Source organism: Schistocerca nitens, chromosome 7, assembly GCF_023898315.1.
Source record: "Schistocerca nitens isolate TAMUIC-IGC-003100 chromosome 7, iqSchNite1.1, whole genome shotgun sequence".
Taxonomy (NCBI): domain Eukaryota; kingdom Metazoa; phylum Arthropoda; class Insecta; order Orthoptera; family Acrididae; genus Schistocerca; species Schistocerca nitens.
In genome coordinates this window covers 236,554,461-236,698,639 of record NC_064620.1, presented here as the reverse complement: position 1 = coordinate 236,698,639, position 144,179 = coordinate 236,554,461, and positions in this window count along the sequence as shown.

The window sequence follows — 144,179 nt, the reverse complement described above, 5'->3', positions numbered from 1 at the left end:
CTCATTTCCCCAGTACCATGAACGGACGAAATAGTTTATAACAAGTTCCCCAGTACTAATGACTGACACATACGTCATTCTCGAACATTCCTCACGAGAGCAGTTACTTCAATTTATAGTATAAAAACTTCACATAAAACATTATTTCACATCCAAACCTTCACCACTCACATAACTAAGCACAATTATAAAAGTAATTAATAAACAATTAGAAAATCAAACAGAACTGCAAATAAAAATGACAGTATTCTGACTGCAGCTCGAATACTCGGACATCTGACGGCATCAGTCTTGCACGTGACTCATACTGCACACTATTCACAGGGCTTCTGTCCGCTCTCAGTAAGTACGAGGTGAGGCGCTATGCCTCAAGGTATTCAATCGCTATTCAGTACCTAACATTATTGTGTATTCTGTGTGACAGTAATAGAGTTTTATTGTTCTTGGTTACCTAAGCACGTCTCTCTTCTTGTAGCGTGCATCACCCATGGAGTGGGGTACTAAAAACATAATTTATCGTTCCGTGGTAGAGATTTTATTAGGTAATGTTCAAAAGCAAATGGAAATCTGCATGTATTAATCAAATGGCTCAAAGTACACTTAACAGCGGGAAATACTGTGTTTGTGATATCTGAAAATGTGCAAAGTGATACACATTACAGTTTTATTGGTTGTATGAGCAGCGATACGTCACCAAAGGGGTTTATCAGGAATATTTTCATTTGATTCCTTCCTGCTTGCATAGCGGAAAAGTGTACACTTGCAACGTTGACATGGGGAAGATCGTAACTGTCAAAAATTCCAAATTTGAGTTTTTATACAAAAGGTAGTATGGGGACATGCAAAAGGCGCAGAGATGGAAATATGTCTAGATATAACAAAACTTAGCTGAAAACATAGTCCATACATAGCGTAAGTCGTAATGCAGAATTGTTGGCGTGGACAAGGTAGTATCTCGTTTTACAGTGCCTCGACAATTGAGTGTATGTACAAAAGACGCGTTGGTGTTATGCGGACAGTATATCGTGGCGGTCGGCCGCGATCATAAACAAACGAGAACTTAAGATTGCTCGAGGGTCGTGGAGCGGTGCCTGGCAATAAGGCCGACCTCCCTCCCGAAGGGCTGCCACCCTACGTCCGTGTTCTGCGCTTCGATGAAAGCAGGACTGACGTAACGGTCATAGGGATCACTGATTCCTTTTGTTATATTTAGAGACGCATTCGAATCTCCTTATGAACCAGGATTAGTGTCTCCAATCATTTCAAATTAAGAAAAGAAAACAACCATTCCACAACACAAAATAAATTGGAGTACACATAGTACACTACTGGCCATTAAAATTGCTATACCACGAATATGACGTGCTACAGACGCGAAATTTAACCGACGGGAAGAAGATGCTGTGATAGGCAAATGATTAGCTTTTCAGAGCATTCACCCAAGGTTGGCACCGGTAGCGACACCCACAATGTGCTGAAATGAGGAAAGTTTCCAACGATTTCTCATACACAAACAGCCGTTTACCGGCGTTGCCTGGTGAAACGTTGTTGTGATGCCTCGTGTAAGGAGGAGAAATGCGTACCGTCAAGTTTCCGAGTTTGATAAAGGTCGGGTTGTAGCCTATCGCGATAGTCGTACATCGTATCGCGACATTGCTGCTCGTGTTGGTCGAGATCCAATGACTGTTAACAGAAAATGGAATCGGTGGGTTCAGTAGGGTAATACGGAACGCCGTGATATATCCCAACGGCCTCGTATCACTAGCAGTCGAGATGACAGGCATCGTATTCGTATGGCTGTAACGGATCGTGCACCCACGTCTCGATCCCTGAGTCAACAGATGGAGACGTTTGCAACACAACAACCATCTGCACGAACAGTTTGACGACGTTTGCAGCAGCATGGACTATAACCTCTGAGACCATGAGTGCGGTTACCCTTAACGCTGCATCACAGACAGGAGCGCCTGCGATGGTGAACTCAACGACGAACCTGGACACACGAATGGCAAAACGTGATTTTTTTCGGATGAATCCAGGTTCTGTTTACAGCATAATGATGGTCGCATCCGTGTTTGGTGACATCGCGGTAAACGCACATTGGAAGCGTGTATTCGTCATCGCCATACTGGCGTATCACCCGGCGTGATGGTATGGGGTGCCATTGGTTACACGTCTCGATCACCTCTTGTTCGCATTGACGGCACTTTGAACAATGGACGTTACATTTCAGATGTGTTACAAGCCGTGGCTCTAGCCTTCATTCGATCCCTGCGAAACCCTACATTTCAGCAAGATAATGCACTACCGCATGTTGAAGGTCCTGTACGGGCATTTCTGGATACAAAAAGTGTTCGACTGCTGCCCTGGCCAGCACATTCTCCAGATCTCTCATCAATTGAAAACGTCTGGTCAATGGTGGCCGAGCAACTGGCTCGTCACGATACGCCAGTCACTACTCATGATGAACTGTGGTATCGTGTTGAAGCTGCATGGGCAGCTGCACCTGTATACACCATCCAAGCTCTGTTTGACTCAATGCCCAGGCGTATCAAGGCCGTTATTACCGCTAGAGGTGGTTGTTCTGGGTACTGATTTCTCAGGATCCATGCACCCAAAATGCGTGAAAATGTAATCACATGTCAGTTCTAGTATAGTATATTTGTCCAATGAATACCCGTTTATCATCTGCATTTCTTCTTGGTGTAGCAAATTTAATGGCCAGTAGTGTATTTGGTTGTGGTTCCAGCGTAATTGTTTGCTGTGGTTGCAGTGGTTGTTCAGACCCGACCGCCACCGGTACCTTACGCAACCCTAGTTCAGAACACTCCCCACCTAAAACTTCCACGATGTAGTGTCTACATAATAACAAGTAGCGGTGTTTGTTGTGATACAGACCTGTGTTTATCAGTATACCTCTGAAAAAAACTTCCATTTAGAATGGTAAGTTGAAATTTGTAGTCTCAGTACATTTTTACATGCTCTGTGATAGGGAATTTGGCATCACTGAGAAAAGAAAAAAGAAACACATGGCAATGAACACGTAGCACAAATAATTCGAAGTGTTAAAGATGAAAGGCCTAATATGATGAAGAAGGAGGCCATCTTTGAATTTCCTGCGGAATGCTGTAAGTTTTTGAACACAACTCCTTTATAAATCGGCTCCCTCAGTTGGATTAGACCGTCAAGAAATGGTTTTCAAGCATAAAACAATACAGTCATTGAATGCCATTCAAATGTGGACGGAGCACAGAATTTTCAAAAAAGAACAGTCATTCAGGTCTATCACTAGTTTACAGTCTTTGCAACATCTTGAAAGATGACCACTCATCTCCGATGTAAAAAGAAAAAAGGAAAGAAAAAAAGTGTTCTCTATGCCGAATATGTTAAAGTTTTTCGATGAGAAATATCATGCATTTTGCCCCAAATTCTGTGCATAAAATACACATAACAGTAATTCTTATTTTGGATAAGCAGTGATTTTGTATGTTTTATGTACAGAAAGCGAGATTTCATAGACAAAAATGTCATACGTAATGAGTGTATGTCTTCTTCTCCAAGCAGTTTCTGTAATAATGTTAGTGAAAACTAGTTCATGATTTGTTATTTCGTTTCTCTGAAAAGTTTTCCTTTTGGCAGTTACTGCCTTTCCCATGTCAACGCCTCAATTTTTGATGGGACAAAATCATTGCTTAATTCTTTTAACTGAGATTTGTTTTCATGCTACGGGCAAAGACTTCACTGATTATTAAAAGGTTTTTATCCTTTTCAGAAAACTTTCGAACCGTTGTAGATGTTAGAAGAAAATTCACACTGGCAGGCTATGATGGAAGTATTAATACAATGTGGGCTTTGCGGAAAAGTCACACGACTATCACTTAATTACTTCAGAGTTCTTCTATTAGATGCTAATCAAGATGTTCGAGAGCGAACTTCTGTGCTGCGTCACACTGGGCTATAGGAAATTGAAGTTAAGCTGATTCGAGTGCATGTCCTTAATCATTTAGCAGTCCAATTGAAGCAAGAAATGTGGAACCATGTTCAGTACATAGTAACTGATGAGTCTAAAATGTCTGTGCTCTCTCCCTGTCCTGAAATTTCACAGAAGTGCCCGATCTAATGCCATTATGTTTTAAATTACTGTCTGTCCTTTCGGTTTAATTGGCCGCGATAGTCCTACTTTGTTTTTTTATCGCTTCTTTTATGTCCCTCCTTGGGCGTGGCTAACGGGTGCTAATCCCGCCATTTTTCAAACCCCAATCTGCCCAAGTACGGCGGAAGTGCCCTGCGGGGAACGTTAACCTCCTTCAATGTGACCACGTGTCTGCCAGAATGCAATTGGCTCTGTCCGGCGACAGGAGCCGTAAAAAAGGCACGTGAGATTTACGTGTTTAATTAGCGCGTTTTAGAGCCCATTTAGCAGACAGTAACGAAGTTTTGTGCACTGAAAACCGGGAAAGCAATCGTGCGTAAGAGAATTGTTCGACAGACTGTGCGCGTAGCCAGCCGTTTACACAACAGCGTTTATCCATTACCTGCGTTCAGGTACTCTGTTACTCGTGAACGAGCATGACGGAGGCAGTATTGTTCTCATTTACATCAGAGCCGACATAAAGGCGAATCAGACAATATCATAGGCCATACGTGACATTTCCGAGATCCCTCCAGCACAATGGCAACGTTACCCCTCTTTGGACTTCATTAAGCTTTCACTTTCATCCTCAGCGAAATTTAATGAAGTCATCAGTTATTGTAATTGCGATGCCTTTCTTAGTACAATGTAGTGACAAGTATCTCTAAATAAAAAACGGTTAATTAAAACCTCAACACAACAGCGCAACGCACATCATATGTACTTTAAATGGCTAGTGAGCAAAACACGATTGATCTGTTCGTTATAACAATCCCAGTTCATATTAATTACTGATGATCACAATTTCGTCAGAATTATTTCCAAGTTCTCTGCTACCTACATGAAATCGAAGCGCCCCCCCCCCCCCCGTCCCCCCTCCCCCCCTCAGTTTGTATATCTCGAAGTTCGACAACTCTTAGAAATAATTCAAAGTCAGGCGACAGTCGAGAATGCTTCCACGCCCAGTGAGACTCTAAATATTTCAAAATTCCAGCAACAGTCCGAATATTTCTATGTACCACGACCTAGCAGCTGTCAGAATTTCTCCAAGGCCTTTAAAAAAATATTGCAAAGTCCAACAGCAGCTGTAATATCTCTATGTCCCGTAACTTACCAAGCCACCAGAATTTCTCTGAGTCCAGAAGTGTGACCGATTCACCACTCATCTCAAGACGCAAGCACGACCGCCCACAACTGTTGCCAGAGCAAAAGACTGCCTGCGTAAGTGCTTTTATACCCTACCTACAGCTGATGTGACTGTTCCCTCGTACTGTTTAAATTACATTAACTTCCGCACTTAAAAGTGTTTTACTTTACATATATACGTCGTACATATCAAATTATGCGTGTTTCCATCTGGCATCTCATCATGTGTTTATAAATTATCTGTGATTTATGCCTCTTGTACAGTTTGTACAGCACTGAAATTATGTACTGCAGTATAGAATTATACAGAAAATAAGGTCACTTAAAATAGTATAAAATTGTCATAGTATCACACGTAGAGGATGGTAAATCACCACCTTCGCTTTTCTTTATACAGGTAAATACCGATTTTCTCGAATCATATTAAATGCACAATAGGTTGCGGCATATCAGTAGACCTGTATTGTTCTTACTTCATCATGCTGCATCAGTTTTCTGTTTCTAATGTTAACAATATTTTTACTAAAATTACATGCAAAAGATGGCAAGTACCAACAACATAAAAATAAATATTAATTCCTAATTCTTGGTACCTGCCTGGCATTCTACTTTGCATTTCAGTTCTTATGGGCCATCGCGCAGCTCTGTACATTAATATAATCAACATTATAAATATTCTTAATTTATTATAATACGTGCGTATTTATGGGTCTGTAGCTCCTAATGTAACTGTGCTACGAGGTTCAGCATAGGCGTATCTTTTTTGTCTCGTTGAGTACTTTAATCTTACTAGCTTAACTTTTTGCATAGATATGGTACTTTAAGAGCTTTCTATTTTGTCTGTGATTCTAAAGTGTCAATTACGCAGCAATACCCTACAGCAGACAACGTCGTATATAAACAACATAGACTGGCCATCGTGCTGCCATACTTGAAGCCAACTAGAAACTTAGCCAGCACGGCTTCCAATGTCACTTCGGGTGCTACTAGTCGTCTGTCAGCACGAAATCATATGATTTTGATCAGGTTTGTTTCCATCAGGAACATGTGTCTTTGTTATACGATAGCATTTGCTGCCATAGAAACGATGCGTTTTGGGAATTAATTCGCATTATGAAGTGTGCCTGTCTTGTACTACGTCATCTTAAGCGTATTCTTTGCGATGTGCGATCTGCTGAATCATTTTAGTTACTTTACATGTTCGTAAATTTGTGTAACTTGCTGCATCATTCAACATCCTACAACACACAACAAACATGAAGTATAAAAGCAACTATTACAGTTTAACACACAAAACGACTGATTCAGAGTCGCCGGCTTTCAAGAAACCATTTCACAATGGCTAAAAAAACTGAATCGTATTATGTTATTAAGTGTTCCACTGACAATCTAGTACTTCTGATGCTAACAGAAATAAAGTATAACTGAAATAAAACATCTTCAGCTTTGTAGTCCTGTCGTCCTCAGTTGCATATAGCATTACGGTGTGTTGACCGTTATTATTTTGGGACCATATAATGACAACTGAATAAAACACAGTTTTTATGCCATACCGTTTTTTGTTTGTAAGGTATCCTCACTTGCCTGGAATACGTCCGTATTTTTGTCTATATTATTTTGCTTAGATTTAGGACGTTGTCTATATAGGTTATAAACAGTTCTTACACTTTCTGCTTTTCTATGACGTAATAGTAATTTCAAGTTCTACGTGTAGATTTCGTGGATCTTGATCTACATGTTCCGTTCCAGTTACATTGTTACAGCTGCTTTTCTTGTGGTATCTGACATTTGACATTTTGTTATCCAACTTCACAGCACTAGAAAGTAAATACACGTTTTGATGTTTCGTTTTGGATGATGTTGTTAGCTGTAAATGTTGTTACCAACTACTGAATACGTTTTTGTGGTATCTATGATCTCGCTTTGAGTGTGTGGGTGGGTGGGTGAGTGGGTGTGAAAGTTTATTACTTACTTAGTAGTTTGTTTTACGCTCGTTGGATCAAGTGCATAATAAAATATAATGATGTTGATTAAGTCATAATTTGTAATAATACTTACATGCTGAGCATTTGTAGTTTTTTTTAATATACAAATGTGAGTTAGTAATTCTGACACACGTCCTTGCATACATTACAATAATAGAAATACTTCTACAAAATAGTTGGACTTGCCAAGGAGAACATTTTTCAGTTGATCTTTAAACTTTATTTTGCATTCAGAGATTTTATATCACTAGTTAAGCTATCAAAATTTTTAGCTGCTACATTATCGACTCTTTTTGCGGTACACACAACCTCAGTAAGGAATAATAAATGTCGTGTTTCCTTCTGGCATTGTAGTTATATGTATCATTGTTCCTTTTGAACTGCAACTAATTGTTTGCAACAAACTTCATATGGGAATAAATATGGGGTGAAGCAGTAGTCAGAATGTTCAACTTCTTAAACAGATGTCTACGAGATGATGGTGTGTCAGCACCACATATTATTCGTAAGGACGTTTTTGAGTAAATTAATAATTTTCTTTCTTAAACATGAGTCACCCCAGAATAATATTCCATATGACATCATGGAATAAAAATATGTAGAATGTATCATATTACTGATTTGTCTCTCCACAGTAATTGCAGTAGTTCTAAGTGTAAATGTGGGTAAACTAAATTGTATTAGGCGTTCCAAAATGTGCTTTTTCTGGTGTAAATTCTCATGAATATGAACACTTGAGAATTTTTAAGTTTCTATCTATTTATTATATCCTTACCATGTATTACACTTATCATAGGTGTAGTACCCCTAGAGGTGCAGAACGGAATATGTTGTGCCTTTGTACAATAGAGGGTGAGATAATTTGCGGAAAACCAGCCAATAATAATTTTAAAAATAGTGTTTACCATTTCTTCTGTTCCTTTGCGTATGATTGGATTAATTACTTGTGTAATCTGCAAAACGAAGTAATCGGCTTTTTGTATATTAGACAGAAGATCGTTTGTATAAATGACGGACAATAGTGGACCTAAGACTTAGCCTTAGGGAACCACATATATGATCCCTCCCCGTCAGCAGAATGTCGCCAGACTACATTGATTGAATTACTAAGCACATCTTTCTGTACTCTTTTGCTTAAACATGGCATCCAATGGTTGGCTGTACCAAAAATCTCACAAAGTTTCATTTTATCTAGGAGAACACTGATTCACAGAGTCAGATACCACAGATGCCTCGCAAAAAATGCCAATCATACACTCCTGGAAATGGAAAAAAGAACACATTGACACCGGTGTGTCAGACCCACCATACTTGCTCCGGACACTGCGAGAGGGCTGTACAAGCAATGATCACACGCACGGCACAGCGGACACACCAGGAACCGCGGTGTTGGCCGTCGAATGGCGCTAGCTGCGCAGCATTTGTGCACCGCCGCCGTCAGTGTCAGCCAGTTTGCCGTGGCATACGGAGCTCCATCGCAGTCTTTAACACTGGTAGCATGCCGCGACAGCGTGGACGTGAACTGTATGTGCAGTTGACGGACTTTGAGCGAGGGCGTATAGTGGGCATGCGGGAGGCCGGGTGGACGTACCGCCGAATTGCTCAACACGTGGGGCGTGAGGTCTCCACAGTACATCGATGTTGTCGCCAGTGGTCGGCGGAAGGTGCACGTGCCCGTCGACCTGGGACCGGACCGCAGCGACGCACGGATGCACGCCAAGACCATAGGATCCTACGCAGTGCCGTAGGGGACCGCACCGCCACTTCCCAGCAAATTAGGGACACTGTTGCTCCTGGGGTATCGGCGAGGACCATTCGCAACCGTCTCCATGAAGCTGGGCTACGGTCCCGCACACTGTTAGGCCGTCTTCCGCTCACGCCCCAACATCGTGCACCCGCCTCCAGTGGTGTCGCGACTGGCGTGAATGGAGGGACGAATGGAGACGTGTCGTCTTCAGCGATGAGAGTCGCTTCTGCCTTGGTGCCAATGATGGTCGTATGCGTGTTTGGCGCCGTGCAGGTGAGCGCCACAATCAGAACTGCATACGACCGAGGCACACAGGGCCAACACCCGGCATCATGGTGTGGGGAGCGATCTCCTACACTGGCCGTACACCACTGGTGATCGTCGAGGGGACACTGAATAGTGCACGGTACATCCAAACCGTCATCGAACCCATCGTTCTACCATTCCTAGACCGGCAAGGGAACTTGCTGTTCCAACAGGACAATGCACATCCGCATGTATCCCGTGCCACCCAACGTGCTCTAGAAGGTGTAAGTCAACTACCCTGGCCAGCAAGATCTCCGGATCTGTCCCCCATTGAGCATGTTTGGGACTGGATGAAGCGTCGTCTCACGCGGTCTGCACGTCCAGCACGAACGCTGGTCCAACTGAGGCGCCAGGTGGAAATGGCATGGCAAGCCGTTCCACAGGACTACATCCAGCATCTCTACGATCGTCTCCATGGGAGAATAGCAGCCTGCATTGCTGCGAAAGGTGGATATACACTGTACTAGTGCCGACATTGTGCATGCTCTGTTGCCTGTGTCTATGTGCCTGTGGTTCTGTCAGTGTGATCATGTGATGTATCTGACCCCAGGAATGTGTCAATAAAGTTTCCCCTTCCTGGGACAATGAATTCACGGTGTTCTTATTTCAATTTCCAGGAGTGTACTTTTTGGTATGATTAGAAAACGCACCACTAACAAATAGTTAATGTTATGAAATTTTGGGAATACATTTGCTTTGATAACATATGTAAGTGATTTACATTCCAAGATCACAGGTTAATGTAAGAGCAACCTAAGCCACTGCAAATATGAAATAGTGGTACATCAATAAGTGGTGTAACCGCCAGAAAGTTGAATGCAAGCATGCAAACTTGCATGCATTGCGTTATGTATGTGCCGGACGTCAGTTTGTGGGATGAAGTTCCAAGCATGCAAACGCGCATGCATTGCAGTATACTGGTGCCAGATGTCATTTTGTGGGATTGAGATCCAATCCCGCTATACTTGGTCTGTCAAGGGACGGTTAATGCTGTATGTGGATGACACTGGAGTTATCGTCCGACTATTTCCCATACGTGTACGACTGAAGACAGATCTGGTGATCGAGCAGGCCAACGCAAAACGTCGTCACTCTGTCGAGCATGTTAATTTACAACATCGGTATGTGGGTGAAGTTATCCTGTTGGAAAACACACTGTGTAATGCTATTCATGAATGGCATCAAACAGGACGAATCATCACAACGTACGAATTTGCGGCCAGGGTGCATGGAATAACCATGAGAGAGCAAGTGGTGTCATAGAAAATCGCTCCCCAGCCCATAACCCCAGCTGCAGGTCGAGTGTGCCTAGCATACCCACAGACTAGTTGCAGGCCCTCAACAAACCTCCTCCTCAACACAACATGGCGATTGCTCCAACCGAGGCAGAAATAGCTTTTATCAGAAAACGCAACGGACCTCCACCCTGCCCCCCAATGAACTCTCGCTTGGCGCGGTGATTTGGAGTTGGTGGAATGCACGCTACAGGGCGTCTTGTTCGGAGCTATCCTGGAAGTAGCCGGCCTCTGTGGCCGAGCGGTTCGAGGCGCTTCAGTCCGGAACTGCACTGCTGCGACGGTCGCAGGTTCGAATCCTACCCCGAGCATGGATCTGTGTGATGTCTTTAGGTTAGTTAGGTTTAACTAGTTCTAAGTCTAGGGGAATGATGACCTCAGATGTTAAGTCCCATAGTGCTTAGAGTCATTTGAACCATTTTATATCCTGGAAGTAATCTGTTTTTAACGGTTCGTTGTGTCACTGTGATGTCGACAGTTGCTCAGATCGCTGCTGCACATGCAGTACGACTCGCCAAGAGCCTTACGCCGAAAACGATGTTCTTCCCTCTAGGTTGTGCCGTGTGACCGTGGCGAGTCCAGTCTTCGTGTGACCCTACATTCACGTGACTTCGTGTGACCGTACATTCTCGTGAGCGCCGCTGCCAGCAATCATATACAGTGACTGTTTTCCTCCCAGGTATTTCTGCAGTATCGCAGAAGGAACTTCCAGCTTCTCATAGCCATATTACACAACCTCATTCAAATTCAATGAGGCGTTGATAATGGCGTCTTTGTCGCCTTAAAAGCATTCCTGGCTAACATCAATTCCTCAAATCTTATCTCAAAGATAAGTAACACTCATGACCATTACAACGTGTATTTAAAGCAAACCTGAACTGCATCCTCACAGTGTGAGTGGCGCGAAATTTATGCCGCAAAACTTCGTCCTGGTGTTGCGATTTGTTTGTGTGTGTGTGTGTGTGTGTGTGTCTATTTGAAAATATGTACATATTACAGGCCATGGAAAATGCCTTACAAAGAATAAAGGCAAAATAATTGAGTTCCATTCAATTGTGATTAGGCGGTACTAGAGTAATTATAGTAGTATTGAACATACCGTAGTTTTATACGCAGCTGAGATTGACAGACAAGAGAAGTTGAAGATGTTACAACAGTTATATCAATCATTCCCTACCAACATGTGCAGCAAGCTTAAGAAAACACATATGAGGTTGCATAACACGATACATAACATTCGACAAAAACTTTCTAGAGAACAACTTAATTCCAAGTTATATTACTATAAATGTCAAAAACAGTCCTACAGTGGCACAAAAGTCGTAATAATGCGCGGAAAGGTATTCGTTACTAAACGAAATTAAGATGCTTTGTTCGAAAAAAGTAGTACCTGAATATGATACTGTATGTGACTCATTTAGGGTTAGCACAGAACACAGGAAATCCTCATTGCACAGATGGATGAAAATGAACACACATACACAACAGTGAATCACATAGTAAACACACATAATCAGAAATTAATGAAACAGAATGCAAATGCCAATGGGCACGTAAAACTCCCATTTAAATATAATTTTGTTTGTAATGGGAAACAAACCGACTCTCTCTGTGGACACTGGACGTCGCATGAAAGATGTGAAGAGCACTATTTGTGTGGCCTGACTTTGGCCACACAGTGCAAAAACTGAATTCTAAATATCTACCGAAATACTGGAGAAAATTCACTTGACGACTCTTAGGGAAGGCACCGTTATTTAACCGCACCCAACCATACCAAAACAATTACCATTCCAAACACACATACACACACACACACACACACACACACACACACAGCTCACTGACAGCACAAAAACACACTCAATAGTTGGCAATATCATTCGACAGTTGGCAACACCATACAAAACAAAACATCAGAACATGTACAGCAGAGTCCCGCTAACCCGAACCCCAGTAATGCGAACGTTCGGCTAATCCGAACATGAGAAACGTTAGGCTAAGTATGGAGAACTTTGTGGTAAACTGCTGTACATACACACAATTTTAATTAACACAGTACAGTAAACATATATTAGAAAATTGGCAAGAAAACATTAGGTTTAAACAGTGTATAACAATGAAAGAAAAGCTATCAAACTTACTAAACTACAGCGGACGTTTTATTCCTACTTTTTAGATGACAAAAACTCATTGTTTTTTGACGTAATGAAGACAGTCTGTTATATGACTCATAGTTGCGTCAACATCTTATAAACATAAAATCAGCATGTGTAGCAGTGGGCTGTTGCTCCAAATAACGTAACGCGAGGTCAAGAGCTTTTGCTGCGTTACTGTTGCACTGAAATTCAAGACATGTCCACAGTTTTCTCTAACATTTTCTCAGAGTATTTTCTGAAATATTCTGCCATGCCTCAGCGGCCCAATAAACAACATCCTTCACATGGGTCTTTTTTATTTTGTCCACTAAAGGAATGCTATCATGTTGGATCAGCATTCATAAAAATTGTTTTCTGTAAATCAGTTTTAATGTTTGCAGTACGCCCTGTAGAAGTGGTGTAACACTCGGCGGCAAAAACTTCGCCACAATTTCTCCATCACATAATTTCTCAGTGCTGGGGTGAGATGGCTGCGTTATCAATCAAAAGGATTGCACGGGGAGACAAATGATTTTCCTCAGAAATCCGGCGAACAGAGGGAACAAACTGGCAGTCAAACCATTCTTTGAACAGCTTCCCATCCATCCATGCTTTTCTCTGGTTGCGATAATATACGGGCAGGGACTTCATGTTGCAGTTTTTAAAAGCTCTGGGCCCAGCAGAGTTGCCGATCAGCATTAAAGGCAACTTGTGATTACCAGCAGCGTTGCTGCACACTAATAAAGTCACACGATCTCTGCACATTTTAAAACCAGGTGAACGGTCTTCTGCTTTTGATGCCAGGCTTTTTGTTGGCAATGCCCTAAAATTAAGGCCAGTCTCGTCAGCGTTATAAATTTCTTGGGGAGAATACTTTCCCTCTGTTATCATTTTTTCAAACTCACCCAATTGTTCCTTCGCTGCATGACGGTCAGAAGAACGCTTCTCTCCAATAATTATTAGCTAACGGATTCCATGACGTTTTTAGAATCTGTCCAACCAACCCGTACTTGCACTGAAAGACTCATCACCATTCATTAACTTTTTCAGGTAAACAGCCTTCTCGGGAACCAGTGCTCCACTAAAAGGAGTTTCTCTTTCCTGCGTAAACCAAAGGAAAAGAGGTTATCCACTTTATCGAACTGGGACTGTTTCAGTCTGTCGAATTTCGAGTGTTTTTCCCGAAGACGTTGCACAGGGCTGTTCAGGCTTCACTCGGTTCTTCTACCAATCACAAATGGTTGCTTTACCAACATCCAGTTCTGTTGTCAGTTTAGATAGATTCTCACCATTATCTATCCGCTTCAAAGCATTCAGTTTTTCTTTGAGAGTTAACGTTGTATGTTCCCGTTTACTCATGACGAAAATACGTACACCACTACACCTGAGCGAATACAGTACAACTGTTAGGCGTGCCAGCGATCGGTAACTAACATAACCAAGCGCTTTGCGAGCTAACTGGCAGTGCACTGACCTCAGACACTACAAAGGTCTCAACAATGCACAACAACAATGGCAGGGTAGGTCTATACTTCAGTCTAGAAACTCGTCACCGTAATTCAGGCTAATCCTAACAAATCGGTAATCCGAAGAAGGTCCGGTCCCAATTAGTTCGGATTAACGGGACTCTACTGTATTCAATTCCCAGTGGTGTAAGTGTGTAAACGAAATTTCAAATATCAGTTATCAAAAGAAGAACAGCTATAACAAAGAAACTGAAACACAACATGTAGATCAGCATGCACAAAAGCTGCAAATAGAACTTTACATTATCACTGCATCACAGAAAAGCGAGAAATGCCAGAATTGTTTATAATCGAAATGTAAACTAAATAACATAAAGAAAAATATGTACATAATCCTGCCCAGTAAGATAACTTGCATTGTCATTCCGTTAAAATAACACACATTCATCCTCTATAGTAATTTACAAATTTAGTAATAAAAGTGCTCTCTTAACTGAACCTATAGTTATTCAACGTCAAAATATAGCTGAGATTATGTTACTACATTAAGTGGGTCGAATTACAAGGAAGACTCATCGCTGTCCTTTAAAAAAATGTTAACTTTGTGTAAATTTGTCTGATCTCTTTTTCTCTGTTTTCCATTCATCTACTTTTACACAATTGATATATCCCACAAGTGAAGTACTGTTCTGAAAACAGTTATGTCATAATGACATTGCTACCTTGATTCAGAGCAAAAAAATCAGGCTTTCAAACTCAGTAAATAAATTATAGAAATTACAAAACATGACAAGCTATCATTGCAGGCCACTATAGAGTTGGTCCCACAAAACCATATACTCTAAAATCACTTTTTTCAATAAATAAAAGACCCTCTGACGATGGCACAGAGGTGCTGAAACATTGTTGGGTAAAAGAAAGAAAAAGCAGTGTGTTTCCAAAAAGGTAGAACCTATATCCTACAATTTACCTGCAAATGCGGAATGAAAGGACGAGAGCTGCAGATCCAAAAGACGAATGCAAGTAAATAAACTCGGTCTAGGTCCCAACATTCTGAATACGTCAAGATACACTCTCAAGAGAAAATTTATTCGTCCCTATTGACGTTTTTATAATTACTTACTGCCCTTTCTGTCACTATGAACTTACGCTGGGCATGGTTTATGATTGGAAAAAAACTTTGACATTAGATTCTAATTACAGGACAAAGCTTGTGTTGCACCCACCTAACTAGTACATTCAGTGCGCTGACATTGCCAGACATGGCGGCCAATGTTAGCTATTCCTGCTACCCAGAGCACTGTCAACGTATAAACAGCCTCTCTGTGATGATTATTTACCTCGCTGATCGCAGACGTCACAAAGGACCGAGAACGGTATCGCCACCTGCCCTCCTCCTACCTCGAGAGACACGCCTGCCACAAACTCGCTTTGGACAACCGCGTGACGTATATTGCCGTGCGCAGGCCGAGTAGTGAGCCATCTCCTCCCTTCTGATGTATGGGCTCCAGCAAGAGCGTGCTTGGCGACCACGCCCCCACAGCTGCACAGCTGTCAGAGCTCGCGAGTGCGTTTGCGTGTGAGTGGTACAGCTCCGTGCCCACAGGGGCCTACTGTCACCGCTGTCAGCGCTGAAAGTCTGTATTCCACCCACATCTACTTGAGTGACGCATTCATATCCTGGCAGCTATGATAATCAGCTGAATTGCTGTATAGCGTATGATGCTAAGGATGTTTCCTTTTACTCTTTGGCAAACTAAAATTTCAACTACTATTATTTCAAATATACGTTAATGTTCTGGTCTTGAGCCCGAAGCCTGCTTTGTTATTGCCAACAGCAGTACATTACACTGTGTAAGTTTTTTCATCTGTTCATATCTACTGGAAACCACATCATCTGCTTGCTGTAGTCAAACATAGACCTCCCCCTGTATTTGTTATCCTCTACACTTCCCTCCATTATCATAGCAAAGACTTCCTAAAAGTTAACTTTATATTCGCTGTTAACAAATTTCTCTTCTTCAGACGTGCTCTTCTTGGTGCTGCGAGTCTTCCTCCTCTCTTTCGTATGAGATCACTATTCTTTTGCTGACAAAACACAAAAACTCATCTACTAATTTCAGTCTCAGTTTTCCTAATCTACTAACCTCAGTATCGTCTGATTTAATTCCATTACATTCCATAACCCTTATTATACTTTTGTTCATTCTCAACTTACAGTGCCGCTCTGTGACAGAATTTAAATGTCGTGGGCAACCACAAACTTTTTATTTTTTCTCCCAGAACCATAATCCCTTTCCAGATATTTTATTGGTTTCCTTTACTCCTTGTTCAATGTATAGACTGAGTAATGTTGCGTTGAGACTACAACCGCATCTCACTACATTTACAGCTATTGCTTTCCTTTCATGTCCTTCGACTACCAGAAGAGCAGTTTGGTTTCCGTACAAATGCTGTAAATGTCTGTTTGCCTTTCTTCATTCTGTCTTCTAACATTAGTCGTAGAAACAGTATTGCCTCACGTGCTCTTAGATTCCTCCCCAAACCAAACTGATCATCGCCGAGATCGGCTTCTACCAGCCGTTCCATTCTGTACAAATGCTGTAAAAATTCACAACAGTATTTTGGACCCATGATTTATTAAGCTGATGGTGTAGAAATACACACAGAAATCGTTCAAATAAAGTTGATAACGTCTAGTTTAGCCGTCTCATACCTTCTCGAAATCGATACGAAGGAAGGAAATGTATATCATTATGTATCAATTGACGCCTATCGGCTGAGCATGACAGGGCAGTCGGAGTTTAGTTTCTTATTATTAATCAATGAAGGTGGACGCACCATGCTTACACAAAAAGAAAAAGAAAGATTTTCTTTCCGCAGTTTTCAGGCAGAAATTAATAAACGTTAAACACATAGAAAAGTAGCATTACTATCTGAACCAGAGATGGGTCGTTCGCGAACTAACGGGTCCAAAGGAACGGTTCACCAAGATGAACCGAACGAGCGAGGAACGATTCTAAGGAGCGGTCTTTCATAGTTCACTTCGGTCGCGGCTTTCTTCTTATAGTTCCCGGGAACGGAAAATGGTCGGTCTCGTTCCCGCAACGGCACGGTCTCGGTCTCGGTCACGTTCGGCCGAACTCGTCCTCCTTCGCATGGCCACTAGTCGCACGCAGTTCCACTGCCTACTGCTCATAGTTAGTTCCGTATCGAGTTGTTGTTCGTTTCATTCGCTGCGCACGCCTATTCTAGATCAGTTTCGAACCTTTGTTGAACTCTGAACTTCTTGTTCTTTTCGTATTCTATTTAGCGTAAAAAATGTATTTTATAATTACGTAAATTGCATAAAAATTACATGTTATGTAATACATACATCTTTTCAGGTAACAAAACGGCGTATCAGCTTACTTCACTATTTCGATAAACAGCAGAAGCAATACTTGTAAAAAGGCAAGATTTTTTGTTATTACACATGCGAAGGACGTCGGAACGGCACACACGAGTGGCCATTTTCCATCTTTCTTTGATCGAAGGTAAAAGAGCATGTTTATTGTTGTGGAAGGCAGACCGACTTACAACCGAATGAAGCCCGCGCTCCATAATCGAGTGTTTGGTGTCACATTTTGAAAAGAGAATATGATAACTTCTACAAAATTATTTCAGTGGTACAGGGCGGAGCACGAAAAATCGGTTCCGAGTACTAGACTGCTCATGGTCGCCCGCCAATCGTCATCTATTGTTTCGAAGCTGTTGTTTGCATTAGCTTAACTGTTATTGCTTCACAGCCTAATTATCACATGTTTATCTATTCTGCTCGTAGTGTTCAACAAATCGTGTGTAATTGGCGAGCAGGCGCTGGTTTTTCGTGCCTCACCTTGTATTATTTCACTGCGATCAGCCACATAACGCTACAGTTGACTGAACGAGAGGTTTTGCAGAATCACGAAAATTACAAGTGTGTGAGAATTCTGTTATGAATAAAAACTCGAGGGGGGAGGCGAGTGCCCCCTCTTCGCGCCTTCAATCTTCAGTCACCTATGCTACTAATTTTCAATTTTTCATAAGAACCATATACCAAGCACAAATGAACGGTGAACGAGTAAAAATGAACGGTTCCCAAAAAATATCGATCACCAGTGAACTTGTTCCCAAGGATGAACGAGTTTCCCCATCTCTAATCTAAACTGCCTCTTTCACCTTTATGGATCTATATAGCAGCTTCATGTTTTTATAATATTCATTTGCGATTACGTCAAAATCGTTCAAATGGCTCTCAGCACTATGGGACTTAACATCTGAGGTCATCAGTCCCCTAGAACATAGAACTACTTAAACCTAACTAACCTAAGGATATCACACACATTCATGACGGAGGAAGGATTCGAACCTGTGACCGTAGCGTTCGCGCGCTTCCAGACTGAAGCGCCTAGTACCCCTCGGCCAGATCGGCCAGCTCGATTAGGTCGTTTTCTGGTTACATGCTCTTTTCGACAAACCCCAATTCGATTTCCTCAATCACACTTTCCACCACGGTCTGTCCTCTGATTTATCTATCTGTTTTCCTGTCTCTACTGGGAAATACCGATATGAATTAACTGGGTATTGAACTTCCGAAAGAAAAGCCGTAATCAATTTTCCTCCTCTTCCGAACCAATCAGAAGACGTTACAGCCCATTCGCCTACCCTAGTTTACGCTGAATCGAACACAGACGAACGAGAATTCCATGTGGTGAAAATGGCACGTGAGCGCGAGCGGAAGCATTCGGTCGTCCTTGGTTCACAGTCGCTGGTGCTCCTTCGCTTCCACTTTTTTCGATCTTTAAGCCAACCATCAAAGGAAGTTTGCTTTGTTGCCATTTAGTTGCTGGCAGCAGATAGAGCTTTCGTCTCCTGATTTGCAAGGAAACTACTTTTGTTGTTGACAAGAGTTGCGTCAGGGATACAGTAGTCTGAAAAGAACGGGATGTTGGTGACAGGAGTATGTAGATGTTACATGCGCTTCTCGGATCGAAGACATCCTCAGCCCAAGTGCCGAAGTAAAACAAGTACGACTGGTACAAAATTGTCGAAGCACTAATTCATTAGATGCTTCCAACGGGCAGGGCCACAGTGAACAAGCACAACCATTGTATTTCTTTTATTAAAATTCAACGCCACAGTATATTTCCTAGATAGCAAACAAGAGCGAATATACGCTATCTGATCAAAAGTATCCGGACACTTATTAGTGGCCATAAATATAGAACTGGTCTACCATTCGTCCTTTGGCGGCATGAACTATGGTGCAGACAATTTCAATCAGCTGTTAGATTGTCTGTCGAGTAATGACAGTCCACTCTTCGTCAGGACCAGAAACCCGAGAAGTTAGAGATGCTTGACGCTGGGTTCTGGAGCGAAGTCAATTTATCTCGAAGGTATGCCACTGGTTTCCGGTTGGGACTCTGGGCAGGTCAGTCCATTTCAAAAATGTTCTTGTACACGAATCACAAACCATTCCCTTACAGATGTTGCTTTATGACTGGGTCTATAATAAAAACTAATGGGATTGCGACTGAATGATATGTGACTCATTCCTTACAGCGTGTTTCGTCACATACTCCTAGCTCCGCTTAGTAATGACTACTGAAACACACACATAAAAAAAGGTTTTGCAGCAGCCCAGTTCCCAGAACTCCTGAAGACAGACGTTGACAGCGGATATTGAATCACAGACAGAGTCCCTTTGTCTGTTCAGAGATGTCACTAAAGTATGGAACCGCACTACTGCTACGGTCGCGGGTTCGAATCCTGCCTCGGGCATGGCTGTGTGTGATGTCCTTAGGTTAGTTAGGTTTAAGTAGTTCGAAGTCTAGGGGGCTGATGACCTCAGATGTTAAGTCCCATAGTGCTTAGAGCTATTTGAACCATCATTAATTTACCCGATTTTCGTGTATGGTCATTTTTCGAAACCTATGTGGGAGAAAGTAATGTGTTGCGACACTCTGCTTGGAACATAATATCTCAGAATTTCATTGGTAAACCTTCGTAATGCACGACGCCTCTCTTGCAACGCGTGCTATTAGTGTTTTTTCAGCATCTCCGTAACGCTCTCACGCCTGTCTGAACGACCCCGTGGCGAAACGCGCCACCGTTCTTTGGGCCTTGATGTCCCTCTTCCATTAATCCGACTTCGTTAGGACCCCGGACTGACAAGCCATACTACCGAATCGTTTTGTAAGTCACTTCCTTCGTGGACGAGTTACATTTCCTTAAGATAAATCTCAGTATGGCAACTACATTTCCGACAAATTATTTTATCTTGTCATTACACTTTAGCGCGCTCCGGACGGTGTATACGCTGAAGCTTGTCTGAGTTACTTTAAATACTCACTTATACTTCTCACTTATTACTAAATTTAAAATTGGAGAAGTCGTAATTGGTAAGCATGTGACTTTCCGTGTTTCAAGTATAAACATAAGACGACATGTACGTCATCTTGAGTGAAAGCAAAGAAAGACCACGTGTCACGAAGAAATGTTGCTCAGGATTAAGAACTAGAAAGAAAATCCTGTGTCAGAGCGTAAATACTGCATAATCGAAGGGTTTTTCACTGTTGATAAATAATGCGACAAAAAAATTATGAGCTCTTTGTTCCCCCTGCAGACAAAAAATTGGGTGTCTGTCGAATGGCATCCGTTTCCCGCTTCTGATACAACACAAGTCAAGCGAATAAACAGACGGAGGAAACGACAGGATCCGACAACCCTCACGCTCTCCTTCCTTACGCTGGGTCGGGTCAGTGTAGCCTACAGCACACGCCTGGTCGTACATCAGGCCGGACTGTCACGCCGGCGACAGCTGAATGGACTTCCCCTCCCACCGGACGTCCTGCGCGTCCACGGGCAACCCGACCCTAGTTACCTGTCTGCATAACTGAACAGCCCGCTGCGCCACGAACACTGTCCGGTCTCGCCGTCGTATATGACCAACTGTTTTCTCACCCAAACGTCACTTTTACAAACATACACTGAGAAAAAACCATATGTATTCTGTTTAGGAACTTCCTCGCAAATGAAAAATATTTTCAGACGCGAAATCGAAAGCGAAACCTTAGCTTTCGTGGGCAAAGCTCTTGTCGACTGAGCTGTCTTTCATTTTGTATGTTGGCAATATTAATTGATAGCCATATACGGGATGAGTACCCGCTCTTGCCCGAGCAAGTATTAATTCCAATCTTTTATTAGTCCATCTCCTTCCCCCTCTTTCTGTCCACCTCTCCACTCCCCCTTTCTCTGTCAATCTGCTCCTTTCCCTTTTGTCCGTCTCCTCCTTTCCCTTCTGTCTATCTGCTCCTCCCCAATTCCATCTCCTCCCCCCCCTCTCTCTGTCCATCTCCACCTCTGCCTCTCTATGCCTCTCTTCTCCTTCCCCCTCGCTATCTTGTAACCTCTCAACAAAAATATTCCGAAACCTCCCTACAGAAAAAAATATAATTATTTATATCATTCACATTCTGCGTAGCCTAGTAACAGATAAATGAATTCCGTAACCTACCAATAATACAATGTGACTAATCTCTCAATAAAATTGTGGCTCGCTTATAACCTTTCAATAATTGACTGTGAATGTAAACTGGTAAATTTTGGACGTCAGCAGTGCTACGTCATGGCCCTGAAAGATCATTCTGAATAAATAGAAAATTCTTACCTCAATAAGGTCGCCAGATAACGCATATATATCTGCTCCTATAAGAAATTTCTCTGGCACAGCCGAGTGCAATGCTGGCCGATAGATTTGTCATGTATAAAAAGAACAACTGATTTTTCTTTGCAATAATCGGGATGACCATGGATTGGAGAAATTAGTAAATTCTTTAAATTGAGATGATTGATTGTCAAAAGTTACTTTTTTATAAGAAAGATTATTATTAAGAGGTTCTTTAGACACATTTACATGGGACGTGATATAAAAATACTACATATGAGCGAGGCTGCTTTTACCTTATACTACAACGCTCAGGCTCCGCCATCGCTCCACACGACCGGCCCAGCCAACTCCATACACACGACTGCTCGCTACTACTACTCAATTCCTACTGCATACAGCACTGCTCTCTGGTCTGAGATTCTCTTACAGCTTACATATCGCAGGCAGTGCGTGAGCAATCCATCGAAATTACATCTGCTCGAGTGCGCTAGCAACAAATTCTTTAATCATGGACCTCTTACAATCTATCCATCTCAAAGTCCTTCCTTCTCTACGGTATCACACTCACCTCAATAGGATGCTGGTGGTTCTTACCCCTGCAGTATTTCTTTCCAGATTGTGCCAAATTTGAGGGGTTTAGGATGAGCTTGTCATGGGCTGCTTTGTTCGCATACGCCCATTCTAAGTATATTTCACACACATTGAACGTATTTCCAGCGTATTTGTACACATATTTCACATTTATGTCCAGCGAATTTCGCTCTGTAATTTATTTTTCAGTCATTTCCACACACCTCAAGGTTTTTAACAGTGTGTCTCCTGAACTATGTTCTGTACAATAACATATGCAATTTATCGCGTACATATAGATGTATATAGGCAACTATCTGAGAAATGTGTTGTTATAGATTTAGTAGTATGAAGTAAAAAATTAAAATATTATGCATGATGCTGTAGTTTCTCACGCATCTCAGTGTTTATGACGTCATATCTCCTGAGCTAAGTGTCGTACAATGGTGTTTTCTTCTAGGTACATTCAGCGGTATTTGTGGATACTGTCAGCGAACTGTATTGCGAATAGCGTTAGTAGCAAAGAAATATAAAATTATATCATATTGCGTGATGTGACAGTTTTTCTCTCTTCTCAGTGTTCGACATCATATCCTTTGAACTACTAGTCGTACAATAGCATGTTCTTGTAGATACATTCAGCAGCAAATATGGATATCGTCTGCTAAAACCATTGTGAGTAGAGGTAGTAGCAACGAAGCTGAGCCGACCGTGGTGGCCGAGCGGTTCTAGGCGCTACAGTCTGGAACCACGCGACCGCTACGGTCACAGGTTCGAATCCTGCCTCGGCCATGTATGTGTGTGATGCCCTTAGGTTAGTTAGGTTTAAGTATTTCTAAGTTCTAGGGGACTGATGACCTCAGCAGTTAGGTCCCATAGTGCTCAGAGCCATTCGAACGAAGCTGACAGGCAGCCCGTGGCTGTCCAGCAGCCTCTAGAGACGACGGCCATAACGCCAGCGGCGTCCTGCTACTGTCAGTTATGTTGAGCCTGGGAATTCCTTGGCCCTGTGGGCTTTTACATCCGCACTGCATGGAGAGGGCTGCGTGCTGGTTTCGACTTGCAGCTCTCTGGCAGGAATCGGATGGTGGCTGGCACTAAGATACTAACAAGGAACACCTTGGATGCGAGATCGCAAGTTTAGTCTTTACTAATGCTCATTTGTGTGTTACCAATTATAACAGTGTGGTACATCCAACCTCTGTATCTGTACAGTGAGTGTACTAAAGCGTGCAAACTTAGCTTAGTGTGCAAATGGACAAAACATCTGAACTGTCTTCTGAAGCCCAGGTGTCAAACAGACATTTTAAATAAATATTCACCTGCCCAGTAAGGCAGCTAATATCAGGTGCGGATCATAACAAAAATCATTAGAAATGCCGCTGTCATGTACCTAGATTGCATGAATTAATAAAAGTGAAAGTTTGGGGTCTCTTCTAGAAATACAACAAAGCTATTCCCTTTTTGTTCTACATATAATTTATCAACTGTTGCTTTCAGGGGTCAAGTGATACACAAAAATCATGTTCAAATATTTTTGACACTCAATAACAAAATATTAAATTCTTGGGCATATTGGAATGACGAGTATTTATCGTTATCTCCACACATGAAAATATTTAATCACAGGAAAGAATGATTATTAAAAATCCTCATCAGCTCATTTAATTCTAGATTGTCATAGCTGGTCAATGCACTGATTTGGTGGAGAATAAATTTGCTTTTGAAACCAATGAAAAAGCTCTCATGTACCCAATGTGAGGGTAGGTTAGTAACCTAGCATTTGATATTCAATGGTCAAAGTGTATGCAAGTTAGAGTGAGGAAATTCTAGACTCAACGTTTACTGTTGTCTTATGCACGATGGTACTTTACCAAGTGTCATCTGCAACTTTCCTGTGTTCCATAGAACATTAATCTTTCCCTAGTCGAAATAATGGCTATTGCACACTCACTATAGATTGGAGCCTTATACACAATTTCTTTGGCTGCATGAATTCCTGCAGGAATAATTAACTACCGCTTTGCTATCTGTCGCCATGATACGTGAAGCGTATCATCCTCACTTCGCAGAAGGCAAAGCACTGAACACCCTCGCTTATTTCCACACACTTGTGCGACCTGCCGCAAGATGAGACAGAGAGAGAGAGAGAAATTTTGGTCTCAAAATAATTTTATATAATGGGGATTTCCCCACTGTGTCGCGTCTTGCTAGAGGTGAATAAGCATTTTTATTTTTCTTGTTGGGCCGCAGCCTAGCCCTGTTAATGATGTGCAGCCACTTACCCTTGGTTCCAGTCTTATTTACAAATGGTTCAAATAGTTCTGAGCACTATGCGACATAACTTCTGAGGTCATCAGTGGCCTGTAAATTAGAACTAAGTAAACCTAACTAACATAAGGACATCACACACATCCATGCCCGAGGCATGATTCGAACCTGCGACCATAGCGGTCACTGGGCTCCAGACTGTAGCGCCTAGAACCGCACGGCCACTCCGGCCGGCGGGTCTTATTTACATTAAAAGGAATAATGTATTGTTCTGGCCTTATCCCTTTCTACGCTGAAGCTCGCCGATCTCTTGCTAAATGGGAGTTTTATGATAACATTAACCATATCCTCAGTTCGTCTCCAAAATGAGTTTCCTTTTAACTTGTTTGTTCCATGCCATTGTCCATATTGGAAGAGATCGTTTTGATAGTTTTTGGTACATGAGATTAACTGCAGTTGCTTTTCGTTGATATAATTATTATTTTCTGAGGATCTCATAAAGTATCGTCCTGACGCCTTACAACAGGAAGAATATTAGCTGCTAATAACTCACCATGTGCATCAGGAGCTAACAAAATGGCATAGACCTTCTATGGGATGTATGTATTACACTTCACATAATGGACATTGTTGACAGTCAAGCAATGTTCAAATAAAGCATTAACTTGCACAATCAACACCAAATGAAAAACACTGCACTACAGTGATCACAAAGGTGTACACCATCAAAATTGAAGGCAAACTCCTTAGTAGCAACATACCATGCAGTACATTCAGTTAGGTAACGAGTCTTAAAGAATGCATATACAATGATAAGCCCAAACATTATGACTACTGTGCCGGCCGGGGTGGCCGAGAGGTTCTAGGCGCTACAGTCTGGAACCGCGCGACCGCTACAAGTTCGAATCCTGCCTCGGGCATGGACGTGTGTGATGTCCTTAGGTCAGTTAGGTTTAAGTAGTTCTAGGTTCTAGGGAACTGACGTCCTCAGATGTTAAGTCCCATAGTTCTCAGAGCCATTTAAATCATTATGACCTCTGCCAATGCGACATTGGATGCCGCTTGGTGATGTTGCTAACATGTGACGTGGTAACAAAAGTATGTAAGTGGAGTAGATATGTACAGCGGATCACCATAGCCTAGGTATAAGCTGCAAATGGGGAATCAATTGAGATAAGCGACTTTGACAAAGGGCAACTTGTTATTACACAGAGCCTGTGAACGTTTATCTCGAAAACCGCGAAACTGATCGAATGTTCACGTGATGTATGAAAAGTGATAGAACGACAGTGAAACTACCACTAGTTGGTAAATGGTTGGACGTAAACGACTCTTCACAAAACGTAGGGGTCGGAGGATTGTCTGTCCTATAAAGTAGAATGGATGATAATCTGTGGCATCCCTGACAAAAGAGCACAATGCTGGTGCATACTCAGTTGTTTCAGAGTACACCATATATTGTATGTTGTTGAACATGGAGCTACACAGCACACCACCCGTGTGTGTTCACATGTTGACTCAACTACATTGTCAATTACTATTGCAGTCTGCATCAGACCATTGGGATTCGATCATCGATCACTGGAAACGTGTCGGCTCTTCAGGTGAATTACCTTTTTGCTAACCTGGGTCAATGATCATCTCCACAAACGCCGTCATAGACGTAAACGGCGGCTAGAAACTGGTGGAGTAGTATTATGCTATAGGAGACATTTTTCGGCACTTGTATGGGACCTGTGGTAGTAAGTGAAGACACAGCCCACCTGGCTAGCCATGTGGTCTAACGCGCTGCTTCCCGAGCATGGCAGTACCGGGCACCAATCTGCCCAGCCGATTAGTATCAAGGTCCGGTGTACGGCCAGCCTGGGCATGGTTTTTATGGCGGTTTTCCATCTACCTCGGCGAATGCTGGCTGGTTCCCCTTATTACGCATCAGTTACACTATGTCGGCGATTGCTGTGCAAACACTGTCTCCATGTATGTGTACATCATAATTACTTTTTACCAAGGAAACATTTGGGGTTACACTCGCCTGGTATGAGACGTTCTTAGACGGGGGGGGGGGGGGGGGTCCATTGTGGGGCCAAACCGCCCTACCACCCTGGGTTTGGTGTGAGGTGGCAGTGGGTAGGGTCGACTGCTGTGGCTTGTTGTGTGGTTGTGAACCTCTGAGGGATACCGCGGGACGAAGCCTCTCCCTGGTTCAATACACAATATACAATACTATTGAAGACACGCTGACAGCTGTGAACCACCTACTTCCCTTTATGCCTGATGTCTTTCCCAATGGCGATGTCATCTTTCAGCAGTACAATTGTCTTTGTCTCGAAACCAGAAACGTGCTACAGTGGATTGACGACCCTTACAGTGAGCTCACGTTGATGTCTCGGCGTCCAAATTTAGCTGATGTAAATCCTATAGAGTCCATCTGGATCGCTATTGGGCGCCATCACCGCGTTCTCAAATTAGTGGCCCATTGTTCCATTAAGTACCAGGTGTGCAGCCGCAAGAAATCTCCTTCTTCTTCTAATATTTCGGCCGTATAACGTTCAGCCATCTACAGAGTGAGCCGCAAGACTGCCGCTCCAGTGTTTTTTTTCCTTTATTGATTTTCAATTCCCCCGAAGGGGGCGTGCTGGCAGCAGCTTAGTACACTGCTCTACAGCCTACAGACTTTGTTTTTAAAAACGGAAGAAGAAAAGAAACAAGAAAAACAGGCGATAAAACGGTGACTTAAATTGTAAAATGGCGGAAAAATGTGGAAAGTTAAAACAGAAAACAAAAGGGGTTGGCAATGTTAATAAAATATACAGGAATCAGACAAGTAACATAGTACACACACAATTAAAAAACATGGTGACAGTCTGGTTTCTGTTCACAAGAGATAAATAGCACACCCAGCGATAGTATGATGGTCGTTTGCAACACTTCCCAAAAAACACAGCACGGAACAGTCACTGTAAAACACTCACTGTAAAACACTGCAAGAAAATGGCGGCACAAAGATGACACTCCCGAGCCAAAGGCAGATGGGGGGGGGACCTGGAGGAGGGGGAAGAACAAGGAGGGAGGAAGGAAAAAACGAAAAGGGGGGGGAACCAATGAGGGAGAGGACTCATAAAGGGGGAGAGGGGCAGGGCAGATGCGAGAGGGAAAGAGAGGAGGCAGAGGAGGGAAATGCAAAAGGACTCGGGGGAGAGAAGGGGGCAGAGAGAGGGGAGGCGGGGAAAAAAGAGGATGGAAGGGGGGAGAGGGAGCTCAGGTAAAGGACAGAGGAAAGGAGGGGGGAGTGAGGATCAGAGGTGATAGGAGGGATAAATGGAGGGAGAGAGGGCATAATCCGGGAGGGGGAGTTGATGGAAGCCACCTTGGGAAAGGAGATGAAGGGTGTAGAGATTGAGGGTAGGGGGGACACAACAATGAAGTCGTGGCAGGGGGCGGGGATGCCGCTCCAGTGCTCGCTTCGTCCCTTTATACTGTTGTACCGTGTGACTGCGCATGCGGCCACAGATGCAAATGCGCCAGAGACGTTGGTCGGCGGCAGAGACATGCATAATGCGCGAGTTGTAACTATGACTCCGCAATTGATCTGTGTTGGCATATCAATATATCATTGCGAGCTGCACTGTGACGACGTCTTTGCGAGTTTATTACAGCAAGTGTCGGATTCCATGATTTATCAAGATTGAAACCACCATCTCTATTAATTAAATTCGTCGTCAAGCTTCATTCAGGAACGAAACAGTTTTCTTCGCCACTCGATTAGTGGGATCCCTGCTCATCTTTCAGTACATGCTATCACTCAATACATTGTACATTTTATCATGGTATTCGTCCCGAGACAATAAACAGCAGCATTACCTTTATCAGCAGGGATCCCACTAATCGAGTGGCGAAGAAAACTGTTTCGCTTCTGAATGATTCTCCCTTTCCACCAGAAGTTGTGCGGAGATTGAAACCAAGTGGTCTGGTGACTCCTAGACTTTATGGACTACCAAAGGTCCCATAGTGAGTAACATAGGCTCTCCGACCTATGACGTTGCGAAACATCTGGCATCATTGTTGAGGCCTCTTGTGGGAAAATGTACTCACCACATAAGAAACTCGGCTGACTTCATTAGTAAACTGAAATCATTGAAAATGAACTCGTCTGATATATAGTTAGTTTTGATGTGGTGGCTTTATTTACAAAGGTTCCCCTTCCAGAATCTCTACAACTTATTTAAAGAAGTTTTGACAAAGAGATTTCAGCTTTATTGAAACATGTTCTGACCTCCACGTATTTCTTATTCAACAACGAATATTTTGAACAGAAGGACGGAGTCGCCATGGGTAGTCCCTTATCCCCTCTGGTGGCCAATTTATTTATGGAGGACTTCGAGGAGAAGGCGCTTGAATATGCTGACTTGAAACCCACGGTATTCTGGAGGTATGTTGATGACACCTTTGTAGTTTTGCCCCATGGTGAAGACAACTTACAAGACTTCTTAAGACATCTGAACTCCCTCCACGATCAAATAAAGTTCACAATGGAAATTGAAAAGGAGGGATACCTTCTATTCATGGATGTTTTGGTTCGGAGCAGAGAGGATGGCACTTTGGGACATGAAGTGTATAGGAAGCCGACGCACACCGACCTGTATTTACGTGCAAATAGCTGCCACCATCCTGCCCAGACAATGAGTGTTCTCCGAACTTTGACTCACAGAGCGCATATTATTTCTGACGAAAGCACTCTGCAAGATGAACTTTCCCACTTACAAAGAGTGTTTGAAGACAGTGGGTACTCTCCACAACAAATACAGAGGGCACTGAAAATGAAACCGAAAGAGGCCACAAAAAAAGCAGAAGAAGATGAAGAAACCTTTAAATCGATGGCCTTCCTGCCATATGTGGGTAGCCTCTCATCAAAAATAGGACGCATTCTCGGCAGTCACAAAGTGAATTTTCGTCCTCCACCCAAGACAGCTGCACTCGTGGGCTCCTTCAAAGATGATTTGCTGCTCCGAAAATCTGGAGTTTACAAAATTCCATGTGAATGTGGCCTTTCTTACATCGGACAAACAACTCGTACTGTCCAAGAAAGATGTACAGAACACCGGAGGTACACACGACTTTTACAACCTAACAAGTAGGCAGTGGCAGAGCACTGTATTTTTAATGGTCACAGTATGTTGTATGACAACGCCGAAATTTTGGCTACTACATTATCCTTTTGGGACTCGTTAGTGATGTCTTGCGGCTCACTCTGAAAATGGCTGAACGTTATACAGCCGAAATATTAGAAGAAGAAGGGGATTTCTTGCGGCTGCACACCAGAAACTTAATGGAACAGTCTTTGCGCCGCCAAAACCTGAAGATTCACATCAGTGGCCCATTGTTAGACGAATTATATGACCTATGCGTAGACATCTAATGTCACACACCTCCACAAACGTACCAACTAACTTACGGATCCCTGATATATAAAATCAGTGATGTGTTTCGTTCTAAAGACGGTCAGACAATCTGTTAAGCAGAAGCTCATAATGTTTTGGTTCATCAGTGTAGAATCATCTTGGTGTAACGGAATGCGATAGCAAACAACTGAATGCTGCCGTCCAGCTTATGGTGAAACTGGCTATCTTTTAAGGTGTAGCTGCAGATAGTGCGATAATATGTCTTACAGACATGGAAAAAACAAACATTGAGAAGCTGAACTGTTCCAGGTATTGAGAATGGCGATGTCAGACACTTTTCAGGAGGGTTAGTTTGCTGTAAACGAGTATGACATTTATATGCCGACCAGGAATCAATGAAAAGCAAGTTATTTTGCTCAGCTTTTGGCCAAATGCAGTACTCATACTATAGTTGTAGTTGTCTTACGCTCGTTTTCCCACTTTTTCTAGCCGTGACGTAAATATTCCCTACTGCCCATGCACGACCACACACAAAAGAAAGTATCACAGTGGTACAGAATCTCTAATTTCTCGCAACGCAATAAATAACTTTCCAACCAATTTACCATCCAGAGTAACAGCGTGTATAATTGTGTACGAATGTGTTAAACCTCTGATATTAGCTGACTCTGATACAGCTCTCTTGGTATCTCTAATTTCCAGTCTTCCTTTCATATGCATTTCCTCATCAAATCGCGATTGGTCGCAGTTGCAAACAAATTTCTCATAGAACGATGGATAAGTTTGTTCATCTCATAGACAAATTTTCGGGCAGATTCCGCAATTTGCTGCGCATCGTCAAGTTGACGCTTTGTTTCAAATTTCGTTATCTTAAGTCTTCCAGTTCGACAACACTGTTTTAAGTTATGCAACCATCCACTGCTTCCCTTGAAATCACTGTAATCTATGTCGCTCACAATTTGATCTGCGTAACGTAGTAGGTCACTATCTTGCACATTTTATAAATTGTATCAAGCATCCCTGAAAAGCGCAAACACTATTTTTTGTAACAAGTACACCTCGTCCTCTCATGAATATCTGCAACTATTCTTTTGCAGTACACGGTGCTTCTACTGCGGACTTATTCTAAATCTGTTCATAATTGTATTTATACTACGCTGCGCGTGAGCTTCCATGTACGTAATTATGTTGAGCACCCGCTCCTTGGACAAAGATTGTCCTTTACTTCGTTTCACTGGAGATGTGATTCCTGGTTCCCTGTCCGACAAGAACGATGAACTACATGATTCGACACGTGTTTCGATAGCACTTTTTTTTGTTAAGTACCTATCGCCATCATTGAGCTCCTCACGTACATTGTCTCCACAATCGACCGTATACGAGACCACACATTCCACTGACTGATCTTGCAGAAACGCTAATATTTCATGTGTCACTTCTTTCTCACTCTGCGAAATACCTTGGATTCCTTCCTGACTAAATGTCACTACGGCAACTGTTGTTGCAGATATAATGCAATGTTAGTTTTATGTATCGTTGCCATTCCTCTGCTTTGTATCAACACCACTAGCACTGTAGCACTATTATGAGTTAATCGTCGACTAAGCATTTCAACTACGCTCCGTAGCTTCGTGCTGTGCTTACCATTGGATACCTTCAATCTCGCCCATCCCCCACCTCCCTCCCACCCCCTTTTGTCATTAGCACCCAATACCGTGGTTGCATGACAGACAAGATGTGCGGCGTCGAATATCGTAAACATCATTGGTCTTTTGCGACCTTGCACTTGAGGGGTTCCTTTTAAGTGCCACTAGAATTTTAGTGCTGGTGGCAGCAAGCATAGACGGCAGGCTGGCGGGGCTGTGCCACCAAGTCCCGTTAAGAGTTTAGTTCTGGCAGCAGCAGGCGCTGCCTGGCCTCGAACCAATGGCTGCTACGGGCATTGCCCAATCGTCTCACTGTCCGGAGTAGACATTTGGCGTCATGGTGGTGCTGCTGGACTCCGGCGATGGGAGACTACCCTCGACCTTAAAATTCAGGCATACACTACTGGCCATTAAAATTGCTACACCAAGAAGAAATGCAGGTGATAAACGGGTATTCATTGGACAAATATATTGTACTAGAACTGACATGTGATTACATTTTCACGTAGTTTGGGTGCATAGATCCTGAGAAATCAGTACCCAGAACAACCATCTCTGGCCGTAATAACGGCCTTGATACGCCTGGGCATTGAGTCAAACATAGCTTGGATGGCGTGTACAGGTACAGCTGCCCATGCAGCTTCAATACGATACCACAGTTCATCAAGAGTAGTGACTGGCGTATTGTGACGAGCCACTTGCTGGGCCACCATTGACCAGAGGTTTTCAGTTGGTGAGAGAGCTGGAGAATGTGCTGGCCAGGGCAGCAGTCGAACGTTTTCCGTATCCAGAAAGGCCCATACAGGACCTGCAACATGAGGTCGTACATTATCCTGCTGAAATGTTGGGTTTCGCAGGGTTCGAATGAAAGGTAGAGCCAAGGGTCGTAACACATCTGAAATGTAACGTCTACTGTTCAAAGTGCCGTCAATGCGAACAAGAGGTGACCGAGACGTGTAACAAGTGGCATCGCATACCACCACGCCGGGTGATACGCTAGTATGGCGATGACGAATACACGCTTCCAATGTGCGATCACCGCGATGTCGCCAAACACGTATGCGACCGTCATGATGTTGTAAACAGAACCTGGATTCATTCGAAAATATGACGTTTTGCCATTCGTGCACCCAGGTTCCTCGTTGAGTACACCATCGCAGGCGTTCCTGTCTGTGATGCAGCGTCAAAGTTAACTGCTGCCATGGTCTCCGAACTGATAGTCCATGCTACTGAAAACGTCGTCGAACTGTTTGTGCAGATGGTTGTTGTCTTGCAAACGTCCCCATCTGTTGACTCAAGGATCGAGACGTGGCTGCACGATCCGTTACAGCCATGTGGATAAGAAGCCTGTCATCTTGACTGCTATTGATACGAGGCCGTTGGGATCCAGGACGGCGTTCCGTATTACCCTCCTGAATCCACCGTTTCCATATTCTGCTAACAGTCATTGGATCTCGACCAACGCGAGCAGCAATGCCGCGATAGGATAAACCGGAATCGCGATAGACTACAATATGACCTTTATCAAAGTCGGAAACGTGATGGTACGCATTTCTCCACCTTACACGAGGCACCACATCAAGGTTTCACCAGGCAAAGCCGGTCAATTGCGGTTTGTTTATGAGAAATCGGTTGGAAACTTTTATCATGTCAGCACGTTGTGGGTGTCGCCACCGGTGCCAACCTTGCGTGAATGCTCTGAAAAGCTAATCATTTGCATATGACAGCATCATCTTCCTGTCGGTTAAATTTCGTGTCTGTAACACGTCATCTTCGTGGTGTACCAATTTTAATGGCCAGTAGTGTAGTTGTATTAACATATTTGTGGTGTTTGTTCTCTTGAATATGTCCTAAAGACCAGACTCCACACATATGTAAAAATGTACGGCTTGACGGTCACCAGTATGTTTTCAGTGCGGATGGACTCTCTCTTCTGAAATCTTCCAGGAATTCATCGTGATGTGGTAAGCAATGAGTTTGGTGGAAAGAAGGTGCTACGTAAATAGCTTGCAACAAGGTGGGAATTTGGGTTGGATGGAGAGGACGTTTGAATATCCAAAGCGATTAAAGGGATCGCACGCGTAAAGCGGAATATCCAGATTCTGCCACAAATTTTAACGTGACGCCACTGAATTCTTATCAGTGCCCAATTCCGGCTGGTTTGAGAATTTATTTCATTTCATCATGTATATTTATATTGCTCCGACGGGCATTTTTTCGCTAAGAACTGGCCCCCAATCACATCATCCATAACAAGAGACTTGCCCTAGTGTGGTAACATCGACCCTCCTGCTACGGTCATTTGTGGCGTTCGGTGCAGTTTTCCGCTTAGTGAGGCTAGCCTACTGTCGAACTCCCCTTACGTGTATTTTATTCTGTACCACGTGTCGCTTTACTTGCAGCTATCAGCATGCACCTGTTAAAGCAATGCTTTATTGCGGCTTCCCCTCTACTTCTCATCACTTTCTGCTAAAACTGGTCTGTTGTGTAATAAAATGATTTTTCAGAGACGATTAATAACAAAAAACTTTTGATACCGCTATTTTCCAGCATATTCGTTTATAGAAACACACAAGTCACTTCTATTTTAAATAGACAAAATGGTACAAATGGCTCTGAGCACTATGGGACTTAACATCTGAGGTCATCAGTCCTGTAGTGGTTAATAAAAAAGAAAAGGAGAAGAAAAGAAAAGAAAAAGTTGAAAATGTGGGAAGAAATGGTGAATAAAAAGGGGGTTTCAAAATCGTACATGACCGTGGAAAAGGGAAAGAATAAAATGCAAATCGGACTTCGTATTACAGAAAAGCTATCGGACTTCGTGATTCGGAAAAGGTATTGTTGGGGTGGTCCTTGTGGCGTTTTTGAGTAAAAGTTAAACCAGTTTCCACTACAAAAATTATTGAAAAAAAAACAACAGAGAATAACAAAATGTAACTGACAGGGGGAAATTGCGTAGATAAGAGTTCATCCTTTACCATGTTAACATGTCTTCTTTCGTGCGGCGTCCAGGTCTTCAAAAATCTCCTACTAAGTATTTTTTGGAAACGCTCAGTTTTCTAAATTATTCATTTAAACCAAAATCCACAACATGACTATTTTTAAAATGCCATGTTAAGAGAAAAAACCTTTTTTACAACACAAAACTGCAACAGATAACGTGATATGAGGATTCATGTAGCAACGTATCAGACACAAAATTTCATCTAAATGTCTCTGCAGAGCCAAGATATTTTCCTGTTATCACAGTACACTTCAGCGTATTGCAGAAAACTAATAAAACTGACTAAACTGCATAACATCATTATATCATCCATACAAATAAATCTGTTGGTTTTATTCAATGTATTCCGTAGATTGCATCAGACACGAGGTGAAGGGTGTGAAATTAATCAATCTATACATTGACAAAAGGGAAGCAGCTTAATTTGTACATTAAGTTGATTAAATTGTAGCTACACTGCGAAATACTGTGCGCGCTTAATCCAGCTAGATGTAACCTCGGGCGTCAGGATAAAAGCCACTGTTTGAAGATAAGTATTACAGCATAGGTGCTGGCCACCTTTTATTGATACCTTAGTATATACTTGATCACAGCTGTTTTTCTTAAAGAATATAGTTACCTACGTCTGTGACCACAGCGACCAGTTTCACAATTCACTACAACTTGGCCTCTAAACTCCTATTATTTGTCAGCCACCTTTACAATGATCTCTGTTATTTGCTATGTAGTTAAAAAGAATTTTCAAACCTTGCATCTAGATCATTTCAAGATGGGTTGGATAATAACGTAAGTTCTTGATTCTCTTATGAACTCGTAAGGATTTCCGATTTCTTACGTTATACTCAGCAACAATAACCTTTAAGGAACAAATGTACGGAGAACTGAAAAGAATTATTATTCATTTACTGTAAGAACTTCGTGACCCAACGACCACACAGTATAAAGGACCGTACATTCCATGAATGGAAGAAATAACAAAATTTTACATAATTAGGACATACAACAACCGTTTCTATATACTATGCGGTTTTAAATGTCAATAATAATTTGAAGAATAACAGTTATAATACTCTACTGGCCATTAAAATTGCTACACCAAGAAGAAACGCAGATGATACAGGGGTATTTATTGGACAAATATATTATACTAGAACTGACAAGTGATTACATTTTCACGCAATTTGGGTGCATAGATGCATAGACCCCGATAAATCAGTACCCAGAACAACCACCTCTGGCCGTAATAAAGGCCTTGATACGCCTGGGCATTGACTCAAACAGAGCTTGGATGGGGTGTATAGGTACAGCTGCCCATGCAGCTTCAACACGATACAACAGTTGCCCAAGAGTAGTGACTGGCGTATTGTGACGAGCCAGTTGCTTGGCCACCATTGACCAGACGTTTGCAATTGGTGAGAGATCTGGAGAATGTGCTAGCCAGGGCAACACCCGAACATTTTCTGTATCCAGAAAGGCCCGTACAGGACCTGCAACATGCGGTCGTGCATTATCCTGCTGAAATGTAGGGTTTCTCAGGGATCGAATGAAGGGTAGAGCCAAGGGTCGTAACACATCTGAAATGTAACGTCCACTGTTCAAAGTGCTGTCAATGCGAACAAGAGATGACCGAGACGTGTAACCAATGGCACCCCATACCACCACGCCGGGTGATACGCCAGTATGGCGATGACGAATACACGCTTCCAATGTGCGATCACTGCAATGTCACCAAATAGGGATGCGACCATCATGATGCTGTAAACAGAACCTGGATTCATCCGAAGAAATGAAGTTTTGCCATTCGTGCACCCAGGTTCGTCGCTGAGTACACCATTGCAGGCGCTCCTGTCTGTGATCCATCGACAATAGTGCACGCAGCCATGGTCTCCGAGCTGATAGTCCATGCTGCTGCAAACGTCGTCGAACTGTTCGTGCAGATGGTTGTTGTCTTTCAAACGTCCCTATCCGTTGACTCAGGGATCGAGACGTGGCTGCACGATCCGTTACAGCGATGCGGGTAAGAAGCCTGTCATCTCAACTGCTAGTGATACGTGGCCATTTGGATCCAGCACGGCGTTCCGTATTACCCTCCTGAATCCAGCGATTCCATATTCTGCTAACAGTCATTGGATCTCGACCAACGCGAGCAGCAACGTCGCAATACGATAAACCGCAATCGCGATAGGCTACAATCCGACCTTTATCAAAGTCGGAAACGTGATGGTACGCATTTGTCCTCCTTCCACGAGGCATCACAACAACGTTTCACCAGGCAACGCTGGTCAACTGCTGTTTGTGTATGAGAAATCGCTTGGAAACGTTCTTGATGTCAGCACGTTGTAGGTGTCGCCACCGGCGCCAACCTTGTGTGAATGCTCTGAAAAATTAATCATTTGCATATCACAGCATCTTCTTCCTGTCGGTTAAATTTCGCTTCTGTAGCACGTCATCTTCGTGCTGTATCAATTTTAATGGTCAGTAATGTAATAGTTTTCACAGACCACTACTAATAAATCCAAATTATCTGGTTTTGGAAACTGCACACAGTCTTCAAGATGTATGGAGAATCAGTGTCTATATGTAAACTATCGTGAGAATTATAACAGAAAAATAAAAAGGAAGTACAAAGGGATCACAAGCGGAAAGCGGCAAGGACCGTATTCCGAAGGCTAAACCAACGACTTAGAGATGCAAAATGAATCACAGACCCGACAGAAACTCCAAAGATTGCATCAACACAAGTAAGGTTTTCAATTTATTAATAAGGATCTTGCAGCTGCAAGTATGTGTGATAAGTAAAGACAACAAATAAAATTGATAACAATGCAAACCCGGGTTGGCTTGCATAACAAGATGTACATAATAAGGACTCTGAACTTCCAACATCCCTTAGAAGTCTGTTGTTTACGACTATTCGAAGTAAATTTTAAAGTTGATACACAACATCGTTCAAGAGAAGTGAACAACACCTGTGGGAATTTTAAAGATCATGGTACCTATCTGAAACTTCAAAAAAGTCTTGACAAAAAAATCGATGCAGATTTAGAAACAAAATCAAGAGAAAATACGTAAGCTCAGTAAAGTACATTGGAATATGATTACTGGATTACCTTCTCGCCTCATAAAAGTTTTGGCTTTTGCAAGGACGGAAGAAACTTTTTCTCTCCTAATAGTAACATTTTACACGTACCTTTAGGTGAGTTTTAAAGGTAACTATGTTCTTACGTTTCATCCGACAAGCGTTAAGAACGAACATCTCTGATGCAGTGTTCTCCGATACTGTGTATCAAAATTACCGAAATTATTGCACTAATACATAATACAACATCTAGGAGTGTGTCGCTGAAAATAAACCTTGAAATAAATGACACTTTCCTTTAATGATATTGGTACACGACTTCCAGTAAAAACCTAAAGTTTTATTTATATGTCTATTTAAGCCGGCCGATGTGGCCGAGCGGTTCTAGGCGCTTCAGTCTGGAACCGCGCGACCGCTACGGTCGCAGGTTCGAATCCTGCCTCGAGCAAGATGTGTGTGATGCCCTTAGGTTAGTTAAGTTTAAGTAGTTCTAAGTTCTAGGGGACTGTAGCGGGACTTTGAATTTCGCTGCGCTACACTCGTCCCCTCAGATATAAATTATACCGTCGCAGCGGTATGAGCGCTCGACGGCAGAGAAAATACTAAAATTGTAACTATTTTTCTGTTTTCTATCCGTTTGTTTTGTCTCTCGAGAGCGGAAGCTTAATGCAGAAATAAAAAACTTTTATCTAGTCTTGATCTGATTTTAATGTATAGACATATTGTGGAAGTTGTTATGACATTTGGAGGAGGAAAGCAACGTAAAATAAATTACATTTAATATCAAGACGCCAATAAAACTTCGTCCAGGCTAGTAGAAGATTGATAAGAAGTCTCCTGCTTTTTAAACTGCATCCACATTTACATACAGGGTGTTTCAAAAATGACCGGTATATTTGAAACGGCAATAAAAACTAAACGAGCAGCGATAGAAATACACCGTTTGTTGCAATATGCTTGGGACAACAGTACATTTTCAGGCACACAAACTTTCGAAATTACAGTAGTTACAATTTTCAACAACAGATGGCGCTGCGGTCTGGGAAACTCTATAGTACGATATTTTCCACATATCCACCACGCGTAGCAATAATATGGCGTAGTCTCTGAATGAAATTACCCGAAACCTTTGACAACGTGTCTGGCGGAATGGCTTCACATGCAGATGAGATGTACTGCTTCAGCTGTTCAATTGTTTCTGGATTCTGGCGGTACACCTGGTCTTTCAAGTGTCCCCACAGAAAGAAGTCACAGGGGTTCATGTCTGGCGAATAGGGAGGCCAATCCACGCCGCCTCCTGTATGTTTCGGATAGCCCAAAGCAATCACACGATCATCGCAATATTCATTCAGGAAATTAAAGACGTCGGCCGTGCGATGTGGCCGGGCACCATCTTGCATAAACCACGAGGTGTTCGCAGTGTCGTCTAAGGCAGTTTGTACCGCCACAAATTCACGAAGAATGTCCAGATAGCGTGATGCAGTAATCGTTTCGGATCTGAAAAATGGGCCAATGATTCCTTTGGAAGAAATGGCGGCCAAGACCAGTACTTTTTGAGGATGCAGGGACGATGGGACTGCAACATGGGGCTTTTCGGTTCCCCATATGCGCCAGTTCTGTTTATTGACGAAGCCGTCCAGGTAAAAATAAGCTTCGTCAGTAAACCAAATGCTGCCCACATGCATATCGCCGTCATCAATCCTGTGCACTATATCGTTAGCGAATGTCTCTCGTGCAGCAATGGTAGCGGCGCTGAGGGGTTGCCGCGTTTGAATTTTGCATGGATAGAGGTGTAAACTCTGGCGCATGAGACGATACGTGGACGTTGGCGTCATTTGGACCGCAGCTGCAACACGGCGAACGGAAACCCGAGGCCGCTGTTGGATCACCTGCTGCATTAGCTGCGCGTTGCCCTCTGTGGTTGCCGTACGCGGTCGCCCTACCTTTCCAGCACGTTCATCCGTCACGTCCCCAGTCCGTTGAAATTTTTCAAACAGATCCTTTATTTTATCGCCTTTCGGTCCTTTGGTTACATTAAACCTCCGTTGAAAACTTCGTCTTGTTGCAACAACACTGTGTTCTAGGCGGTGGAATTCCAACACCAGAAAAATCCTCTGTTCTAAGGAATAAACCATGTTGTCTACAGCACACTTGCACGTTGTGAACAGCACACGCTTACAGCAGAAAGACGACGTACAGAATGGCACACCCACAGACTGCGTTGTCTTCTATATCTTTCACATCACTTGCAGCGCCATCTGTTGTTGAAAATTGTAACTACTGTAATTTCGAAAGTTTGTCCGCCTGAAAATGTACTGCTGTCCCAAGCATATTGCAACAAACGGTGTATTTCTATCGCTGCTCGTTTAGTTTTTATTGCCGTTTCAAATATACCGGTCATTTTTGAAACACCCTGTAGATACTCCACAAGCCACCGTACGGTGCACGGCGGAGGACGCCCTTTACCACTACTTGTCATTTCGTTTCCTGTTCCACTCGCAAATAGACCGAGGTTAGAATGACTGTCTATATGTTTTCGTATGAGCTCTAATTCTCGTATCTTATCTTCGTGGCCCTTAAGCGCAATGTATGTTGGCGGCAGGAGAATCGTTTAGCAGTCAGGTTCACATTCCGGTTCTCTAAATTTCCTGAAATGTGTTTCTCGAAAAGAACGTTGCCGTCTCTCCAGGGATTCCCATTTGAGTTCCCAAAGCATCTCCGTAATACTTACGTGTTTTTCGAACCTGCCGCTAACAAATCTAGCAGCCCGCTTCTGGATTGCTTCGATGCCAATGAACGGTGGCAAATTGACATAACATCTACATCTACATCTGCATATCTACTCCGCTAGCCACCAAGCGGTATGTGGCGCAGGGCACAATTCGCGCCAAAGTCGTATTTCCTGCCCCCCTCTGATCCACTCGCGGATCGCGTGAGGGAAAAACGACTGTCAGAACGCCTAAGTACGAGCTCTAATTTGTTTCATCTTTGAATGGTCATCATTGCGCGATTTGAAAGTTGGTGGTAATAATATATGCTTTACATCCTCGGCGAAGATCAGATTTCCGAATTTAGTGAGCAGCCCCTTCCGTTTAGCGCGCCTTGTATCTGCAAGTGCGTCCCACTTCAAACTTTCTACGAGATTTGCAACGCTCTCGTGATGGCTAAATGTACCAATCACGAATCTTGCCGCTCTTCCTTTGACCTTCTCAATCTCTTGAATCAGACCCAATTGGTAAGGGTCCCACAAAGACGAGTAATACTTCAAGACTGGACGAACTAATGTATTGTAAGCTATTTCTTTTGTTGAAGGACTGCATCGCTTCAGAATTCTACCAATAAACCGCAATCTAGAGTTCGCCTTAGACGAAAACTACGAGAAATTTCAGAACACCAAGGTTAGAGATCTGATATTAATGACGTATTAAACAGCTGAAAAACTGAAAACGGAGGAATTTAGCGTTCTATAAAGGATAAATTTTAATTTCAAAGACAGAATTTTCGAAGGTTGTTCAGTGATACTTTGCTATAAAGGACCAGTGGTGTCCAGTATCTCCATCCAGTTACCAGTGTTTGTGTGAAAGGCTGCAAATGCGCGCAGGGTGCAGCACCATTAGGGGCGTCCACTGGAGTGGAATGCGTGCATTTGCAGCGTCAGGACTGATTAACAACGCCTAGGAAGCGACATTAACAGCTGTCCATTGCCATGAGCAACTGCACAATGGGGTTAATATTCAATCAGCAAAACATTCAACAGAAAACACAGATTGATGCAATGGTGGTAAGAGAGATGCAAACGTTCTGTGAGATGGTTGCCATCGCAGAGGGAACAGCTCACTGCATACACTGAACCCCTACACATAAGGTGCACACTGGCCAGCTCTTCATCAGTAAACGTCTCCGTAATACTGTGTATCACAGTTAACTTACAGCTGACAATATAAGGAAAACAAACTCAAGACACAACCGAGCAGTACTGGATGCAAGCTTAAAAGACGAAAAGTAATGTAGGCATTACTGTTCTAAACAGCAGCTACAGCGAGTGAATTGTTTCCAGATAAGACGTATAGCGAATTCCGTCGTTATTTGCATTGTTGTGCATATATTTTCAATGCGATACAGACGCAAAGATAAACGAAATGTAATCCATCGTAGATCACGGGTCCCTTATATCAGAATACCCAGAAAACATCCAGGAACAATCCCAGAAATGTTGTGGGTGGAGGTACACTACCTGACAATACAGTGGACCAACTAGGAGGGAAGAAAGGTACATAATTAAAGCTCACAGGCTGAGAGAGATATGATTTTATTTCACTGATTACAAAATTTTCTCTAATTTACGGAGTGGTCCAAAAAACATGCTAAATAGTATGTTAAGATCCTGACTTAACATGTATTCATATAAGTATAATTCTTCCATATTGTAATAGCACACATACTGACCTTGGAAGAACGATTATTTGTCGTAAGGAAATTTTATGGGGATAGCCACTCGACTGGTATACCTGCCAGAGTTCAGTAAGAAGAAGACACCTAGTGAAGTGGTTATCGTGCGGTAGGTTACAGTACCCCAAAGGTGCAGTGGTTTTGAAGCCATTAAATGGTCGATGTTCTGGTCCTCACATCCACATCACACTGATTTTTATTGCTGACAGGTTGATGGCCAGTTCTGAAACTACCGGGAGTGTTTGGGACGAAAATCCTCAGTCGTTACTGATGACAATAGGGAGCGTGTCCGCGGATTCCTTGAGGATCAGCCAATCACATCCACTCGACAAGCGTCCAAACTATTAACCACAACCAAAACATCATTACAAAGGCTCACGAAAGTGGTGGGGTTGCGCCTTACAAAATCCAAATGTGCCAGTCTCTCATGGTTGGGAACACTGTGTGGCGGAGAGATTTCGCAAACCACATGATCCAGGAACTTGAAAATGGTGCCATCAGTGAATTCAAGATCTAGCTCAGTGATGAGGCCAATTTTCAGTTGAACGGTTGCTTGAACAAAGAAAACTAGTGCCACTGGGGGACGGAAAATCGCCATCTCAATGGCGTGTCGCCACTGCATCCACAAAGGCTCACGATATGGTGTGCCGTCGTCGAAGCGTATCATTGGTCCGATATTCATTGACTGTATCGTCTCAGGAGTGAAGTATCGAGAGTTGCTGTAGCGGCACCTTAGCCCAGAAGCGGGGCGTCTCAATATTAATCATCGGTATTGCTTCATGAAGGATGGGGATCGTCCCCATAGAACTTCTGAAGTCTTCACGTGACTTGAAACGATATCTGGTGAGCCTTTCATTGCACTAGACGCAGAGAAACTGGCAGGGCGCTGGATGGGTTCCCTTAATCCATGATACTTCTTCTTACGGGGTTAGATAAGGAAAAACACTGTAGGAATCCCCATAAGTCATTAGGGGACCTGAAATTGGCCATCAGACTGATGCGCTTGGGTCCGTCACACTCCAGCGCGTTATGACAGAGTTCCGAAACCGGCTGTATGCCACTGTAGCCGTGGATGGTAGATATTTCGAGCAAATTTTACATTAAATGTCATTCATATTTGTATTCATTAGGTTCCTTTCAAACTCTGTCAGGTATTGAGAACGCTGTCTCACATGAGTACATGCCATCACCGTGCTCCTAACAGTGATGACTCAACATCTGACGCTGTTTACGCGTCTCATAAGCCCCAGCAGCCAGTCACAAATAACATTAACGAACTCTGGTGGCCTTTCTACCTATCACAGAGATTTGCAATTTTAAGCATGTACGTGCATGCCGATGCTGTGTAAGAAGTTACATTGACATACGACTGTGTCTTCTGAATGCTTGACTTTTTTTGTCTGTCAGTACAAATGATCTATTGCCTAACGCCAGAAGATCCATGAGGCTCTTCACTGATGAAGTTGCATTATAATAAGAAATTGTAGAGTTGAAAAATTGCAAACGAATGCAGGGAGACCTGCGGAGGATCGATGTTGCAGAAATCGGCAGCCTTCAGTAAAAAGCAATGTAAAGTGCTGCTCAGAAATGTGCAGAAATACCCGTCGTTGCATGGTTACACAATCGCCGAACTATCATTGGAAGCAATCACATTCAACAAATATGTGGCACGGATCAACATGTGCAACATACACATGAAACTAATCGCAGAAGAGGCATATGCAAGGCTGACATTCGTTCGAAAAATCTTCAACAAACGTAATCCACCTACGAAGGAGGTAGCTCACAACTCCCTTGTTCTGCACGCAGTTAAGTATTTGTCGTTCGTTTTCGTGGGTCCATTACCAGCTGCGATTCATAAAGGAAATATAGAGGATCCGAGGGAGAGCGGCGAATTTCGTAACAGTGTAAGTGATCATTTTGTTAAACTATTCATATGGTTGAACTGTTATCTGCCGTCATATTGGTTCCCCATCAGAATCTCTATAAACAGCATTACCGGACAAACTTATAAGGCCACAATATTTTGCCTACACAACTGTAATACTGTACCATTTCGTACATGTATTTTATTCGATAAAAGATCGCGATTGACGACGAGTAATCGGATGATTGGTCATTTATGTGGTTGATAATGAATATCACCACGCACTAACATTTTCTTGTAGTGTTGCATACCTGGTAATTAATTTGAGCCGGACGCTGACAGCACAGAGTGTTGACGGTTACACGTTCCTGAGGAGGCGGCGATCGGCACAAAGGCGTTTGCCAAGTTAGACATGTCGTGTTCCACATAGATGGATGTTTTACTGCTCTATAGAAAACAGTGTGTCGGCTATGGTCTCCCTGGGTCGGGGCCGGTGAATTGCCTCTAGACGCATTCCTGTCACTAAAAAACAGCCAGAGTCAGCAGCCGGGAGTGAATACTCGGCACAACCAGGAGCATCTCCGAAGATGTCCAATGTATCTTTGGAAGAAACGTCATGGATAGAAGTGTTCTTTGGACCAAGGCCATACAACCTGGAAGAATTCTCGGCAGCTGAAACAGCCGGTCGTGAAAGCCTTCATTCGAAAACAGTTTTTAATACAGAGTATGAACTGCAAGCGACTGGCTGGCAGCTTCATGACTAGTGTAGTGGGAGGCGCTGCTTTCATAACGGGCACAGAGATTCGTTGCAGGGAGATCACATACAGGCGCCGCGAGCCTTGCTCAAATCCGGGCTACGGCGTGCAAGGGAACTGTCTTGCGGGTGTCGATAGAGGGCACGTCGTGCAGGGAGCACTTAGAGACTTCGCTGGCGAGAGCACCAGTGAAAAGTGTTACTGTTACAATGTTCCGAGTATCGGTTTTGCCACTAGGAGCGAGTTAAGGGGCTCCGGAAAGGCTGAAAATCATGAAAAGTTCAATTTTTACTTTTTTGCGTTTTCTGACTCTGCAGACTATTACCTTTTAATATATATATATATATAATTTATTCAATTCCGAAGACTACAACTATTTTTAAATTTTTTTGAAATGTGTTCTACATGGGCGTGACCCACTGTGGCGCTGTTAAACTGCTGTCAAATGGTGTTATTATTAACGTCCGTGTTCATCAGGTACATTTTAGTGATGTGAGATAAAGAATGTGTTGTGGCTAACCTGTGATGGTTCAATATATATCGCTGGTGTGATTGTCGATTGTTTCATGTTTATTTACTCTGTCGTTATCTCGAAAATATTCGTAATTAATTCTGTTTCTTGAGTCTCTGTTTTGTTGAAGTATAATAATGAGTAAAAGTAAAGTTATTAGAAATCCTCTGAAGGCTTTTAAGAAAAGGAGAAATGTTGGAAAGCCAAAGGTATGTGTTATTACTGTAAACAATAAAGACGATGAAAATCCCCAACATAGCTTGTGTCCCAAAGAAGAAGACAGTTGGTGTAAATATAACAAAGGATTGCTAACTGGTGAAGTGTACACTCATAAGCATAGTCTGCCTCATGCAATAATGGAGGTGATAAAACCTATTTTCAGAGACTTAGCAGCACCTGAACTGTTGAAAAAGTGTATTCACGGAAAAACTCAAAACCCCAATGAAAGTGTAAATGGTGTTATATGGTCGAGAATCCCCAAGACTGTATTTGTTGGAATAGAAACACTTCATTTTGGTGTGTATGATGCTGTTGCGACTTTCAATGATGGCAACATTGTAAGGTGCAAGGTATTTAGAAATATGGGAATGAAGATAGGTTCTAACATGGTACGAGCGATGCTTGCTTTAGACAAGGAACGCCTTCGGGCTGCAGACAGGGCTGTAAAGAGTCTAGAAATACAAGCAAGAGTAAACAGGAGGAGGAACAAGAGGAAGCTGGAGGAGGAGTTTGCAGAGGATGAAGATAATCCATCCTATGGACCTGGAATGCACTAAAAAGTTAATCCAATCTTTGTCGCTCGATTCCCAAAACTTTTATTTTCTCATACTAATTACATGTTTCCTAAGGATCTTCCAAACATATTTGTTTCAAACTTTCAGTAAATGTTACACAGTACCTTCTGCATAATTTAACACAGCCTTTTTCCAAAAAACTGTATATTTTTGAATATATAAATAAAAAATTGCAAAAAAATGTTGTGAATTTTCATTACAATTGAAAAAAAATCATCTTTAATAACTGCACTAAAATTTTGTAAAATCCCTCTGGTAAGTTATAGCCCATATTCCAATAAATAATCTGTAAAAAGTTCAACTTCATACCTCAAATACTTTGTGAGGAAAGATGTAATTTATAAGCGTTATTTTAACATTGCAAGTATAGGGCGTTCCGGAGCCCCTTAAGTGGTTTCTCTGGATGCAGAGACGATTCTTTGCTTCTCTGTGGAGTCTGAGGCATGCTGAAGTGCTTCTATACGAACAAAGATTTGATTTTCTGTTCATGGTTTATGAGAAAACTGAAATATCGACTAATGTTCTGTGTCGCACTGAACGGGTTTCAGCGCGAGGAGTAGGCACACGTTGTCTACGTCCACTGTGTAGACACAATATACATATGGGTTCAAATGTACATCCTCTGCACGGCGACCGACGGCACCGAGCAGATCGACACGTCTCTCGACATGTTAACCGGTGATATACATACCATGACTCTGCAGATACGGAAAAAAAGACACAGTAAATGTTTTGTGTTCTAAGGTTAGAATGTTTTTATACATTTATTTCATTCCTCTGTTGTTTGGTGATATATAATTTTTTGGTATCTAGTTTTATTCGTTTTAGTTGGATAGCCATTCAACATTACCGGTATCCTAATTAAGCTAGAGCAGAATATCATGACGACTAGATATCTCATCTAATGTATTCCTCTAGGTGTAAGTTGTCAATGGCAGGGCTGCTTTTAATTCGTATATAATCGTGGTATTTCCATTGCGGAAACGACATTGGCAACCACTCATACACACGCCGTATGTACACTGTAACACTCGGAGCTTACATACGAAACTTACTCCCGAGATAGATGTGTCGCTGTAATAACCTCCAGCCGTGTATTTTATAAGACACTCTTCATCTCAATCTGCTACTGCCTTTCTTCAGTATGACTGGCTGAACGAACACACACAGCTCTGCAAAATTTAAGGAAGAAGTAGGTTAAGTGACATAACTCGCTGGAAATGATTGAAAATGTATAAGCATGTTTCTAGAGGTATTCCAGAAATCTGAATACTACATGCTGTGAGGCTAGCATGACTATAGCGGCAATGAGTCAGGCTTGACAACACTAGGCAGTTGAAGAAACGGTAAGAGACAGTATGTGTCATTCAGATAGCAACTACGGTGGACTGTAAAGGTGTTCTTCATTACAAAATATCACAAAGACAGTAATTGGATGCAGTCACGCGGGGAAGAATCATCAGGAATAGGACAAAGTGTGATAAGTGTAGTCCAGGTGTTTAGTGTTGCTCATTTCTTTGTTTCACGTACACTGAGTGCGTTCCAAAGCACAGGCACTGGTCTGCATCGTGTTTGTGGGCCTACCCTCATATGGCCAGAGCTGGGGAAACGTAATGCACCCAGGAACACTATCGAACATGATCGATTCGGTATTCCATGTGTTATGGTATGGGGAAACATTAAGTTACAGGGGTTTACTGACTAACAAATCGAGAGGATGTTCGGCCTGCACATTCCCTTACCCTCAATCCCATCGAGCACATGTGGATGCGTTGGTGAGACGTGCTCATGTTCCCACGATGTTCCACCAGTTGTCAGCCGTGCTGCTGGAGGAATGGAACGCACTACCACAAGAACTCCTTACCAACCTTACGGCGAGCAGGAGAGCCCCTTGCAGAGCATGCATGGCTGTCCGTGGTGATCACACACACACTATTAAGAACCGTTTCCCGCCTTTTGTAATTCCCAGGACCATCATGAATCGCAGTGACTTCAGTGTAATTATTATCTTAGAATAAAAGTGTCATTTCGTTTCGTCTCATTAGATATTTCTTCCACTTACCTTCTTTACTATCCTGTAGTAGAACGTTCCATGTATGGTCCAAGTTTCATCGAGCGGTTTATTGCAAATGTCATATCATACGAAAGTTACTTTCGTTCTTAATTTTGCACGGCAGTGACTGATAAAATAGTTATCTCTAAACATTTTATAAATAACAAAGGGTTTATTCTGTGTTCATGAAAATGTCGTTACGTCGATATAAAATCCATTCAAAGTACATGCAATCTATACTGTTCACATTTTCACTTGAGTTAGACATTGCCTTCTAGATTCCACTAGATCACCGTAAAATAAAAATAAAATAGTGATTCACACTGCACTGATCGAATAGTAGAATTCTTCACGCTCCTGTTCGCACCAACGGGAGAGAGAGCCTTGACTCCTTTTTTTTTTTTTTTTTTAGTCTGAAAGCAACGGTACCTTGCTATTTCTGGATGTGGAAGTATACAGAGCTGCCGAAGGTAAACTGGGACACAAAGTGTACCGGAAACCAACGCACACTAATCGGTACTTGCAAGCGGAGAGTCACCACCACCCAGCTCAAAAGTATTCTGTTCTGCATACGTTAACTGCCCTAGCCTAACGGATAAGCGATGAAAATAGCATCAAAGAAGAATTAAAGGAGCTACAAGACACGTTTCGTGCCAACGGCTATGATAACATCATAAGAAAGGTAGCTAAAACCAAAGGGAGCAGAACACGAGAAGACAGCAAAGGACAGAAGCCCCCACTGATACACTTACCATATGTAAAAGGCTACGCAACGTCCTCCGCCGACGAGGTTTCAAGCCGATTTTTCGAAGCAGTCACAGGATCCACGGAAATAATAGGTTCCGCCAAGGATGTAGTCAACAATCTTACCACTGCAGGTGTTTACGAACTGCGGTGAGAGTGCGGAGCTGCCTACATAGGAGAAACAGGGAGACCTGTCAGCTTACGAGTAGCAGTACACGAACGCTATGTACGATTGCAACAACATAATAAATTGGCGATAGCGGAAGACCACTGTGACTATGGACAACGTATCAGGTTCCAGGAAGCCCAAGTACTGGCGAAAGAATCGTGGATGCGAGAACGCAAAATACAGGAGGCGATCGAAATTATTAAGCAGCCTGACAACATCAACAGAGAAGATGGCTACAAACTCCCGGCGTCCTGGCTGCCGGCCATCCCAGTCCAACGGGCCGCAAGCGGTCGCGGGGCAGAAGCTACACGGGACACGGACGTATCTGCACAAACAGCTGTAGAGCAACTGTCAGTCCACTTCTGCGCACACCAGGAGCAAAACTTGCCGACTAGAAACCGAACGCTGATTGGCGGACAGCTACCAATCGTTGACTACATGGACATCCACGAATAGCCTCTTTCCTTCCATCTTCCCTTACGTCATGACTAGCCAATCATATTAGAGGGCCAATAAAAAGTTTTACAACAGTGACGTCAGGCATCGATAGTCTGTAATAAATAGAAGCACCTATCCCTATGCAAAACCAGTCGCGCTCTGAGGAAGGCCGTTGCAATTCGGCCGAAACGTCGGTTTTAGTTTATTATTGTCATTAGTTTTTAGCAATGACGCGGCATAATACCCAGGAGAACTTTAATCGCTATATCAAGCTCTTTATTATTAATACGAATCATAAAACAGTGCGGGAGAATAGATACAGCATATGCCTCAGGCCCACGGTTAGAAGTTTAATTATTAGCGAAAGGATCTCGGCGGTAAGTTCGCCCTCAATAACTGGCTTCTTAGTAGTCTACATCTACATCTACATGTTCATGAATACTCTGCAAATCAATTTTAAGTGCCTGGCAGACGGTTCATCGAACAACCTTCGCAATTCTCTATTATTCCAATCTCCGTACGAGCTGTGATTTCCCTTATTTTATCATGGTGATCGTTTCTCCCCATGTAGGTCAGTGTCAACAAAATATTTTCGCATTCAGAGGAGAAAGTTGGTGATTGGAATTTCGTGAGAAGATTCTATCGCAACGAAAAATACCTTTCTTTGAAAGATGTCCAGCCCAAATCCTGTACCATTTCTTTGACACTCTCTCTCATATTTCGCGGTAATGCAAAACGTGCTGCCCTTCTTTGAACGTTTTGGATGTACCCCGTCAATCCTTCCTGGTGAGGATCCCACATCGCTCAGCAGTATTCTAGAAGAGGACGGACAATCGTAGTGGAGGCAGTCTCCTTAGTAGATCTGTTACATTTTCTATGTGTCCTGCCAATAAAACGAAGTCTTTGGTTAGCCTTCCCCACAACATTTTCTATGTGTTCCTTCTAATTTAAGTTGTTCGTGTCTACAGCCAGACTACAACCAGTATTAATCACCTATATTCATCGAAAAAAGTAATAAAAATGTAGGGGTGGCGTGCAAACGCACTGCCGCACCGTTGCTCGTGAGTTGTTCTTCGATATTGAGCTACCATGACGCATCAGCTGGCAATCTCCAGTGTTGGGCACGGGCGCCCATGTTCACCGGACCTAATACTGTGGAATGTTTACCTATCGGGCTACATGAAAGACACTATTTGCACAATTTCACTTCCCCACAACATCCCTGACTTACGAGGCCTCTGTGACTACACTTTGAAGCATGGACCAAACTGGACTATAGGCTAGACGTAAGCCGTACGATTAGCGGTTCACATAATTACCATTTGTGAGCATGACAGAAAAACTTCAGGAGTTGCTGCTTCCATAAACATAATAATACAATACCATACCTCATACAATCATTATTTACGAGGGTTGCCCAGAAAGTAATGCACTGCATTTTTTTTTCTCTGCCGAAAACAATGCTACGAATGCGAAACGTTAAGTATGTATTTTTTTTCTACTGAGTGAGCGCGCCTAGCTTTCGTCACTTCCGATAGATAGAGGCCTACGAGAAAGAAAGGCCGTGGCGCGTACGTCCCGAAGGTAGTCCTGCGATCGCTCGCTCGCTTATATCAGCAGACAAACTACGTTTCTACACCTGTTAACTCGTAACTAGGCGTGTGCGTACAAACTAAAATTGAATCTTCTACTGGAATCCACTATTAGGGAATCATACTGTTATTAGTCCAATAATGATGAGAAGTCCATGGGCCTACTTATAATTTATTATGGCTGTACTGGCGGACAATAAAATAAAATCATGCTAAAACGATTATCAGTTGCATAAGGCACCACTTCCAGCATGTAATGAGTACTGTTAAGCAGTAGAGACTAAGTACTATAAACAAGCCGTTATACCATTTATATCGAGTACTGATCTTAAATTAAATTTTGCTGCAGTACTATTAATCAGTAAGACTTCATAACAGCAGATTCCGATGGAATATGTAATCCTCGTTAGTACTTACAAGCCCAGCTGCGAGTTAACAGGTTTAGAAACGCATTTTGTCTGCCGAGCTGAGCGAGCGAGCGAGTTCAGGACTACTTTTCGTGACGTACGCGCCGCGGCCTGTCTTTCTCGTGGGCCTCGCGATAGATAGCGTAGCTACATGTCAGTTTTAAAATGACGTCTGTAGGTGATGAACGTTACAAGCAACGTTCCGTGATTGAATTTCTCACTGCAGAGAAACAAACTATGGCGAATATTCACAAACACTTGTGCAAAGTCTACTGATCATCTACTGTTGACAGAAGTACAGATAGCCACTTGGTGCGGAGGGTGAGCTAATTAGAATGCGGTTCGGCGGAGCTCCATGACATGGTGCGGTCAGGGAAACCATCCACGGCAGTCACACCTGACAGCCTTGAACTAGGCCCCTCGGACCTCCACCTGTTTGGGCCATTACAGGATGCCATTAGTGGAAGACAGTTTGAGGACGATGAGCAGGTAATTCACACAGTGAAGCACTGGCTACGCCACCTGGACACGGATTGGTACCGACAGGGTACACACGCACTTGCTTTGCGCTGGAAGAAGACCATAGAACAGGATGTAGATTACGTGGAAAAATAGTGTGTAGATAAAACACCATTCTTTCGTGTGTGCAATTCTCATTATGTTCAATTGTTGAAAAAAATGTGGTACATAACTTTCTGGGCAACCCTCGTACAAACGCCTGAAAGTGTCTAGACGATTTTGAATAACCCTGTATTCACACATATTATAAAAGTCGATGTACATATGTATATATGTATATTCCACATCTCCCCCTAACCTACTGGACCGATTCCAACCAGACCTGGTACACATATCATTTACAGCATGGAAAGAATCACTATTGGGGTAAGAACCACCCATTAATCAAAGGGGTGAGAGTAGATGTAAAAAAGCAGTGCAGCACACAACGTGCGAGTACCCATTCTTCAATCATCCAGTATTTGAGAATGAGAGTACTTAGACACTTTCAACGAACCTTACACATGATTTTTAAACCTTGGAAGTTCTTTTACTGACGAGACCTTCACAAAACGATGAAAGGAAAAAAGTGAATCGCTTACTACACACATCAAAGAAAGTTTTGCATGACCTCTGTTCCAAGAGTTCCGGAACCTGTACAGAAAATTGGAATAGAGATCAATATAAACATCATTTTCACCATTTTCATTGCTCATGAAAACCACACATTGCATGTTGTACCACCATACAGCGAGACCTTCAGAGGTGGTGGTCCAGATTGCTTTACACACAGGTACCTCTAATATCCAGTAGCACGCCCTCTTGCATTGACGCATGCCTGTATTCGTCGTGGCATATTATCCACGAGTTCATCAAGGAACTGTTGGTCCAGATTGTCCCACTCCTCAACGGCGATTCGGCGTAGATCCCTCAGAGTGGTTGGTGGGTCACGTCGTCCATAAACAGCCCTTTTCAGTCTATCCTACGCATGTTCGATAGGGTTCATGTCTGGAGAACGTGCTGGCCACTGTAGTCGAGCGATGACGTTATCTGTAGGAAGCCATTCACAAGATATGTACGATGGAGGCGAGAATGTCGCCCATGAAGACGAATGCCTCACCAATGTGTTGCCGATATGATTGCACTATCGGTCGGAGGATGGCATTCACGTATCGTACAGCCATTACGGTGCCATCCATGACCACCAGCGGCGTACGTCAGGCCCACATAACGCCACCTCAAAACATCAGGAACCTCCACCTTGCTGCACTCGCTGGACAGTATGACTAACGCGGCCAGCCTGATCGGGTTGCCTCCAATCACGTCTGATTGAAGACCTATGTGACACTCATCGGTGAAGAGACCGTGATGCCAATCTTGAGCGGTCCATTCGGTATGTTGGTGGGCCGATCTGTACCGCGCTGCGTGGTGTCGTGGTTGCAAAGGTGGACCTCGCCATGGACGTCGGGAGTGAACTTGCGCGTCATGCAGCCTATTGCGCACAATTTGAGTCGTAACTCGACGCACTGTGGCTGCACGAAAAGCATTATTCAACATTGTAGTGTTACTGTCAGGGCTCCTCCGAGCCATAATCCATAGGTAGCGGTCATCCACAGCAGTAGAAGAAACCCTTGGGCGGCCTGAGCGAGGCATGTCATCGACAGTTCCTGCCTCTCTGTGTCTTCTCCATGTCCGAACAACATCGCTTTGTTTCACTCCGAGATGCCTGGACACTTCCCTTGTTGAGAGCCCTTCTTGGCACAATGTAACAGTGCGGACGCAACCGAACCGCGGTATTGACCATTTAGGCACGGTTGAACTACAGACAACACGAGCTGTGTACCTTGATCCTTGTGGAATGACTGGAACTGATCGGCTGTCATACCCTCTCCGTCTAATAGGCGCTGCTCACTCATGGTTGATTACATCTTTGGGCGGGCTTACTGACATCTCTGAACAGTCAGACGGACTGTGTCTGTGATACATTATTTACAGTCAACGTGTATCTTCAGGAGCTCTGAGAACCGGGGTGATGCAAAACTTTTTTTGATGTGTGTACATTTTCGCTGTTCATGCAGCAAACCTGCCACATGAAGCATGAAGTTTTAATTTGTTACTTCTTTACTACTAACTGTATTCATGACACATTTTGCAGACAGTATTGACATACCACTGAATGAGGCAGAAAATTACGTCATTGCAAGACACTTGGTTTAGTTTTTATGCATGACACCATAAACACACGGATGGGCGAAAATCTGCCGTATCATGCAAGAGGTTTACATTTATTATTTCGTTCCTACTAACTTTATTTGCAACAAGTTTCATAGACGGTAGTCACAAATGCAGCAGAAGGTTTCTATAAAAATATATAATTGTACGACACATAGTTCAGCAGATATGGCCAATTGGAGTGGCCGTGCGGTTTGGGGCGTCCTGTCACGGGCTACGCGGCGACTTCCCCTCCCTCGGGCATGGGTGAGTGTGTTGTTCTTAGCATAAGTTAGTTTAACTTAGTTTAAGTAGTGCGTAATTCCATGGACCGATGACCTATGCAGTTTGGTTCCTTAGGAATCCACACACATTTGAACAGGAGATATGACGCCATAAACAGCGAGATTGCTAAGAAACTGCTACATCATGCATAACGAGACAGTTCATCACTTCTTTAGTATTAATTCTATTTACAAAATATTTGAAGACACTAGGCACATATACCACTGGATGTACCTGGAAAATTATATCACTGCACAGCACATAATTTAGAAGGTAAATCGTCATAAACTTTGAGTTGCATGAAAACGAAACTGGAGGGCGAAATCTGCTAGAGATACAGGTGAAAAATGTGTACAATACACGTGATGTATGTTAAACACGGAAAGAAATAGGGTAGGAACAAGAATCATCAGCCTCCTTGTGGAGTGAGTGTGATAACGTGGAGAGAAAAGGAAGGACGAGGAGATGGACACACAGTGCCAGGAAAGGAGGATATAGGCACAGATAGGAGGAAATTAAATGAACGTGTGGTATTATTGGCCAGGAGGCCCCAACCAGGGAAAGTTCGACCGGCGGGTTTTATTGCAGGTGGCGCTAGTTTGTGTGACGTGCTCGTCGGCGATGACGAGGATAACATGTCACTCAGTCCACGAGTGGAAGAAATCTCCTACCCGGCCGGGAATCTAACCCGGGCTCGTTGCATGGGAGGCAAGCACGTAACCACTCGGCTAAGCAGGTAGACATACGAGGAAGAGGACGAGGTGGACAAAGATATGGGAGTGTGAAATGGACAAGTTGAGGGGAGAGGAGGAGACGGCCTGAGAAATGAAAGAGGAGTTGGACAGAGACAGGAGGAGGACGAGATACGCAGGAAGATGGAGAAGGAGGAGTTGAACGAAAAGAGAGGAAGGAGAACAAAGAGTAGGGGGTGGTGAAGCCTCACGTAGAGAGAGGGTTGTGGAGATGGATAGAGAGAACAGAATGAACCAATAGAAAATTAGAATAAAAAGACATCCAGGCGGGCAACGCCGGGTACTCAGCTAGTTTACCATATATTATTTTCAGAAGTATAATTTTTTCACTTAACAGATTAGCTCTTCGATAACTCCTGTAAATAAATAATCATATTTTCTGTTGTATGGTAGCAGTTTACCATACAGGCACGTGTAAGCGCCTATATTTTTTGGTTCTGTACCGCACAGCCTGAGAGCAGCGGCAGTATGAAATATTCTAGCGGTTCTTGAAAAGTGGAATATATGGACATGGCTACAAGCTGTACCATACTTCGTGGAGGCAGTCGCCCCCCGCTGTTGGGACCCTCCCCGCAGGTTTCGGTCGAGTGCCGGCCGCGTGAACAGCTGACTATCGATCGGCTACAAAGAGCGGGGCGGAGCAGTGGCTGCGGGCTGCCCACGTCGCCTCCGCTGTTATCGACAGCTGTGACCCGCCATGACCGCTGGAGAGCTTCCAGCCGCGTCTCCAGCGCCGGAGTCTGTCTGACCAATCGGCACTCGGCCGTCGCAGCCCCTCGTCCCCTCGTTAGCCCCGTCGCAAGCACTTTTACGGCTGGCAGATAAATTCCCCTTGCACTCGCTCGCTGGCGGGAGAACAGCTCTCCTGGGACAGTTGCCAAGGGTCCAGCTTCGGAGGACAGACCACTCGTTTCTTTACCACTTTTTCCCCCTTTCTTTTTATTTCGTCGTTTCTGAGCAGAATGGCACAGTTTCGGAATGTTTAACACGGCTTAGCATAAGGTTCCTTCTGTAGTTGCCTGTTGCTTCATGTCTAATTCGAGGCAAGAAGCTACGTTAGCTGGTGGAGGCAACCGAATGGCTTTATTACGAGGATAGCATTGGAGAAAAGTTGTAAAACTCTAGCACATGGCACCCTTACCAGAGCATACAACCTTCACAAATCGATACATTCCCTCCACGCAGAATGTATCATACATATGTTGTTCTTTAGTATCTCCGAAGATGGCGGTGCAAAAAGTACAACACATATAGAAAAAAAATTAAATTAAGTCGTCTTGCTGTCGGCTATTGACGTTTTATTTTAGGATCGCAATTTCGCCATTATGCCATTCCCAAGCGACCATAAAACATGTTGTTATTGTGTTGTGGTCTTCAGTCCTGAGACTGGTTTGATGCAGCTCTCCATGCTACTCTATCCTGTGCAAGCTTCTTCATCTCCCAGTACCTACTGCAACCTACATCCTTCTGAATCTGCTTAGTGTATTCATCTCTTGATCTCCCTCTACGATTTTTACCCTCCACGCTGCCCTCCAATACAAAATTGGTGATCCCTTGATGCCTCAGAACATGTCCTACCAACCGATCCCTACTTCTAGTCAAGTTGTGCCACTAATTTCTCTTCTCCCCAATTATGTTCAATCCCTCCTCATTAGCTATGTGATCTACCCATCTAATCTTCAGAATTCTTCTGTAGCACCACATTCCGAAAGCTTCTATTCTCTTCTTCTCCAAACTATTTATCGTTCGTGTTTCACTTCCATACATGGCTGCAATCCATACAAATACTTTCAGAAACGACTTCCTTACACTTAAATCTATACTCGATGTTAACAAATTTCTCTTCTTCAGAAACGCTTTCCTTGCCATTGCCAGTCTACATTTTATATCCTCTCTACTTCGACCATCATCAGTTATTTTGCTCCCTAAATAGCAAAACTCCTTTACTACTTTAAGTGTCTCATTTCCTAATCTAATCCCCTCAGCATCACCCGATTTAATTTGACTACATTCCATTATCCTCGTTTTGCTTTTGTTTATGTTCATCTTATATCCTCCTTTCAAGACACTATCCATTCCGTTCAACTGCTCTTCCAAGTCCTTTGCTGTCTCTGACAGAATTACAATGTCATCGGCGAACCTCAAAGTTTTTATTTCTTCTCCGTGGATTTTAATACCTACTCCGAATTTTTCTTTTGTTTCCTTTACTGCTTACTCAATATACAGATTGAATAACATTGGGGAGAGGCTACAACCCTGTCTCACTCCCTTCCCAACCACTGCTTCCCTTTCATGCCCCTCGACTCTTATAACGGCCATCTGGCTTCTGTGCAAATTGTAAATAGCCTTTCGCTCCCTGTATTTTACCCATACCACCTTTAGAATTTGAAAGAGAGTATTACAGTCAAAATTGTCAAAAGCTTTCTCTAAGTCTACAAATGCTAGAAACGTAGCTTTGCCTTTCCTTAATCTTTCTTATAAGGGTCAGTATTGCCTCACGTGTTCCAATATTTCTACGGAATCCGAACTGATCTTCCCCGAGGTCGGCTTCTTCCAGTTTTTCCATTCCATAAAACATAATACAACGTAATGAGAACAATGTAAACAGGGAATATCAGTATTTTCAACCAAATTCTGTACTTTGTTGACATTTCATACTTACTAGATTTTGACATAGAGGCTTACGTTAAGCGGAGATAACAACGTAATATGCATGTCGGAGATCAACTAGTCAGTGATGCTAGTCAATATTTCGTTTCACGTACTATAGAGCATTGTATACATCATGACTGGTTGACAGCAAAAGTGTGCAATTATAGCATACTACAGTAAATGTCTAAAACAGGTAAGGACCTTTTTATTTCTCAGGTCTGTTTGTTCATTCAATATGTATTGTGGATGTTCTCTGAAGTCGCAATAAATTTCAATTTCTTCTAGAGGTTGTTCATTTTTACTTTGAGTTTTGCTATCTCTTCATTTAAGACCGTAAGTTAGTTCTCTGAGTCTAACACTATTACTACGTCATCGACGACTAATATGTATTCAGTATGCAAACCGGTAATTTTGATTCCTGTCGTCTTTTCTTGCTGTTACTGCCTACTCGATGAACGGAGACTGTATCCGATGTTGGAATGCGGGATCTCAAGAAAGACAGGAGCGCCGGTATAGGAGTAAAAGGAGACGAGGAGTATAGTGTTGTCAGGAGCGAAGCTGTGGGCCAGGCGAACTGAGTGCCTTCGGAAGTAGACCAGTCATTGGATGTAACCAAAGAAACAAATCCATCAGGGACATCTCAACGATTCTACACTTGCTCAAGTCGACGATGACGTCATTGTGAAGTAGAAACGTGAAGGAACAATCACAGCTAAACAAAGACAGGCAGCCTTGGTACACTAACGGACGGGGATTGTTGAGCATTGAGAAGGATGGTAGTATAAAATTGTATGAAATCAGAGGAGGAAATCAATCGTAAGTTCCAAAGTGCTAACAGCAATCAAGTTAGCACAATTTCTGTGCGTACGGCTTTAAAAATAATACGGTCCAATGGTCGTGTAGCTTGTCACAAGCTACACTTTTCAGTAATCACTGCTAGGCAACGTTTGATGTTTCAAAATCAAATGACTCTGAGCACTATGGGACTCAACTGCTGTGGTCATCAGTCCCCTAGAACTTAGAACTACTTAAACCTAACTAACCTAAGGACATCACACACATCCATGCCCGAGGCAGGATTCGAACCTGCGACCGTAGCAGTCGCACGGTTCCGGACTGCGCGCCTAGAACCGCGAGACCACCGCGGCCGGCAACGTTTGAGATCGAGTAAACAGCGACATCACTGGACACAGGATGAATGGAAAAGAGTGATATGGGGTGGTGAATCACCCTATATACCGTGCAACCCGATGGAAGGGTTTGGGTTTGACAAATGTCTGGAGAACGTAGCCTGCCGACATGTTCATTGCCAACACAGACCTACAGAGTAGCTGGTGTTTTTCGTAGTTAGTGTTCTCCTTATTGCGCTTAAGAAAACGCTAAATGCAGATGGATACGGATACATTTTACAGTTTTGTGTAGTGCATACAGTAGAACAGGTCGAAGACTATGACTGTGTCCACATGACAATGCATCCTGTCAAGGTTTGTGGATATCAACATTCCTAATGGACTGACCTGCCCAATGTCTCAGAATGAGCACAATGCAACGTCTCTGGGATTACTTACAGGTCGACTTCACTCCAGACCTAACCGTTCCAACATCATTATTTTCTCTGGTTTCGGTTCTCGAGGAAGAATGCGCAGTCATTCCTCCACAACCATTCAAACACTTCATTCAAAGTGTCCTCAGCACAATTCAAACCCTGAAAAAGGCGATGAATTGACATATCTCGTATCCTCCATTCTGGAGGGTGTGCTGATTCTACAAGTGAGAAGTGATATAGCGTTTCTTTTGTCCTCAGCACAATTCAAACCCTGAAAAAGGCGATGAATTGACATATCTCGTATCCTCCATTCTGGAGGGTGTGCTGATTCTACAAGTTAGAAGTGATATAGCCTTTCTTTGCTTTGTCATGATCCCCCTCACGTCGAACCCTGATCTATTGCTACAGAATATTGTTCTGTAAACTGTTATTTGTGAGCTACTATCTAATACTTAGGACACAGAGTATGCGAAGCGTAATGTCATTTTATTAAAGTGAAGTAAATATGACACAGTGATGTTGCATCTATCGCTTTCAAGTAAAAATTATCTCTGTTCGGTCGCTAAATTCGACTGAACCATTGTAAAGTGCTGCCGTCTCTGGAGATATTTGTACCTAAGGGACATTTGGCGGTAGGCCACGCCACCAATGGCACTTAACGGTATACTCGCCGCTGCAAGGGTGAGGAAAAGGTGTGAATGGACTCTCGGCCGGTCAGCTGTCCTTGGCTCGTGGCTGCGCGACCTGTACCGTAAAACAGCAAATATATTTTCACTTGTAGATATTAACCTAACTGTGAATAACAAATAATTATCTCAGCTGTCGTCATTCATTAAAATCCGAGAGGTTCCGACCCCTTACAAAGTCTTCCTAAAACCGTGGTCCTTCGGTACATTTCAGATTTACATTTCGTCTTCGGGCACTAACAATCTTCGTAACAGGGAACCGTTCTTTGTTTTTTTTTTTTTTTAATTATCTTTCTTGCATTTCTGGACAATGACGATTGTGGACGTAAGCCATTGTAGTGCGTCACTTTTGTGAATAATGATGTTGTATGTAATCTGAAACGTTTTTTATTTCAGTAACTAAACAATCTATTACTCTGATAAATGTTGAAGGTGTTGAGACAGCAACCTGCAACAAATTTATTTTGAGTTCCTTTATTCAAAAGGTACTATTACTGGTTTCGAATCATTACAATTCATCGTCAGATGGCTATCATGCATTCATTAGAACATGCGGTGCGTTTTTCATTGATTAGTTGTCGTGAAATGTCGATCTGGAGAATTTTTTTATAGTTTTCGTCCATCATATGATGTTCGTAGTTTTCATAACATTATTATCGTTGCACACTTAGATTTGTATCATCGAGCACTTTAGATTTGTCACAGAATACGTTTCTAACACGCATCGCATATTTTGATAGATACTGGGTGATCAAAAAGTCAGTATAAATTTGAAAACTGAATAAACTACGGAATAATGTAGATAGAGCGGTACAAATCGACACACATGCTTGGAATGACATGGGGTTTTATTAGAACCGAAAAAATACAAAAGTTAAAAAAATGTCTGACAGATGGCGCTTCATCTGATGAGAATAACAATAATTAGCATAACAAAGTAAGACAAAGCAAAGATTATGTTCTTTACATGAAATGCTCAATATGTCCACCATCATTCCTCAACAATAGCTGTAGTCGAGGAATAATGTTGTAAACAGCACTGTAAATCATGTCCCTAGTTATGGTGAGGCATTGGCGTCTGATGTTGTCTTTCAGCATCCCTAGAGATGTCGGTCGATCACGATACACTTGCGACTTCAGGTAACCCCAAAGCCAATAATCGCACGGACTGAGGTCTGGGGACCTGGGAGGCCAAGCATGACGAAAGTGGCGGCTGAGCACACGATCATCACCAAACGACGCGCGCAAGAGATCTTTCACGCGTCTCGCAATATGGGGTGGAGCGCCATTGTGCATAAACATCGTACGTTGCCGCAGGTGTTTATCAGCCAGGCTTGGGATGATGCGATTCTGTAACATATCGGCGTACCTCTCACCCGTCACGGTAGGAGTTACAAAACCAGAATCAAGCATTTCCTCGAATAAAAAAGGCCCGATAACGGTAGATGTGGTAAATCCAACCCATACCGTGACTTTCTCGTCGTGCAATGGAGTTTCCACGACAGTTCTAGGATTTTCGGTAGCCCAAATTCTGCAGTTGTGGGCGTTGACAGACCCTCGGAGCGTGAAATGATCTTCGTCGGTCCACAACACGTTACTCAACCAATCGTCATCTTCCGCCATCTTTTGAAACGCTCACACCGCAAATGCCTTCCGCTTCACTAAATCGCCAGGTAACAGTTCATGATGCCGATGGATTTTGTATGGATAGCATCGGAGGGTACGCCTAAGTGCCAACCAAACAGTAGTGTATGGAATGCCGGTGCGACGTGCGACTGCACGAGCGCTGACTTCCCCGTGCACAGGCGAAGCCGCTACAGTCTCCATATCTTCCTGAACTGTCTCAGCAGCATTACGCCTTGTGCTCGGTCGGCCACTACGGGGTCTATCGTCTAAACAACCCATGGCTTCGAACTTCGAAATCATTCTCGCCACAGCTGCATTTGTCAACGGACCTTTACCCGTTCGAATCCCCTAGGATCGTAACGCTGAACTAGCACATTCCCCATTCTGATAATACAGCTTCACTAAAAGCGCCTTTTCAGGTAACGTCAACATGCTGCGACTGCTGGCGCATCTGATTCTCTCTCTCATTACAGCACCTTTTATATACGATTGTCATGCGCAGTCACTGACGTTTTGCTGTCCAGCGCCATCTGTCGCACATTTTTGTGAAGTTTGTTTTTTTTTCTAATAAAACTCCATGTCATTCCAAGCATGTATGTCGATTTGTACCTCTCTATCTACATTATTCCGTGCTTTATTCAGTTTTCAAATTTTTACTTGAAAGTGTTGTTAATAAAAATTCTCTACTTAAACTAGACTGAACTGCATGTGACTGCTTTAGTCTTTAACAAAACTTGCATCTGACTGCGTATTTAACTGAACTGAAGTTTATCTGACTGCATGAAAATATTGTTGGAAAATTAATACTAAAAATACACATCTGACTGCATGAAAGTTTAGTGGTAAAAATAAATGAAAGCCACTAACCTGCATCTGACTGCGTCTGTGGACTTAGCTCGTGCACTCCTTCCCGTTTAGCAGATAATAAAACATATATTCAACTCAGCCGTAGTGCAATGGCATAAAATTGTCATTCTAGATAACTTTACTCATTTTGGCCCTGTTTGCTACATAATAAAAATTCTGTCCTGATCTGAATAATTTGCCAACTGTGCAATGGCATATAGATTATTTTACTCTGATAAATGAAATTATTAGCTTTACTCATGGGAACTTTACTTTAATGTACCTTTTGGTTCAATGCAAGCACAGGATGCGGAGAACGACATAAGGTGTGAGATGAAACTCTAATTTTATCTAAAAATATTTATTGTTCAAACTTTTAAGGCACATGTGAAAAACTAAAAAAAACTTCTATAGCATGGATTTACGACAAAGTTTCACAAAACGCTTATTGTATCAACAATGGGATTTCTATCTAGCTTTTAGACATTATTTAACCAAAGAAAACCTATTTTATTAATTATTCTTTCTAGTATCCCCAGGTATGTGCCGAGTTTCGCTCAATATATAGCTTATTATGTGCGTAGCGCCAAATCTTACTTTGATGCTGTCACGACCCAGCTGCCTCCTGCAGGCATCTAGCTCCGACTCGAAACACGTCTGCTATCTCTGCGCATCTCCTCACCACTCTCAAACTTTTACCGCGTGCACCTAGCTCTGTTAGCTGTCAAAGATCTTACTACTCGAAGATGTACTACTCGTCCAACCTTGCGGTTGGGAACTATCGACATTTTTCACTGGCTCTATGCTGATCGAATCTCAGCACATACCTTTCATACTGACTCTTTGATCACCCAGTACATCAAAATATTGCGTTTCATGTTGGAAATGTATTCTGTGACAAGTCTACACTGATAGATAAATCTATCAAAACATGCTATGCATGTTAGAAACGTATTCTGTGACAAATCTAAAGTGCTCAATAATACAAATTTACGCATGAAACGATAAGAATGTGCTGGAAATATATTCTGTGACAAATCTAAAGTGCTCAATGGTACAAATTTGTGTTTGAAAGGAAAATAATGTAGTGAAAACTACGAAATCATATGTTGGACGAAAACTATGAAAACAAATACTCCAGACCGACATTTCACGACAACTAATCAAGAAAAAAACGCACCACATGTTCTAATGAAAGCATGAAAGCCATCTGACGATCAATTTCAATGATTCGAAACCGGTAATGGTACCTTTTGAATAAAGTAACTTAAAATAAATTTGTGGCTGGTTGGTGTCTCAACACCAAATAACAGCCACGGTCTCCAACCATGTCATCATATGAGAAAATTGCATCACTCTGGTTCAAATGGCTCTGAGCACTATGGGACTTAACATCTATGGCCATCAGTCCCGCCGGCCGGTGTGGCCGAGTGGTTCTAGGCGCTCCAGTCCGGAACCACGCGACTGCTACTGTCGCAGTTTCGAATCCTGCCTCGGGCATGGATGTGTGTGATGTCCTTAGGTTAGTTAGGTTTAAGTAGTTCTAAGTTCTAGGCGACTGATGACCTCAGAAGTTAAGTCCCATAGTGCTCAGAGCCATTTGTCATCAGTCCCCTAGAACTTACAACTACTTAAACCTAACTAACCTAACGACATCACACAACACCCAGTCATCACGAGGCAGAGAAATGCATCACTCTATTATTCTTCTTATGTTAGTTGAATTATGGAAGTACTTCTTGCCCGTTTAAACTGATCTGGAGGCCGTTTGTTTGATGACGCCACGATTGAGCGGCATTAGCCCTCTATCGTTAGCTGTTAATTTACTAAAGGGTTAACCTGCATTTTCATTACGAACTCCGATAAACTCGTACACAACATTTTAACGCAGACATGTCACACCAAACACACTGATGACCCAACATCAAACTTTGGTCTGTACTTTTTCTGTGGATATAAAAGCATTCAAAAATAATGTATCGGAAAACTTACGAAAGCAAATCCCCTTAAATTTCTCAGTAAAAGCAAAAGATACAGATATCTCGTTCCATTGATGTTGAAGATGATCCCTTTGTTAAATAATTTAAAATTTATCAGTACTTCAAAAATTAACTAGTTGCACAGAAGGAAACAATTCAGTGCTTAGATACTTCTTATCTGATGATGTACTATACAGAGGGGTCCAAAAAAAATGTATCCACTGTTTAAAAGTCCATAACTTGCAAACTAATTGACGAAGTTGTCTCATTTTTGGTGAAAAGTGTAGCTTAAAGTCCAACTTAAAGATATCACTGCAGGTGTTCGAAATGGTCACCATTAACATCCACACACAAACGATGCCGCCGAATTGCAGCACGAACTACTTAGTGCAATGTGTTCAGTTGGATATTTGCACATCAATGTACGATGGATTCTCGAAGTTCATGCAATGCGCGTGGCTTTTGTCGGTAAAAGACGTCCTTTAGTGTTCCCCACAGGTAAAAGTCCAGAGGAGTTAGGTCTGGAGAACGTAGTGGATACTCCACAGCACCTCTACGGCCTATCCATCTTCCTGGAAGATTTTCGTCGAGATACGCCCTAACACGATTTTGGCAGTGGGCTGGGCATCATCTTGTTGACAGTAAACTATTCCGTCTCCATACAAGTCTCAAATGGCAGGTAAAATGGATGTCTGAAGCTTCTGAAAGTACACCTCACCGTTAACTGTGTCGTCAAAGAAGAATGGCTCAATCAAGCCCCGGTAAGACAACCCACACCACACATTTACATGGACGTTCGGATTTTCGGCGGCCCAGTAGATGCAATTGTGGCGATTTACTGTACCATTGATTTGATACTGTGCCTCATCAGACCACACAATCATCCCTGCAAACTCTTTATCGTTGCGCACCATGTTAGTAAACCACTCGTAGTACTCCATTCTACGATCTTGGTCGTCCTCGTTCATTGCGTGTAGCAATCGTGGGATGTACCACTTCCACTTCGGTGTCTTCAAAATTCGCGAAACACTTGAGCGACTTACTCCAGTTTCACGGTCACATTGTCTCACAGACTTCTGTGGTGAGCGAGTGAATTGTTGTAACACGCGACGGGAGTTAGCTGGACTTGTTACTGTTACAGATCGTCCAGATCATTGTTTGTGTACATCTTTAACACAGCCTTCGGCTTCAAATTTGTCTCGAATGCGACGAATCGTTAAACGTGATACTTATTTCGCCATTGCCGTTGAACCTCATTAATGTTTTCGTACTTAAAATACCACTTCAAAACTGACTCCCTTTCATCGAATGTAAGCCTTGCGCCAGCCATGTTTACTCGAGTAACTAGGTGCAACTAAGAACAAAACACTGACTATCTGCCGACTGTCATCTGACAAAACAAAACAACGCAATACAACGCTTGTGTGGCGATTTCCGGAACTACAAACTATTACACTGCCAAAGATGAGACGATTCCGTCAATTAGTTTGCCAGTTATGGACTTTTAAACAGTGGATACATTTTTTGGACCCCTCTGTGTAAGTATTTTCGTCAGGGAGCCAATAACAGGAATGAAAGATTAAAATTGTAGAAGGAAATTACATCTGCAGGACAGTGAACGTTGGAGGGAACCGGCAACAAAGCACTCCATAGGAAGAGAAGTGCGGCACTGGTCGGTCATCGTTATGTTGCGGCGTGCAGACAAGTCACCTGGTCACTGCACGAACAACAGTGTTTGCGCCGTCTTCGCTCCGTCCTCTGCGGCAGCGGTGGACCGGTGGACGGACGGCGTTATTAAAACCGCGCCTCGCCTGCCATAATGGCCCCCGCAGGGCGGACAAACAGGCTGGCCACAAACGACGCCCTAATGACTATGCGCCAGAAAGGCACCGCCGGCTACGGCCGCGGTGGGATGAGGTTGGCGGCCCTGCGCGCGGGGACGACCACGGCTCCGGTAGTCGCCCCGCCGCCGTGGCGTGTGACACCCGCTGCTGACGTCACCGCGGACGGTAATTAGCGTCGCGGCGTGCGGCGGCCTAAAAGAGGAGCAGGCGGCGCTCTCGAGCCAACGAGCCGCCGCGGGCCGTGTCCAAAGGCGGCCCTCACCAGGCACGCTACCAGTCCCTGGTCAGGGAACGAGGGTCCCCTAAGGCCACGCCACCTTCCTGGCCCAGGCTACTGCTGGCACCTGCCTATCAGTACACGCCAAGCAGTTCTGAAGGGATGCTTCATTGTGCAAGGTGTATCGAAATAGTGAATACTCATACTGGGAAAAGACCGCATGTCATTACCGTTTTCAAGATGGGTCGTCCAACACATGCACAAGACTTTTGGCCTTTTAACACTTAATGTCGGTCTGTTGCAGAATTTTGGAACCAGTCCATTTTCACATAGTTGTGACATTTCTGGAGACAGAAAATCTCCTCCGCAGGAAACAACATGTGTTCCGATAACAAAGGTTGTGTGAAACACACATCGCTCTGCTCGTCCACGAGACCCAGAAAGCAGTAGATACAGGCGCCCCGACTGATACCATATTTCTTGACTTCCAGAAGGCATTCGATACATTTCCGCACGACTGTTAACAAAATATGAGCGCACGGAATATCAGAGCAGCTTTGTGACTGCAATGAAAACAATGAAGAGCTTCTGTCTTTCTGAACAGAGAGAAATCTTCAGATGTAAAATTATATTCTGGCGTACCCGAAGGGACTGTTTTAGGACCATTACTTTTCACAACGTACACAGCTGGAAGAAAAGTTAGTACACCTGGAAAGACGACGTCGATTTTTATCCGATGACGGCTTATGCCACATGGTCGACAGTAGACGTACTGATAATTAATTCAACGTCATCCGCCAACAGATAGCGTATTGACTTAGCTACCAGAGCGCCATCTGTCTACTCTTTAATAGAGAAAGGTCACAGTCGGAAGGCTCAGTGTGGTTCAAACGTGTGAAGCAAGAAGGCAACCATACCACAGAGAAGCACTCGTGCTTCCTACAGCCGACTGGGCGAGTCTTGAAAGGGATCATATTGTGGCCTTCTGAGTGACGGGATAGTCCTTTCGGAGAAGAGCCACGTAAGTTGGATGTGCTTAATCGGCTGTACAGCTATGTTTGTATCAGTGATCACTTGTTCATTCTCACCCCCGCAGATGAGGATCTGTATGTCAACGCTACACATACGTCAACCAGGATCACTGCATTGGCAGCAGTGCCAGATCGTACAGCTACCACAGCACAGATAAGAGGACTTGTGAGCCCAGACGTGTCAACAGAGACTATTTCGAAACGGTTATTAGGACTGGGACTACAGGCACACACACCTCTAGCCCATCTTGCACTCATGCCACAGCATCGACGTCCATGGGTCGACTGGTGCCTACAGAGCATAACTTGGATGAGGGAATGACGCGCTGTGGTCCAGCAGTGAAAGCAGATTCTACCTGCACGCGAGTGATGGTCGTTTGCGCCTTGAACATAGACCGGGTGAGCCATGTCTCGTAGAGTGTATTCGTCCAAGACACCCTGGCCCCACCCAGGCTTTATGGTCTTGCGTGCGATAAGCTACAACTCTCCTGCACCCGTGGTTTTTCTAGAGGCCTCACTAATCAGCGCTCGGTACGTGCAGACTGTTGTTAGAGTTGCTCTTTTGCTGTTCTTGCAACAAGAACGTGATTTGATGTTCCAACAGGATAATGCTCGCCCACATAATCCCCATGAAACTCAATGTGCTCTGAAAGACGTGCAGCACGATCTCAGGATTTGCCTCCAATCGAGCACTTGTGGGATATGATCGGACGAGAAGTTACTACTGCCACTTGTCAACCAACAACTCTGACAGAACTACGTAAACAGGTCTGGCGGGCGTGGCGTAACGTATACCAGTTTAATATTCGCAATCTATATGATCGACTGGATGTCAGCATTAGCGACTGCATTTCCGCCAGTGGAGGCTGAAAAACGTACTGTTATGGGTGTTTCAGCGTGAATCGATACCTGGTGCCACCGACCCGCTTGTGCTATTGATGTGTAAATGTCATTATTTCACGTACTTAAGAAGCACTATTGCAACAATAAATCATAAGTTATCTGGAAAACTACAAAAGGTATAATAATTTTTTTCCGGCAGTATCTATAAATGACCTAGTAGATAATGACGAAAATTCCTTGAGATTTTTCGAAGTACACTATGTGATCAAAAGTATTCGGACACCTGGCTGAAAATGACTTACAAGTTTGTGGCGCCCTCCATCTGTAATGCTGGAATTCAATACAGTGTTGGCCCACCCTTATCTTTGATGACAGATTCCACCCTAGCAGGCATACGTTCAATCAGGTGCTGGAAGGTTTTTTGGGGAATGATAGCCTATTCTTCACGGAATGCTGCACTGAGGTGAGGTATTGATGTCGGTCGGTGAGGCCTGGCACGAAATCTGCGTTCCAAACATCCCAAAGGTGTTCTATAGGATTCAGGTCAGTCCATTACAGGGATGTTATTGTCGTGTAAAAACTCCCTCACAGGCCGTGAATTATGAACAGGTGCTCAATCGTGTTGAAAGATACAGTCGCCATCCCCAAATTTCTCTTCAACAGTAGGAAGCAAGAAGATGCTTAAAACATCAGTGTAGGCCTGTGCTGTGATAGTGACACCCAAAACAACAAGGGGTGCAAGCCCCCTCCATGAAAAACACGACCACACTATAACACCATGTAAGGTGTAAGGCAAATCCAACACCTTCCATGAAAACCCTGACTTGATAGCAAACCCGGCAGTATGTCACATGGCTCCAAATAAATCCTGACATTAAATTAACCAAAGTAATACGATCAACGAGTGAGCAAATGGAATACCACAGACTAACACAAGAATGCCTAAATGCATGTCATACCTTCCCACCGTGAAACAGACGCAGTTCCGAGGGAAGAAACGAGAACTGAAGCCGAGAGCAGAATCGTGTAGGCTAGGAGGCCCTACGATAAGGGACGGACACCGACGTCGCCAGCTGACCGCCAGGACCACCCCCCAGCCAATGTTAAAAGATAGAGCCCTCCAAAAGAACAGTATAGATCTTACGATAACACTAAAAGGGCCACACCTGCTGCAAGTTTTAGCGTGAGACTTTTTCGCGTCTGTGTTACGTTGCAAACGTTAAAAACATTGCCTCACCACGAAAAGTATAACGTTTCTCATTGGATAGACAGAATTTTGTAGGCGGAGCTTAAGGTTAACATTGAGACCCTGATTGGTCAGTTCAAAACACAGCCAGATATCTTTTTTTAAACCAACTTCGGTAAATTGTAGTGAGGAAAAGACAGGAGAGAGTTGCTTCCGAGACGGCGAGATGCGTGGAGCTGTGCCTCCCGCCGCCCCCTGACGCTGCCTAAACACCGACTGCAGAAGTCTCGTCTGTTACACCCCCTTTTTACGTAATACTAGTGTCGATCGTCAATTAAATCTCATGGTGTTCGCATTTGCTACTTGAAGTAAGAATCTGAAACACGATGATTTTTCTGTTATATAATTATTGAGAAGCCACATCAGCCACTGTAATTTACGACAAGTTAGATAAGTAATTAAAGATAATTGAGGGTCACTGTAGACCATTTTGATAGTTTTCTCTTCCGTGAAACTTAATTTAAACCTAGATTATAGATGTGATATGGCATAGGTCATCCTTCGATCCATTGTAGAACTTGGAAACCCATTCAGGGAATATTCGTTCACATTTTTGTTGAACGCAGTTGGTTTTTATCATCCTGTATTAAAACATTTCCTTTTATCTATAGTGCAATTTATAAACAATGTTTTGTGAGTAGAATAAAATTTCCAATGGTAAACTTAACTGCTTTTTCGACGTTATTTTACCAGCTATCTAAAAATAGGAAAGCCTTGAACCCCTTCCATTAATTTTAGTTAGTATAAAGATTCTTTTACAGGGTGTGCAGTGGAGCTGACGCTGAAATCATTAAGTATTTGATTACATCATCGCTAGTCTCACTGAACTCTTCTGAATTCTACATGTCATGTGTGGTCTGGCGTCTCCTTACCAGCAACAGGTCCCAGGTTCAAACTAGTCAATTCCCTAAAAAACACGCTCAGAGCGTCGTTGCGCGAAAGTGGTAGGGAGACACGACTTAGAACATACAGACACCACGCAGAATGTTAGAACCACCACATCCAAATTTTACTGCTGGCACTACACTCGCTGTCACATGACGTGCACCGGGCATTCGCACATACCCGCACCCTGCCATCGGATCGCCACATTGTGTATCGTGATTTTTCACTCCACACAACGTTTTTCCACTGTTTAATCGTCCAATGTTTACGCTCCTTACACCAAGCGAGGCGTCGTTTGGCAGTTACCAGCGTTACGTGTGGCTTAAGAGCAGCCGCTCTACCATGAAATCCAAGTTTTCTCACCTCCCACCTTACTGTCATAGTATCTGCAGTGGATCCTGATGCAGTTTGCAATTCCAGTGTGATGGTCTGGATAGATGTCCCCCTATTACACATTACGATTCTCTTCAACTGTCGACGGTCTCTGTCAGTCAAGAGACGACGTCGTCCTGTACGCTTTTGTGCTGTACGTGTCCCCTCACGTTTCCAGTTCACTATCACTTCGGCAACAGTGGATCTAGGGATGTTTAGGAGTATGGAAATCTAGCGTACAGACGTATGACATAAGTGAGACCCAATCACCTGACCACGTTCGAAGTCCGTGAGTTCCGCGGAGCGCCCCATTCTGCTCTCACGATGTCTAATGACTACTGAGGTCAATGTACGGAGTACTTTTGTTCACATAGTGTAGATGCTGCTGTATATACATAAGTCGTAAAACTAGAAAACTGCAGCGAAATTCGTGAACACCTGCAGACGATCGACCTTTGGTGCAGAAACCGACAGATGATCATCAACATAAACATTTGTAACGAATTGCACATGAATAAGCAGTAACGCTCATCACTGTATAACTACACTGTTGCACAACAGTTACTGGAAGCAACTATAGTCATCGAATATGTGGGAGTAAGCGTTCACAGCAGTTTAAAGGGGAAAGACCACATAAAATTATTCGCAGGTAAGGCAGATGCCAAAATTAGATTCATTGGAAAAACCCTCAGGAAGTGTAGTTACCTCTGAAAAGGCTTGTTCGACCGATAGTGGAGCATTAGTCGACCGCAACAACTGCCTGTCAGTTGCCTTTACCTTTCCTAAAGCCAAACTGATAGTCATGTAACAGATCTTCGATTTTCTTTTTCACTCTTCTGTATATTATTCTTGTCAACGGCTTGGAGCTGTTAAGCTGATTGTCCGATGGTTCTCCCTTATCTGCTTTTACTGTCTTCGGAACTGTGTGGATGTTGCTTTTCCGAAAAGCTAATGGTACGTGCCCGTCCCATAGAATCTACACACCAACTTCGGTTTCCATTTCTTCCGATTATTGCAGAAATTCTGATGAAATGTTATTTATTCCTTCTGCGTTATTTCATATCAAGTCTTCCAGAGGTTTTTTAAATTCTGACTAATACTGAATCCGCTATGTCTTCCATATCGACTCCAATTTCTTCTTCTGTCACGTCACCGGACAAGTCTTCTCCTACTGTTTCCACGCATCCGCTCTCTCTTCTGCATTTAACAATGGAATTCCTATTGCACCCCTAATGTTTACGTTCATCGGTAGTTGTTGTGACATTTTATACATTGTGAATCAGTCCTTCAGACAAACATTTCTTTTTCGATTTCTTTACTTTCACCTCGCAGCCATTTCGCCTGGCCTTTCCTGCACTTCCCTTATAACCTCCCCACAAAAATATTAAAATGAACCAAGTGTAAACTCCACACGGAAATAATACTTAAATGAATTTTTAAATATTGTTACTTCTGAACAAAATTGGCTCCCATTTATAATCTCTGTGCAGAAATGCATTCACATTTAATGTTCCCACAAAATTCTTTTCTCATTTAATGTTAAGTTCGAAACACAAAAATTCCTAAACACCAAAATAATAATAAAGAATTCAGTAACCTGGTAAATTTTATGACGACAGCAGCGCTGCGCCACGGTCCTGTATTCTGAATAAAAAAAGCAAAAAATTCTTACCTCAGTAAAAACTGCGAATATATCTGCTCTTACTTAAAAAATTTTCGGCACAGCTCCGTGCAATGCTGGCCTATACTTTTGTGATTCGTGAAAAGAATGATAATGCATTGGATATATTCTTTAGATTGAAATGAACGCTTTTTTTAAAAAAAATAATTACTTTATATTATAAAAATTATTATTAGGGCATTTTTTTAAAAAAATTGGATGACAGTTCACATACATTACTAGATATGCGCAAGGCTGCTTCTTTACCTTAAGCAATAATACTCATCCTCCAGAGTCCCGATCAGAGCAGACTGCCGACAAGCGCAGACACGCGCCGACTACCGCCGACTACTGCCGACTACTCAGACTACTGACGACTACTGCATACTAGCACAGACTAATGCCGACTAGCGACAAGCAAGAACTAACTAAATACTGCTCTCTGGTCAGAGACTCTCCTATGCCTTGCCTATTGTCGGCAGCGCATACGTCTTACTTAACCCTCCACTGGGGGGCCAAAAATTTGGCAGCGATGGTGAGTCAATTGGACTTGCCATGAGCAACTAATTTTTCTTACTTAACTAAGTTTACAATCACAGAATATATATATATATATATATATATATATATATATATATATATATATATATATATATATAAGTGCAGAACATGAAATAAAATATAGTGCACATGCACTGAGTACAGAACATATCAAGCAATGACAAAATGTATACGCAATGAGTACCAAACATATTAACAAATGACATAATGTGCACACGCACTGTAGTACAGAACATATCAGGAAGTCACAAAATGTATACGCAATGAGTACAAATCATGTTAACAAATGACATAATGTGCACATGCACTGTAGTACAGAACATATCAGGAAATCACAAAATGTATACGCAATGAGTACAAATCATATTAACAAATGACATAAAGTGCACACGCAGTGTAGGTTTTTTACTATTATACAAGAACTAGGATAGGAAAGGGAAGGATTGCATCAAGGTTGTAGCACATTAAGTTGCACGAAGCTGCACTCAAAGTCCATATCTTTCTACAGAAGCACAACACCAAGTGAGACAATCTGAAGTTCTTTCCCTGAAGTATTAATCAGTGTAGCCAAGACACTGAAACGTCGTATTAATATTCCATGTTATCATTTTGGTAGTACATTAGGTACACCAAGCAGTGGGACCATAATAACATCTCCATCGCTCAAGGTGGTGGACAGCATGTCGTGTCAACACCACGTTCTTGTAAGGTACACCAACGTAGAATTAGTGCAAAAACCAAATATAGTGCTCCATGATCATGAGGATAGACAGGACAAACGGATATTGTAGTCATTTCTGGTAATTAGGTCAGTCATAATTGATAATTACACTAGTATACCAACTGATTTGAGTAATTCGTGGCACTCATTGCCCAGTTACTGAACATTTCTGTACCATGTATGAAGTATTACAGAATAATGTTCATAAGTCATCTGTTTACAGAGAACATTGGCACTCATTGACCAGTTACAAATCATCAGAAGTCATCAGTCAAAATAGGAGCTAATGAGTGTAGCATCAAGCTACCGGTATTCACATATATAGCATGTAAGTGACATAATACAAATTTAAAATATAAGAAACTGTGGTATTCGTTTGCCAGCAAGTATTGAATATTACAAAACATTTTTCATCATTCAAGTGACATATGACATATTTAAAAATAATTATTGGCACTCATTGGCCAGTTACAAATCATCAGAAGTCATCAGTCAAAACAGGAGCTAATGAGTGTAGCATCAAGCTACTGGTATTCATATATATAGCATGAAAGTGACATAATATAAATTTAAAATATAAGAAACAGTGGCATTCATTGGTCAGCAAGTATTGAATATTACAAAACATTTTTCATCATTCAAGTGACATATGACATATTTAGAAATAATTATTGGCACTCATTGGCCAGTTACAAATCATCAGAAGTCATCAGTTAAAACAGGAGCTAATGAGTGTAGCATCAAGCTACTGGTATTCATATATATAGCATGAAAGTGACATAATATAAATTTAAAATATAAGAAACAGTGGCATTCATTGGTCAGCAAGTATTGAATATTACAAAACATTTTTCATCATTCAAGTGACATATGACATATTTAGAAATAATTATTGGCACTCATTGGCCAGTTACAAATCATCAGAAGTCATCAGTTAAAACAGGAGCTAATGAGTGTAGCATCAAGCTACTGGTATTCATATATATAGCATGAAAGTGACATAATATAAATTTAAAATATAAGAAACAGTGGCATTCATTGGTCAGCAAGTATTGAATATTACAAAACATTTTTCATCATTCAAGTGACATATGACATATTAAGAAATAATTATTGGCACTCATTGGCCAGTTACAAAACATCAGAAGTCATCCTTCAAAACAGTAGTTAAAGAGTGTAGAGCATGCATGCATTATTACAAAATATCATTCACTATTACTCAGAACTCATCATTCAAGTGACATAAGACATAATTAAAATGTAACACTCTGGAACTATTACTCAAAGTCTGTGATTAGAAAACATCATTCAGTATTACTCATAACTCTTTTAAATTGGTAGCATTATTTGGGATTGGTAATACATATTTTTTGTGCTAGCAATGCATTGCGTTGGGATCGATAATTAATTGCTGGGGCATACCAATATTTGCATATGACTTATTGCTGCAAATGAAGATGGGTAACGTCATTCGTCATGAGTCAGCTGTAGCAAGGTTATGAAACAAATAGAGTATATGTGATCACATTCATGAATGACACAGGTTTTATGACCAACTGCTTATAGCACATTAATTTCATGAATAATTTCTCCTGCAAAAAATACAAAATGGACTATTAAGCTGAAAGAAGAAACGCATATTATGCTGAAAAGTAGTGAACTTCGAATTAACAGGTAATGAAATGTGTATTAAATATATATGTTTTCTAGCTGTCCTTTCCAAAACTTTCAGTCATCATACCATGCGACATAAGGCATACTGTCAAAACGAACTGCAACAAATACTTAAATAACTACATAGCATTAATACATAAACTTCAACATTATCCTCATCTGCAAAGAAAAACTTAAAAGTGATGTGTTTAGTGGCCATATAAAGTTTATCACTATCAACACCTGTAAACAAAAACTTCATTATTCATATCACCATAACTCCATTATTATCATCACCTGTAAAGAAAAACTTCAGTATCCATATTAGCATATTCTGCATCACTATTCATCATCATTCATTATCATCTGCAAAAAGACACTTCATCATACAACTATTCATAGTATAACGTTCCTTATTTCTAGCATATTTCATCACTAAAACTAAGATGTGTAGTTCTGTCTGACAGCCTGCATCAATCGCCTCGTATTATGAAAGAAAAAATTAGTTAAGACTGCTATCATACGATGTGTATAGTAAATTCTTGTTAATGCTTGTTAATTCTGATCCATTTACTCTTCGTGACGAGGTATTGCATCTTCTTTCGTTCATTGCGAAGGTGAAATTCCCATTTCTGTTTAATTTATTTCTTTTACACGTTATTTCTTTCTGAAAACGATGAACAATGATTAATGTCTTGCATTTAAATCATATACCCATTAAATAAAAACTGGTTTCTAGTGATATAATTAAGCATACAACATACCATGACAGAAAACGTAATATGTCAAAAACATAGACTGTGTTCAGATGTACACAGAGTATCACAGTGTAGCAACAAAAAAAAAATGTAAAATAGTCACGATGTTGAGATATCATAAGGCAAAATGTCAAAATCAACTGGTGTTTGTTACATCTAAAATATTTCATAGTGCATACAAACAAAACAGTAAAACAATCACCATACATGAAAATGGAAAATATGCACAGTCTGATGTGTAACGACAAAAAAAGCGCCCTGTTAACCTTACCTTGCCGGGCACTTGCCAAGAAAAAATACGATAATCATCAGTAAGTAGTCACATAAATATAATTGCATAAGTGGTCATAAAATGTGTAAGTTCATCTGGAAAAATGTGCACGGTCTGATGTGTAACAACAAGGAAAGCGACCTGCTAACCTTACCTTGCCGGGCACTTCCCAAGAAAAAATATGATAATCATCAGTAAGTAATCACATAAATATAATTGCATAAGTGGTCATAAAAATGTGTAAGTTCGTCTGGAAAAATGTGCACGGTCTGATGTGTAACGACAAGAAAAGCGACCTGCTAACCTTACCTTGCCGGGCACTTGCAAAGAAAAAATTCGATAATCATAAGTAAGTAGTCACATAAATATAATTGCATAAGTGGTCATAAAATGTCTAAGTTCATCTGGAAAAATGTGCACGGTCTGATGTGTAACGACAAGAAAAGCGATCTGCTAACCTTACCTTGACGGGCACTTGCCAAGAAAAAATACGATAATCATAAGTAAGTGTTCATGTGAATATAATTGCATAAATGGTCATAAAAAAAATCAGGAAATGGCATTACAGTGTTTTTCCGGGTCAGGCGCAATGCCTTCTGCTGAAATTACATGTCAAAGAAATTTTATAGATGTTTTGCCAAAGTGCGATTTACTGAGATTAACCGTGAGTCCTTGTGCACGAAAAGTTTGCAACAGTTGTTCAAGAATCAGATTGTGTTCAGACCAGTTAGCTTCTGCAATAAGAATGTCGTCTACGTACGTTGTGATCCTGTCTTTAAGTTCTGTCGGAAGTATTGTATTCAAACCGCGAATAAATGCAGCTGAAGAAATAGTTAAACCGAACGGTAATTTACAAAATTGATAACAGTCACCAAACAGAGGAAGGCCGTGTACTTTCTGCAGTCCGGATGGAGTTGAATTTGCCAAAATCCCGATTTCAAATCTAATGTGGAATAAACAGCAGTACCATGAAATTTCTGTAGATGTTCTTCTAGTGTTTGAGGGCGATCCGTTTCATTAATAATAATGTCATTGATGTGACGCGAATCAAGTACGAGGCGAAGTGAACCATCCTTTTTCTTAACAATATGGAGCGGGTTTATGTACGGACTAACTGCCGGTTCAATAATTCCTTGGTCAAGTATAGCTTGCAATTCTTTCTTAACTTGTTCTCTGTGAATATACGGAATGGGATAATGTTCCGCTTTAAATGTGTCGTGCTGTTTAACTTGAAATTCATACATAAAGCCGGCCGCGGTGGTCTCGCGGTTCTAGGCGCGCAGTCCGGATCCGTGCGACTGCTACGGTCGCAGGTTCGAATCCTGCCTCGGGCATGGATGTGTGTGATGTCCTTAGGTTAGTTAGGTTTAAGTAGTTCTAAGTTCTAGGGGACTGATGACCACAGCAGTTGAGTCCCATAGTGCTCAGAGCCATTTTTTCATACATAAAACCAGACATAGTACCAGGAACGTTGTCAAAAACTGGAGCTTGCTGTAAAAGAATTTTGTGTAGTTGCGTGCGTTCGTCGTCTGTATTTGCGCTGCTCTGTTTAACTTTATCCGAAATCATCTGTATCACGTCATAGTCGGCTTCGTCTGGAGTATTATCGTTGTGTACCTACGTATCTGTTAACAATGTGGAATGACAGTCTATGTTACGTGATGCGGAAATGACCTCTGTACGATTAATTGTTTGTTCTTCTGCAGATAAAGAGTGCTGAAATTCTAAAGCCAGTTGTACATTTTCATCCTTTATCATTAAATAGGAGTTTTAAAGTCAATAACTGCGTCGTGTTGTACCAGAAAATTCGTACCTAAAATAACGTCTGTCGTCAATAAGGGAACAATCCAAAAATTTGAGTGAAATGTATGACCTGCAATACAAAATGATAAATGTGTCTGTAATTTAACATCTACTCCTTTACCAGATACTGCTCCTTTTACTTTCGTTTTGCCTAATGGTAATGTAGGATAGCCATTCTCCCTGTTACATTCGTTGAGAGTTTCTTCATTTATGACACATAGGTGATCCAGAATCGATTACTGCTGAAAATTTGGATGATCCAATTTTTACTTCGATGACAGGGTGTGAAATGGTTTTTTGAATAACTGGTCTTTCCTGCAAAAGAGTGTCTCGGAAGTCGTCAAAGTAATAACATTTTCGTGAACAAGATTCTGCATGTCAAAAGTATTGCTTGCGTTACTGGAAGATGCAACCTGTACTGTATCTAGTCAAATTCTATCTGACGTGCTATTATTTTCGGGAGGATGCTGTGGCATTTCCACTATTTGTACTGTTCTGTTATTTCTTCCTGACGTATTACGTTCGGGATGATATCCACTGTCTGGTTCATTCATGATAATTTGTTGTTGCGGATGATTTTGCTGCTGGTAAGACCGACTGTTATTAAACGTACGCTGAAAAATGTGCTCATTACTTTTACGTCTGTCATGATAGTCATTTCTATACGGTGCATTGCGATAGGAATTGAAATAGTGTGTTTTTTGTACGTACTGATTTCCTTGTTGCTGTGCGTTACTATTTATTGGATCTGACGCTATACGCGTAGGCGGCGAAACATTAAAGCTTGGTTGACCTTGCAGACTGCATTGTTGGTTAGGTATGCTAACCGGTTGGCTTTCATGCTGTTGCGATGAAAAACGTCTATTGTTACCAAAATGTGGTTCCTGTTGCTGATAATTTTGACGATACTGATAATTAAAATTTTGTCTGTTATTAACGTTCTGGTGGTTGTCGTTCCTGAAGCGTCTATTACCTTTGCTATTGAAATTGCGTGGCTGATCGTAATTGCTGTATGTTTGTTGACCTGGGTTATTATATGAAAAAGTTTTGTTTATAAAGGCATAATCCGATTGCTGCACTTCCAAAAGCTGTAACAGATCTCTGAATGCCGAAATATTTTCTTTCTGTTGACCCTTTAAAAGTGACACTCTTAATGATCGTGGTAATTTAGAAATACATAATTGAATAAGTGCAGATTCACTGTATGGTTCACTTAAGTACTGGTTTTGTTGGACCATGTGTTCAAAAAATTGCGTGACAGTGGAAAAATTTGAGTTCTCATAATTCGGTAAACTAATTAATTGATCCTTAATTCCGCGCTGTGTCGTCTTCGACCAATACGCTGACAGAAAAGCATTCTGAAATTCTTCTACCGAGTAGCATTGTCTCGCGATCGGTCTCATACAAGTTGCCGGTTCGCCTTCCAAAAACTGCAAATAAATTCAAGTTTATGTGTTACGGGCCAAGTCGGTGAAAAAGCAAAGCTAAATTGTTGTATCCAATCCAATGGGTGAATCTGTGTTCTGTCATTTTTAAATACTTAAAATTTTCTCACTGATAGAAAATGTTGTAATCAAAATTATCGTCTCTGTACGTCTGAACAGGTTCAGGATTGTATGAGAATCTACACTCCTGGAAATTGAAATAAGAACACCGTGAATTCATTGTCCCAGGAAGGGGAAACTTTATTGACACATTCCTGGGGTCAGATACATCACATGATCACACTGACAGAACCACAGGCACATAGACACAGCCAACAGAACATGCACAATGTCGGCACTAGTACAGTGTATATCCACCTTTCGCAGCAATGCAGGCTGCTATTCTCCCATGGAGACGATCGTAGAGATGCTGGATGTAGTCCTGTGGAACGGCTTGCCATGCCATTTCCACCTGGCGCCTCAGTTGGACCAGCGTTCGTGCTGGACGTGCAGACCGCGTGAGACGACGCTTCATCCAGTCCCAAACATGCTCAATGGGGGACAGATCCGGAGATCTTGCTGGCCAGGGTAGTTGACTTACACCTTCTAGAGCACGTTGGGTGGCACGGGATACATGCGGACGTGCATTGTCCTGTTGGAACAGTAAGTTCCCTTGCCGGTCTAGGAATGGTAGAACGATGGGTTCGATGATGGTTTGGATGTACCGTGCACTATTCAGTGTCCCCTCGACGATCACCAGTGGTGTACGGCCAGTGTAGGAGATCGCTCCCCACACCATGATGCCGGGTGTTGGCCCTGTGTGCCTCGGTCGTATGCAGTCCTGATTGTGGCGCTCACCTGCACGGTGCCAAACACGCATACGACCATCATTGGCACCAAGGCAGAAGCGACTCTCATCGCTGAAGACGACACGTCTCCATTCGTCCCTCCATTCACGCCTGTCGCGACACCACTGGAGGCGGGCTGCACGATGTTGGGGCGTGAGAGGAAGACGGCCTAACGGTGTGCGGGACCGTAGCCCAGCTTCATGGAGACGGTTGCGAATGGTCCTCGCCGATACCCCAGGAGCAACAGTGTCCCTAATTTGCTGGGAAGTGGCGGTGCGGTCCCCTACGGCACTGCGTAGGATCCTACGGTCTTGGCGTGCATCCGTGCGTCGCTGCGGTCCGGTCCCAGGTCGACGGGCACGTGCACCTTCCGCCGACCACTGGCGACAACATCGATGTACTGTGGAGACCTCACGCCCCACGTGTTGAGCAATTCGGCGGTACGTCCACCCGGCCTCCCGCATGCCCACTATAAGCCCTCGCTCAAAGTCCGTCAACTGCACATACGGTTCACGTCCACGCTGTCGCGGCATGCTACCAGTGTTAAAGACTGCGATGGAGCTCCGTATGCCACGGCAAACTGGCTGACACTGACGGCGGCGGTGCACAAATGCTGCGCAGCTAGCGCCATTCGACGGCCAACACCGCGGTTCCTGGTGTGTCCGCTGTGCCGTGCGTGTGATCATTGCTTGTACAGCCCTCTCGCAGTGTCCGGAGCAAGTATGGTGGGTCTGACACACCGGTGTCAATGTGTTCTTTTTTCCATTTCCAGGAGTGTATATGTCTGCGATTGTTCGAAATCTAAGTCACGTACTCTCTGTAAATTACCTAAATTATACTGGCTGTGTGAGTGACAGATGTTCGGAATGTGCCGTATGCTGTGACGTATTATTGACTGAAACATTTTTCATCTCTGTCACTTCTTGCTGTAAAGTAGACAATTTTCTACGCAATGTATTATTGGACGAATCTATCTCACTGATCGTCTGCTGTAAATTTTGGAATTCAGGTATTTGATTAATCGAAATCGGTGAAGTATCGTCTGATTTTCTGTCATTGTTCAAGTCTGTCGGTCACTGTCTGAAAGTCTACTGTGTGTGTATCTGTTTTTGATTTAAGATCAGAAATTTCATCACGCAATTCGGTGTTCAACTGTTTGATAGTATTAATTTCGTCTGATACTGTAGGAATATTGTTGTCTACGTATGTTTTTGCTTTCGTAAACAATTTACGTTTATCTTCCTGTCTCTGTGCGGTAATTGTTTCCATGACTTGTCGCTTTACTTTATTCTGTTCCTGTATTAATTTACGGCAACGCGTTTCACTGTTTTGTAGGTGGTGATTAAAACGTTCGTCAATTTGGCTGTTCTGTTGTTCAAATTTCGCGTCTACTTTTGCATCCAGTGTGCGCGAAAGTTCTGATGACATTAATTTAAACTCGTTGCGTAACTGCGTTGCGTTTTCAGAGCATTGTTTACCGACTGCTCTAATTTCGTCTCTGATTCTGTTGTAGCTGCTTGCGTATTCCTTAATTCTTGAGCAACAGATCTAATTTCTTCACTACTTTTCCTAGCACAAGCCTTAATTTCCTCACGTAATTGTTCTTTAGTATCATGACATTGCGCGGCAACGGCTGTAATCTGTTCACTAAGCTGTCTGGAATTGTTGTCTAATTTTTCATTCAACTGTTTGGAATTGTTGTCTAGTTTTTCATTAAGTTGTTGTTTGAGATTTTCATTAAGTTGTTGTTTAAGATTTTCACTAAGTTGTTTGTGATTGTTGTCTTGTCTTTCATTCTGTTGTTTGTAATTGTTGTCATTTTCTTTCTTAAACTGTAGCAATACTGCCATAATTTGATCCAAGCCAAAATTAGCGACTCTATTTTCTATGCTGTGTGCTGGTGTATCTGCATTTGTCACGTTTTCTGTAACCATTTGGTCATTCCGTGATTCTCGAAAACGTTTGCCAATCGAATGTGCACTGTTGGTCGCTACCTAGGAATCAAATAAATCTGTCGTACTTTGAGTACAGTGTTCATTTTCGTTAGAAAAATTCATCTGTTCACAATTCAAATTTTGCAAATCGGGTGTAACAAGCTGCACAACTTTCATTGTAGCGGAACGTGCCGCGTCATCAATTGTCTTTAAATTGACAGAGGACACAATTGAATTTATTTGTTCATCATTAGGATCAAAATCATTATTAGTGGTCGGTGCGCACTGATTGTCTGTAAATGGAGGACTATCATCATTACACTGAGTGTCGCAAATATTATCGGTCAAATTATTAGAGTCGGCTATTTCGCTCATTGCACATCGCGATGTACTGTTAACAGTTTTTCGCGGCATTTTTCACAAATCAAAATTATTCACAAATGAAACAAAGACAATGAAAAATGCAACAAACACAATTACAATAAAGAGCAACAAATTGCCGATGATCTGTGAAAGAAAGAGTGACAAACTAGTAAATGCATTGCGCCAGATGCAAACTACGTTTAAATAAATAAGAGCAGATATATGATTACTTACCAGAAGATTCACAAAGAAATACGATCCTGTCCGGAAGTCGCCAAGTTTAACCTCCCCACAAAAATATTAAAATGAACCAAGTGTAAACTCCCCACGGAAATAATAATTAAATGAATTTTTAAATATTGTTACTTCTGAACAAAATGGCTCCCATTTATAATCTCTGTGCAGAAATGCATTCTCATTTAATGTTCCCACAAAATTCTTTTCTCATTTAATATTAAGTTCGAAACAGAAAAATTCCTAAACACCAAAATAATAATAAAAAATTCAGTAACCTGGTAAATTTTATGACGACAGCAGCGCTGCGCCACGGTCCTGTATTCTGAATAAAAAAAGCAAAAAAATTCTTACCTCAGTAAAAACTGCGAATATATCTGCTCTTACCTAAAAAATTTTCAGCACAGCTCCGTGCAATGCTGGCTTATACTTTTGTGATTCGTGAAAAGAATGATAATGCATTGGATATATTCTTCAGATTGAAATGAACGCTTTTTTTTAAAAAAAATACTTTATATTATAAAAATTATTATTAGGGCATTTTTTTAAAAAATTGGATGACAGTTCACATACATTACTAGATATGCGCAAGGCTGCTTCTTTACCTTAAACAATAATACTCATCCTCCAGAGTCCCGACCAGAGGAGACTGCCGACAAGCGCAGACACAGGCCGACTACTGCCGACTACTCAGACTACTGACGACTACTGCATACTAGCACAGACTAATGCCGACTAGCGACAAGCAAGAACTAACTACATACTGCTCTCTGGTCAGAGACTCTCCTATGCCTTGCCTATTGTCGGCAGCGCATACGTCTTACACCCTTTTATTTCATTTCTAAGCGCCTTCTATTTCTGTATTCCTGAATTTCCTGGAATATTTCCTTGCTTCCTTGTTTTCATTTGAAGCATCACTGTTGTTACTAAAGGTTTCTTTGCAGTTACCTTCCTTGTACCAACGTTTGTCTGTCTTCTGCCATTGCCCTTTTAGAGATGTCCATTCCTTTTCAACTGGATTGCTGGCTGAGGTATTCATTATCGTAGTACCTTATAAGCCATTAGCACTTCAAAATCCAACGTTTTTGCGTAACGATTTTTCCGGACTAGTGTCATAAACTTCAGCCAGCTCTTCATCATTACTATATCATGATTCGAGTCCATATGTGCTCCTGGGTACACTCTACAATGCAACGTCTGATTTCTGAACATCTGAGTTTGGTGTAATGCAACTAGAACCTTCCTGTATCTCCCAATTTTTTTCAGCTATATCTACTCCGCAGCATGATTTAAATGTTTTTAAGGCACGGTGAATTATACCACGTTGCACAACTGCACAGGTAACGGTTCACAAAAGTGGCTAGATCGTTATTTGTTACTTGCTGTATGAAACGTGTCTGCAGTGTTTAATGCTGCTTCTCAAACAGGACTTCATGAAGCACTTCGTACGTGCTCTCGCGAAGGTTGGATTCTGCTTTTAGTATCTTTAATCTTTCTAAGAAATTTACCTTAATCAGTCAAGAAAATTCTAAAGCTGAAATTTTTGTAGGTCCCCTGTTGTACAAATTGAGTAAGGATCACGAATTTCATAAGACAATGAATATCAGAGAAACAGATGCATGGCTGCCTTCAGCCAGTCCGGATCGTGGGAGGCCCCATCCAAAGGTCTCGCATTGCTGAATGTTCTTGCGGGACTGTCATTAGGCACCTCGCATGGGAACGACGTATAAGAGAAGTCACGGGCAAAGCGCTTGGCAGACTGGAGCCGCTATACCCCACACTAAACCTTGAATTCGCCAATCCTCACACTGCAACATTTGCTGTATCTCGCACTGATTTCGTTCAGTGCTGGAATATGCGGTCGTGGTGTGGGGAAAAACAGCTGACTGCCGCATCCGTAGCGTACAAGAGGTGCAAGGTAGAGTACGAGAGTTGGCAACGCATCTCTCGCACCACTTCCCGAACGGGAGCTGTACGAGCTCACTGACATCTCCGTGATAAGATATGTGATCGAACTGACTGCACAACTGTTCTATGAAAAGTCGCAGCAGTTTGTAAATGGGCTAGTCTCAAACCTAGGTAACCAACGAACACAGATGGGGTACCACGCGGTGCCCGGATCTGCTCTGGCAATAAAGGACGATCTTAGCTGAGTAGGCCGAAACCCTAACAAGTTTAACCGCTCATGAAAACCTAAGAATGGAATGCACAACAAGCTAGGCAACGCAGGAACAATGAAAAACATGTAGCCTGCACAACTTACGAGGAGAACATGGCAAGTCCCATAACCTGAATTCCTAGAAATTTCGCTCAAAATAAGCAAACACCGACCTCGGCTTATGTATAGATACTCAACTACTTCTAAAAAAAACGACGGTCGAAGTTTTCGATGTAATTTAGGTTCCTTTTAGAGCACGAAAATCTCAGCCGCAGTGTTGGCACAGCTGATAGCTTCGAAGCCTTTCATTGTTGCGCAGGCTGGTCGAAACCCGATTATTGTTTTCATTTATTTTATTTTATTTTTTACTTTTTCATTTCTCTACGCATTCTGTAGGACGTTACTATGCGAAGTTAGGGAATCTAGGGACGTAATATTAATTGAGAAATTACGGCTGGATTTCGCAATGTCACACATTTAATGTGTAATATATGTCCGTTACGCTGTTTCCACGGGGTACAATTTATTTTTAAATTCTCATATTCTTATATTTCATTCTAAAATCAATTCATATGTTCCATTCTTATGGTTATTCTTCAGGAAGATTTTGTGCATTCCTTTATATGAATCCTATCGTAGAATCATTTGAAACGTAGAAATTGGGAGCACAAGGGCATCGCACAAAGGCACGCTTGCCATAGTGCCGTTCCTTCGTATGAATATCACTCGGGAAATAAACGTCGTTAATGCTGCTGAAGATTTAACATGTTGGCCATGATTTCGCGACAATGCACTCATAACTGATCACTTTTCCGAAAACTGACACTTGAAATTTTTGTGAATCAAGCTACTCTACGGGATTTCATCGAAAACAGTTTCAAATAATACTCTCATTCATTTATTGTTCTTTTTTAATTCATTCGCCAAATATAGAATTAATTGACGAAGAAGGACAACATTGTCAATATACAATGGAGAACGTTCGTCTAGTATTCTTCTATGGACATAGGTAAATAAATGAGAAACAAAAATAATAATCGGGTTTCGAACATAGGGCGCCAAATCGTGAAGTCCCAGCGTTGGCCACGGTGGCACGGCTTCGTACAATATATTTGTTCGCTAAAAAGCGCATTAAGTCTCTCAATAACTTTTACCGCCGAGAAATGTATTCGTATGTTTTGACTCCTTCTCCACTGAGCTACGTTACTGGGAAATCGAGCTATGGCACTTGCCGTGTTCTCCTCGTTAGAGGCAGGAAGAAATTATACGGCAATGTCAGAGCCGAGTCTCGAGCCAGCGGTTCAGGCCATTTACCAACTTCACTTTCGAATCCCCTTGGCAATCCTACAATGAATCTGTTCTCCCCTATTAATGAATTATAGATAAGTATCGCTCACCTGCGTATTTTAGCCCCCACACGATATTTGGTCCATGTCTGCGAGAGCACGGAAGCCCAAGTGAGGGCAAATGGGAGGCACCAGAAGATGCGTTATGAAACGCATATTTCCCGCAGTGGGTATGCCAATATCGCCTCCACCATATCTGCAATTCAGCGGTAGTTTAGGGAGGGGAGGTAGGTGCTCCCTGCGTGACGTAACTGGATTCCTCCCTTCCTGGGTTCCCGGAGCGGGAATTGATCTAGATGGGGAACAGCGGCGGAACTCCAGAGACCGACTGGGAAAAATGCGCGCCTCTTTAGCTCTAATTAATGCCAACGAAGGCAGAGACGACTCCTGACAGACAGAGAAGCCGTAATTAGTCGCGCAGTTCAAGTGGGCTCCGGCGAAAGCGGCTCCTCCGCGATTTGCAGACCTACGTAAGTTGTCCATGGCTGCCCCGTTCCCGGAAGGATTTAACTCGAATTTCACTGGAACTGCCATTTCTGAGGGAAGGCTTCTAATAGCTGCATTTGTCATAATATACTTCTAATTACTGTGTTTTTAATGGTGATGAGTATATTAATGTACTCAGTAATTCCATAAAGTTTCGAGGCTGGTTTAACGCTGCAGTAGTCATGCTATGATTTGTACCATTAGTAATCGCTGCGGACCCGTCGGTCCTCATGGAGATAAATGTACATTTATAAATAAAAATAACCAGTGTAATTATGAATATATGTTTAAATTTTAACAACAGCTCTGTCCTGAAACACGCTGATGAGACAGCAGGTGCAGAAAATCTCTTCGTCTAGCCTGGGCTGTTAGCAGTATGAAATACTAAAGCACTGATAACCCCAGCTTTCAGCAGGTTATAAAATATGGCCATAGGAAATACGTTAGTATATCTTGCGCAGTTGTAGGTAGCATACCCCTGCCACACATGTCTGTACCTCCTTTCGTCTTGTACATAACTATCATTTCTGTTTTCTCTCTCTCTTCACGAACGCTGTCATCATGGTGGAGATTGGAGACAAGTACAATATTTTTGACTTTCTTCAGAATGAGTGGTACAAGAGTACAACGTTTTCTGAAGGCAAATCTGAACGCTTTGAACGCTTACTTGGCTTCGTGACTGCAAGTGGAAAGTCTTTTCCGCAAAAATATATAAATAGAACAGTTAACTGACTGTCTAAAAATCAACACTGTAACTAACAGAAAATAACACCGCAATAATAAGAAAGCCTTCTAGAGCAGAGTATAATATGGTTACAATGACTACCCTTTTACTGTTCCTCTTATAGTCAACAATGCAAATTATTCGAACGCCGCTGGTTGCATGGGTCTGTCAGTCCGCAATCATTGATCATTTCACCACCCCTGCTCTAGTCAAAATGAAATAAAGAAGCAATGTAGTACTGCTGATAACGGTAAGGTACTCGGGTCATGTGATTCCTAGGTCCAGAGGGATGGAAAGCTACGGAAAAGATACATTCATGGCGACTGTCAGTCCGCGTGCGACTACTGGAGGTTTAAAAAATATAGGAAAGTGGAGATGGTGGTTTTAATGCTTCAGGTGTTCTACGTAGTTTTTCCCCACGTGCTTATAGCGCGCAGAACGTTCACACAACCACGTAATACCGACAGAAAGGGTCGGCAAGTATGGCCAACCGGTTGTAGGGGTTTCAGTCTGGAACCGCGCGGTCGCAGGTTCGAATCCTGCCTCGGGCATGGATGTGTGTGATGTCCTTAGGTTAGTTAGGCTTAAGTAGTTCTAAGTTCTAGGGGACTGATGACCTCAGATGTTAAGTACCATAGCGCCCAGAGCCATTTTTCGAACCGACAGAAAAGTGCTTCTTCGGGGCGTTGTCAAATCGCGTGTCACATTCGCACCTTCTTCGGTCTTGGCGACCATTGAGAAACCCATCCTACACTTTATCGCCTTGTGGTAGGTTCCTACTGACAATAGTAAGTCAAACGTAATGGGTTATACGGAAAAAGAAATGTTCATGACTGCGAGCACACGCCGTTTTTGTTCCGGAGTCACAGTGTGTGGAACGAACTTCGCGCATATTTTTCTCTTCTTCAAAACACGCTGGAGAATGTCTGGAACAGTTGATTTTGGGGATGTTTGTTTCGTTGCTTCATTCCGAATGATGACACAGCAATGTTGATGCTACGGTCGCACGTCCACCACTTAACACTGCATGGCCACAATAGACTGGTCGAATACACAGCTGTTGTCTAAAGTTGTTAGTTCAAACTTTTACCACAGTTACGTTGCTTGCTGGCCAGGAATAAAATCAGTCTCGGAACATCTCCTCTTTAATTAAATTTCGAATTGGGAGTTTTCCTTGATTTCGTTACATATACATTATTACATTTGCAAAAATGTTCAAATGTGTGTGAAATCTTAAGGGACTTAATTGCTAAGGTCATCAGTCCCTAAGCTTACACACTACTTAACCTAAATTATCCTAAGGACGAACACACACACCCATGCCCGAGGGAAAACTCGAGCCTCCGCCGGGACCAGCCGCACAGTCCATGACTGCAGCGCCTTAGACCGCTCGACTAACCCACGCGGCTACATTTTCACAACAGGGTTCTTTCTTTGTTCTAAGACTAATAATAGCATTACATTTTTAATAAAGTTTTCTTTCATCATCATCTTTTGAAAACATTTTATTTTTATTTTGGTTGCATTTGGCTCAAAATGGTTCAAATGGCTCTGAGCACTATGGGACCCAACTGCTGAGGTCATTAGTCCCCTAGAACTTAGAACTAGTTAAACCTAACTAACCTAAGGACATCACATACATCCATGCCCGAGGCAGGATTCGAACCTGCGACCGTAGCTGTCTTGCGGTTCCAGACTGCAGCGCCTTTAACCGCACGGCCACTTCGGCTGGCCTTGGTTGCATTTGCCGGCCGGTGTGGCCGAGCGGTTCTAGGCGCTTGAGTCTGGAAACGCGCTACCGCTACGGTCGCAGGTTCGAATCCCGGCTCGGGCATCGATGTATGTGATGTCCTTAGGTTAGTTAGGTTTAAGTAGTTCTAAGTTCTAGAGCACTGATGACCTCAGATGTTATGTCCCATAGTGCTCAGAGCCATTTGAACCATTTTGGTTGCATTTCTTGAAGTTTCATTTTGGATAACAGTCATATGGAGACGAAAGTAACAGGCTGGGTGAGTTGTTGTTGTAATACACATAGCTCTTCTGTACACGTTTCCTCCATAACGAATCAGATTTTTCATTGGTGTAATGCTGTCGTACATCTCATCCATTTCTTTTTCTAATCTTTTCATCTCTGTGCATTTCGGCTGTTATCGCACAGTGAAGGTCTTGCCGCTGGTGTTCTTTACAATGCCGGAATCTCCTTACATTTTCTGCCAGATTTCGACACTGTAGTGGAAACCTGTCCCTCAGATGTTTTATGTATATAGAGAACTGGAGCTATCTTATCACACTGCGTGGGACTCTCCTGACAATGCACAACAGCTGCCGCCGCCCCATAGTTATAAAGCACAACGGCGGAACTAAGCATAGCAGCAGACACAACAATCATTGTGAGTGTGGGGTAGCGTCAACTTCAGCGACAAACACTACAGTTTTTCCCTTATACTATTCCTTCCAGTTTCCAGCGTAAGCTGGCTACCGTAACAGACAACCAACCCAACTGTCACTTCTTTTTGAAACGGTCTTTCATTACCTGTTCTTGTAAATGATCTCAGATCCGTCCTATCCGGTTTTCCAGTAGTCTGCGACTCACTTTCATACACTATTCCAGACGCAATACTTTCAGTACCTTTTCCTCATTTACTTATCAACACCAGATACTAACTTCTTATATTGAAGAAAACTTTTTATTTTCCTGTGCTAACGTACTTCTGATAGGCTGTTCTGTGTGATCTTGCTTCCCTGAGACAGAAGTTGTTTTATGTTGTTAACAGAGTAGATGTGAAGTAAGTCTTTATTCCTTTTAATACCACCCTTCATCACATTTGTCTACGTGTTGCCAAAACTTAAGCCAAGTTCTGTATGAGTATGCTGTCAATGAATTTCGAAACGTCTTTCTTAATTATGAGCCTTCTAAACGTAGCACTAGCGTCTGCCCCACTTCCACTTCTATCTCTCTTCTGAAATCTAATTTCATTTCCTTCAAAGCTTCTTCGATGTTCAAGCTGAAATTGGAACTATGAAATGTTCCAGCTGTACGTAAAACAACAAAACTCCTTCCTGTATCTCTCTGGAAAATAACTAAACTAAGGTCGTAAAAATGTGGAAAGACTAATGTTTCTATCTAAATAAATATTACTTTCACTTCTTACTTTGTAAATTACAATGGAAAAACATCTAATGAGATTTAGAAGTATGAAATGCTATTGATTTTGTCTCCTTTAGAACTAGTATATTCACAGCATTAATAATTATGGTACCGTACGAAAAAGCGAAGTTGATACCGATATCTCTGTAATTTATATAGCCATGAAAAGCGACTTTGCGTCATTTAGTTAGGATTTTTTCACAACTCAATGAGTTGAAAAGAGAAATAAGATATCTTAAACTGTTCAGAAAATATCAGACAGCGTAACTGAATCACAGCGTACTTTAAGGGTCACAGTTCGAAACCCCGTAATTGTCTCCTATTGCGAGGTAAAAACTTGAAATTTGGCTCAAAGGTGTCTACAGCCTTCTTCCATCACCCTCTGGATCAGCCATGCTTCAGACAACAAGATCTCGAAAAAAAAAGGTTCAAATGGCTCTGAGCACTATGGGACTTTACATCTGAGGCCATCAGTCCCCTAGAACGTAGAATTACTTCAACCTAACTAACCTAAGGACATCACACACATCCATGCCCGAGGCAGGATTCGAACCTTAGACATTAGCAGTCTCGCGGTTCCAGACTGAAACGCCTAGAAACGCTCGGCCACCGCTGCCGGCAACAAGGTGTCGACAAATGCGAAAAAAAGGGCACCGCTCAGAACTTCAAGGGAGCTGTAAGGTGCGTTAATGCTGTCACATTGGCGCCAAATTTCATCACAGCTCTACCGAATGCCCACAGTGAATGTGTCACGTGCTGGGCAGGCCGCCACGTCCCCTCTTATTCACATTTTCTACCTTCTTTTGATGCCTTTCCGATGAAGATGAGAACGGCGACACCCGGCGTTGAAATTACGCGGATTTTTGCGGGTGGCCTAGGAAAATATTTCAAGACACACCGCCGCTCAGAAGGGACACGAAAAGGCGTCAGGGAGTTGCGTAAAGGGCGTCAGTGAAACCACACCTTCTATTGGGGCGCTGCTTACATACATTTCGCTATCGAAAATGACAGATCGTAGTGATATGAGCAACAGGACGGCGTTCTGGACAGCCTTTGACACTGCTGATACTCCATAGACGATTAAACGATTCTTTAAGGGCGTCGTGAACCTGCAGCCTCATGGAACGTGGTCTCTCCCTTTTCGAGAGTCACGCGACTGCAAGTTTTGGAATCATCAGGGACTGTAGAAGACCATTCGGCGAAATTTGAACGTAATCCGAACCATCAAAGGATGTTTGTGCTTTTTTAGCCTTCATGTTTCGCGCCCTATTGGCGTTACTGTGCGAGTCTGCAACATTCACACCTGCGTGAATAAAACGGCAACGTGTCTAACTCGCGAACTCCAGATGTCAGAGACTGAGATCGTTACCAATCGTTGTAAGTCGATAGAGTGTGAACTAAAACACCGATTTAGTTCGTGCTGTGTGCTGTCATCCAGTAGAACATGCGTAAACGGTAATTAAAAGTATCACCGGAGCATCGGAGCACAGGAAAAGAGCGCATGTAAGATGTTGTGTTGCGGTTCTCGAGTGGTTGAGAAGGTGAGGCTATTCAAACGCCAGTGATAACAATTTTCTTTAACTGTTTACGCGTGAAAATGTTTTATGGGAGAACATTCTCCAGAGATTTAAAAGGACTTTTCAGTGTTTGTAGCAATGTCCTTTTGGCAGTCTGATTTTACCTCGTTGGTTGAACGTTATGTACTTATTATTAATTATAATTTTTACTTTTACTTCTGCACGTGTGATGCAATTGAGTCTTTATTTTTCTGTTCTTATTGCATATTCTCTGAAACTGCAAATGTATACTTTCAACGAAGCGAAAGCAGACCGCCAAGAGAACATTACTGTAAACTCCAAACAGCGCTTTCACATGTCGTAAACACCTTTCACGTATAATACAGTAAGAAAATCGTCGTCAGAGGGGATCAAAAACGTGAACCTTTATACGAAGATCTAACGCTCAATCACTTCCCACGGAAGCAACACGAATGAGTTGCTCACAGTTATGTTTTTGATATTCTCCATACCTCTGGTGTTACTTTTAATTACCGTTTACGTCCGTTCGAACTAGATCGGTGTTTTGGTTGATACTCTATCGGCAAACAACGTTTGCCACCGATCTGAAATTTGGACGCCTGCCACTTCTTGCTGTAAAGTAGACAATTTTCTACGCAATGTATTATTGGACGAATCTATCTCACTGATCGTCTGCTGTAAATTTTGGAATTCAGGTATTTGATTAATCGAAATCGGTGAAGTATCGTCTGATTTTCTGTCATTGTTCAAGTCTGTCGGTCACTGTCTGAAAGTCTACTGTGTGTGTATCTGTTTTTGATTTAAGATCAGAAATTTCATCACGCAATTCGGTGTTCAACTGTTTGATAGTATTAATTTCGTCTGATACTGTAGGAATATTGTTGTCTACGTATGTTTTTGCTTTCGTAAACAATTTACGTTTATCTTCCTGTCTCTGTGCGGTAATTGTTTCCATGACTTGTCGCTTTACTTTATTCTGTTCCTGTATAAATTTACGGCAACGCGTTTCACTGTTTTGTAGGTGGTGATTAAAACGTTCGTCAATTAGGCTGTTCTGTTGTTCAAATTTCGCGTCTACTTTTGCATCCAGTGTGCGCGAAAGTTCTGATGACATTAATTTAAACTCGTTGCGTAACTGCGTTGCGTTTTCAGAGCATTGTTTACCGACTGCTCTAATTTCGTCTCTGATTCTGTTGTAGCTGCTTGCGTATTCCTTAATTCTTGAGCAACAGATCTAATTTCTTCACTACTTTTCCTAGCACAAGCCTTAATTTCCTCACGTAATTGTTCTTTAGTATCATGACATTGCGCGGCAACGGCTGTAATCTGTTCACTAAGCTGTCTGGAATTGTTGTCTAATTTTTCATTCAACTGTTTGGAATTTTTGTCTAGTTTTTCATTAAGTTGTTGTTTGAGATTTTCATTAAGTTGTTGTTTAAGATTTTCACTAAGTTGTTTGTGATTGTTGTCTTGTCTTTCATTCTGTTGTTTGTAATTGTTGTCATTTTCTTTCTTAAACTGTAGCAATACTGCCATAATTTGATCCAAGCCAAAATTAGCGACTCTATTTTCTATGCTGTGTGCTGGTGTATCTGCATTTGTCACGTTTTCTGTAACCATTTGGTCATTCCGTGATTCTCGAAAACGTTTGCCAATCGAATGTGCACTGTTGGTCGCTACCTAGGAATCAAATAAATCTGTCGTACTTTGAGTACAGTGTTCATTTTCGTTAGAAAAATTCATCTGTTCACAATTCAAATTTTGCAAATCGGGTGTAACAAGCTGCACAACTTTCATTGTAGCGGAACGTGCCGCGTCATCAATTGTCTTTAAATTGACAGAGGACACAATTGAATTTATTTGTTCATCATTAGGATCAAAATCATTATTAGTGGTCGGTGCGCACTGATTGTCTGTAAATGGAGGACTATCATCATTACACTGAGTGTCGCAAATATTATCGGTCAAATTATTAGAGTCGGCTATTTCGCTCATTGCACATCGCGATGTACTGTTAACAGTTTTTCGCGGCATTTTTCACAAATCAAAATTATTCACAAATGAAACAAAGACAATGAAAAATGCAACAAACACAATTACAATAAAGAGCAACAAATTGCCGATGATCTGTGAAAGAAAGAGTGACAAACTAGTAAATGCATTGCGCCAGATGCAAACTACGTTTAAATAAATAAGAGCAGATATATGATTACTTACCAGAAGATTCACAAAGAAATACGATCCTGTCCGGAAGTCGCCAAGTTTAACCTCCCCACAAAAATATTAAAATGAACCAAGTGTAAACTCCCCACGGAAATAATAATTAAATGAATTTTTAAATATTGTTACTTCTGAACAAAATGGCTCCCATTTATAATCTCTGTGCAGAAATGCATTCTCATTTAATGTTCCCACAAAATTCTTTTCTCATTTAATATTAAGTTCGAAACAGAAAAATTCCTAAACACCAAAATAATAATAAAAAATTCAGTAACCTGGTAAATTTTATGACGACAGCAGCGCTGCGCCACGGTCCTGTATTCTGAATAAAAAAAGCAAAAAAATTCTTACCTCAGTAAAAACTGCGAATATATCTGCTCTTACCTAAAAAATTTTCAGCACAGCTCCGTGCAATGCTGGCTTATACTTTTGTGATTCGTGAAAAGAATGATAATGCATTGGATATATTCTTCAGATTGAAATGAACGCTTTTTTTTAAAAAAAATACTTTATATTATAAAAATTATTATTAGGGCATTTTTTTAAAAAATTGGATGACAGTTCACATACATTACTAGATATGCGCAAGGCTGCTTCTTTACCTTAAACAATAATACTCATCCTCCAGAGTCCCGACCAGAGGAGACTGCCGACAAGCGCAGACACAGGCCGACTACTGCCGACTACTCAGACTACTGACGACTACTGCATACTAGCACAGACTAATGCCGACTAGCGACAAGCAAGAACTAACTACATACTGCTCTCTGGTCAGAGACTCTCCTATGCCTTGCCTATTGTCGGCAGCGCATACGTCTTACACCCTTTTATTTCATTTCTAAGCGCCTTCTATTTCTGTATTCCTGAATTTCCTGGAATATTTCCTTGCTTCCTTGTTTTCATTTGAAGCATCACTGTTGTTACTAAAGGTTTCTTTGCAGTTACCTTCCTTGTACCAACGTTTGTCTGTCTTCTGCCATTGCCCTTTTAGAGATGTCCATTCCTTTTCAACTGGATTGCTGGCTGAGGTATTCATTATCGTAGTACCTTATAAGCCATTAGCACTTCAAAATCCAACGTTTTTGCGTAACGATTTTTCCGGACTAGTGTCATAAACTTCAGCCAGCTCTTCATCATTACTATATCATGATTCGAGTCCATATGTGCTCCTGGGTACACTCTACAATGCAACGTCTGATTTCTGAACATCTGAGTTTGGTGTAATGCAACTAGAACCTTCCTGTATCTCCCAATTTTTTTCAGCTATATCTACTCCGCAGCATGATTTAAATGTTTTTAAGGCACGGTGAATTATACCACGTTGCACAACTGCACAGGTAACGGTTCACAAAAGTGGCTAGATCGTTATTTGTTACTTGCTGTATGAAACGTGTCTGCAGTGTTTAATGCTGCTTCTCAAACAGGACTTCATGAAGCACTTCGTACGTGCTCTCGCGAAGGTTGGATTCTGCTTTTAGTATCTTTAATCTTTCTAAGAAATTTACCTTAATCAGTCAAGAAAATTCTAAAGCTGAAATTTTTGTAGGTCCCCTGTTGTACAAATTGAGTAAGGATCACGAATTTCATAAGACAATGAATATCAGAGAAACAGATGCATGGCTGCCTTCAGCCAGTCCGGATCGTGGGAGGCCCCATCCAAAGGTCTCGCATTGCTGAATGTTCTTGCGGGACTGTCATTAGGCACCTCGCATGGGAACGACGTATAAGAGAAGTCACGGGCAAAGCGCTTGGCAGACTGGAGCCGCTATACCCCACACTAAACCTTGAATTCGCCAATCCTCACACTGCAACATTTGCTGTATCTCGCACTGATTTCGTTCAGTGCTGGAATATGCGGTCGTGGTGTGGGGAAAAACAGCTGACTGCCGCATCCGTAGCGTACAAGAGGTGCAAGGTAGAGTACGAGAGTTGGCAACGCATCTCTCGCACCACTTCCCGAACGGGAGCTGTACGAGCTCACTGACATCTCCGTGATAAGATATGTGATCGAACTGACTGCACAACTGTTCTATGAAAAGTCGCAGCAGTTTGTAAATGGGCTAGTCTCAAACCTAGGTAACCAACGAACACAGATGGGGTACCACGCGGTGCCCGGATCTGCTCTGGCAATAAAGGACGATCTTAGCTGAGTAGGCCGAAACCCTAACAAGTTTAACCGCTCATGAAAACCTAAGAATGGAATGCACAACAAGCTAGGCAACGCAGGAACAATGAAAAACATGTAGCCTGCACAACTTACGAGGAGAACATGGCAAGTCCCATAACCTGAATTCCTAGAAATTTCGCTCAAAATAAGCAAACACCGACCTCGGCTTATGTATAGATACTCAACTACTTCTAAAAAAAACGACGGTCGAAGTTTTCGATGTAATTTAGGTTCCTTTTAGAGCACGAAAATCTCAGCCACAGTGTTGGCACAGCTGATAGCTTCGAAGCCTTTCATTGTTGCGCAGGCTGGTCGAAACCCGATTATTGTTTTCATTTATTTTATTTTATTTTTTACTTTTTCATTTCTCTACGCATTCTGTAGGACGTTACTATGCGAAGTTAGGGAATCTAGGGACGTAATATTAATTGAGAAATTACGGCTGGATTTCGCAATGTCACACATTTAATGTGTAATATATGTCCGTTACGCTGTTTCCACGGGGTACAATTTATTTTTAAATTCTCATATTCTTATATTTCATTCTAAAATCAATTCATATGTTCCATTCTTATGGTTATTCTTCAGGAAGATTTTGTGCATTCCTTTATATGAATCCTATCGTAGAATCATTTGAAACGTAGAAATTGGGAGCACAAGGGCATCGCACAAAGGCACGCTTGCCATAGTGCCGTTCCTTCGTATGAATATCACTCGGGAAATAAACGTCGTTAATGCTGCTGAAGATTTAACATGTTGGCCATGATTTCGCGACAATGCACTCATAACTGATCACTTTTCCGAAAACTGACACTTGAAATTTTTGTGAATCAAGCTACTCTACGGGATTTCATCGAAAACAGTTTCAAATAATACTCTCATTCATTTATTGTTCTTTTTTAATTCATTCGCCAAATATAGAATTAATTGACGAAGAAGGACAACATTGTCAATATACAATGGAGAACGTTCGTCTAGTATCTTCTATGGACATAGGTAAATAAATGAGAAACAAAAATAATAATCGGGTTTCGAACATAGGGCGCCAAATCGTGAAGTCCCAGCGTTGGCCACGGTGGCACGGCTTCGTACAATATATTTGTTCGCTAAAAAGCGCATTAAGTCTCTCAATAACTTTTACCGCCGAGAAATGTATTCGTATGTTTTGACTCCTTCTCCACTGAGCTACGTTACTGGGAAATCGAGCTATGGCACTTGCCGTGTTCTCCTCGTTAGAGGCAGGAAGAAATTATACGGCAATGTCAGAGCCGAGTCTCGAGCCAGCGGTTCAGGCCATTTACCAACTTCACTTTCGAATCCCCTTGGCAATCCTACAATGAATCTGTTCTCCCCTATTAATGAATTATAGATAAGTATCGCTCACCTGCGTATTTTAGCCCCCACACGATATTTGGTCCATGTCTGCGAGAGCACGGAAGCCCAAGTGAGGGCAAATGGGAGGCACCAGAAGATGCGTTATGAAACGCATATTTCCCGCAGTGGGTATGCCAATATCGCCTCCACCATATCTGCAATTCAGCGGTAGTTTAGGGAGGGGAGGTAGGTGCTCCCTGCGTGACGTAACTGGATTCCTCCCTTCCTGGGTTCCCGGAGCGGGAATTGATCTAGATGGGGAACAGCGGCGGAACTCCAGAGACCGACTGGGAAAAATGCGCGCCTCTTTAGCTCTAATTAATGCCAACGAAGGCAGAGACGACTCCTGACAGACAGAGAAGCCGTAATTAGTCGCGCAGTTCAAGTGGGCTCCGGCGAAAGCGGCTCCTCCGCGATTTGCAGACCTACGTAAGTTGTCCATGGCTGCCCCGTTCCCGGAAGGATTTAACTCGAATTTCACTGGAACTGCCATTTCTGAGGGAAGGCTTCTAATAGCTGCATTTGTCATAATATACTTCTAATTACTGTGTTTTTAATGGTGATGAGTATATTAATGTACTCAGTAATTCCATAAAGTTTCGAGGCTGGTTTAACGCTGCAGTAGTCATGCTATGATTTGTACCATTAGTAATCGCTGCGGACCCGTCGGTCCTCATGGAGATAAATGTACATTTATAAATAAAAATAACCAGTGTAATTATGAATATATGTTTAAATTTTAACAACAGCTCTGTCCTGAAACACGCTGATGAGACAGCAGGTGCAGAAAATCTCTTCGTCTAGCCTGGGCTGTTAGCAGTATGAAATACTAAAGCACTGATAACCCCAGCTTTCAGCAGGTTATAAAATATGGCCATAGGAAATACGTTAGTATATCTTGCGCAGTTGTAGGTAGCATACCCCTGCCACACATGTCTGTACCTCCTTTCGTCTTGTACATAACTATCATTTCTGTTTTCTCTCTCTCTTCACGAACGCTGTCATCATGGTGGAGATTGGAGACAAGTACAATATTTTTGACTTTCTTCAGAATGAGTGGTACAAGAGTACAACGTTTTCTGAAGGCAAATCTGAACGCTTTGAACGCTTACTTGGCTTCGTGACTGCAAGTGGAAAGTCTTTTCCGCAAAAATATATAAATAGAACAGTTAACTGACTGTCTAAAAATCAACACTGTAACTAACAGAAAATAACACCGCAATAATAAGAAAGCCTTCTAGAGCAGAGTATAATATGGTTACAATGACTACCCTTTTACTGTTCCTCTTATAGTCAACAATGCAAATTATTCGAACGCCGCTGGTTGCATGGGTCTGTCAGTCCGCAATCATTGATCATTTCACCACCCCTGCTCTAGTCAAAATGAAATAAAGAAGCAATGTAGTACTGCTGATAACGGTAAGGTACTCGGGTCATGTGATTCCTAGGTCCAGAGGGATGGAAAGCTACGGAAAAGATACATTCATGGCGACTGTCAGTCCGCGTGCGACTACTGGAGGTTTAAAAAATATAGGAAAGTGGAGATGGTGGTTTTAATGCTTCAGGTGTTCTACGTAGTTTTTCCCCACGTGCTTATAGCGCGCAGAACGTTCACACAACCACGTAATACCGACAGAAAGGGTCGGCAAGTATGGCCAACCGGTTGTAGGGGTTTCAGTCTGGAACCGCGCGGTCGCAGGTTCGAATCCTGCCTCGGGCATGGATGTGTGTGATGTCCTTAGGTTAGTTAGGCTTAAGTAGTTCTAAGTTCTAGGGGACTGATGACCTCAGATGTTAAGTACCATAGCGCCCAGAGCCATTTTTCGAACCGACAGAAAAGTGCTTCTTCGGGGCGTTGTCAAATCGCGTGTCACATTCGCACCTTCTTCGGTCTTGGCGACCATTGAGAAACCCATCCTACACTTTATCGCCTTGTGGTAGGTTCCTACTGACAATAGTAAGTCAAACGTAATGGGTTATACGGAAAAAGAAATGTTCATGACTGCGAGCACACGCCGTTTTTGTTCCGGAGTCACAGTGTGTGGAACGAACTTCGCGCATATTTTTCTCTTCTTCAAAACACGCTGGAGAATGTCTGGAACAGTTGATTTTGGGGATGTTTGTTTCGTTGCTTCATTCCGAATGATGACACAGCAATGTTGATGCTACGGTCGCACGTCCACCACTTAACACTGCATGGCCACAATAGACTGGTCGAATACACAGCTGTTGTCTAAAGTTGTTAGTTCAAACTTTTACCACAGTTACGTTGCTTGCTGGCCAGGAATAAAATCAGTCTCGGAACATCTCCTCTTTAATTAAATTTCGAATTGGGAGTTTTCCTTGATTTCGTTACATATACATTATTACATTTGCAAAAATGTTCAAATGTGTGTGAAATCTTAAGGGACTTAATTGCTAAGGTCATCAGTCCCTAAGCTTACACACTACTTAACCTAAATTATCCTAAGGACGAACACACACACCCATGCCCGAGGGAGAACTCGAGCTTCCGCCGGGACCAGCCGCACAGTCCATGACTGCAGCGCCTTAGACCGCTCGACTAACCCACGCGGCTACATTTTCACAACAGGGTTCTTTCTTTGTTCTAAGACTAATAATAGCATTACATTTTTAATAAAGTTTTCTTTCATCATCATCTTTTGAAAACATTTTATTTTTATTTTGGTTGCATTTGGCTCAAAATGGTTCAAATGGCTCTGAGCACTATGGGACCCAACTGCTGAGGTCATTAGTCCCCTAGAACTTAGAACTAGTTAAACCTAACTAACCTAAGGACATCACATACATCCATGCCCGAGGCAGGATTCGAACCTGCGACCGTAGCTGTCTTGCGGTTCCAGACTGCAGCGCCTTTAACCGCACGGCCACTTCGGCCGGCCTTGGTTGCATTTGCCGGCCGGTGTGGCCGAGCGGTTCTAGGCGCTTGAGTCTGGAAACGCGCTACCGCTACGGTCGCAGGTTCGAATCCCGGCTCGGGCATCGATGTATGTGATGTCCTTAGGTTAGTTAGGTTTAAGTAGTTCTAAGTTCTAGAGCACTGATGACCTCAGATGTTATGTCCCATAGTGCTCAGAGCCATTTGAACCATTTTGGTTGCATTTCTTGAAGTTTCATTTTGGATAACAGTCATATGGAGACGAAAGTAACAGGCTGGGTGAGTTGTTGTTGTAATACACATAGCTCTTCTGTACACGTTTCCTCCATAACGAATCAGATTTTTCATTGGTGTAATGCTGTCGTACATCTCATCCATTTCTTTTTCTAATCTTTTCATCTCTGTGCATTTCGGCTGTTATCGCACAGTGAAGGTCTTGCCGCTGGTGTTCTTTACAATGCCGGAATCTCCTTACATTTTCTGCCAGATTTCGACACTGTAGTGGAAACCTGTCCCTCAGATGTTTTATGTATATAGAGAACTGGAGCTATCTTATCACACTGCGTGGGACTCTCCTGACAATGCACAACAGCTGCCGCCGCCCCATAGTTATAAAGCACAACGGCGGAACTAAGCATAGCAGCAGACACAACAATCATTGTGAGTGTGGGGTAGCGTCAACTTCAGCGACAAACACTACAGTTTTTCCCTTATACTATTCCTTCCAGTTTCCAGCGTAAGCTGGCTACCGTAACAGACAACCAACCCAACTGTCACTTCTTTTTGAAACGGTCTTTCATTACCTGTTCTTGTAAATGATCTCAGATCCGTCCTATCCGGTTTTCCAGTAGTCTGCGACTCACTTTCATACACTATTCCAGACGCAATACTTTCAGTACCTTTTCCTCATTTACTTATCAACACCAGATACTAACTTCTTATATTGAAGAAAACTTTTTATTTTCCTGTGCTAACGTACTTCTGATAGGCTGTTCTGTGTGATCTTGCTTCCCTGACACAGAAGTTGTTTTATGTTGTTAACAGAGTAGATGTGAAGTAAGTCTTTATTCCTTTTAATACCACCCTTCATCACATTTGTCTACGTGTTGCCAAAACTTAAGCCAAGTTCTGTATGAGTATGCTGTCAATGAATTTCGAAACGTCTTTCTTAATTATGAGCCTTCTAAACGTAGCACTAGCGTCTGCCCCACTTCCACTTCTATCTCTCTTCTGAAATCTAATTTCATTTCCTTCAAAGCTTCTTCGATGTTCAAGCTGAAATTGGAACTATGAAATGTTCCAGCTGTACGTAAAACAACAAAACTCCTTCCTGTATCTCTCTGGAAAATAACTAAACTAAGGTCGTAAAAATGTGGAAAGACTAATGTTTCTATCTAAATAAATATTACTTTCACTTCTTACTTTGTAAATTACAATGGAAAAACATCTAATGAGATTTAGAAGTATGAAATGCTATTGATTTTGTCTCCTTTAGAACTAGTATATTCACAGCATTAATAATTATGGTACCGTACGAAAAAGCGAAGTTGATACCGATATCTCTGTAATTTATATAGCCATGAAAAGCGACTTTGCGTCATTTAGTTAGGATTTTTTCACAACTCAATGAGTTGAAAAGAGAAATAAGATATCTTAAACTGTTCAGAAAATATCAGACAGCGTAACTGAATCACAGCGTACTTTAAGGGTCACAGTTCGAAACCCCGTAATTGTCTCCTATTGCGAGGTAAAAACTTGAAATTTGGCTCAAAGGTGTCTACAGCCTTCTTCCATCACCCTCTGGATCAGCCATGCTTCAGACAACAAGATCTCGAAAAAAAAAGGTTCAAATGGCTCTGAGCACTATGGGACTTTACATCTGAGGCCATCAGTCCCCTAGAACGTAGAATTACTTCAACCTAACTAACCTAAGGACATCACACACATCCATGCCCGAGGCAGGATTCGAACCTTAGACATTAGCAGTCTCGCGGTTCCAGACTGAAACGCCTAGAAACGCTCGGCCACCGCTGCCGGCAACAAGGTGTCGACAAATGCGAAAAAAAGGGCACCGCTCAGAACTTCAAGGGAGCTGTAAGGTGCGTTAATGCTGTCACATTGGCGCCAAATTTCATCACAGCTCTACCGAATGCCCACAGTGAATGTGTCACGTGCTGGGCAGGCCGCCACGTCCCCTCTTATTCACATTTTCTACCTTCTTTTGATGCCTTTCCGATGAAGATGAGAACGGCGACACCCGGCGTTGAAATTACGCGGATTTTTGCGGGTGGCCTAGGAAAATATTTCAAGACACACCGCCGCTCAGAAGGGACACGAAAAGGCGTCAGGGAGTTGCGTAAAGGGCGTCAGTGAAACCACACCTTCTATTGGGGCGCTGCTTACATACATTTCGCTATCGAAAATGACAGATCGTAGTGATATGAGCAACAGGACGGCGTTCTGGACAGCCTTTGACACTGCTGATACTCCATAGACGATTAAACGATTCTTTAAGGGCGTCGTGAACCTGCAGCCTCATGGAACGTGGTCTCTCCCTTTTCGAGAGTCACGCGACTGCAAGTTTTGGAATCATCAGGGACTGTAGAAGACCATTCGGCGAAATTTGAACGTAATCCGAACCATCAAAGGATGTTTGTGCTTTTTTAGCCTTCATGTTTCGCGCCCTATTGGCGTTACTGTGCGAGTCTGCAACATTCACACCTGCGTGAATAAAACGGCAACGTGTCTAACTCGCGAACTCCAGATGTCAGAGACTGAGATCGTTACCAATCGCTGTAAGTCGATAGAGTGTGAACTAAAACACCGATTTAGTTCGTGCTGTGTGCTGTCATCCAGTAGAACATGCGTAAACGGTAATTAAAAGTATCACCGGAGCATCGGAGCACAGGAAAAGAGCGCATGTAAGATGTTGTGTTGCGGTTCTCGAGTGGTTGAGAAGGTGAGGCTATTCAAACGCCAGTGATAACAATTTTCTTTAACTGTTTACGCGTGAAAATGTTTTATGGGAGAACATTCTCCAGAGATTTAAAAGGACTTTTCAGTGTTTGTAGCAATGTCCTTTTGGCAGTCTGATTTTACCTCGTTGGTTGAACGTTATGTACTTATTATTAATTATAATTTTTACTTTTACTTCTGCACGTGTGATGCAATTGAGTCTTTATTTTTCTGTTCTTATTGCATATTCTCTGAAACTGCAAATGTATACTTTCAACGAAGCGAAAGCAGACCGCCAAGAGAACATTACTGTAAACTCCAAACAGCGCTTTCACATGTCGTAAACACCTTTCACGTATAATACAGTAAGAAAATCGTCGTCAGAGGGGATCAAAAACGTGAACCTTTATACGAAGATCTAACGCTCAATCACTTCCCACGGAAGCAACACGAATGAGTTGCTCACAGTTATGTTTTTGATATTCTCCATACCTCTGGTGTTACTTTTAATTACCGTTTACGTCCGTTCGAACTAGATCGGTGTTTTGGTTGATACTCTATCGGCAAACAACGTTTGCCACCGATCTGAAATTTGGACGCCTGGGTGTCAGACCTACCAGTTCCGCAAAACCCTCAGTGCCACGCACGCAGATTTGTTGGGCAATAAAAATGTTCCTGTGGGAGGACAGCCATTCAGTGATTCCTAAGCGCCGGCGGGACAGGCATCCGTTTCGACATCGCTCAGGTGAAAGGCGCTACGTCGCTAAACTAGCACCTACTGGTCGCGTGCATAATATAAAGGGTGTCGAAAGGGTTGCCTGTCACGTCGGCGGCTAGGAATCAGTGAATGACTGTTCCGTACAGACACATTTTTAAAAATCCAATCATAGGTGGGCGTGGAGCACTGAGGATTTTGCCGAACTGGTGGAGGGAATTTTATTGATGTTTCGGATTAAGTTCAAATTTCGTAGAATCGCTTCCAGCAGTCTAGTGGTTTCATTCTGTAAACATGAGCAAAACTTGCAGTCGGGCTACGCTCCAAAGGGTGTTATCAATTTCAGTGGGGTCGCAGGGCAACGATGTCCTTAGATAAGCGTTGAATCGTTTGGGGAGGGGGGAGGGGGGAGGGGTGGCGAGATGGAGGTTCAGAGTCTCAAGGTTAAGATGAACGGCAGCCTGTTGCTTATCGGACTGTGAACTGTCGTTTTCGACTGAGAATCAACGCCCCAAGGGAAGGTATGGTTCCACTGACGCCCTTTATGCCGCACCCTCAGACATTTTCGTGTTTGTTCTGCGCGGGGGTGTGTTTGAAGTGTTTTCCTCGGCCACCCATATGAACACAGCGTGATTTCAAAGCTGTGTTTCGCTGTTCTGACCTCCATCGCAGGGGCGTCAAAAGAACGGGGAAAATGTCGATAAGAGGGGATGTAACGACCTTCCCATCGTGTGACACGTGGGCATTGGCCAGGGTTATGGTGAAATTTGGTGTCAATGTGGCATCATTAACCCACTTTACTACTCACAGGAAACTCTTACCTACATATGGCCTTCTTTTGCATGCGTCGACACCTTGCTGTTCGAAGCACCGCCGAACCCGAGGGTGACGTCGCCGGCCTCCACGCTCTTATGCCATTACACGGGAAGGTTGTAGGCACCATTGGGTCAAAGTTCAAACATCTGCGTCGCAAGGGGAGACAGTTACGGGGGTTTCGAAAAAGTGACCCTTTAACTGAGTTCCTTAGTGAAAAGGTTGTAAAGAGTGGTTCTGGTGAAACATACGCAATGGGTTCTTGAACTACTTTAGCCGTGGATCCTCACAAACAACATAAAGATGAACCAAAGCTCGATTTATTTTAGTTATAAGGTAGGAATCGAAAGCGTGGTTGTATACGCAGCGCCTCTGCTAGCAGGAGTTGGAAGCACGGCCGCAGAACAGAGGGCGTAGGAAGTGGTCCGCATATGTGCGTGTGTGTATGTGTGTGTGTATGTGTGTGTGTGTGCGGGTGGGTGGGCGCGTGGGTGGGTGTGAGGTGGCCACACGCAGACGTAATGCCTACTGGCATATGGGGGAAGACAGTGCGACCCTCGTTACGAGGTGAAGAACCGGTCCCCTTCCCTCGTTAGCACCAAGGCAGGAAACTGCCGCGCACCGAACCACCACGACAGCACAAGTGTTCGCGCTCTAGCAGCCCAGCTACCCATCAAATGACACACTAATAGGGATAATATTAACTTGCTGCCTCAAGCGTGCAATTCAAGTTTTATGGTAGCGGTAAAGTTATCCTATTCCTGTGTAATGCCGGAAAATATGGAGAGTTCAGGGTTGAATGTCCCGTCGACGACGAGGTCATTAGAGACGCGTACAGGCTCGAAGTGGGAGAAAGACGAGGAAGGAAACATGCAGTATACTTTCCGTTCAACGATTGAGGGGTAGCACGTTAAAACTGAATTAAAAATATAAATATTTATTGGCGATGGTAACCGGTTTCAGAATATGACCATGTTCGGGCCATACACGCTGAAATATAAGATTTCTTACCGGAATGTGAGTATTCCATAACAGCTAGTCGCCGTTGCACTTTCAAATCGTCTTGCTCTGAACACTGCGTATCGATACTACCAAGCCATCTCCATAGAAACTATCTGCGTCACTGAAGCTGGCACGCGATCTGAGCTTTCTGCAAATCCTCACACATAGCAATCTACGTTCTTAGTCGACTGACAAAGGTTCTCCCTTGTACGAGGGTAAGTCAATTATTATCAACAAAGTAGTTACAAAATTTTATTGTAATGAAATAGGAAACTTACAAGAACATAATCTTTCGACATAGTCTCCTTGCGTGTCAACGCACTTGGTCCATCGTTGTAGAAGCTTCCTGATTCCCCCATAGAAGCTGCAAGCCGGGAATGCTCCGCTTCTTTCACTGCTTCGTCCAAGGCAAATCGACGGCCTCTTAATGCCTGTTTGAGTGGACCAAACAAGTGATAGTCAGAAGGGGTAAGATCGGGACTATATGGAGGATGATCCAGTACTTCAAATTTGAGTTTCTGGAGCGTTTCAGCAGTGTGGGCAGCAATATCCGGACGGGCATTTTCGTCCAACAACACAACACTTTTTGACAGCAATCCTCGGCGTTTGCTTCGAATTGCAGGCTTTAGCCTGGAAGTAAGCATCTCACTGTAACGTACACTGTTTATTGTTGTTCCCCTTTCCCCATAATGTTCCAGTACTGGACGCTGTGCGTCCCAAAAAAACGTAAGCATCAGTTTTCCCGTGGACGGTTGAGTCTTGAACTTTTTCTTGCAAGGCGAATTTGGATGTTTACATTCCATACTCTGCTGTATACTCTCCGGCTCGTAATCACGTATCCACGTTTCGTCACCAGTATTCATACTGTCTATGAAGTTATCCCCTTCGTTATCATAGCGATCCAAATATTTTTGCGGAAGTCCAAGCCCGTTTGTTTATGCAACTGTGTGAGTTCTTTTGGGATCCATCTTGCACAAACTTTATGAAACCCAAGTCTGTTGTGGATGATTTCGTAGGCAGAACCGTGACTAATTTTCAGACGATGTGCCACTTCATCAATAGTTAATCGTCTGTCTAAGATAATCATTTCACGTGAACGCTCAATGTTTTCTTCATTTGTGGCGGTAGACGGTCGTCCGGCTCCTTCATAGCGCCTAACACTTATACGACGATTTGGGAATTTTTCAATCCATTCGTAGACACTCCGTTGTGGTAAAACACTGTTACCGTACTGCACCGAGTGTCTTCGATGAATTTTGGCCCCTGATACGCCTTCCGACCACAAAATACGGATCACTGAACGTTGCTCTTCTTTGGTGCAAATAGACAGAGGAGCAGCCATGATTAACAGCAGTGCAGCGATAACGAAACTAACCTAGCAGCCTGAAAATTGCAAAGATATAACAAGAAACAAACAAAGCATGCGTCATCAACGTGAAACAACAGTACTACCAAAATAAACAAAAATATAACTAAATTGCGGATAATATATGGCTTACCCTCGTATATACTTTTATCACATGTCGATGAAACCGTTTTACAGCAGCTATTTAATATAACGTGATATGTCCATTTCTGATTTGTTATTAGCTTTTGTATAACTATTCTGTGTATTTCTTATTGTAATAACAGTTTTACTTGTTGAAAGGCTGACTGGCTTATACTGACGTAATGCGGTGGACAGAGCATCGCTTACCTAAGCAACAACTCCGTGTACTCTCCTCAGCAGTCGACGTTCGGGGACCCACGATACCTGCGCCGCTCACACTGCCTGCCGTCAAGGGTGTCATTTCTTCTTTTAACTTTGGTTGTATTCTACGCATTTTATATTTTACTACTATTATCAGATTTCCACTAAATCCATTCCATGCTTTTATTTCACTGTATGTGGTCTGCAGACGGTCACATTTTAACCGAAAGTCGTTACCATTGCATATTTTATTGCACTCAAGAATGTTTTTAATTCAATTTTCAGATATTTTATGTAGAACGCAGATATTTTATGTAGAACGCTGATGCCCTACAAGAGAAACGTTCTCAAAACTTACTGATACCACGTTGAAAGCTAAATATTGATGGCTGAACGGCGATTTGATGCGACGTGAGTCGAGTGTGTTAAACAAGGCTGTAGTCACATCGCTCGGTTTCGTGCTGACTCAGAGAACTTACATGAGAGGTAAAAAACAGTTGATTCAAATTTCAGCAGTAAACTCTGAGTTCATCAAAACTGTGACATTTTTTGTAACGGAAAAAAATGTTACAATACTACTGCCACTTGTGAAGGTAACACTACAAATCTAAATTTCTGTATATATTTACTTCGTCTCCTCATATTTGAGTATAATGTAATCCATTGCAACTTGCGTATAAATGCCAGAGACTGAATGGATTTTATTTTGTTTTATTCACTGTTTTTTATTTATTACTAGCGAAGAAACCCGTCGCTGTCCAGGTATTTATTTACTTACAGTTGAGCGTTCTCGCCCTTCCCAGGCAGCGTCTGGCCTTGTGCTTAATGCTTATGAGGTTATATCTCCTCAAAAAGTTGTCTTACAATGGTACAATTTTGTAACTGCATTCAGCGGCATATGTGGACACACTGTGCAAAATGTGTTGCCAAATGGAATTATTAGCAACGAAGTAATAAATTTAAAGATCATGTACGACGGGGCAGTTTGTCAAGCATGTCACTTTTTATGACATCGCATCCCCTAAACTATCTCTCATACAATAATATAATGTACACTTAACAGCGTAGTGGGTACTGCCTGCGAAATTTATTGCGAGTAGGATTAGTAGCAAGGAAGTAATAAATTTAAACGTCATGCATGATGCGGTAGTTTCTCACGCACTCATCGTTTACGCCTTCACGTCTCCTGGACTACGTGTCATACAATCATATAATTTTCCAGTTACATTCAGTGGTACATGTGCATACTGTTTGAAAAATATGTCGTTAGTAGTAAAGAAGTAATAAATTATGTTATGCCTCATGCGGTACTTTTAATGCATGAACAGAGGAAAAGTAATAAGCGATAGACATTTTTCCTTTCATCATTTTGTAGGGGCTGTCAGCGAGAGAAAATTTCATAGAGGTTTGAATTTATGTGTAAAGTTAATTACAAGTCGCCAAGTGCTCTTATTTTCAAATATTGGGTGATTGAAAGACTTCGAATGTAGGCGTTGCGGGCTACGCCACGTATTCACCCCCCCCCCCCCCGCCCCCTCCCAACCCCTTTGCTAAGTAGGTCGTTCTTACTACAACAGTGATTGTCTCCTGCCGATAAGGTATATCTGTACAAAGTTTGGTTCAAATCAGTCCAGCGATTTAGGAGAGGATGTGAAACATACAAACACACACACACACACATACACAATGCATTATGTTATTGTGTGTTGATTCTTAGTTACTCTGAAGCTCATTTGAATACGTTTAAATTCAAAACGTTTCGTAAGATTGAACTATAATAATGTTGTGCGTTGCGAGCGTTAGGATGTGAATCGATAGGGTGCGACTTGTGCTGTAACACACGATGGCTGTTAAGGAAGATTTCTTGGCTGGCCGGTGTGCAGGCATGGATGACGAATTTGTAACTGCGGACTTAGAGACTGTTTTGCAATATAGTGTAGCATAGGACTCGTGCACTGAGGGTTCTGAACACACTGAATTGTGTATGTAGATAGTTCATCCATTCTGGGAATCTTGACCATTTTTTTCTGTTATCGACGTTGATACTGGCAAGATATCAGTCCCCGGAACTCCAAGACTTTCCAGAATATTTTTATTTGTGTAATATAAATGTGACATAAAGTCGTGCAGCAGACAGGCGACTATTATTGTTATAATCAGCAGTTCTCCATTAAGGCTGACTGGGTGGCAATGGTAAAAGTTAACCATATGGCCAGGAAATGCCTTTTTACTGCTCATATGATGGGTTTAGGAATTTATCCAACGTGATATATCCCGGAGCGATTACTGCACGTAGATGCGTGTGCGTGTGGTGTCACCGCTAGACACCACACTTGCTAGGTGGTAGCTTTAAATCGGCCGCGGTCCATTAGTACATGTCGGACCCGCGTGTCGCCACTGTGTGATCGCAGACCGAGCGCCACCACACGGCAGGTCTAGAGAGACGTACGAGCACTCGCCCCAGTTGTACGGACGACATTGCTAGCGACTACACGTACGAAGCCTTTCTCTCATTTGCCGAGAGACAGTTAGAATAGCATTCAGCTAAGTCCATGGCTACGACCTAGCAAGGCGCCATTAACCATATCTGGAGAGAGTCTCACTTGTATTATCAAGAGAAATGTACCACAATGAATTAAAGTTAAGTATACGAGAAGCTCCGTTCTTTTCTTTATAGCTTTCATCACGTATCCTGTTTCAGACTTAACGCCAGTCGGCGTGTGTGTACGCGTGCCTTTCGGTTACCCGTCACTGTGGACTGGCTGCCTTGTCAGTCCACTACAGTGCGAATGTTTGCTTTACAGATGACTTGAAACGCCATATCTACGGGAAGTAATCGCTCTTGGATACCTCATGAGATAAATCCCGAAATTCGTTATATGAGCAATAAAGTAATTCCTAACCTGATGTTCGACTTTCACCATTGTGACCCAGTCAGGTTGAATGCAGAACTACTGATGGTTTTAATTGTAAGTTTGACGTCTGTAACAAATGACAAAAGAAATATTTTTTCGTGTTTTATAATTACAATTAACGATTTTCGGATTTTTTCCTTTACCTGTACTGTGAAACTTTACTTGTTGCTAAATTTCTTCATTGCAGATCAACTGGAAGTACCCCATAGGTTTTGACGAGTGAGCGATCCTATAAAGGATCCGTTTTTACCGACAGAGCACGGAACCATAACAATGGACAAAATGTATGTAAATGTAATACACTCTGGATTAAGATGCTACGCAACAACATAAAACCTTCGACTAAAATATATTGCAGAAAACCGTCCACTAAGGGGACTATGCGAAGCATAGCGAGAACCACAGGGTTAAAATTCCAATGTGTCGATGTGCTTCGTGTCGTGTATCGAGGAAAAATACTAAAGTGGTGACAAGAAAGACACAGTGAACTAATTTGAAAATCAAGTACGAACTTCGAACTGTGTACCCGTCTCAATGTGCCTTTTATTGGGGAGAAATATGGAAACAATCATTGTAAGAGTGATTTCAACACTGTGCACAAATTCCGAATCGTGTTCCATATAACAAAATATTGCAAAGTCCGAACAGCAATTCCCAATGTTTATTACATGCGGAGACGATAATAAACATTACGTCCTTCAGTAAGGATTAATTTGTTTTACATTGTCGACAACCACGTATTTGTTATCACATCTTCATACACTGAAGCACCGAAGATACAGGCATATGTGAACAGGTAGAATACGGCACTGCGGTCGGCAACGCCTACATAACACAAGTTAGATTGGTTATTGCTGCTACAATCGCAGGTTATCAAGTAAAGTGAGTTTAAACATGGTGTTATAGTCGGCGTACCAGTTATTGGACATAGCATCTCAGAGGTAGCGATAAAGTGGGAATTTTCCGTATGACCATTTCACGAATGTGCCGTGAACATCAGGAAACTGGTAAACCATCAATCCTCCGACATCGCTGCAGCCGGAAAACGATCCTGCAAGAACGGTACCAACAACGACTGAACAAAATCGTTCAACGTGACAGAAGTGCAACCCTTTCGCAAACCGCTGCAGATTTCAATATTGGGTCATCAACAAGTGTCACAGTGCGAATCATTCAACGAAACATCATCGATACACACTTTCGGAGCCGAAGTCCCAGTCGTGTATCCTTGATGACTGCACGACATAAGGCTCTATGCCTCGCCATGTTGTCTGGTCGGACGTGTCTCGTTTCAAATTGTATCGAGCGGATGGAAGCGTACGGGTATGGAGACAACCTCACGAATCCATGGACCCTGCTTGTCTGCAGGGGAAGGGTTAAAGCTGGTGGAGGGTCTGTAATGGTGTACGGCGTGTGCAGTTGGAATGATATGGGACCCATGATAATTCTAGATACGACTCTGACAGGTAATACGTACGTAAGCATCCTGTCTGATCACCTGCATCCTTTCATGTCCATCGTGCATTCCAACGTACTTGGGCAATTCCAGCAGGACAATGCGACAAACGTCCAGAATTGAGTTTAAACACTTTCGCTGGCCGCCAAACTCACCTGACATGAACATTATTGAACATCTGGGATGCCTTGCAGCGTGCTGTTCAGAAAAGATCTCCACCCCCTGGTACTCTTACGGATTTATGGACAGCCCTGCAGGATCCATGGTGTCGATTTCCTCCAGCACTACTTCACATTAGTCGAGTCCATGCCACGTAGTGTCGCGGCACTTCTGCATGTCTAGGCGCGCAGTACGGAACCGTGCGACTGCTACGGTCGCAGGTTCGAATCCTGCCTCGGGCATGGATGTGTGTGATGTCCTTAGGTTAGTTAGGTTTAAGTAGTTCTAAGTTCTAGGGGACTGATAACCACAGCAGTTGAGTCCCATAGTGCTCAGAGCCATTTGAACCAACTTCTGCATGTAGCGGGGACCCTACACGATGTTACACAGATGTACCGTTTCTTTGGCTCTTCCGTGTAACAACCACCACTTTGAACATGCAGACTACAGTGAAAATATTTAACAAAGCTACAGTCACAAAAATACGTTTGAGAGTAGCAGGGATCCAGTATTAGAATCAGAACTTAGAAGAGCTTTGGAAGATTAAGATCGGTAAGGCAGTGGAGATAGACAACATTCCATCGGAACTTTTAAAGTCATTAGGTAAGTGGCAACAAAACGACTACTCATGTTGATGTATAGAATGCATGAGTCTGGCGATATACCATCTGACTTTCGGAAAAACGTCATCTACACAATTCCGAAGATTGCAAGAACCGACAAGTGCTAGAACTATTGTGCAATCACATTAACAGCTCATGTATCCAAGTTGCTGACAAGGATAATATGCAGAAGAATGGAAAAGAAAATTGTGGATGTATTAGATGATGATCAGTTTGGCTTTATGAAACGGAAAGGCACCAGAGACGCAAATCTGACGTTGCGGTTGATAATAGAAGCGAGACTAAGGAAAAATCAGGACAAGTTCATAGGACTTGTCGACCTGCGAAAAGCGTTCGACGATGTCAAATAGTCCAAAATTCTGAAAAAATAGGTGTAAGCTATAGGGGAAGACGGATGATATACAATATGTACAAGAACCAAGAGGGAACGATAAGAGTGGAAGACGAAGTACGAAGTGCTCGGATTAAAAAGTGTATAAGACAGGGATGAAGTGTTTCGCCTCTAGTGTTTAATCTGTACTTCTAAGAAGCAAAGACAGAAACAAAGGAAAGGGTCACGAGCAGCGTTAAAATTCAGGGTGAAAGGATATCAATGATAACATTGCTATCCTGAGCGAAAATGAAGAAGAATTACATGATCTGCAGAAAGGAATTAACAGTCTAATGAGTACGGAATATGGATTCAGAGAAATTCGAAGAAAGGTTAAAGCAATGAGAAGTAGCAGAAATGCGAACGGAGAGAAACTTAACATCAGGATTAGTGATCTCGAAGTAGATGAAGTTAAGGAACTATGCTACCTAAGTAGCAAAATAGCTCATGACCAAAAACGGCGCATTTAGAAAGCAGACTAGCAATGGCAAAATAGCATTCCTGTCCAAGAGAAGTGAACCAGACGCCGCGCGGGATAGCCGCGTGGTCCAGGACGCCTTGCCGCGGTTCGCGCGGCTCCCCCCATCGGAGGTTCGTGTCCTCCCTCGGGCATGTGTGTGTGTGTGTGTGTGTGTGGTGTGTGTGTGTGTGTGTGTGTGTGTGTGTGTGTGTGGTGTGTGTGTGTGTGTGTGTGTGTGTGTGTGTGTGTGTGAGTTTTGTCCTTAGCGTAATTTATTGTGGGTTGTTTGGGGAAGGAGACCAGACAGCGCGGTCATCGGTCTCATCGGATGAGGGAAGGAAGTCGGCCGTGCCCTTTCAGAGGAACCATCCCGGCATTTGCCTGGAGTGATTTAGGGAAATCACGGAAAACCTAAATCAGGATGGCCGGACGCGGGATTGAACCGTCGTCCTCCCGAACGCGAGTCCAGTGTCTAACCACTGCGCCACCTCGCTCGGTCGAGCGTAATTTAGTTTAAGTAATATTATGTAGAGTGTAAACCCCACTATGGGACTTAGCTTACGAGGTCATCAGTCCCCTAGAACTTAGAACTACTTAAACCTAACTAACCTAAGGACATTACACACATCCATGCACGAGGTAGGATTCGAACCTGCGACTGTAGCGATTGGAATACACCCAGCAAGTAATTGATGACGTAGATTGCAAGTGCTACTCTGAGATGAAGATGAAGCGGGAGGAATTCGTGGCTGGCCGCATCAAACCAGTCAGGAGAATGATGACTCAAAAAAATATATTCCGCTCATTGGCTCATCGTCGAGCCCAAAGTATGTCTACCAGCCGCCGTGTTATCCTCTGTGGCTTTATACGGATGCTTCATGGAGAGACCCGTGGTCAGCACACCACTCACTCCGCCAGTTTGCCGACTTTCCAGGTAAAGTAGCCAATCAACTGCCATCACGAGTCCGAGTGCAGCCCGTTCCAGTCCTCAAACCAACGAAAAATTCTTGGTAGTGCCGGGAATCGCAGCTGAGTCTTACGCATGGCAATCTCAGCTACGGAGGCGGACACTGCGCCAGTCGTCTTGGACAAGTCGCAGCAGAGTAGGTGGATTTTCACTTTCAGAGCTTTAAAGGCAGCGGAGAGGTTGAAACTGGACAGATTCCTGCAGAATAAACTTTCCTTACATGTAGGAACTTTACCATATTGCAAGTATTCCAGAGTCACTGACGGAACATGTTTGCTTGTGTTGATGTGTGTCAATGATGTTTCTACAACAAGCGGAGCTACTGTTCGGTAAATTCAGATTTTATCGTTACAACACACAGAATCGCGGGGTAAAAAGTTTTTGATTTATCCCGGACCAGCAGCCATTTGTATAGCCTTTCGAACACCTGTCTTACTGTAGCTATGTTACAGTAAATTAAGAAACGTTTGAACGACGAACTGGAGCTGGTGCCCCGGGCAAATTGTGCGAATCGATTAAGTTCTTTGGTAAAAGATTTTAACGTGGCTGAAGTTAATGATCAGTTATTGGCACCATTTGTACGTGAACCGTTCGGATTTTGCATGCAAAAAGAGTCACCCCTGAATAACTCTGGACTGGAGCGTGACTGATGGTTCAAATTTGGACCATCGGCGTATCGGACCAAAATCTAACATTAGTTTAACAGTCTGAAAAAATATTCGGTCGTTTGGATTTTAGGTGCATAAAATACGTTTTACTCAAGGGATTTTGAGGCGCGCCACTTCAACACTTTAAACCTGTAAAAACCGGTTCAAACTCTGCGCAAAAGTAGACAAATGGATAGAGTCAAAAAGAATTTCTTTTTATCTACCAACGAGATACAATGGTATATGGTTCAAATGGCTCTTAGCACTATGGGACGTAACATCTGAGGTCATCAGTCCCCTAGACTTAGAACTGCTTAAACCTAACTAACCTAAGGACATCACACACATCCATGCCCGAGGCAGGATACGAACCTGCGACCGTAGCTGACTGAAGCGCCTAGAACTGATCGGCCACCGCGGCCGGCTACGATGGTTTAAATTCGAGCTAAATGAAGCACGAAAATTCGTTCTTACATGAACTGAAACTGTTTACAGAGAATCAAATAACTAAAAAATGCAATTTTACCATGAGATTTGAAACACGTTCTCAAAAGTCTAGCTTCATTCGGATTTTTTGTGCCAAACAACAGGCTTTAGTAGGTATTTTTATGAGCGCCGCTTCTATGTTTCAGACTTCTGCGAATCGTTTCAAATGTTGTAAGAAGGTAGGAAAAACATGTAACTAATGATCGTTCTGTTGTTTTGTGAAACTTTGATCCGTTGCCGCGATATAGCGATCTAAAGTTACCCACAAAATGCAGTAAAATCCGGTCTTACGCAAATCGGATGTGATGAGACGCTTTAAAATGAAACAGATGATAGTAATAAGCACAATGTGATGGTAAATGTAAGAAACGTTTCCAAAAATAATTCATCGTACAGGTTTTACGTGCGATCAATTCCGTGTTTGCACATCAAACTGCGTTTCGTAGAAAGGTGATGCATTTTAGGCGCTGCATTTGGTTCTAATTTTAAAAACTGTTTAGTATAGTTGACTATCGTTCCGTTGTTTATACGTTCAGATTTCTTTAACTAGTGGCTTACAATCACTGAAAAATCATTGGACGTGCAAAATAATGCATGCACCAAACCAGAATTACGTCCAGCGCGGTACAGAATGATACATCTTTTGATCGAGCATTTAAAACTTTATCGACAACCAAGCAGAAAATTCAACTGACACGGAAATTTGTATAAAAATAATTATCAGAAGAAATATCGCCTTATTTCTAACCAATAGAAAATGTTCCTCTGCGTTTTCTTCCTAAACTAGTATGTTATCTTGTGGAAAATTTATTTTCCAACAAACCAAGCTTAAGTTCGCCTATTGTCGAACAAGATTGAAAAGTTCATGGTATTTTGTCGTGCCTATAACGTTTTGCATTTCTTCTGCTTATTTCACCCAACGATACTCATTTTAATTGAGATTGCTTGTTGCAGCATTTCGCGCCAAAGTTATTCACAATAGTTTTTCTAGCAACGGTTGATTAATTTTCAATTTTTATTACTGTATACACTAAATAAACAATTTACATTTGATGTTATTTTTTGCGCCCTAGTGAGTATTTATGGTTGTATTTCATATGTTTGCAGTCTCATGCGATCATGAATGAAATTTGTATACTACAAACCGCTAGTTGCCCGTTCTGTGTATAATTCACGATATAATCATACAAACTGTCAATAGATGTCAGTACGACCGCGTTCTGCACGGAAGATGGCATTGCGGTCAACGGACAACCACAACAACGATGACGTCAAGGCATCTATCAAACCGGGTAGGCCGGCCGGAGTGGCCGTGCGGTTCTAGGCGCTACAGTCTGCAACCGAGCGACCGCTCCGGTTGCAGGTTCGAATCCTGCCTCGGGCATGGATGCGTGTGATGTCCTTTGGTTAGTTAGGTTTATTTAGTTTTAAGTTCTAGGCGACTGATAACCTCAGAAGTTAAGTCGCATAGTGCTCAAAGCCATTTGAACCTGCCAAACCGGGTAGTGTTTGCCGTGTAGCCCCAGATCCACAGTCGCTGTGTACACAGACACAGACGGTGCAGTATGGCTCAGAGAAGACGCCTACGGTCTGCGGTGGATTGTGGATTGTCATAGTAAGAATGGAAGCCGGAGAGTCACAAATTGATGTGGCCCTATGGCTTAATGTGAATCGCTCTGTTGTTTCTCGGATGTGGCGAAGGTTTATAGAGACCGGAACTGTATTCGGAAGACCAGGGAAGGGCCGGCCACGTGTGATATCACAAAGAGAGGACCGTTATTTTGCAGTAAGGGCACGATGGTACCAGCTTACTACCGAAAGGCAACTGGCATCTGACCACCCAGTATTCACTGGACTGTTGTATCGAGATAAACGGTGTAAGAAGACTTCGAAAGAGTGGCCTTTATTGTCGGAGTCCTGCTATATGTGTACCTCTGACCTGTCTTCACAGAAGGGAATGTCTAGAGTAGAGTCGTTCACATGCCAACGGGACGGTCGAACAGTAGGACAATGTTTTTTTCACACATGGGCCCCGATTTGGTCTGGAGAGTGATTCTCGACGGATTCGCATCTGGAGGGAATGTGGAACACGATTTTTGAACCCAAACATTGTATAAACAGACCGATATCGAGGAAGATCGCTAATGCTACGAGCAGGGATCATGTTGACCACTCGAACACATCAATTTTACACGTGAATCGGCAAGGGTTAACTGTTGTCAGGTATCGTGACAAGATCTTGGGATCTCATGTGCGCTTACTGCCAGGTACTGTGGGCCTAGACATCGTTTTAATGGACGATAATGGTCGACCTCAAAGAGCATGGATGATTGACTTTTTTGGAAATGTTGCATGGCGCGACCTGCTCGTTCTCACAGTTTGAATCCCATAGACAAAGAGCATGTCCGGGGTGGACTCGGGAGACGGGTTGCATCACGTCACCATTCACAAACAACTATCTAGCAATTGCGAGCACTCTGCTGTAAGAATGGGCGTAATTGCTTCAACATGATTTTGATAACATTCACAGCAAGTCCTATCACTGGCAGGCGTATATTGCTGCCAGAGATGGTCAAACCCCACACTGAGCACATTAACCAGCTGTTGGAATGTGTGTGCAAATCCGTTAAGTTGGAAAAAAGGAAGAACATTTTTTTTATTCCTTTATGCATGCTACAGTTGTTTACGATCTGTGTTCTTTACATTGCTTCTGCTTTATTGTCACCTGTTTATACTGTTTTGCAGCAAAATAAACGCAACCTTTACGTTTGTTGCTTTAATTTTGACACCAATGTATAAAACAAAAAAATTAAAAAATTAAACAAAATTAAAAATATAAAACAATACAATAAAAATTATACCAAACAAAATATGAAAAATTAAACAAAAAGCTTCCCACAGATATGTGATCTTGACGTGGTGGTGAGGTTTGTGTACTTTGAGGAGATGTAAGCTATACTGTACAGGTTCAGCCACACCATGGACGCAACCGTAGAGGAGCCAGTTTAACAATCCCAATTCAAGTAACATTGTTCGAAAGGAAATTAAAAAAATTATACCGGATCCGTCGTCGCCGGAGTCCATATTGGTTCCCAAGCTATGGCGGCCTAATCTGACAATTATGGTAGGGTATAAGTTGGGAACCAGAATGAAAAACGCTCTTACCATAGCATCAAAAAGTCGAATATGTCCTAGGTACAGTTAGGGATATAACAGAACTAGCTTTTCGACTTATCTGGCAGCTTCAAAGACATTTAAAGCAAAACATCTTGACATATTCGTGCTTTTTTACGAGTTATTCCTACTTCCCCGGCGCAGTGAGCTCTCTTAGCTGCAAGTTGTTGACGCACCTGGTTCTTGTAATTGATTAGCTAAAATCCCTGATCCTGTGCCCAAAATCCAGAAGATTCAGCAGCTGTATATAATACTATATGGTTTAAGAACATACATGTATCAACATAAAGACTTTTTCTGGAGGAATAACATTTGTGGGGGTGGATTTGTTCCTGGGTGGGGGAAGCTAAAATAGTTTTTTTTTTATTTATTGGTGAGGGGAGAGGTTACTTTTTTCCATCGAGGAGAATATTTCTCCACATGTTACATGTATGGTGAGGGCTGTAAGAAAAAATAGGCACAAATTTATGTGCTTCTAGAGAGTGGGATGCATCTACAACACGAATTATCCTAGAGTGAGGGTGCATCTATAAGAGGAAGTATCCCAGAGAGGGGATGCATGTATTCAAAACTTAAATGACTTGCTGTGTCATGTTGCACGACATGAAAAATGCCGTGATGGATAACATGATGGCATGCGTCATATGACATGACATCATGTGTCATGATACGTTACTTGACAGAATGCATTGTATTACATGCCTTGGGTACTAACACTAATACCAACAGCCGGCCGCGGTGGTCTCGCGGTTCTAGGCGCGCAGTCCGGAACCGTGCGACTGCTACGGTCGCAGGTTCGAATCCTGCCTCGGGCATGGATGTGTGTGATGTCCTTAGGTTAGTTAGGTTTAAGTAGTTCTAAGTTCTAGGGGACTTACGACCACAGCAGTTGAGTCCCATAGTGCTCAGAGCCATTTGAACCATTTGAACTAATACCAACAAGTAAAAAAGCGCGAATTCATCAAGATGCTTAGGTTTAAATATCTTTGATGCTACCAGAGTAGACGAAAAGCTATTTCCTTTCCTTCACATCCCTTACTCTGCCTTAGACATCTCGCCTTTGTTTGTGCTATGATAGGAACATTTTTCGTCACGATAGTTTTTTATTCATTTCTGCATAAAATACGACAGACTGCCACTGCCTCCTCTCTCACTTACACTTTTTGCTTTTATCTTTCTTTACCACTTCCCCTATCTCCAATATACCGTGGCTGCCCAAAAATTCTTGGCCGGGTCGAACCTACTTTTTCTCCTACATCCTCATGCTTAAAATTTCTGTCCAAAATGCACAATTAGTTACACCTATACCCGACTGGGAGGTTCATACCCCCAAGCCCATGTATGGTCTCCACTCATCTGTATTTTTCATTTCCGCTGTCTCCTCACTCTTTTGACCCCACTGCTTCTCTCCCTGTCCACCTCTCTTTCTCTTTTAGTGCCGCTGTCTCTCTCTGATCATCAATATTTTCCCTCTCTTTGGCTCCTGCAGCTATTGTCTTCATCCATCTCTTTTTCTGTTCCTCTGCCACTTTCTCTCTTCCACTGGCACTATCTCCTCTCTCTTTCATCGTCACTTTCTCTCTCCTACTCTCTTTCGGCATAAAAAATGCTAATATGTTTGCATGCCGAACTTTTTGTGGGAAGGCCAACTTTTCACACTTAAAGAGGAATATATTTGCCTTTCTTGTGCTCCGCGAGGTGCATTTCTCCTCTGGTTGCCTTCTTTTCCCTCCTAAGCGCGATGTGGTGCTTGTATACAACGAATTCTTTATGCCAGTAAAGTTTTTATAGTTTATTTATATACTTCGGCACTTTTATATACTTTGAAACTTTTTGTTGCTTTCAACTTTTTCTGGACACTTCGTTCATAGATCACAAATCGCCGAAAACTCCCGCTTTATGATTTGTATCTTAAAATAGTGAACAACCTGTTACAAATAACTTACTAAATTTGCACTGTTTCCAGCTTTAGATAACTTTTAGCAGTTATTTTAAGCTATATTCTGGAATATTAAGATCCTTTTTACCCCATTTTAGTCACTACAGCACCGTTCAGTCATATTTATATATGCGTGAAGTTCCAGTTGCCTTCAGCCTTGCCGCAGTGGTAACAGAGGTTCCCGTCACATTACTGAAGGTAAGTGCTGTCTGGCTTGGCTAGCACTCGGGTGGGTCACTGTCCGGGTCTGCCGAGTGCTGTTGGCGAGTGGGGTGCATCAGCCCTTGTGCGGCCAATGGGGGAGCTACTTGTTTGAGAAGTAGTGGCACCAGTCACGAAAACTGATAATGACTGTGAGAATAGTGTGCTGACCACATTCCCCTCAGTATCTGCATCTGGTGACGCCTAAGGGCTGAGGATGACACGGCGGCTGGTAGGTGTCGTTGGGTCTTCTTTGCCTGTTTGGACAGTGGTTGTTTTGTTTTGTTTTGTTTGAAGTTCGCATCATACAGACACAGGACGCAAGGTGTTTTATCGATGGAAAAATGCTGACTAAGAACGTATTTTGGTGACTTCAGACCCCTTTGGATGACGCTGTGACGCTTGTCATACGTTCTCTACGTCAATTTAAATTGTGTTTACACCTCAGATCGCAAATTACGCGCGTAAGTATAGCCAGGTTAAGCAAGGTGATACCGATAGATGTGACAAGATTCGCCGAGAACATCATCTTAAGGACATATGGCAAAAATTTAGACGATTTATAGAAGTGGCCATCCCCACAATTGGTAGTTGTCGTACCGAAAAGTCATAGTTTTTGGGGATTTTCTCAGGAATCGCACACGAAGAAATGGTGCTTTTATAAGCCGCCTAAGTTCTACCATAGATGATGCAAGAGAACCAAGCGATTTGCTCTATGTACTTGGGCTGGAGCAAGTGTGTAATGTTTAAGTTTCGACCCAATGCTGTGAGGCAACTACAGTACGCACGTTCCCCCGATAGATAAACAAATGGTCGGTAGGCCAAGGGCTATCCAAAACTCTTAACCACTTACCTCTGTGATCAGTAGAACCCACGGTATGACCCCCTGAATAACAGAATCTTCGCGAGGGCCTTTTTGCAACTTTTTGGTACGGAGCACCTTTGTGTAAGGACCAATATGCACAAGAACCAATCGGAAATAATACGACTGCAAGACGAAGAATGAAGTGCTCGGATTAAATAGGGTGTAAGACAGGGACGCAGTTTTTTCCCCTGCTGTTAAATCTATACATAAAAGAAGCAACGACGGAAGTAAAATAAAGGTTCAAGCTGAGGCGTAGCGCCGTATACCGATCCTGCCTTGGAGGCGGTTAAGTGGGAGATGTCACAGAGCTGGATAGTGAGAGATGGTGACACGAGACTGGACGCGCACGTAGTTTACGTATCAGCCGATATAGGACAATATTGGATAGGGGACTGATTTAGTTTCGATTGTGCCCACTAGAGTGCACTAAAGTAATATAATATTTTCCATAAATTGTTCTAGTATTTTCATAAAGTGTTATTATGTCTTTTTGTGTAGGTAAAATGTTATAAATGTGTTTTAGCAGTATGAACGATGCGTGAGTGTGGTTTAAGGTTAATATGAAGATAAATGTTTAACGAGTTATGTAGTGGGATTTAGTGTGGGAACATTTCGAAGAAGTATGGATGTGGACAAAGGGGATTTCTGTAGAATAGATTTGTAAAGTAAGTTTATGGCAAAGGAAAAGTGAATTCAGGTATAAATAACAATAATAAATAACTTTATGCATAAACAAAACATCAGCATATTATATAATTACGTCGGTAAATTGTGTAGTCGTTAGGTTTACTATTTTGCGATTGGTTATTGATGAAAAGCGCGGACTGACGCAGGAGAATGTTGTTTCGTTATTGGCTGTTGAGTAAAGTGACTAACGGTAAAGCAGTATTCTTCGCGCGCCTTTGCCTGCTGGTAGAGAAGACAGAGTATTCTAGGGAGGAGTCGGAGCTTAGGCATGAAAGAGTTCGGACGTGTATAGTAGTAGTTCCGATGGAAATGATAAGTTGCCGGATCTAGCAGTCTTTTATACATAAAAAGTGTGGTAAAATTAAGGCATAATTATTCCGATGGGTGTGTAGAAATTTAGGAATTTTTAAGTGAATTTTGTGAGGGAAAAATACATATAATCTGTGGTGTCACCGCCAGACACCACACTTGCTAGATGGTAGCCTTTAAATCGGCCGCGGTCCGGTAGTATAGGTCGGACCCGCGTGTCGCCACTATCAGTAATTGCAGACCGAGCGCCGCCACACGGCAGGTCTAGGGAGACTTCCTAGCACTCGCCCCAGTTGTACAGCCGACTTTGCTAGCGATGGTTCACTGACAAATTACGCTCTCATTTGCCGAGACGATAGTTAGCATAGCCTTCAGCTACGTCATTCGCTACAACCTAGCAAGGCGCCATTACCAGTTACTACTGATGCTGTAAAACATGTACCTTCAAGAGCGATGTTCACCATTTATGGATTAAAGTTAAGTATTCCACAGCTACGTCCTTTCTTGCTAGTCTAATTTCCTTGACATGTTCCAGACCTCACGCCAGCCTGCGTGAGCTAAAACGCGTGCCTTTTGGCTTCCTCTCCATTTAGTGGGTTGGTCTCCGGCCAATCCACAACATAATCCGCGTGGCGTATTGAGCAGGTCGGTGGCTAAAAACTGTGACTGCATTAGATACCGAAAGATCAATATTTGGCGAGCATTCTCAATGAAAAACAATACTTATTTTTGTAGCTATTACGTTTTCGGGTAATGCAACACCATAAACTTGCTAACGTGAGTTAAATGGATTGTGAGTGACTGTGGTAAGACTAGCACGGGCTTGGCAGTGATACTTGATCACCTAGGTTTCAGAATATATTAATTAAGGACAAAATTTCCAACCTTGCATTTCGTGTGAAAACTTTCTCTCGAAACGTAGATTAGTGACTTTAATTGCAGTCTGGTTCACGTCGAAGTACAGTAGATTTTGCTCGGCTTCCCTACTGATGATCTGCTGAGACAATGTTCACAGGTAGGTGCAGGTACGTCGTAAAGGGACGGAAAGAACCGCGCCGCCGCAAAGCGTGGGGTTAAAATTCAGGGTGGAAGGATACCAAAAAGATTCGCTGATTACAATGCTGTCCTCAGTGAAAATGAAGAGGAATTACAAGATCTTTTGAATGGAATGAACAGTCAAATGAGTACGGAATGTGGACTGAGAGTAAATCGAAGAAAGATGAAAGTAACGAAAAGTGGCAAAAATGAGGACATCAAGAAACTTAACCTCGAAATTGGGGATCACGAAGTAGACGAAGTTAAGGAATTCTGCTACGTCAGAAGCAAGACTGACCAAGCAAGGAGGAAATAAAAAGGAGACTAGCAGAGGCAAAGAAGGCATTCCTGGCGCAGAGAAACTGACTGGTATCAAACATGGCCTTAATCTCAAGATGACATTTCTGAGAATGTACGTTTGGAGCATAACATTGTACGAGAGAGAGTCAAGGACTGTGGGAAAACCGCCGGCCGAAGTGGCCGTGCGGTTAAAGGCGCTGCAGTCTGGAACCGCAAGACCGCTACGGTCGCAGGTTCGAATCCTGCCTCGGGCATGGATGTTTGTGATGTCCTTAGGTTAGTTAGGTTTAACTAGTTCTAAGTTCTCGGGGACTAATGACCTCAGTAGTTGAGTCCCATAGTGCTCAGAGCCATTGTGGGAAAACCGGAACAGAAGAGAATCGACGCGTTTGAGATGTGACTAACAAAAAGAAGGGGCATGGTAATAAGGCGTCGGGAACAACCTCAATGGTACTAGAGGGAACTTTAGAGATAAAAACTGTGGAGGACAATACTTTCAGCAGGAAAATGAGAACGTGAGGCGGAAGTGCTCGTCTGAGAAGAAGGGAATGGTACAGGAGACGAATTCATGCCGGGTCGCGTCAAATCAATCAGACAGAAGCCCTACCTGTCTAAGGGATCTACCATCCCACGCTCCGACGTGTAGAATACCAGTTTTGTTTTCCCCATATGACAACATGAATTGTCCCTGCCTGAAGTTCCGAATGGCGACTGTTTTATCTCCGAAATATTTTACCCAAGAGAATCCTCCCATACTTAAGCTCACAGTAGAGCCAAATGTCCTCGGCTAAAACATTGAGTGTAGTTTACTTTCAGCCTTTTTCAATACCAACAAAACATGACAATTCATGCCAATATATCATAGCCAGATCAGACAGTGGTAGTGAAAACGCTGCTGCCCCTCCGCAGGTTGTTTAGAAGCGAAATGTTGAAAAAAGGGGGGGGGTATTAACTTTTCGGTGAGTGCTGCTCTGTAATTCCATTGACAAAACCGACCATACTCGTTGGGGGAAATGATGGAATCACTGTATTTAAGATGGTACACTGTGTTAGGTTTCATTGCCCATACCTTGCCTCATGGGCGGATAAGTCGTTCACTGTATGTGCAAGGGTCGTACAAGATTCCAATATATTGAAGTAACATATTTAAGACGTACATTTACTAATTAATTTAATCCAAAGGATCAAAATCAACAAAATAAACACAATGGATACTCTAAGAACCCGCCGATCATGCATAATTACCAAAACTATAAGGAAAAGGAAACAAAACAGACTTAAATGAGTATGTGGCTCTGATCAGAAAATTGGTTATTTATTACCAAACTTGATACCGTATTGGGCATAGGCAAAGACAGAGAGAACCCCATTCTATTTTAGTCTCTTGCGTACACAAAAAGGAGGGATGGATCACGTTAATTTAGCAGGGGAATTCATACGTTTTGAAGAATGATCTCCTTTAGAATGAATCTATAATCATGCAGTAACATGGGGATTCCAGAGATAAAAAAATTAATAAGAGAGGACAGCCCCTGGTGGTAACACAAAATTTCAGGGAGCCGCGGATTATTCACTTGATAAGGTAACTACTAGGCTTCGATAGACTCATGTGCCTGACGTCCTTCCGTCTATGGATAATACTGCGAAGATGTTAATTGCTAGTGACCCCCTGGTGTACGATACCATGGCAGCAGAAAAATCACAGCTATGGCTCAGCATTGAAATCAGAGCAAATGGAATTGGCGCTATGACCACCTGGCTGTGTCTGAGGATCGCAAAAGAGATCTAGCGTAAAATCACCTACGGGTTTCATAGCGATGACGCGACTTGTTACAAAGTCACGTAAAAATTCGAGTTCATAATTCGAAATTCCATACGAAACAATTAAATTTCACACGCAAAAGTAAAAATAACTAAAACTAATCACTTCTTACACCTTTGGGTGCTGATACTATCACTTTCAAACGTACATTAACTTACAACTAACACCGCTCTCCATCAGAAACGGGTGCGCTCACCGGCTGCACGTTACAAGTGTTTCTGGAGAAAAAAATTTTACGACATCCCTAAAACACAGTATCCAGAATCAGTTGGTTATGGAAGGGAGGCAACTTTCATTCCCTGGTGCCTTTTAAAAAGCGTGGACGCTAAGCCAACCAGGGGGCTGAATAAGCGCGGTCGGCCATTGCCCTTAGGTCCTTCTGAACAGAGGAAACTCCCAGAAAGTTCTAGAAGAATCTGTGAGGAATTCTACAGGGCCAATCAAAAGACTCGGGATTAAAATCGGCGGAAAGGCTCGCTTCTGCCGCTGAGACTTTTTCGTACTTTGGCAAGCATAAAGAAAGCCAACGAACTTCTCGCCGGATTTCATGGTAAGAAAGCGTGGGGATTCCTGTAAGTGGAAGATATGCTGCAATGCTATCATCTCATGCAGATGACTGCTCTGGGACATGATATATAATCAGGGCGATACAGTTGCCTCTACCGACAGGTTTTATGCAAACGTAACACCTTCCAAATCCAAATGTGAGATGCTCATATTTTCTTGCGCCCTACATTCATACTACTAGTCCTACAGAAAAATGTAGAGGGCCTCTTTGTAGCAAATTTAATGTAGTTAAATTTATTACTGTGATGCGTTTTTGCCAGAGGCCACGGTTTTCGAGTTATTAAAGAAAAACGCATTTGGAGCTAAGTTATGTACATCTTCGTGAATAATTCGAAAACTATGGCCTCTAGCGCACACATATCCCAGTAGAAAATTTAACTACATTAACTTTCCAGCAGAAAGGTCCTGTTCATAATTTCTTTGAGACTAAAAGTTTGCATGTAGCGAGCAAGAGAATACGAACATTTGCATGTGGTATTTGAAGGTGTAGCTGGTGCATAAAACTGTGGGTAGGGGCAACTGAATCATTCTGCATATAAAATAAAATCAGTCGACTAGTAGAAAACCATCCTTCAAACATCAACATGTGACAGACAAAAATGTACCTGACAGAAATGTTGAGTAGGAGAGATAAGTCAGGGAAAGTTAAATAGGGTGCGAAAATAACGGACTCCTTTCAGTATATTCAATAAAAGACGAAAAATGCCCGAAAGTTATGTACAGCTGTGATAACTTTGATTAAAGATTCTCTCATCATCGGGTTTTACTTATCAACAAAAGGGAAAACTACAGCCTTACACAACCTCTGTGCTAGTAAATCCTCTCATAAGGACCTGAGGACATTACGCTACCAGGGTTAGAATACGGTAAGACGACGCCTTAATACCATCGACGCCGGTATAATAGGAGCGTACAGGAAGTCAAAGACGATCATACGTCAAAACGGGAATCCCTATGAAAATTGAAATAAATACGTTTGTTATCATAAATAAGGGAAACATAAGAAATAATAATAACACAAGGAAACATACGGAAGATGCAAGGAAAGTTCACTGCATTGCGGTGCAAAACCGCGACACCTGTGTCCAGTAGCTCTCCAGATAATTAACCTAAGGACATCACACACATCCATGCCCGAAGCAGGAATCGAACCTGCGACCGTAGCAGTCGTGCGGTTCCAGACTGTAGCGCCTAGAACAGCTCGGCCACCCCAGCCGGCATCACTATTCGCTAAAAAAAAAAAAAATGGCCAGGGCAAACTTCTATGTTTACATTCTGTATAACCAACAAATTAAATACTTAAATATTCTGACAGCGTAATACATAAATTTAAATATATTAAGATACTTTCTTTATGCCTTTCTCTTAACAAATGATCTGTCAAAAGCCAAAGACAGGGTGTGGCCACTCTGTGTTGTCATTCAGTATTTTATGCAACACTACTTCGGTGTCAGTGAGCCACATAAGCAATTTTCCTTTTATAACTCTTTGTACTTTACTGAATTTCGTTTATAACTGAAAGAATTTTATCTTTACTTTACTTAAAACTTAAGCTTGCAAAACCTCAGTATTTATGCATAACAATTTCATCTTTTTAGCAAAACCTTTTAACTCATTTACCTTTACCTATTACCACAAAGAGAGTATCAATATTAAAATCGTTAAATTTGTCTGAAGACATCCACTTCAGTACTTAAGCAAAATTTCGCTTCAGCACTTCTACTGCGTGTATCAAACAGTACTATTACGTGCACTTTAAAAGTTAGTCCACAACAATTATTTTCATACATTTATTCAAAGATGAAAATAAGTGCTTCTAAACACTCAATAATGCACTTCAAATGTTTTTGTAATAGATTTACACGGGATAATAAAACGCGCTGCTGCTACGGTCGCAGGTTCGAATCCTGCCTCGGGCATGGATGTGTGTGATGTCCTTAGGTTAATTAGGTTTAAGTAGTTCTAAGTCTAGGGGACTGATGATCTGAGATGTTAGGTCCCATAGTACTTAGAGCCATTTTGATAATAAAACGCCGCGTGGGATTAGCCGAGCGGTCTGCGGCGCTGCAGTCATGGACTATGCGGCTGGTCCAGGGAGTGATGACCTTAGCAGTTAAGTCCCATAAGATTTCACACACATCTGAACATTTTTTTGATAATAAAACACCAGGAAAAGACCCTATATAGATGAATGATTAGGAACAAAATAAGAGGGTGAACCAAATTCTATTTTTAACAGAACAATTATTTAACAAATTAACTTTAAATGAATGGTTCAAGCTTCTAGAATTCTAATTACGCAGTTAGCAATCTGCTTCCTGTAGTCATTGGGTGTGGCAGATAGTAATGGCGGCTACACTACCCATTGGCCAGCGCAGAAGTTTCTTGAACTCTGGACTAATTAATTCTTCTTGGCGTCGTTTTGACGCTCATAACATAGCCCAACAACTTGTATTATCGCCGTATTAATTCTGCAGTCATCATTCGAAGCTGCTGTGCTACAATTTCCAGGCAAGGTATTGCCTGCTCCGTCCGAAAGTTGCCTCTTTCACTGCTGCCAAAAGACTGTGTTCTCTCTTTCCCACTCGCTCTGCTGGTAGCGTGCCAAACACCCAAGTCACCTTTTACGCTTCCCTCAGTAACTTCCGTACAGTACAAAAGCACTCCATATTTTACATAACACATATCCTACACAATGTCCCTAAGCGTGTACAAATAGCACCTTGCACAAATATATAAAAGTACATACAGGAACATTTTATTTTCTTAATACATGACGAAATATTATTTAGTAAATTATAAATTTCACCCTTATTTCAATACATAAGTTACAAACACACATTAACAAAGCAAACATCACATATATCGCTCTTTGCATATAGTCTTTCCATAGCACAGTTATATTGCCAACGGCCTTGTTGCATTGGTAACTCCAGTTTTCGTTAGGTCATCGAAGTTAAGCGCTCTCGGTCTGGGCTAGCACTTGTATACGTGACCATCCAGTCTGCCGAGAGCTGTTGGCAAGCGGTGTGCACTCAACTGTTAAGAGGCAAACTGAGGAACTACTTGATTGAGAAGAAGCGGCTACGATCTCGTAAACTGACAACACGGCCGGGACAGCGGTGTGCTGACCACGTGCCCCGCCATATCTGTATCCAGTGATGCCTGTGGGCTGAGGATGTCACGGCGGCCGGTCTTCCGTTGGGACTTCATGGCTTGGTCGGGCGGAGGTTTAGGTTAGTTTAATTTTATATCACAGTTATATTACAACAAACTTTAAAAGCAAGAATTCTTATAAATTAGTTGACTGATTGAATAATAGTGTTGATACTGTGAAAGTATTAGTAGGAAAAATGACTCTGTAGAAATCACGAGGAAGACGAAGACTTCAGTACATTAGGCGGATAGAACGAGGTCTAACACTGAAAACACACGCTGGACTGAAGAGAGTTGCAGAAGGTAGTACAAAGTGGAGAAAGATAATTTTTAAAAATGTATCAGCCTTTTACATCCAGATGCATAGAAGTTTGGGGAAGCATTTAACAATTACGTTCAGGATCAAAGTTTTAATTTTCCTTTCACAAATATTCCATGACGCCAATGAACATCTAGACGATAGTCAAAGTCGTCCCATAATTTTCCGGCGTCGTCGTTCACCCCAAGCTCTTGGAAGACGGAGGGAGGGGGAGTGGTCACGTAGACAGTCTTTCAAAACTCCGCAAAAATGAGTCATTTACTCAGAGATAATGTGACCTTGGAGGTCAATTCACATTAGTATCCTGGCGAACGCGGAAGTAGTTTTCAGATGTGACAATGAATGGCTTCGGGCACACTTGCAACTATATCCATTATTTGTTCCAGCTTTTTTCAAACTGACACTGAACTAAAGCGGCTGTCTTTGCGGCGGGAAAGCATGCGAGCTCAGTTTGCGAAGGTCATTTGTTCCTCGTAAGTCTACATTGAATGTACAGTGTTAGACATAAAAACTGAACGCCGGCCGGCCGCCACAGAGACTAAGTCCGACTCGTTCACGTAAGGTGGCCAATAAATCCGACCGCCCCTGACAATGCTAAGTCCGGCCATCCCCACAATCTGGCAACACTGTAATATGCTGAAGTGTCAGGAGGAAGAGCTCTCTAGTTCCGAAACGTTGTCGCGCTGTGCCAGCCCGTAGTCTACTGAGCCGACCGGTAGCTCAGCGTGTTCGGTCAGAGGGATAGCTAAGCTACCCTGTGCAACCAAAAACTGAGTGAACAGATCAACGGAGAACCTAAATGGGTGACCTCGGACATCCGACCCAGACAAATTCAACGAACAATATAGAACAATATGAGATAAAAAAGTGGTAATCAACGTGCATTATAAACTTACAGTTGCGTGTTCGCGTTCAAACGTATTTCCATTTTTTTTTTTTTTTACCGCATTTCACCCCTTGTCTAAAGTTATGAGTGTGACTGAGCATCGAAGGTAATTCTCTTCACATTCTACGCACCAGTAACAACAAATACTTCCAGACACTATTGCGCAGGACAGCTCGTGGCTACATCAAAGATCAGAACAGCTTACGCTCGAGCGTTCCCTCACGCTGCACCGGTTACCGGCCACCGACCAGACGCCACCCGCCGCCTGAAATCGGGCGCCGCCCACGTGAACGCGGCGCTACGCTGTCAGTGTGTGTATCAACTGTCGTTTTCGAATTTGAAGTTCTAGTTCTCTTATTGCAGTTATGTATTGGATTTTGCGTACTTGGAAATCATGAACTACGGTCAGGCGTTGTGAAACTGGGTCGCAAGTGGCAAAAGGTGTAACATCTGGAATACAATATTTACTTTTGGTATAACAGAGGGGTGAATGCAGAGGCGGCAGCTCGAAAGATTAGAACTGTTCGTGGAGCAAGCGCTTTTGGGAAAAATACTCGCCAGAAGCAGACATTAATGTTTCAATAAAGATCGTTCTGGCATGAATGATTTTTCACATTACAAAAGTCTCGACTACTGACGTCTTGCGACATTTGCATTTAACAGGCAAGGTTCAGAAGTACTGCATGCTCTAATTCGAAACAACGAAAAGCAACGAAGTGACTATCACTGGAATTTTGCTTGAATGTCGTCAGGTCGGTCATTGAGCATTCCTGTGCAATACTGTTACTGGTGACAATTTATTGTGCCTTTACCGTTAACTTACTAAGAAGAAATGGAAGGCTGAGCCCTACCAAAAGACGTAAACTCGAGTAAAGAGCAGTGTGAACATAATATTTTCCATCTGATAGCTCCAAAATTGTGTTCTGCACTACGAATTCTTCCCCAAGGGTGTGTCCATCACGGCTGGAAGTGTTGCCGACAACTGAGACACCTGTTGGTTGCAGTGTAAGAAAATCGACCGACAAAACTGCGTCACGTGTGCTACTGCATAATAACGCACTCTGTTGATTTGATAAACAAAACTACTCAGGAGACTGACAGGGAAGTCATCTCTCAGGCACTTGCACTGATAGGGAAGTCATATCTCAGGCACTTGTTCTTCAGATCGTATACTCGTAAAACTTTACCTTTCCCACTCGTGATCAGTAAACCGTCACGGCAATTCATTTCTAGACGAAAATGCTCTTCAAACTACATTGGTTAAATGACATCGTTAGAACCAGTAGGTTTCTACAGGCGTAAAATTTGTAAACCACTTTAGTATTGTCAGATTGTTTTAGATATTGTGAACGAATACACTGTTTCTTACAAATTTTTCTTTATTTCTGTTGTGTTCAGTAGACTACTAGAAAACTCGATTAAAATATTCACTGTATTAATACAAATTAAATTAACTTACTACAGTAACATCACGACGGCAGTCTATCTTAGTAAAGAATTAAATGTCTGTAAGACGATTGTGCCTATTTTAACCGAATTAGTAGGATACTACCGACTTTTTACTACGAAAAGTTCTGTATTTACTTCATGTGTTGTATCATACTCAAGTACAGGGTGATCAAAAAGTCAGTATAAATTTGAAAATTTAATAAACCACGGAATAATGTAGACAGAGAGGTATAAATGGACACACATGCTTGGAATGACATGGGGTTTCATTAGAACAACAACAACAACAAAAAAACAAAGTTCACAAAATGTCCGACAGATGGTGCTGGACAGTAAAACTGCTACCGTGACGGGTGAGAGGTACGCCGATATGTTACAGAATCGCATCATCCCCAGCCTGGCTGATAAACACCTGCTGGAACGTACGATGTTTATGCAGGAAGGCGCTCCACCCCATATTGCTAGATGCGTGAAACATCTCTTGTGGGCGTCGTTTGGTGACGATCGCGTTCTCAGCCGCCACTTTCGTCATGCTTGGCCTCCTAGGTCCCCAGACCTCAATCCGTGCGATTATTGGCTTTGGGGTTACCTGAAGTCGCAAGTGTATCATGACCGACCGACATCTCTAGGAATGCTGAAAGACAACATCCGAAGCCAATGCCTCACCATAACTCCGGACATGCTTTACAGTGCTGTTAACAACATTTTTCCTCGACTACAGCTATTGTTGACGAATGATGGTGGACATAAAGAACATCATCTTTGCTTTGTCTTACTTTGTTATGGTAATTATTGCTATTCTGATCAGATGAAGCGCCATCTGTAGGACATTTTTTTGAACATTTGTGTTTTTTTCGTTCTAATAAAACCCCATGTAATTCCAAGCATGTGTGTCAATTTGTACCTCTCTATCTACAGTATTCCGTGATTTATTCAGTTTTCAAATTTATACTGACTTTTTGATCACCTGGTATTATGAAAATGTGGCAGTTTATGGATAATATTATGTATTTACAACAACAAAAAATATGTCGGCAGAAAACCAAAGTGGCGTTATAAATTTTGCAGTACCATAAGGTTTTCGCTCTGATACTAAGGGGTACTGAAAGTAGCAACATGAATTTTGCTCGAGCGTTGTCTTACGTTTCCCTTCCCGTGTTTCTACCTGTCTGCTTGTAGCTCTGCTACAGAAGAAATAAAAATCTGGTTTTCAGCGAGTCTCGAAAGGCGAACGAAAGCAGGTGAAATCTAATAGGCAAACACTTTACCTCGAAGATAACGAAGAGGTGCGGTATACGCGTCTCACTTATTGGCTACTGTGACAGACAAATCGTAACATAGAGACGAGAGTAGTTGTATATCCCGTGTGGAACGACTTTCGTGCACTCAAGAGCATCAACTGATGTATCACATCCCAAGAGAAAATCACTCACATTATTCAACTGAAATGACACGATAGTATCAGGTGATTTTAGCAGGATGGTTCAGTGCCATCAAGGAAGTAACTAGTCGGTCACAGAGTTCGAAAATGGTTCAAATGGCTCTGAGCACTATGGGACTTAACTGCTGAGGTCATCAGTCCCCTACAACTTAGAACTACTTAAACCTGACATCACACACACCCATGCCCGAGGCAGGATTCGAACCTGCGACCGCAGCGGTCGTGCGGTTCCAGACTGAAGCGCCTAGATCCGCTCGGCCACACCAGCCGGCCGTCAGTGTGTCTTATTCGCATTTCTGTAACTAGGTTAAGGGGCTAGAGTATAATTACTTGTACTACATCGATGCACTTAGTGCAAACGAAACGCCGTAAATTAATAACTGCGACAATAAGTTGTGTTTTACTATCTTAATTGGACCGAAACCTTGAAAGCGTATTCACCAGACGAGAGTCAGAATTTTGGAGATTCTCCAGTGGATGAGTTGCCAATGTATCTTTGCTATACAATATTGTTATTGAGATTACCGCCATTGGCACACCCACCAGAAGACAGGCGTGACCTGACTTCCTGTTGTCATCACTTCTGACGGATATTCTGCCACTGCTCGAAACGAGAAGACTGAAGGTGAATTCGAGTATTCCATTTGGCGAAAATCTGATGTTTCAATTCTTCCAGCTCTAACATTAAAACATAGTTACAATAAGCGCTAGAAAAGCGCCTGTGAACCAACAATTAATAATGCTGTCATAATTAGTGGAATCTGACAAACTCCATCTGTCATCTGATAACTGTGAAGAATTACTTTTTTCATCTGCACAGACAATACGAGGTGCATTCAAGTTCTAAGGCCTCCGATTTTTTTTCTAATTAACTACTCACCCGAAATCGATGAAACTGGCGTTACTTCTCGACGTAATCGCCCTCCAGACGTACACATTTTTCACAACGCTGACGCCATGATTCCATGGCAGCGGCGAAGGCTTCTTTAGGAGTCTGTTTTGACCACTGGAAAATCGCTGAGGCAATAGCAGCACGGCTGGTGAATGTGCGGCCACGGAGAGTGTCTCTCATTGTTGGAAAAAGCCAAAAGTCACTAGGAGCCAGGTCAGGTGAGTAGGGATAGCATGAGGAATCACTTCAAAGTTGTTATCGCGAAGAAACTGTTGCGTAACGTTAGCTCGATGTGCGGGTGCGTTGTCTCGGTGAAACAGCACACGCGCAGCCCTTCCCAGACGTTTTTGTTGCAGTGCACGAAGGAATTTGTTCTTCAAAACATTTTCGTAGGATGCACCTGTTACCGTAGTGCCCTTTGGAACACAACAGGTAAGGATTACGCCCTCGCTGTCCCAGAACATGGACACCATCATTTTTCAGCACTGACGGTTACCCGAAATTTTTTTGGTGGTGGTGAATCTGTGTGCTTCCATTGAGCTGACTGGCGCTTTGTTTCTGGATTGAAAAATGGCATCCACGTCTCATCCATTGTCACAACCGACGAAAAGAAAGTCCCATGCATGCTGTCGTTGTGCGTCAACATTGCTTGGCAACATGCCACACGGGCAGCCATGTGGTCGTCCATCAGCATTCGTGGCACCCACCTGGATGACACTTTTCGCATTTTCAGGTCGTCATGCAGGATTGTGTGCACAGAACCCACAGAAATGCCAACTCTGGAAGCGATCTGTTCAACAGTCATTCGGCGATTCCCCAAAACAATTCTCTCCACTTTCTCAACTTTCTCAATCATGTCGTCAGACCGGCTTGTGCGAGCCCGAGGTTGTTTCGGTTTGTTGTCACACGATGTTCTGCCTTCCTTAAACTGTCGCACCCACGAACGCACTTTCGACACACCCATAACTCCATCACCACATGTCTCCTTCAACTGTCGATGAATTTCAATTGGTTTCACACCACACAAATTCAGAAAACGAATGATTGCACGCTGTTCAAGTAAGAAAAACGTCGCCATTTTAAGTATTTAAAACAGTTCTCATTCTCGCCGCTGGCGGTAAAATTCCATAAGCTGTACGGTGCTGCCATCTCTGGGACGTATTGACAATGAACGCGGCCTCATTTTAAAACAATGCACATGTTTCTATCTCTAACCAGTCCGGAGAAAAAAAATCGGAGGCCTTAGAACCTCGTAATATGTAGGATTTCTTTGCTTAATTTCGTTGTGATTGTTTTCAATGACAACAGAGAAGGAGCAAAACCATCTGACTTGAAATATACTTTTCCAGCGGGATGAGTGTGAGGATTCACTCTTTGCTGTAGTATAGGCTAGGGCAGAAAAAAGCATGTTTCCCACAAAGTAAACGATGAGGGACACATTAATTAACGCATAAAGTAACCATCTAGCAAACGTAAATTTTCCGAATCGATGTCACTTATTAAACAAGAATTGTTCATAAAGTTAAAACTATATCTGGTGAAATGAGTAGGTTAATGTAGCTCCAGTCCGTCACTATCACTGAGTTGCCAAACATTTTCCGAATAGCACTTAAGATATAAATATGTGTGTGTGTTGGAGGGGGGGTGGGGGGTCTGTTCTTTCGGACATGTCCGGTTTCCGGAAGAACAGAACTACGAACGAAATACACAGCCTTGTTAATCAATTAAATATCGAAGGACAGATGTCCAGGCTGTCACAGCACGTTAAAACACAGCTACGGCGGCAGATGAAAATCTGTGCCTGACAGGGGTTCGAACCCCTGTTCGTAGTGTCTTTTCTTCCGGACATGTCTGGAAGAACATACAGCACCCGTATATGCATATACACGGAGTTTCAGGAGGTACAGTACATATTTTAGCAGGTGGTAGTATAGACGAATTGCAAAAAAAAATCCATATAAATGTGTCCACTTTATACTAAGCACAGAGATACACCTGTTAGTATGTAACCCTAACAAACTCAAAGCAAAGGCAAATAAGTTCGTTCAAAGTTGATTTTCAAAAATTCGCCCACCAACTTCAATGCACTTTTGACTTCTCTTGATAACACCACGTGTAGCACTTCTGAGGTCGTCCTTGCGTTCTTTTATGATGGCTGCAACGATCAAATCGGCTCTTGAGTTTGTTTTCTTTGTAGACTTCGCCTTTAAATCATCCACAAAGGCAAAAATCCAGGAGAAAGAAAACTCGCGTTCTACGGATCGGAGCGTGGAATGTCAAATCGGGCAGGTAGGTTAGAAAATTAAAAAGGGAAATCGATAGGTTAAAGTTAGATATAGTGGGAATTAGTGATGTTCGGTGGCAGGAGGAACAAGACTTCTGGTCAGGTGAATACAGGGTTATAAATACAAAATCAAATAGGGGTAATGCAGGAGTAGTTTTAATAATGAATAGGAAAATAGGAGTGCGGGTAAGCTACTACCAACAGCATAGTGAACGCATTATTGTGGCCAAGATAGACACGAAGCCCACGCCTACTACAGTAGTACAAGTTTATATACCAACTAGCTCCGCAGATGACGATAAGATTGTTGAAATGTATGATGAGATAAAATAAATTATTCAGGTAGTGAAGGGAGACGAAAATTTAATAGTCATTGGTGGCTGGAATTCAACAGTAGGAAAAGGAAGAGAAGAAAACGTAGTAGGTGAATACGGATTAGGGCTAAGAAATAAGAGGAAGCCGCCTGGTTGAATTTTACACAGAACATAGCTTAATCATAGCTAACACTTGGTTCAAGAATCATAAAAGAACTGCAAAAAGGTGGGAATTTATGGAGATGGGACCTGGATAAACTGACAGAACCAGAGGTTGTAGAGAATTTCAGGGAGAACATTAGGGAACGATTGACAGGAATGTGGGAAATAAATACGGTAGAAGAAGAATGGGTAGCTTTGACGGATGAAATAGTGAAGGTAGCAGAGGATTTAGTAGGTAAAAAAACGAGGGCTAGTAGAAACCCTTGGGTAACAGAAGATTTATTGAATTTAATTGATGAAAGGAGAAAATATAAAAATGCAGTAAATGAAGCAGGCAAAAAGGAATACAAACATCTCAAAAATGAAATCGACAGGAAGTGCAAAATGACTAAGCAGGGATGGCTAGAGGACAAATGTAAGGATGTAGAGGCATATCTCAGTAGGGGTAACATAGATATTGCCTACTGGAAAATTAAAGAGACTTTCGGAGAAAAGAGAACCACTTCTATGAATATCAAGAGCTCAGATGGAAACCCAGTTCTAGGCAAAGAAGAGAAAGCAGAAAGGTGGAATGAGTATATAGAGGGTCTGTACAAGGGTGATGTACTTGAGGACAATATTATGGCAATGAAAGAGGATGTAGACGAAGATGAAATGGGAGATGTGATACCGCGTGAAGAGTTTGACAGAGCACTGAAAGACCTAAGCCGAATGAGGAACGGTACCCACCAAGATGCCACCCACACCTCCAAACGTTTACAGCAATTCACCCTGGACTTGGCGAAACAGGCTCGTTAGCGGGCTATCATGGTGATGCTGGAAGACCTGGAACACGACGGGATGCTGCATTAGAAGGGATTGTTCTCGAGCACTTCGAGGAAGCACCTGCTACAAGACAAGTACTCGAGCGGTTGAACATGACGTGGGGGTCACCCATCCATTAGTTTCGGAGGTTTTGTCCATCCCCGGAAGCTGAGTGGTCAGCTCGACAGAATGTCAATCCTAATGGCCCGAGTTCGATTCCCGGTTGGGTCGGAGATTTTCTCCGCTCAGGGACTGGTCGTTGTGTTGTCCTAATCATCATCATTTCATCACCATCGACGCGCAAGTCGCCAAAGTGGCGTCAGTTCGAAAAACTTGCACCGGCGAACGGTCTACCCGACGGGAGGCCCTAGTCACACATCATTTACATCTCCATTTCGGAGGTTTTGAGGGATGACAGCAAGCATCCATTTAGTTTCCACCCTGTCCAAGAACTAAATCCTGTGGCGGACTGTGAACACAGGCTAGAGTTTTGCTGGTAGTTTCTGCGACGTGTTGCACGGGATCCCGACTTCCTCGCCATTGTGTTGTTTACTAACAAGTGCACCTCCCACTGGGGTGGGCTGTACAACACTCAAAATGTTCATTACTGGGCAAGGGGAAATCCTCGCGTCACGTGCGTTCACGGACACCAGGAACGATTTTCGCTCAACATTTGGGCAGGCGTTGTGGGTGACTATCCGATTGGGCCGGTCCGTCTACCTGCTCAACCTACTGGGGTAATTACCTTCACTTTTTGCAAGAAAATCTACCCTGTCCACTGGAAGATGTTTCCCTGGACATACCGCTACGCATGTGGTTACAGCATGATGGGGCGCCCGCAAGTAACAGTCGTTCTGTGGGCGGATATTTAAATGAACTATTCGACGGCCGGATGTTCGTACGACATGGCCCCCGCTATCACAAGACCTCACGCCACCGAACTTTTTCCTGTGGGAATTCTGCATGGTTCTCATTCACCCATCTGGACGCGAACCACCTAGAAGAGGAATTAATGGATCGCTTTCAACATACTGCCAATCACATCAGGGCAACGCCAGGAATCTTTAAAAGAGTTTGGCAAAACACCGTTCGACGTTACCAAGCCTGTGTCGCATCAGGGGGTCGCCAGTTCGAGCACCTGTTTAAAGTAAACAATGTCCTCACTACGAAAAAGGCTCTTTTTCAGGGCCGACACAATTTGTTCAAAATGGTTCAAATGGCTCTGAGCACTATGGGACTTAACATCTCAGGTCATCAGTCCCCTAGAACTTAGAACTACTTAAACCTAACTAACTTAAGGACATCACACACATCGATGCCCGATGCAGGATTCGAGCGTGCGATCGCAGTGGTTGCGCGGTTCCAGACTGAAGCGCCTAGAACCGCTCGGCCACCACGGCCTGCTACACAATTTGTAAAAGACGTTCTGTACACGAACTAACAGCTGTTGACGGGTTTGTTCCCGGTATGTCTTATCACGAAACTACATACAATGGATGTGTTGGGGTCCCTGCGGATTCGACCCCAGAGTGGAGGGCTGGCGCGGTACCACCGAGCCTGTGGGCCGCCTTAGGTACATCGCGATTTTCGGCAGGCAAAGCATTCGCGGTTACGCGTTGTCCAGAGCATCCGCAAACGGGGCAATCCCGCGGCCAATCGGAGGGCGTGGCGACAAATTTGTGTAGTTTAAAAACCGTGCGTTGTCAACCTATCCAACATTAGTAATTTTGTTTCCTACTGGCATCAGCTATCCAGTGTTAAAATTTCGTGACACAATTTTTCTCCACCCTGTATACTGAAATAATGTGTATCACATGTTGGCATACTTCACTGATACACGCTGAAACGGACTTTCATAAAGAAGTCTTCGATACTACAAAATGGCTGTAGAGTTATCAGTGAATCTACACTCTGCTTCAGGCAGATACTATGACATTTTTACTCTTAGTGTGTGTGTGTGTGGGGGGGGGGGGGGGGAGTTGTCAGCTGAGAACTGTGCTTAGACTTACTGAGTCTGCTTCCACACAAGTTCCCTCAACATTGACATTATCGTAACGAGCTAAAGAAAATTTGGTCGTTTGCGACAAGGACACTCTTCCAGCTACTTTCATCATGCAAATTAATACTGGAACATGTGAATGTGTTTCAGAACTGTACGTCTTGATATAGACATTATGACATACTTCCTGTGTGCTACAAAAACAGTGTATATCACCAATACAAGATATGACATATAATCTTTCAAAATACTCCTGTGCAGATCGTTCTCGTAGACATCGTGAATGACTGAACCAGTGGTGCATTCTATCGATTAACCATTCACATGTTCTTGCCTTTGGTATACACTTTTTTACTTGTAGTTCTTAAACTCATATTCTTGTAAAACTATTTTTCTCTTTGTATTTGTAACATGTTTTGTATGTTCCTATCCCTAATGTTCAGAATTTTGTTCTCGTCCAATTCCAGTTTGAAATGACCCTTGTACAGAATTATACTGGGGGACGGTTGAGGATATGAGAGCTGGTGATGTCATTTCGTTTCTGTATGTCATCGATGTGCACGCCGAAAACAGAGCACGTTACGTTACTGTTAAACAATATTTGCTCTTGTGGCATAATCTTTGCCTCTGTGCAGTCTGATACATTCTTTACTGAAGTGTGGTAAATGATGGACGTATTCAGTACTGCTGTGTGGTCCTGTGATTGTATCTGTTAGATTAATAAAGTAAAGCAAGGATGAATATAATATAGACACTGAAAGGTAAAAGGAATATATATTTTGAACAATGTTATTATTTTTGAAGAGAATAATTTTGAGGTAAGACTACAGCATTGCGCAGCTAGGAATGATTATTGTCAGCTAGTTAACTTGCTCGGAGCTGAAGAAAGACCACCCCACTTCCCAGAATCATGGAGTAACATATTAATTGATTAATCTGTTTAATTTTTATAGAAATTCTCTGTTAACTTTTTACCATTTTTAAATCATGGTTCCTTTGTGAGGATAGTATTGTTAAGACCAATGTTGTGTGTAAAGATCACGTGAAGTATTACTCAGTCTTTTTCGGCCAAATTGCAACGGCCTTCCTCAGGGCACGACTGGTTTTGCATGGGGATAGGTGCTATTTAAGTGCTGGAGGAAGTTTCCCAATATTGGCTCTGGGTGGGTTTGCTGTTTGTAAAATTCTTACAGTTTGCTGCCTTATCTTTTTTGCTTCGACACATGGTACTTGGTGGAGTGACGCCTCAACAAAAATATTAAGTTCACACATGAGACTGAAAACAATGGTACGTTGCCATTACTGGATGTGGAAGTATACAGAGCTGCCGAAGGTAAACTGGGACACAAAGTGTACCGGAAACAAACGCACACTAATTGGTATCTGCACGCGGAGAGGCACCACCACCCAGCTCGAAAGTATTCTGTTCTGCATACGATAACTGCCTGAGCCTACCGGATAAGCGATGAAAACAACATCAAAGAAGAAATAAAGCAGGTACAACACACGTTTCGTGCCAAGGGCTATGATGACATCATAAGAAAGGTAGCTAAAACCAAAGGGAGGAGAACACGAGAAGAAGGCAAAGAAGACAAGCTTCCACTGATACACTTACCATACATAAAAGACGTCAGTGAACGGCTAGGCAACGTCCTCCGCCGACGAGGTTTCAAGCCGATTTTTCGAAGCAGTCGCAGGATCCACGAAATGATAGGTTCCACCAAGGATGTAGTCAACAATCTCAACACTGCAGGTGTTTACGAACTACAGGGTGAGTGCGGAGCTGCAGACATAGGAGAAACAGGGAGACCTGTCAGCTTACGAGTAGCAGTACACGAACGCTATGTACGATTGCAACAACATAATAAATTGGCGATAGCGGAAGACCACTGTGATTATGGACAACGTATCAGGTTCCAGGAAGCTCGAGTACTGGCGAAAGAATCGTGGATGCGTGAACGCAAAATACGGGAGGCGATTGAAATTATTAAGCAGTCTGACAACATCAACAGAGAAGATGGCTACAAACTCCCGGCGCCCTGGCTGCCGGCCATCCCAGTCCAACGGGCCGCGAGCGGTCGCGGGGCAGAAGCTACACGGGACACGGACGTATCTGCACAAACAGCTGTAGAGCAACTGTCAGTCCACTTCCACACACACCAGGAGGAAAACTTACCGACCAGAAGCAGAACGCTGATTGGCGGACAGCTACCAATCGTTGACGACATGGACATCCACGAATAGCCTCTTTCCTTCCATCTTCCCTTACGTCAAGACTAGCCAATCATATTAGAGGGCCAATTGAAAGTTTTACAACAGTGACGTCAGACATCGATAGTCTGTAATAAATAGAAGCACCTATCCCCATGCAAAACCAGTCGTGCCCTGAGGAAGGCCGTTGCAATTCGGCCGAAACGTCGGTTCTAGTTTATTATTGTTGTTAGTTTTTAGCTATGACGCGGCATAATACCCAGAAGAATTTTAATCACTATGTCACTTATCTTTCGTTCTGAAAGACATCTTTGGTTTTCACCTTCAAAAATGCACATTTCTAAGCACAAATACATTTTTTATCTAAACTCAGAAGATGTTAACCGGCTGATGGGAGGTACAAAGATTATTGGGAAGTGCCCATGTGACACTACACATTCAGTTTTGCTTTGTGCTACGACAGATTGACAGGAGATGCCAACACTGTTCTCAAATAAACTCTCTGCATGTGATAATATGAGGACAACAATCACAAATGGTAAAATTTAACAAATTTTAATATACCAAGCATTTATTTAATATGTCCTTACATGAGGACACCATGACCGAGAGGGTTAAGGTATCCATTTTAGAATCCATGTTT